The sequence below is a fragment of the Saccopteryx leptura genome, chromosome 3 (genome assembly GCF_036850995.1).
Source record: "Saccopteryx leptura isolate mSacLep1 chromosome 3, mSacLep1_pri_phased_curated, whole genome shotgun sequence".
Lineage (NCBI taxonomy): Eukaryota > Metazoa > Chordata > Mammalia > Chiroptera > Emballonuridae > Saccopteryx > Saccopteryx leptura.
This window is the reverse complement of record NC_089505.1, coordinates 209,326,505-209,450,954: the sequence shown is the minus strand read 5'-3', so window position 1 is coordinate 209,450,954 and position 124,450 is coordinate 209,326,505. Positions and strand designations below refer to the sequence as shown.

Below are 124,450 nucleotides of genomic sequence, written 5' to 3'. Positions count from 1 at the left end.
GGCCAGGCTGGATTAAATGCCCATGCTTAATACCAGCAGCTTCTCTATCTTTATATTGCTTACATCAACCCCAATTCCTTATCCTAGAGTCAGTTTCTAAATCTGAAAATTCAAGTGTGTCCCGGATTGATAAACAGCTGAAAGAGCATGGGGAGGAAAGAAATAAGTTGGGGAGAGGTGTTAACTTGTTAACTTTCACCCCTATTAAAATAAAGAGCAGGATTCTCCATGTGAAATACACAGGCTATCTAGGGAGGTGGCAGGTAGAGGAACCTATCTTTAGAAAGGAGAGTCACCTACTCTAGAGACTCTGAGCTATAACATTAGGAGACCAGGACACATGACTGTTTCTCAACACTGTCTCCACTTCAGAAGCACATGTCTGCTGTAAATGCTATTTGGAGAGACGAAGATGAAATGAAATATGTTTTTCTGCTTCCCACATCTCTATTAAAATATAATTGCTGTGCACAGGGTCTTCGTCATTTACTTTCTTGGTAACCCACAGATGGCAGTGGGATACTTTTTAGTGTTGTTTGATGACATGGTCAGGAAGGATGGCTAATGCGTAGCAGTAGGTGGTGGGGTCCAGTCAGTCTTAACTGTATAAATTTGGTGCCCATCAAGGATCAGAGTTTTGGAAAACTAATGGCTGGTAGTTATTACACACTTTCTATATGGCAGAAACTGTGCTAAGAGCTTTAAATATATCCCCCTCACTGATTCCTCATAACAGCCCAGTTAGGCATTACTACCTCCTCTGTTATGAATGTGTGGATACTGAGGCTCAGGGTGGGTCAGTACCGTCCCAACGTCACAGAGCCAGTAAGTAACAGAGTCAGCTTTCAAAACCAGGTCTGACTCCCTATCTTATGCTGCTGCTAATCACTGTGCTGTCTTAGGAAAGCACCTGAAGAGAAATGAATACTGCAGTCATAGATTTTAAAAATAAAGGGTTCCCAGTTTTCTTCATTCTATCACATCTTGCATCCCGTATCCAGATGCCAGTACTAGGCTTTTATTACTTGCTAAATTTTGTGGAGGGGTGAGCAGGGTTATCTCTTTGGAAGAATGCTCATCAATCAAACAGGCCGACCATCATATAGTAACTGTGAGGAAGATCCAGGCTACCAGGGTGTAGAGAGAGGGCATGCCATCCTCACTTTCAGGAAATTTTCAATCTCCTTTAGAAGATAAGACGTGGATATCAAAAAGACAATCCAAGGCAGCCTATGATAAGTGCTAACTGGACAGGAAGAGCTGCTTTCATGTTGGAGGAGGGAGAGATCACTTCGTGGCGGGTCAAGGCAAGATTCCTGGAGGACAAGGCAGAATGTGAAGAATGAGGAAGATATTTATTTGGAAGTAGTAGAATCATGGAGCAAGGAAGAGAAAGGTGTGCTTGGGAACAGTGAAGGCACCAGGGCGACTCTAGCTAGGCTCACTAGTGGAGGAGGAGGAGTGAGGCTGGAAAAGCAAGCTGAGATTAGATTGTGCCCATCCTGGGAAGCAATACCAAGTAGTTTGAATTCATTACAATAAATCCTGTGAAACACAGGTCTGAGTGGGCCCATGTTAAGTTGGGGAGTCGGTTTAGCAGGAACAGCAGAAAGGCCAAGGGCTTTGGAAAGAAAGTCCACTTAGAGTCAAAGGTTAGCTCTGCAATTTACCAGGGGTGCGACTTTGGCTAGTTACTTAATTTTTTGGAGTTTCAGTTTCATTAGTGAAAAGAGAATGATTCCCATCTGATGTGGTTACAGAGGAGTCAGCAAACCTTTTCTGTTGTGAACAAGGTTGTAAATATTTTAGACTCTGTGGGCCCTTTGGCCTCCTCCTTTGCACAGTGAGAGCACACAGACAGTATACAAACAAATGAGCGTGGTCGTGTGCCAATAATGTTTTATTTATAGAGACAGTCAGCCTGCTGAATTTGACCTTTGGGCCATAATATGCTAACCCCTTTATAGAAAGAAACTATTTGTAAAACATCTAGCACCAAAATATATCTTAAGTAACCATTCCCACCTCTGCCAATTTCTTTTGCACCCAAAGGACTTGTACTGCCATTGCCTCACTCTGATATAATTGATACTTATGCAGATATGCCTGATTACTTGTTTTTCTGCAGTGCTGGCCATACTATTGTTCCATAAAAATGGACTTCAAAACCAATAGATTTCTTAGGGTATTTTTTGCTAAAGGAGTAAAGAAACTCCTCTTGGGCATGATCATAAGAGCCATGCCCAATGTCTACACTGAGAAGAAAGAAGGTCTTCCTTTTCCTTGCCACTTAAAGCAAAGGAAAAAAGCCCTGGAAGTCCACCTGCTGAATTTGGAATAGCACTGCATAGGGAACTTGGAGTGAAAGGGCACCCCCTAATGGAGATTTACAGAACTCAGTTGAATTCTCTCGGTAATCTGACTAGGATTATAAAATGAATATTAACCTTGTAAACAGTCTACTCTTTACAATCCGCCTCACATGTGACCTCATTTGATCAACAACTGTGTTGTGGAATAATTTTGCTCCTGAGTAAATGAAAAAAGAAATATTTAAGAACTTGGCCAAGGTTACACTTCATGAAGTGAAACAAGAGAAAGCAGGCAAGGTGTTGGAGGGGCACACAGTGTAGGCTTGCCAATAAGTGGGAGACTTTGCCCACCCCCACAGTTTTACCTGTTGCAAACATCATAACAAACTGAACAATAGTAAGAAATTATCAGCCTGTGTCACTGAAAACTCTCCCACTGCAAAAGTTCTAATTGAGCTTGATATTCCCTAGGTAAAGCAGTCCTCCAGTTGGTAAGCCAAGCTACCCCACAGGGCTGACCTTATCGTTCTTTAGCAAAGCCAGCATTTGGAGTCACAGGATACTCCCTTGCAACTAGCTCATCATCCCCTTCCTTACTTGCCAATAAATCACTCCAGTTGTTGAGTGAGGTTGTTGACTATGGGATCAAATCCCTGAACTGCACAGAGTACACACAGCCATCCAGGAACCTTCTGGGAGTCACCCAGGAACGAACCAGCAGCAGGAAGATGGGAAGTAAACAGGACCATGTTAAAGAAGGAGAAAGCAGCTCTTCTCTATGCAGTAAACTGTAAATAAACTGGACATCTGATTTCTGTTTAAACTATTTGAATAACAAATTTGCAAGGTACACTAATAAGCCAAATCAAGATTGTGGTAGGAGGCCCTGGCCGGTTGGCTCAGCGGTAGAGCGTCGGCCTGGCGTGTGGGGGACCCGGGTTCGATTCCCGGCCAGGGCACATAGGAGAAGCGCCCATTTGCTTCTCCACCCCCACCCCCTCCTTCCTCTCTGTCTCTCTCTTCCCCTCCCGCAGCCAAGGCTCCATTGGAGCAAAGATGGCCCGGGCGCTGGGGATGGCTCCTTGGCCTCTGCCCCAGGCGCTAGAGTGGCTCTGGTCGCGGCAAAGCGACCCCCGGGGCAGAGCGTCGCCCCTGGTGGGCGTGCCGGGTGGATCCCGGTCGGGCGCATGCGGGAGTCTGTCTGACTGTCTCTCCCCATTTCTAGCTTCAGAAAAATACAAAAAAAAAAAAAAAAAAAAAAGATTGTGGCAGGAATTTTTTTTTTTTCCGAAGTGAGAAGCGGGGAGGCAGAGAGACAGACTCCTGGATGCACCCGACCAGGATCCACCTGGCATGCTCACCAGGAGGCGATGCTCTGCCCGTCTAGGGTGTTGCTCCATTGCAACTGGAGCCATTCGAGCACCTGAGGTAGAGACCATGGAGCCATCCTCAGCACCCGGGCCAACATTGCTCCAGTGGAGCCTTGGCTAAGGGAGGGGAAGAGAGAGACAGAGAGGAAGGAGAGGGGGAAGGGTGGAGAAGCAGATGGGCACTTTTCCTATGTGCCTTGACCAGGAATCAAACCTGGGATTTCCACATGCTGGGCCAATGCTCTACGGCTGAGGCAACTGGCCAGAGTCTGTGGTAGGACATTTTTAACTAAGAAAGCAGAGGGACCTGGCCAGGTAGTTCAGTTGGATAAAGTGTCGTCATGATACACCAAGGTTGTGGGTTCCATCCCCAGTCTGGGCACATATAAGAATTAACTAATGACAGCATGAATGGGTGGAACAACACATTGATGTCTCTCTCTTTCTCTCTCTAAAAATCAACAAATAAAAATAAAAGGCCCTGGCCAGGTGACTCAGTGGATAGAACCTTGTCCTAGCACGCAGAGGTCACAGGTTCCATCCTAAGTCAGCGCACAGATGAGAAGCAACCAATGAATGCACAACTAAATGCAACAACTAAGTGGAACAAATTATGCTTCTCTCTCTCTCTCTCTCTCTCTCTCTCTCTCTCTCTTCCTCATTCTGTTTCTCTCAAATCAATGGGGAAATTTTTTTTAAAAAAAGAAAACCTACAGATCTGAAGCAAGCTGAAGTCCAAATCCCAATGAGCCTTACTTGCTCTTTAGAGCCATGTTCTCAGCTTCAGCTCCTACTTACTCCACGCCCAGGCTTTCAAAACTGGCTTTGAACCATAGTGGCATGTTCCCAGAAAAGAAAAATTAGGTTAATGGGGAAAATGTTCTCCATTCTATTGATAATTATTTGTCTTCCACTTATACTAAAATCTAGTTTCAGCACAAAAGTATTCCTTTAGTGAACATTTAATGTAGCAATATTTTATTATTTGAGGGGGAGGGAAGGCTTTTTGTTGTTGTAAACTCAACAACAAACTCAGGCCAAATGGAGTCTTCAATATGACTCAAAGGGCTCCTTTTTTCTGAGGAAGATGAATATATTTGTAAAAGACTTGTAAAGAAAACGCATCCTTGTTTTCAAGGCTTAAGGACCTTTTACATTCTGAATCTAAGAGTAAACTGAAGTAAAACAAAATAAAATAAAACCAAAAGGCAGAAGTAAGGGAGGACATAGAAGAAATTTTCCTGCCCTACTTGAACTTGCTCTTAAATAAAACATTTACAGTGAGGCTTAATGCTGAGACCCTTTCTACTAGCGTGCACTCTAGCACGATATAGACAACACGTGGGCCTCCCATTTAGCCCACACATCCTGGAAGAAATCACTGCAGGAGACCTGCAGCCAGTATTGGGGGGGGCAACCCTGCAGGGCTTTCCTAGTCATTGATCTTGAAAGGGAAGACTGCTTCTTCATGGATCATTTCTCTAGGAGCAGCTGTGTTAGTTTACATAGAAAGACTTTGTTAAGATCCAAACGCAGACAATAAAATAAATTTGGGTAGCGTGGGGATGTCATGCATTTCTGTTCCAGAGGTCAGTATGGAAAATGTGCATGATTGGTTTTCTCTGCATGTTTGTACCTTCAGCCTAGGGAGTTGAATTCTACAGAATGATTTCTGTCTTTATATTAATCAACTTAGCTGTCTCCCAAGTATTAGTGCACTTGGGCTAGTGTATTAGAGCATTGAAAAGACTGAGATGGAAAGTCTCCTAAAAATACTGTTTTTATTTTTTTGAAACTGAAACCAGATTTATGCATTTGTGTAAAATGGGCTTCATGTTCCCGGTGCTAGTAACAATCGCACCAAAAAACCATAAGAAGAAAAAAATGACCGTGTTAATGAGGAGGTACATGACATGAAACAGGGAAAAGGTTTTGAGAGCCTGTTGGCTCGCAATTGTCATTTGCCTGAACCCCTGCTCTCCCTCACAGACCTTTCTGCCAGCCCTGCTTCAACGGGCCCGCTCTAATGGTGAATCTACTGAAAGGTTCTGGACCCTTCCAGGCTACCACATCCAACTGTTTTCTGGACTACACCCCTTTATTCATAAATGCTTTCATGCCGCAAATGTTTATTGAGCTTCTACTTAGTTCCAAGCAGTAGGCAAGGTACGAAGGATGCAAACATGTTTATAGTCATTAGGTTGCTAAGGAAAACACAGACCTGTGAACAAATATGCATAAGAAAACATTACAGACACCTCAGTCTATGTGTGTATGGTATACTGTGGCACCACGGAGCGGCTGGTCAACCCTTCCATGGGGTTCAGCGTAAACATTAGGTAAAGTAGCTTTCACCAGATTCTGTGCCTATGGTAGTTACTGACATTCTCACCTGATGATGCTGCATTCTGGCCAGCGCTTTGGCAGCAGTGGGAAGGAGGGGGACAGATGGGTCACCTACAGGTGTCTAGGCCTGCTGTCCAAGGGAATAGTGGCATTTTGGAGGAAATCTGAAATTGCTCAGTGTGGTAGTCATTAATGCTGCTAGTCAAGTGTGTCCGGGCATGTGGTAGAATTGTGTTTTGTGCCCCTTTGTAAGGCCATATAACTAGTTCCACTAAAGGAGTTATAAGCAGATATGAGTTACAGGTTTGGAATGAGTTGTCTCTGAGGCCTTATAAGCGCTAAGGATGTAAAATTCTTGAGAATTCGGACAATGGGACTCTGGGTTTAACTACCAATGGGTTTTTGAACAGGGACGCTTTATGTCAGGGCTGTCCCTAGGAGTTCACATTCCATTTGACTCATCTCCCACCAGCACATGGGCAAAGCATGATCTTAAGCTCCCCCATGGTTTCACTTTGCAGAATGTTGTAGAGTTTACCAAATAGCAAATAGATAGTGCCGGGGTCCAGCCCCGGGGGGGATCCAGGGGTCCCACAGGAGGAGACGGCGTCGGCGAAAATTGAGTGAGAGAGCCGAATTCTTTTCTTTCTCTTTATTCTTTAGTTAGCATTTACTGCCAGGCATCTCTGCCAAATGCTAGTACAGCTCCTTTTTTATACACACACACCAAGTTACAATTACATGGTATTAATCATTGCTTCTGTTTCACTAGGTTTACATGTTTCCAGATAACAGTTAATTTATATCTATAAACTACAAATCAGGTGGCAAATCATTCAAAGTACAATTTAAAAATAACTTGAATAGCGATAACAACATTGGTAAAAGCTTTTAAAGGATTAGTACTAATAACTCAACTTTACTGTTGTTGTGAGTCAAGGGGCAGAGAGAGATTAACAGACAAAATCATTAAGGATTAGCAAAGGACCACCGCTTGCTCAGGCAAATGACCTTGAGTTTATGCAGTGTCCTGACTTTTCTCACAAGATAACAAAAGGCTTGCCCATTAAGAAATTGACATAACATTAAGAGTAACTTTTACTTAAAGATATATAGAGTGCACTCGCAAGATAGCTTAGTAGCAACATAATTTCAGAAGACATTTATTGCTATTGCTTCTATGGATGCCCCCCCATACCTCTCATTATCTGAAGAAAGAATTTTGGGGAGTATACAAACCTCATGAGAGTGTCTCACTGAGAAAGCCCAGCAACTGCCTTCAGTCATAAAACAATTCTTTTAGCAAAACATTCTTTTCTTGCTGACTGCGTTCCCATCCCAGGCCATGCAATGGGCCATTCCATAACACCTTACCTAAGATTCTATTGTTTAGTCAAATTTTATTTATTTACTATATTCACACACTAGTTAAGTTCTAACTATATTCTTCTTAGAGTGTACCACTATCTGCAGATCAAATAAGCAAGAAGAAAGGAAAGTTTCTCTATTCTATCACATGAAAAGGCTAGGGAGGAAAAATGATGAATTAAGTGAAGGCCGAAAGGTGCTCTGTGCACAGCCACTGCCTCCTACCCATGCACAAGTCACAATCTATTCTTTCTAACATGATTGAGAAGAAATTCTCCTACAAACTTAACCCTTTACGAGGGATATCATGGCCAGCCTCTTATATTTATGAGCCCAGTTCAAGGGGCTTACAGGCTTTTCTGAGGAACTCACACCCTCTGTCTCATTTCCAAAGAAATTACTACAAATCTACAGGGAAAGCACGGTACTATTATCCCTGTGCCACAAAGCACACACCCAGAAAAAGGGGGGATATAAGGCCAGATTAATTCAAAAAGTCAAAGGGGGAAGTATCGTTGTGCCTTTCCTTTGCGGTGACTTTGTCAACCCGCAGCCATTGGTCTTCACTGTGGTGACTTTGTCAACCAGCAGCCGTTGGTCTTCTCTGCTGTGACTTTGTCAATCAGCAGTTTTTAATCTTCTTCTGCTGTGACCTTGTCAGCCAGCAGTTGTGGGTCTTCTCCTGCTGTGACCTTGTCAGCCAGCAGTTGTGGGTCTTCTCCTGCTGTGACCTTGTCAGCCAGCAGTCATTGATCGGCTCCCGACAAGATAGATCTTAAACACTGATTCTACATCCTGCACATGGTGACAGAAACTTCACCTGAACCACTCATTTTGAACACCATCCTAAGCATTATCTCTGTTTATGCAGAGCAATGAAAAGGGTAAAGGGAATGTCACAATTCCTGGGTCCACACACATCTCTTCTGCAGGTCCCAATTAAAGCCTTTTGTCCCTGAGCACTCGTTCACCTGGGGTTTTCCTAGGCTCTTCAGTCTCACCAGAGCCCAGTATCCTAATGCTGAACAAGGCTGTGGATGTGGTATGGCTTCTCTCTTTCCATCAGTCCTCTTCTGCGCTTTAACACCTCCTTGGAGAAAATGGATTGACACCCTTCAATAGCACCCTGCCATAACATAAGCAGCTGTGAGTTTGTGGCCAGTGCATTTCATTGGCACTGTGAGACACTCCAAAGTTATCTTTTCCCCTCTGACAGCCGACAGGCCTGCAGACAGTTGTTCTTCCATCAACTCAGGTCCCGGAGGAACTGACACAAATGCTGACACTGACTATTGCTAATGCCATGTAAAATCAAGTCCTTTGTTTCTGATCCTAGAATCTCATATGTCTACCAACATCCATAGAACTGTCACAGGCTAACCCAGTGGTTCTCAAACTTTTTGAAGTCGGGGGTCATTTAAAATCCTCAAATAATTGTAGGTGCACTGTATACAAATTTCTGAGAAATATGTTATAATAATTAAGTCAAATATTAAAGAAAAAAATATAAAGTCCAAGCATACTTTTATGGTAAATAAATGAAATAAATACGACAAAATTAAATTTATTCTAACATTAAAAAACATTTTTGGGTCCTAGCTGGTTGGCTCAGTGGTAGAGCGTCGGCCTGGTGTGCAGAAGTCCTGGGTTCGATTCCCGGCCAGGGCATACAGGAGAAGCGCCCATCTGCTTCTCCACCCCCCCCTTCCTCTCTGTCTCTCTCTTCCCCTCCAGCAGCCGAGGCTCCATTGGAGCAAAGATGGCCCGGGCGCTGGGGTTGGCTCCTTGGCCTCTGCCCCAGGTGCTAGAGTGGCTCTGGTCGCAACGGAGCAACGCCCTGGAGGGGCAGAGCATCGCCCCCCTGGTGGGCAGAGCATCGCCCCTGCTGGGCGTGCCGGGTGGATCCCAGTCGGGCGCATGCAGGAGTCTGTCTGACTGTCTCTCCCCGTTTCCAGCTTCAGAAAAAAAATAAAATAAAAATAAAATAAAATAACATTTTTATGTTATGTTTTTTGTTATGCTTTTTAGAATTCCTAAAAAAGAGGGATTAAAAAATAAATAAAAAAACCGACAAAAAAATTATTTTTTTATATAGATAGATACATTCTGAGTAAGATTTAATAAATTCGGCAGGTCCTGGCGCGAATGTATATTTTCATTCTTGTGTTTATGAGAAACATGAGCCTGAGGTGACCTAGTGATTTCTTCAATGTTTGGGCATATATTTGAAAGACAAACTCTCATTTCCTCATCAATACATTGAAGAATTCCTCTCTTTTTACTCTTAATTGTGTTGAAGGTAGAAAATCCTATTTATGTAATAGGATGTTAAAAATTGTAGTAAAATGTTCAAAGCTTTTTTAGATATTGATACATATTCTTCTTTTATAGAAATCCAAAAGGCTTCAAGAGACAATTCTTGGCCCTGGCCGGTTGGCTCAGCGGTAGAGCGTCGGCCTGGCGTGCGGGGGACCCAGGTTCGATTCCCGGCCAGGGCACATAGGAGAAGCGCCCATTTGCTTCTCCACTCCCCCCCTCCTTCCTCTCTGTCTCTCTCTTCCCCTCCCGCAGCCAAGGCTCCATTGGAGCAAAGATGGCCCGGGCGCTGGGGATGGCTCGGGCGCTGGGGATGGCTCCTTGGTCTCTGCCCCAGGCACTAGAGTGGCTCTGGTCGCGGCAGAGCGATGCCCCGGAGGGGCAGAGCATCGCCCCCTGGTGAGCAGAGCGTCACCCCTGGTGGGCGTGCCGGGTGGATCCTGGTCGGGTGCATGCGGGAGTCTGTCTGTCTCTTCCCGTTTCCAGCTTCAGGAAAAAAAAAAAAAAGAGAGACAATTCTTTATGTTTAGTCATCAATTCAAAACCCCCACCATACATATCATCTTAACTTTATACCAAACAAAGGATAAAAGAAACTTGCCTCCAGTCTTTCCAGGGAACATGGGGGGTAGTGTAAACAATCCAGCACCACAGCTTAACAGCCTTTTGCAACCTAATCAGGCAAGTGAGGTGGGGGGTTGGGCAGACTGTCAGCTTACAGCCAATTCCCCATACCTCTGTCCCCCCAAAATCTAAACTCCAAAATCCCTGTTGGATTTTTGGTCCCCAACAGGCACATATTTCTCTGGAATACTATAGGGTGCACCTGCAAATCTTCTAGGGCGCTCCAGTGTGCCCTGGTGCACACTTTGAGAATAATTGAGCTGTTAGATTGTAAGTAAGGCAAAGCCTCAAATGCATTCCACATCTGGAGAGAGATACCAAAATGAGAAGATTGACTATATTGTCAGGATTTCACATTTCCCAAATTGAGTGACAGTTTTAACATAATCCTAATGGAATTTTTAATTTTTTTAATTTAATAAAATTATTCTTTTTTTTTTTTTTTGTATTTTTCTGAAGTTGGAAACAGGGAGGCAGTCAGACAGACTCCTGCATGCACCCAACAGGATCCACCCGGCATGCTCACCAGGGGGCGATGCTCTGCCCATCTGGGGCGTTGTTCTGTTGCAACCAGAGCCATTCTAGCACCTGAGGCAGAGGCCATGGAGCCATCCTCAGCATCCGGGCCAGCTTTGCTCCAATGGAGCCTTGGCTGCAGGAGGGGAAGAGAGAGACAGAGAGGAAGGAGAGGGGGAAGGGTGGAGAAGCAGATGGGCGCCTCTCCTGTGTGCCCTGGCCGGGAATCGAACCCAGGACTACTGCATGCCAGGCTGACGGTCTACCACTGAGCCAACCAGCCAGGGCTAAAATTATTCTTGGGTTGAACTGGGAGAATAAACAACTAAGAATTTTTAAAACAGAAAAGGAGATTAAGGAGGGAGCACCTGCCTAGTCAGATATCAAATTATTCATAAAGTTATAATATGTAGCAAAAACAAAAATTGTGGTTCTGGCATATGAAAAGATAAGCAAATTAATGAAACAGAAGGAAAAACACAGATGCTATCACACAAGAGTTAAAATATCCCAAGGGAAGCACCACAAATCAATGTTAGAAGATTGAGCTACTGAATAAATTGTGGTTCATAAAAATCAGTTGGACATTTTGTAGAAAAATAAATTAAGAGATTCACATGGTGCAACAGTATACCCTTTTAATGGATAAGGTTGTTTTTTGTTTTTAAGATTTTATTTATTGATTTTACAGAGAGGAGAGAGAGGGTGGAGGAGCAAAAAGTATCAACTCATAGCTGCTTCATGTTAGTTGTTTGCTTATTGTATGTGCCTTGATTAAGCAAGCGCGGGGCTTCCAACTGGCAACTTCAGCATTCCAGGTCAATGCTTTATCCACTGTGCCACCACAAGCCAGTTAATGGATAAGGCTTAAATATGGAAAAACATATCAAACCATTAGCAAATATAAACAAAATTTGCAAGAAAGTTTGATTTCTGGGTAGGAAAGAACATTTTGAAATGTCTTTCAGAATCTTGAAGTTATCATGTCCTTTGACCCAGCAATTTAACTAAAAGAATGCAAACTTCACCTGACCAGGCAGTGGCGCAGTGGATAGAGTGTTGGACTGGGATGTAGAAGACCCAGGTTCGAGACCCTGAGGTCACCAGCTTGAGCACGGGCTCATCTGGTTTGAGCAAAGCTCACCAGCTTGGACCCAAGGTCGCTGGCTCGAGCAAGGGGTTACTCAGTCTGCTGAAGGCCCACGGTCAAGGCACATATAAGAAAGCAATCAATGAACAACTAAGGTGTCAAAACGAAAAACTGATGATTGATGCTTCTCATCCCTCTTGGTTCCTGTCTGTCTGTCCCTATCTATCCCTCTCTCTGACTCTGTCTTTGTATAAAAAAAAAATAAAATAAAAAAAGAATGCAAACGTCATCTTTGGAGATCTAAGATCATTGACTATCTTGCTTATGCTGCTTCCATAAAACAAGAATTCAATGTGTTTATGGAATTAACAAAATAAATGATGCGTAAAAACTTAAAGGTGTATATGTAAGAATGTCACTGCGGACCTGGTTGTGTGAGTCAGTTGCCAGCAGTCACTCTCTGCTTTGAGATTTAACTGAAGTCAGCTGGAGAATCCTAACCCTGCAGGATGTTGTTCACTGCCTGCCCTATGGATCCCGTGATTTTTGGTGTTTTGTTTTCTCATACTGTATGTGTGCCTTGCTCAGAGTTCTGTCTCTATCCGAATCCTTAGCCCACCACCATCTCACCTCTCACAGCTGCTCTCATTGTTTTGACTGTCACCAACCAACTCATGGCATTCAGTCCCCTTCCTTGATTTTTCATCTTCTGAAAACAAAACAAAGCACAGCAAAACAACGAAAACACCCCCCAAGGCACCTGAATGTGTAGCAGCATTTACGGGTTTGAGATAAACAGGATTTTTGTAGCCAAATTGACTCATTCAAAAATTCATATTTAAAACTTGCAAACAATGTTATCAACAGTTCAAATGCTATCGAGATGTTTACTTGAAACCTATGTATTCTTATTGACCAATGTCAACCCAATAAATTTCATTTCTAAATTAAAAACTTTTTAAATATACTGCTCAAAAAATTAAAAGATATTTCAAAATGAATATGAAACGATAAAAAAGCATTTGACTTTTTTAAAAATTAAACAAGAACATCAGAAAGCAAACGACAAGTCAAAGAAAGTTGTTCAATTGTGCAAATGAGATGCAAAACCAACTTTTACTTCATTGGTGAAAATGCACTATACAAAAGGCTGAAAGTACTGGAATACCTGCACGTTCTCTGATCCCCTCATTTTTGTGGGCAGTGTAATTTAAAAACTTAATACAACTCAATAGCAAAAACCTAAACAATGCGATTTAAAAATGGGCAGAAGATCTGAAGAGACAGCTTCCCAAAGATGGCAAGATCAGAGCAGCTATGAGAGGAGAAACGTGGATTATTCCTAAAAGACACCCAGCTAGGTATTGAACTCAAGTAAGAGTCAGCCTTCTGACTCTGGCTGGTTGGCTCAGTGGTAGAGCGCCAGCCTGGCATGCAGGAATCCCGGGTACGATTCCCGGCCAGGGCACACAGGAGAGGCGCCCATCTGCTTCTCCACCCCTCCCCCTCTCCTTCCTCTCTGTCTCTCTCTTCCCCTCCTGCAGCCAAAGCTCCATTGGAGCAAAGTTGGCCTGGGCACTGAGGATGGCTCTGTGGCCTCTGCCTCAGGCCCTAGAATGGCTTTGATTGCGGCAGAGCTACGCCCCAGATGGGCAGAGCATCGCCCCCTGATGGGCGTGCCGGGTGGATCCCAGTCAGGCGCATGTGGGAGTCCGTCTGACTGCCTCCCCGTTTCCAATTTTGGAAAAATGGAAAAAAAAGAAAAAGAAAAGAAAAAAAAAAGAATCGGCTTTCCATCCAAAAGGAGGCTGTTTCTCCCGCAAGCACACCGCTCCGCGAACCAGTTCTCTCTGAGTACCACTGGGACGTGCTCCGCCTACTGGCTAGTGTTGGCTGGAGGGGAACGGTGTGGGAAAAGGTGTTCCTCCCTGTTCAAACGTCACACCCAGAGTCCTGGGATTGGGGAAAATAACAGTTAGAAGCTTAGTAGAACATCAAAGTATATAGTGCTATTTGTTCTTCCACGGAGTAAATTTTCCTTTTTTTTTCTTTCTGTTAATTGTTTTGTTAAACTGGGGTTACTTGAGCGCCATCTGGTGGACTGGTGAACAGATTTTTATTACCAAATCAGATTGCTCTCAAGTCTTCCCCACAAACATTTATGCTTTTAAGTTCTTCTCTTGGCAAGACTGTGTCTTGTCTTTGATTCCTCAGCACCTTGTTGCAGTTGACAGGGAAATTGGCAAAAGAATAAATATTGTTCTATTATAAACTGGGAGTGGATAGTGAAGTCAAATCTGAACTGGTGTTGGGAGGAGCTGAAAACCAAGAATAAGGTGTCCTGATTATGAAGGGTGAGTGCAATGTCTGAAACAAAGGAAATAATCCAACTCCAGGTGGAAGAGCTTCTGAGATCCCAAACAGTCTCCTAGGGAGAACACAGGAAGCCTGCAGACTTACCCTGGAGCTTAGGCAACTTCTGACAGAGTGGATTCAGGTCTCCTGTAATGTCAGCCATGAGGTGCACAAGTGCTCTAATATGCAAATTATCTCATCCCTGTCATTTCAGCTCTGACACTTTCAATTATCAGTAACATAATCCCTGGCTTTCAGGGTGGACCCCAGGAGAATAGCAACAACCTTCTAATGAAGATAGCTTCCTAAAAGTGACCCAGTAGCTACTCGAGATCAGCGTTGCAGTGTCTTCAGACTTTTCAAAAGAAATGAAAATCTTGGCCCTGGCTGGGTAGCTCAGTTGGTTAGAGCGTTGTCCCAATGTCCCAATGTTGGGGATTCAGTCCCTAGTCAGGGCACATGCAAGATTCAACCAATGGTGGCACAAATAAGTGGAACAACAAATCAGTGTTTCTCTGTCTCTTTCCCTTCCTCTCTCTCTCTCTAAAACTTAATTTAAAATTTTTTTTAAAAGAAATGGAAATCTTGATTATCATATGAATTTTCCGATATTGGCTCAGATTACCTCCAAAAAAATCAATGGGCCAAAAAGCACCTGGGTTTGCAACCGACAGTTAGTGACTCATCAATTAGAAGATCTGTAAGTTTCTTTCCACTCTTCTGACCTCTGCCCATATCCCTACATGGCCAGTTTTTAAGTGAAGTCAAGTGATAATCTTAGCTCAGTGAGAACCAGAGATCAGGAGTGTGCTTTCTTTGAAGTTTCAGGACAATCAGCTGCTTCTTAGGGAAAAGACCAAGGTGTTTCTGTATAAGTAAAATATCTTCCAGAGCAACTCCCTTGACTAGAAACCCCCCAACTCCTCTGAACCCAAATACTGGTATCTCCTGGGGTTCTTTTTACCACAGTTTTCTGCAATATATTTTTTCTACAAAAAATATATAGTTTTGTGTATCCTAACTAGATTAAACCTCTGCATTTTCCCCCCCAGGGTGAGATCTTTTATAATCTTTCTCTTTTCACTTACTTAGAAGCCTATGATGTTATCAAACTAATTAAACTAATTTCCATCACATACCACCATGCTAAAGTTTTGAATCATTTTGCCAGTTAGTTTTTAAAAACAACAGGGTTGAGTCCTGACTGGAAGCCTCAGTGGATAAAGCATCATCCCCATGTGCTGAGATCGGAGGTTTGATCCCCAGTCAGTGCATCTATGAAAAGCAATCAGTGAGTGCACAACTAAATGGAACAACTAAGTGGAACAGCAAGCTGATGCTTCTCTCTTCCTCCCTCCTAAATCAATGGGAAATGTTTCTTTTTTAATTAGAAAAAAAGAAAAGCATTGAATATAAACCCTGATATACATACATATATAATTTGTATGCACTTATTTGTTATAATCAAAATACATGTCTCTATTTATTCATGACTTGAAAGTTCTAGAGGACTCAGCATGGAAAGAAAGGGTTAATGAAAATGTCTGGTCCCTTAACTCAGCCTTGCTGATAGTTATGGGAAAATTCTTAAGTGGTCAGTCACAAGCCCATGTGAAAATCCAATCTAAGCAACTAAGCCTTCTCTCAAGAAAAACACTCATAGGCATGCTATTTCCCAAAGCCTGCAAGTACATGGATTCCAGGGTGAGAAACCCTGCCACTTACATGGAGGGCAAGGCAGCGGCACAGAACCTGTAGCTCTAATTTGATTTGAACTTGGCCAGTTGACCATAAACTCTCCTTCAGTACATCACATCTTCCAGAAGAACCAAACCAAGATTCCAAGACACCCTTTTTGTGCTTCCTAAGGAACTCAGTGCCCTGTACCAAGCAAAGCTTCCTGTGCCTCAAGGTATGTTAAGATCATATCTGTCCACTAAGCATTCCACCTCTAAGTTTTGCTCAGCTCCTGTCTCTTACATTTATCCTTATCTCTCTTCCTTCACCTCGATTAAGGTTGCAGTCAGGGTCAGAACTGAGGTTCTGATAGCACTGGGGGTAGGCTAACTGGGAGAAGGCTAAAAGCCCCACTCCTGACCATTGTCCCAGCTTGGGCTAGCTTCAGTAACGGGCACCATGAGGATGTCCAAGGAGATGATGCACGTAAATAACTAGGCAGTTAGGCAGTGCAGAGCCTCAAGAAAGCTGGGCGAGATACAGGGTAGCATCAGGAAGCTCACCAGGGAACTGAGGGTTAAGGCCAGCACTTTAATCTCTAGGATTGGAAGAAGCAAGAAAAAAACTAAAATTCTCAGCCAGGAGTCAAAGTAAGGAATTAGATACAAGGGAGCAAAACAGCCATTCAGTCATTGATGTTACAGTAGAAAATAGTGTTTTTGAAATAAGGACATACTCTATAAACAGAAGTATAGGGTCCCAGCAAGTCTAGCTGTAAGATTGACTTGATTCTCAAAGAGCTTTGACTCTGGAGTTCCTTATATTATTCCTGGATATCAATCCATCTCTGGGGGTTTTGAGGGGAGAGAGAGCTAAGCAGAAACCAACAGAAATGTCACTGCATACCCATCCTTGTTGGTATTTCACATAACTAGCAGTGGGCAGGCAGCACTGAACACATCCTAGGCCAGAAACAGATAGTCTAGGGATATTTTCTTTGTTTTATTTACTTACTTGTTTTCCATAAAGTATGGGGAAAGATAGCAGTGTTCTGGTTGAAACTAGACTTCTTGAGTTCAAATCTCAACTCTGTCAGAAAGTAAGCTTCACGACCCTAACATGTTTTATAATCTTTATATTCCTCAGATAAAGGTTAATATAATCTCATATATGGAAGGTAATATTGGCACCTATTTCATGGTGTTGTTATGAGTAATGAATAAATGTATAATAAAATGTCTGGCACCGTAATAAACACTATATGTACTGGCATATAAATAGAGTAACTGAAAATGTTTTGTGACTTCAGATAGCTCAGTAGGAATTCTGAGTCTCATGTAGAATCTCTTGGCAAGGAGGTGCTCAAGAAATGGTCATAATTGTGACAAAACTGGGGTGGCATGAGATGATGATCACAGGACTCCAGGGGCCTATTGAGATTTGACCCTACTATATTTGGGTCTTAGTTTCTGAAACCCAAAGTACCTGCTTAAGAATGAAGAATAAGAGTCAATACTTCATCAGGGAGAAGCAACTCTTAGGTAAAATTCATAAGGTAATGAAATTAAACATCGTCATACACACTACAATCCCCTTGGACTTGCCAAATTTTAAGGAGATGAAGAGGAAACATATGGTTTATTCAAATTTTATTTAATGCCTCTTGATTTGAGGTTCTCAAGGTCAAGAACTATGTTCAGTTCTTGTTTGTATCCCCTGTTCATGGTATAGGTCCCACACCATGTAAGAGTTCAAGAATTGTCTGGGCTCTGGATGGCTGGCTCAGTGGTAGAGCATCAGCGTGGCATATGGAAGTCCTGGGTTTAATTCCCTGTCAGGGCACACAGGAGATGTGACCTTTTGTTTCTCCACCCCTCCCCCTCCTTCAATCTCTCTCTCTCTCTCTCTCTTTCTCTCTCTCTCTCTCGCTCTTCCTCTCCTACATGCATGGCTTGATTCATTAGAGCAAGTTAGCCCTGGGTGCTGAGAATGGTTCCATGGCCTAGCCTCATGTGCTAAAATAGTTCAGTTACCAAACAACAGAGCAGTTCCCCAGTAGAGGGCTTGCTAGGTGGATCCTGGTTGGGTTGCATGTGGGAGTGTGTCTCTCTGCTTTCCCACCTCTCTCTTAATTTAAAAAAAAAAAAAAAAAAAGAATTGTCTACTGAATCAAGCATATAACTCAAAGCAAAAGTGTTCAGTACTCATTTTGTGTTTAAGTTTTAAGAAGTTTGGAAAAACTGAGCACCAAACATAAGTGGAGTAGGGATTGCCTCAGAAAAAGAAAAGAATTGAGGAAGAAAGAAAGAATTTTAAAAAAGCAAAAGGAGGTCAAGAAAAAAAAGATTGTGATTCCATAATTCTGTGTTAAAGAGTGTGTTGTTAAACAGAGTAATAGCACTTAGTTCTGTATTAGATAGGGTTCCCCAGAGAAACAGAACCAATAGGCTATGTTTGGATACATATAGAAAGAGATTTATGATGAGCAGTTATTTTATGCAATTATGTTTTATCCAATATCTACAAGGTGGGCCAGCAGCCTGGAGACCCAGAAGAGCCAATGGTGCTGACTGTAGGCTAGATGCTGGAAAATTCTTTTTTTTTTAAAATTTTTATTAATGATAATGGGATGACATTAATAAATCAGGGTACATATATTCAAAGAAAACATGTCTAGGTTATTTTGTCATTAAATTATGTTGCATACCCCTCGCCCAAAGTCAGATTGTCCTCCGCCTCCCTCTATCTAGTTCTCTGTGCCCCTCCCCCTCCCCCTAACTCTCTCCCTCCCTCCCTCCCATGTCCTCCCTCCCCCCACCCCTGGTAACCACCACACTCTTGTCCATGTCTCTTAGTCTCATTTTTATGTTCCACCAATGTATGGAATCATGTAGTTCTTGTTTTTTTCTGATTTACTTATTTCACTCCGTATAATGTTATCAAGATCCCACCATTTTGCTGTAAATGATCTGATGTCATCATTTCTTATGGCTGAGTAGTATTCCATAGTGTATATGTGCCACATCTTCTTTATCCAGTCTTCTATTGAAGGGCTTTTTGGTTGTTTCCATGTCTTGGCCACTGTGAACAGTGCTGCAATGAACATGGGGCTACATGTGTCTTTACGTATCAATGTTTCTGAGGCTTTGGGGTATATACCCAGTAGAGGGATTGCTGGGTCATAAGGTAGTTCTATTTGCAGTTTTTTGAGGAACCACCATACTTTCCTCCATAATGGTTGTACTACTTTACAGTCCCACCAACAGTGGATGAGAGTTCCCTTTTCTCCGCAGCCTCTCCAACATTTGCTCTTACCCGTCTTGTTGATAATAGCTAATCTAACAGGGGTGAAGTGGTATCTCATTGTAGTTTTGATTTGCATTTCTCTAATAACTAATGAAGCTGAGCATCTTTTCATATATCTGTTGGCCATTTGTATTTCTTCCTGGGAGAAGTGTCTGTTCATGTCCTCTTCCCATTTTTTTATTGGATTGTTTGTTTGTTTGTTGTTGAGTTTTATGAGTTCTTTGTAAATTTTGGATATTAGGCCCTTATCTGAGCTGTTGTTTGAAAATATCATTTCCCATTTAGTTGGCTGTCTGTTTATTTTGATATCAATTTCTCTTGCTGAGCAAAAACTTTTTATTCTGATGTAGTCCCATTCATTTATCTTTGCCTTCACTTCTCTTGCCATTGGAGTCAAGTTCATAAAAGGTTCTTTAAAACCCAGGTCCATGATTTTAGTACCTATGTCTTCTTCTATGTACTTTATTGTTTCAGGTCTTATATTTAGGTCTTTGATCCATTTTGAATTAATTTTAGTACACGGGGACAGGCTGTAGTCGAGTTTCATTCTTTTGCATGTGGCTTTCCAGTTTTCCCAACACCATTTGTTGAAGAGGCTTTCTTTTCTCCATTGTGTGTTGTTGGCCCCTTTATCAAAGATTATTTGACCATATATATGTGGTTTTATTTCTGGGCTTTCTATTCTGTTCCATTGGTCTGAGTGTCTATTTTTCTGCCAATACCATGCTGTTTTGATTATCGTGGCCCTATAATATAGTTTAAAGTCAGGTATTGTAATGCCCCCAGCTTCTTTCTTTTTCCTTAGGATTGTTTTGGCTATTTGGGGTTTTTTATAGTTCCATATAAATCTGATGATTTTTTGTTCCATTTCTTTAAAAAATGTCATAGGAATTTTGATGGGAATTGCATTAAATTTATATATTGCTTTGGGTAATATGGCCATTTTAATTATATTTATTCTTCCTATCCAAGAACAAGGAATATTTTTCCATCTCATTGTGTCTTTTTCTATTTCTCTTAATAATGCCTTGTAGTTTTCGTTATATAGGTCCTTTACATTCTTTGTTATGTTTATTCCTAGGTATTTTATTTTCTTTGTTGCAATCGTGGAGGGGATTATTTTTTTGAGTTCGTTTTCTAATATTTCATTGTTGGCATATAGAAAGGCTATGGACTTTTGTATGTTAATTTTGTATCCTGCGACCTTACTGTATTGGTTTATTGTTTCTAATAATCTTTTTGTGGAGTCCTTCGGGTTTTCGATGTATAGGATCATATCATCAGCAAAAAGTGATACCTTTACTTCTTCTTTTCCGATATGGATGCCTTTTATTTCTTTGTCTTGTCTGATTGCTCTGGCCAGAACTTCTAGCACCACGTTAAATAAGAGTGGAGAGAGTGGACAACCCTGTCTTGTTCCTGATTTAAGGTAGAAAGTCCTCAGTTTTATGCCGTTTAATATGATGTTGGCTGATGGTTTATCATATATGGCCTTTATCATGTTGAGATATTTTCCTTCTATACCCATTTTGTTGAGAGTCTTAAACATAAAATTGTGTTGTATTTCATCAAAAGCCTTTTCTGCGTCTATTGATAAGATCATGTGGTTTTTGTTCTTTGTTTTGTTGATATGGTGTATTACGTTAACCATTTTGCGTATGTTGAACCATCCTTGAGATTCTGGGATGAATCCCACTTGATCATGATGTATTATTTTTTTAATATGTTGTTGTATTCGGTTTGCCAGTATTTTGTTTAGTATTTTAGCATCTGTATTCATTAGAGATATTGGTCTGTAGTTTTCTTTCTTTGTGCCATCCTTGCCAGGTTTTGGTATGAGGGTTATGTTGGCCTCATAAAATGTGTTTGGAAGTATTGCTTCTTCTTCAATTTTTTGGAAGACTTTGAGTAGAATAGGAACCAAGTCTTCTTTGAATGTTTGATAGAATTCACTAGTATAACCGTCTGGGCCTGGACTTTTATTTTTGGGGAGGTTTTTAATAGTTTTTTCTATTTCCTCCCTGCTGATTGGTCTGTTTAGGCTTTCCACTTCTTCATGACTCAGTCTAGGAAGGTTGTATTGTTCTAGGAATTTATCCATTTCTTCTAGATTGTTGTATTTGGTGGCATATAAGTTTTCATAGTATTCTACAATAATTCTTTGTATATCTATGATGTCTGTGGTGATCTCTCCTCTTTCATTTTGGATTTTATTTATTTGAGTCCTGTGCCTTTTTTCCTTGGTGAGTCTTTGCCAAGGGTTTGTCAATTTTGTTGATCTTTTCAAAGAACCAGCTCCTTGTTTTATTGATTTTTTCTATAGTTTTTCTGTTCTCTATTTCATTTATTTCTGCTCTGATTTTTATTATCTCCTTTCTTCGGCTGGTTTTGGGTTGTCTTTGTTCTTCTTTTTCTAGTTCCTTAAGGTGTGAAGTTAAGTGGTTTACTTCGGCTCTCTCTTGTTTGTTCATATAGGCCTGAAGTAATATGAACTTTCCTCTTATTACTGCTTTTGCTGCATCCCAGAGATTCTGATATGTCATATTTTCATTTTCATTAGTCTGTATATATCTTTTGATCTCTGTGCTTATTTCTTCTTTGACCCATTCATTTTTTAGAAGTATGTTGTTTAGTTTCCACATTTTTGTGGGTTTTTCCCCCTCTTTTTTGCAGTTGAATTCTAGTTTCAAGGCTATATGATCAGAAAATATGCTTGGTACAATTTCAATTTTTCTAAATTTGCTGATATTGTCTTTGTGGCCCAACATATGGTCAATTCTTGAGAATGTTCCATGTACACTAGAGAAAAATGTATACTCTGTCACTTTGAGATGAAGTGTCCTGTAGATGTCTATCATATCCAGGTGTTCTAGTATTTCGTTTAAGGCCACTATATCTTTATTGATTCTCTGTTTGGATGACCGATCTAGAGCCGTCAGCGGTGTATTGAGGTCTCCAAGTATGATTGTATTTTTGTTAGTTTTTGTTTTAAGGTCAATAAGTAGCTCTCTTATATATTTTGGTGCTCCTTGGTTTGGTGCATATATATTAAGGATTGTTATGTCTTCTTGATTCAACTTCCCCTTAGTCATTATGAAATGACCATTTTTGTCTCTGAGTACTTTTTCTGTCTTGTAGTCAGCATTATTAGATATGAGTATTGCTACACCTGCTTTTTTTTGGGTGTTGTTTGCTTGGAGTATTGTTTTCCAGCCTTTCACTTTGAATTTGTTTTTATCCTTGTTGCTTAGATGTGTTTCTTGTAGGCAGCATATAGTTGGATTTTCTTTTTTAATCCATTCTGCTACTCTGTGTCTTTTTATTGGTAAGTTTAATCCATTTACATTTAGTGTAGTTATTGACACTTGTGGGTTCCCTACTGCCATTTTATAAATTGCTTTCTGTTAGTTTTGTATCTTGTTTGATTCTTCTCTTTTGTTTTTCTATCATTTGTTTTTGTTTGTTTGTGTTCCAAACTTCTTTCCTCAGTTGCTACCTTTTTTAAGTCAAGTGTTTTTGTGGTGGTTTTTTCAAGGGTGGTTACCATTAAGTAATGAAAAGGGTACCTACCATATTCATTGTAGTACCCTATCTTATGAGTATTTCTGCACTTCATCATCCTTTGCTACTGTTAATCTCCATCCTCTCCCCCCTTTTTTTCCTTTGTTGTCACAGTTTAAGTTGGGTTTTATTGTGTTTTTGGTGGAGCTGTTACTTGTGGTGTTGTTTTCTTTTGTTCTTTGAATCTGGTTGGAAAACCCCCTTTAGTATTTCCTGGAGTGGGGGCTTTCTGCTGATAAATTCTCTCATCTTTTCTGTATTTGTGAATGTTTTTATATCTCCTTCGTACTTGAAGGATAGCTTTGATGGGTATAGTATTCTTGGTTGAAAGTTCCTCTCTTTCAGGGCTTTAAATATTGGGGTCCACTCTCTTCTAGCTTGTAGAGTTTCTGCTGAGAAATCTGATGATAATCTAATAGGCCTTCCTTTATATGTTGTACTCTTCTTTTCCCTGGCTGCCTTGAGAATTTTTTCTTTGTCATTGGTTTGTGTCATCTTTATTATGATGTGCCTTGGAGTGGGTTTGTTGGGGTTAAGAAAACTTGGTGTTCTGTTTGCTTCTTGAATTTGAGGCTTTAGTTCTTTCCACAGGCTTGGGAAGTTCTCGTCTATTATTTGTTTGAGTATATTCTCCATTCCATTTTCTTTCTCTTTTCCCTCTGATATACCTATTATTCTTATGTTATTCTTTCTGATAGAGTCAGACAATTCCTGTAGGGCTTTCTCGTTTTTTATTATTTTTGAGTCTCTTTCTTCTTCTCTCTGTTGTGCCTCAAGTTGTTTGTCTTCTATTTCACTAATCCTATCTTCTATCTGGGCTGTTCTGTTAGCTAAGCTTGTTACCTCGTTTTTCAGCTCGTGAATTGAGTTTTTCATTTGTGTTTGATTTGTTTTTATAGTTTCAATTTCCTTGGTAATATATTCTTTGTGTTCATTGAGTTGTTTTCTGATTTCCCTAAATTGCCTTTCTGTGTTTTCTTGTATATCTCTGAGTATTTTTAAGATTTCTATTTTAAATTCTCTGTCATTTAGCTCCAAGGCTTCCAATATCTTAAGTCTTTTCTCCTTAGATTTTTTCCACATCTATTTGTGTTACCTCTCCTCTTTTGTATCCATAATATTCGATTTCCTCTTTCTTATTGGCATCTGAGGGTGGTCTTGTTGATAGCACTAATTAGAATTAATAAAGAGTAAAAAGAAAGAAAAAAAAAAGGTAAAACACCCCACAAAAAAAAACCAGTAATAATTTATTATTTCCCCCTTTTTTCTTTCTTCTCTTTCCCTCCTTTCCCCTCCTCAGGGAAATATCGTGATGACCTGTGAATTATATTATGCTATATGGAACAAAAACTGCCTATAATGGAGGGCCTGATTTGGGGTGAAGAGTTCAAGGGGCAAAAAAAGGGAGTAGGGACCTACTAAATGCAAAAAAAAAAGGAAGAAAATCTTAGACAAGCATAAGATGATTTGCTTGTAAGTGATGGTCGACTAAGAGATATAATGAGAGGGATAAGAGGGAACCAGAAAAAAGGAGAAAAAAAAAGAATAATAAAGAAAAAAATAAAAATAATAAGTAAAAATCTGTTGTATTAAGTGGAGCGAAGACTAAATACAATGGAGACCTTGGGTTGGGAGGAATGCTAGTGAGTTAAAAAGCAATGTAAAAAGTACCCAAAATGCCACAAAAATAAACAAACAAACAAAAAACAAAAGCGAAAAAGAAATATAAAACCAAAAAAAAACCTTGAGTCCCAAATTAACTAATTTGTTCGTGATTGAGGATTAAATGGGAGGAAAAGTAAAACGAGAAAAGAAAAAACGAATAGAAAGGAAAAAATAAGAAAAAGAGAAAAACGAAGGAAGAAAAAAAAAAGGAAGAGAAAAAAACAAAATAAAGCAAAAAAAAAAAAAACAAAAGAGGAGAGAGTGAGAGTTAAGTGTTTTGGAGTATAACCTTAAAGGAAGGTGAAGATGAAGATAAGAAATAAAATGTAACACTCATGGGTAGTGTAGTTCAAGAAAAGGGAAGCATAAGATGGGCAGAGAATAGAAGGACCGAGGTGGAGGAAATAGAAATAATAATAATAAAGGCAATAAGATAGAAGAAACAAACAACAGCAAAAAAAATTAGTGGAACAAGTTGTAAAGTCTGTGGATTTTTCTTGATTTTGAGAGGTTAACTTCTTCCTTTTTCTTTTCTCTCCCTCTTCCTGGTCGGTGACTCTGTACCCCAGGCTCTGCCCCTGTGTCACACTTAGGTAGGGATTTGCAGTTGATGGGATTCTATGGCAATGTCATATAATTGGCTTTAGTCTTGCTGGTAGTCAAGGCTTGTTGGCGTTTGCAGGGTCCAACGATGAGAGAGTTTGCTTTCCTGGAGTCTCTCTCCTAGTCCCCCCTTCCTGAATTAGCAGCCTGGTGATCCAGCTATAAGGCTGCTACTGCTTCTGCCTGGGGAGTAAGAGGCTCAAAGAGCTAGGAAATCCCCACTCTATCCCCACTCAGCGCAAGGCTTTGGGAAAGGCTCTGGCAGTCAGAACCTCCAGTGTAATCAGGCGGGGGTGGGAGTCAATTGTTGTCAAGGTGACTGTTCAGCACTTAGCATTCAGTTGGACCACTCAACCCAGGCTTTCCACACTTTGTAGCCTGTTTTGGCTGGGAAGAAGAGGCACTAGTCTCTGCTTGCGACTAGTGTAGTAAAGATCTTATTATCTGCCAAGTCCCTCTTGTTAGCGTTTATCCCTGAATATGGAGGCTCTATCAATCAGAAGTTGCCCCCGCCCCTTTAGCGAGAGGTACTAAGAATTATCACGCCTCTTGTCTTGGACCACTGAACTGAGAGAGATCTTATCAATTAGAGCCCGTGGGTGCGCAGATTTCATGGGTTAAGCTAATTTCAGTGGTTGGGTCCACAGCTGTGCTCCCGAAGGTATTTCAGGCTGCCTGCGCGCCCCTCCCCCAACGCTTGATTGTTAGCTTGAATGGCTGGGTGAGGTGCCCCGCCCGCGGAGAGAATCTCCCAAGTAGGGAAGACCGCCCTGGTGCCTCTCCCGCTCGCCCCGCCGCTGGCGGCTAGGGTGCACCGTGCGCAGGATAATGGGGCACCCTGGGTGTGCGGGCCAGTAGGGCACGCGCGCGAATGGGGTGCTCCAGGCACCGGTGGCTGGGGACTCTCACTCGCAGTGCGCAGGCCGCTGGGAACAGCGGTGCTCGCTCTGCAACCGGACCGGGCGCACGCCGGCGGCTGCTCGCCGCTCCCGAGTGTGGGCCGACTCACCACAGGCGCACTCCCTCCGCGGCTTGAATGAACGTCCCTGCGGTAGTTAGCTTCCTCCACACCCTCGTCTCTCAGATTCAAGTGATAACAGTGCTTTCGCTTTCAGTTTGTGTGGAACTCCGGAATGCTCCGAGGATAAATTTTTCTGTTTCTAGTTGATAAATTTGTTGTGATTTTGGGGAGATCTGTCGGACGCGCTGCTCACGGCGCCATTTCTGTGACGTCACTCGAAAATTCTTTTTTGCTTGAGGAGGGTGGTCTTTTTGTTCCATTCAGGCCTTCAACTGATTGAGTGAGGCCCACCCACATTAAAGAGGACAATCTGCTTACTCAAAGTTCACCAATTAATATGTTAATCTCCTCCAAAAATATCCTTCAAGTTGGCAGATAAAATTAACTGTCACATTCTCTAAGCCCCCTTTAAAATTCCAAATTAGTCTATGAAAGAGAATTAACACTTTTCATATGTTTCTACTGTTCTTTTCTAACCATACTTTACAACTGTCCAAGTTCTTGTACTGGACAGTTTTTAGATATTGTTTAGGAAAGAATGGTAAGTTTTTGCAACAAAAGCAACTTTGATCATGACAACAGGAAAGTACCAAAGGAGATGGCACAGCCACAAGAAACAAGGAATGTGAGTCCCTGAATGACCTCATGGTGGAGAGATGCCAACTAACTTGGATTCACATTGTGGGACCATCATGTATGAGCAATATAAACTTCAGTGTTTTAAAGTACTTACATTGGAGCCTTTGTTACAGCAGCTTAACCTTTCCTAATACATATAAATGTTGGAACCTGGAAATGGATGCTCCCATTAAAAGATCTTAAATCTGTAGCATCAGCTTAGCAGTGAGGGGTAGGCAGTAAGCACAGATATTGGGGCCTAGAAAGCTGGTGAGTCTTGTGGCAGGCAGACCATTTTCCTTGTTTTCTGCTAGAGAAAAGTTGACATCTCTCTCGACTATGTTTCATAGCACACATCATTAATAGGAAATACTTTTGATACCTAATCGTTTCTATATATCTGTTTTCTCAGGAACATTTTCTTAATGGAGTAGGTTTTTGCCAGCATCTAACCCAGTGCCAGGCCTGGAAATATAGGTTAGATCAGGGGTCCCCAAACTACGGCCCGCAGCCCACATGTGGCCCCCTGAGGCCATTTATCTGGCCCCCACCGCACTTCCAGAAGGGGCACCTCTTTCATTGGTGGTCAGTAAGAGCATCCTGTGCTCCTGGAGTACTGTATGTGGCGGCGCCACAAAGTGTGGCGTCGCTCACGTACAGTACTACTGCCTGTGATGCAGGACACACACATCACAGCTCCGGAAGTGCATCATATCACAAATATGGAACCGGACATTGACCATCTCATTAGCCAAAAGCAGGCCCATAGTTCCCATTGAAATACTGGTCAGTTTGTTGATTTAAATTTATTTGTTCTTTATTTTAAATATTGTATTCATTCCCATTTTGTTTTTGTTTTTTTACTTTAAAATAAGATATGTGCAATGTGCATAGGGATTTGTTCATAGTTTTTTTTTTAGTCCGGCCCTCCAACGGTCTGAGGAACAGTGAGCTGGCCCCCTGTGAAGTTTGGGGACCCCTGGGTTAGATGAATAAGGAAATAAATGCCTTATTGAACTTAGTTCAATAAGTAAGTGAACTAGTAACGAAGGAATTATTTTCTATGATTAGATAGGATTGGCAAACACGTGGAACTCCCAGGTGTCAGGAGAGCCTCTCATTCATTCTAAGCTATGGGAGTCACAGTTGTCATTCATCAAGGTAAGCCACTGGTGAGCCAGGGCTTCAGGACAGACTGGAAGTGCGAGGTAATAAATTGCAAGCTTTGCTGACTCACACTGTCACTGCTGGCCCAGGGAAAGTTCTCTTTGCTGCTGCAGATTTCTTTCTATAAAAAGGGCCATGATCAACTCTAAACTTGCTCTGAGCTGATAGAAAGCAAAAAAATTAAAATTAAGAGAAAAATGTTACCTTCAAAATATTCTTAATGATAGGTGTATGTTTATTTTAGAATATACCCTGGTCAGAGAAGATCTTGATGTCTTATTCTTTTTAGTATTATTATTATTGATTTTAGAGAGAGAAAGAGAAATGGGGGTGGGGGAGCAGGAAGCATCAACTCATGGTAGTTGCTTCTTGAATGTGCCTTGACCAGGTAAGCCTGGGGTTTTGAACTGATGACCTCAGCATTCCAAGTTAATGCTTCATCCCCTGTGCCACCACAGGTCAGGCTTGGAATCTTATTCTCTATGTTCTTCTAATGTCTATTCTATGACAATAAGAAGGAATAAGTTATTGAGAAATTATAGGGCAAATAACCAGAAGATTGAATTGTGTTATATATTAGGTCCTAAGAAAGCAATAAACTGAAGAGTCAAAACAAAAAAAATTTATCTATAATCCTACTATTTTACTATGTTTTAATTTATATGTTATGTTTCATATTTTATTCATAGGTTTGATTATTTTTTTACAGAGGTGAAATTTAAAACAAGCACAGAGAGAAATCTTATGTCCATGGGCTGGACAAGCCTGGGGTGAATATCAGGTCACACTAATAATACTCAGATTGTATTTCTCTGATTATCCCCCTTTCGATCTACAGAAATTTTAGTCTTCAAATTTGAATTCCAGTCTTCCTAATTCTTTTTTTTTTTTTTTTTTTTTGTATTTTTCTGAAGCTGGAAACGGGGAGGCAGTCAGACAGACTCCCACATGCGCCCGACCGGGATCTACCCGGCATGCCCACCAGGGGGCGATGCTCTGCCCATCTGGGGCATTGCTCTGTTGCAACCAGAGCCATTCCAGTGCCTGAGGCAGAGGCCATGGAGCCACCCCCAGCACCCGGGCCATCTTTGCTCCAATGGAGCCTTGGCTGCTGGAGGGGAAGAGAGAGACAGAGAGGAAGGAGAGGGGGAGTGGTGGAGAAGCAGATGGGCACTTCTCCTGTGTGCTCTGGCCGGGAATCGAACCCGGGACTCCTGCATGCCAGGCCGATGCTCTACCACTGAGCAAACCGGCCAGGGCCCAGTCTTTCTAATTCTTGAGTCCTTAGGAACTAGTCCTCCCAGCTATCAGATGCCATTTCCAAGTATACATACTTACAAGATATTGCCATACCATTTACTAAAATGCCTTGACCATCTTGCATTCTCACCAGCAAGGTCTGAGAATCCTAGTTGTTCCACATTCTTGTCAATACTAGAAATTGTCAGTGTTTTTCATTTTCGCCATTCTAGTAGATACGTAGTAAAATCTTGGTTTTCATGAGTATGGTCCTAACAACTAATGATGTTGAACGTCTTTTCATATGATTACTGGCTATCTATATATTTTATTTGTCTTTTGCCCATTAAAAATACTGGGAGATGTCTTCTTCAGTTGTAAGAATTCTTTATATGTATATATTCTGAATACAAGCAAAGAGTGTATGCCTCATTATCCAGTACTATTTAATACCTTTAGATAACTATTTATGGATTGTGTTCAAACTTGATAGTTGTTCTGTGGGGGGAGGGGAGTGGTCCCATATCATCTTACTCTCTCATTACAGGTAGTGGAAGCTAGGAAAGAGGTTTTAAGGTCAAGATTGGAATGGGTTCTCATCAATTCTGCTTAGATTCTGTTGCTAGTACTCAGTCACGTGACAACACCTAGAAGGCTGGGAAATGTGGTCTCTCTGGGATCCCAAAGGGTAGTGGTCCCTGGAGAGGATCAGGATTGATTATCAGCTGGCAGTATCTGCTGTAATGAACTTAGGAGGAATATGTGGTGGCAGAAATTCTGGTCCATGAACATAGTAAGTTTATTTCTCAGTCTCTTCCACAATAAATAATCATGCAGTTTGCCAAACACTAGGTTATAATAACTGAGGTGAATGTTTACTGAGCACTTGCTATGTTCCAGGCATTATGTAGACTCTCTGTACATGTTTCTGGACTGTTGAATGCACCACACCTCCCTGGGTAGCCTAGAAAAGATGACACATGCCTCGCATTGCTACTGCTGTATCATGGCATGTTTAATGATGCCTCCCAACCTTGCCGGCCCCAGCAGGAGAGGGTTGTGAGTAATGAGGCTGCTTGCCAAGCACTCCCAGTCTCCCGAAGGAAAGGATCACTGAATAAACATAGCATTATTAATCCCCCCAAACTTCAACAAGCCAGCTTTCCATTCTGGACAATTATTTGTGCGCTTCTGCTAAATCTCAGGGGTTTGGGCAGGATTTCAGTTTGCAAACTGCCTCTTTGCTGACTGTTGTGTCTCTACACCACGCCCATGACTGCACAGCATTCCATTCTAGAAGAGTTCACAGATCAATGTTTCTGATTTTTCAGTGAATTCCCTGCTTCCCGATGGGATTTTGCCAGCCAGTTTCACTGTAACAGCCTTTTGATGGATTGGAAATGCTGCCTATGTTATCTCTGTGTTCAAAGCACCTAAATACAAATGTGCATAATAATAACACAAGCATTTGGTGGACACTGTTGCTCACAGCTGCTCCCACATTCATTATTCTGTCTGGCCCATCGCAGCACACGAGCTATTGGATAGCTGGAGGGAGAGCTGCTTCATTTGCTCATAGGTCCTTAGAATTTTCAAATTTTAATTTATCTTTTTTCTCACTCTACTCTCTTGTTACAAAGCTTATCAACATTGAAATGGTCCAAAGATATTCTTTAGGGATGACCAGTAAGAAAAGTAAAAGAAGACACAAATAGGATCAAAGTCTCCATAATATTTGGGGGGACTATATTTAGTTATATATTTAAATTTATTTTTCAATTATAGTTGGCATGCAATGTTATATTAATTTCAGGCATATGAAATAGTGATTAGACATTTATATACCTTACAAAGTAGTCACCCTGATAAGTCCAGTACCCATCTGACACCATACATAGTCATTATAATATTATTGACTATATTCCTATGTTGTACTTTACATCCCATGACTATTTTTATAAATAGCCATTTTTCACTGGTTGGTTTCTCATATGTGCCATGACCAGAGGGCTATAGCAGAGTGAGTGACCCCTTGCTCAAGCCAGCAACCTTGGGCTTCAAACCAGCAACCATGGCTTGAAGTGACATGGGGTCATGTCTATGAGTCCGTGCTCAAGCCAACAACCTGTGCTCACGCTGGATCAAGCTGGCAACCTTGGGGTTTTAAACCTGGGTCCTATGCATCTGAGTCCAACACTCTTTCCACTGCGCCACCACCTCATCAGGCATTTGTACTTCTTAATCCTTTTCACCTTCTTCACCCATCCCTCCAACCCCTCTCCCACCTGGTGATCATCCACATGTCATGCAACAGTCAAGAGTGTGGAGACGCCCCGGAGGGGCAGAGAATCGCCCCCTGGTGGGCAGAGCATCGCCCCTGGTGGGCATGCCGGGTGGATCCCGGTCAGGCGCATGCGGGAGTCTGTCTGACTGTCTCTCCCCGTTTCCAGCTTCAGAAAAATACAAAAAAAAAAAGAGTGTGGAGAAAAGCTTAGTGTTGAAAGGATCTTAGTATTAAAAGATCTTAATATTAAGAGTGGGAAAGGTTCAGTCCCAAACCAAGCCTTAGGCTACAATGACCCCACCAGCCCACAGCCCGTCTCCCACATATGCCCCCTTATTTATAAATATATTTTTAAATTGAGCTCATGTGCTGAGATTTGCACTTGTCTGGTTTCCCAGATTCTAATACAGAGGCAGATAGGAAAAATACAGAATAAACAGAAAATTAGCATAGCCAATATTAACAGATACCGAAACAAGTGTCTTAATACATTACAGGGATTAAAGCCTTTAAGCAAATTCTTAGCCAATATAACAGGGTCTATAATAGAGTCTTTGCTGTTTTGAATGTCCTTAACATGTTCACCAAGTGCATGCTGACACATCATCATTCCGCATTCCCTGCAAATGCAACCCAACCCCAGTTCAGTCCATTAAGAGCTGTCACAAGGAGCAGGAGTCCAGGAAACACATCTAGGAAAAGTCCAGGAGTCCAGCAACACACCCAGGAAAAGTCTGCATGGCACTGGAATTGTTGTCACATTTCTACACTTTGCAGCTTGAGTCCAAGTCCCAATGACTGCAGCTTCTAGCTGGTAATGATTCAGGTAGACTGGAAATGCCATCTGCAGGCATGTATGGAGATGGAGTCCCTGTTCTCTTCAGCCTAGGAGACCAGGGGGCCTTTTCCTGAAGTTTTGCAGCCATGGAGGTGGTGAGGAGAAACTTGGGATACACTATGCTGGGTGGCAGAGGTAAATTTGTCTAAATTAGGAGCAGGTCCCAGCCTAAAATAGGCTTGGGGCATTGAGGCAAGAGGAATAAAGGAGACACTATATATTAAACAAAACAGCAGAAAATAAGACTATCAACACTCACAACAGAGATCTTCGAGGGATGAATAAAAACCCGAATATTCAGGCAAGGCATAGTAAGTGGCCCTTGTGTCCATAAGAAATGAGATCAATTTACCTGCTACTTGGAAGAAATACCCTAGGCTCGTCCACAGTGATGTGAGATGGGGCCGATGATGATGGGTACCTTTAACCTTCAGTGGCAAGTCCTAGCAGGCTGGGCAAGGTCAGGTCACAGGTGGCTGGAGCAGGGCTGGAAGAGACTGAACCCTCCCTTAGAGGAGCGAGGGGACAGCTTACCTTCCACTGTCCTTTTTTCCCCACAGCAAAGGCATGTCTCTGATGGGGGCCGAGAAGCCTGGCAGGCTTTAGCTCAATGACCTTCCTTTCCACTCTTGAAGCAGGGCCCTGATGGAGTCCTATGGGGCCCCTTCAGGGCGTTGGAGCCTTTAAGGGCATATGCCAAGAGCTGGTATTTTGCCTGATCTCTTTTGGGCTTTGTCTACCTCTTGGTCATTATAGACCTTAAAAGTCATGCTCAGTAGATCTCACTGAGGGGTTTGAGGGTCCTCATCCACCTATATAAACTTTTTCCATATATCTGGAGCTTTTTAGAAAAAGACAAAACAGAGTTATTAGCTGGATCAAATAAAAGAGGGCAGAAGTTTGCAGGAGAAAGTCGTTTGGCATCTCCTGTACATTAGCATTCAAAAGAAATTTTTTAAAGTAAAAAGCATGATAAGGTAGATTTGTGGGTGTTCCAGGATATGACTCCCCCTTTTATATTTTTTTAAATTGACCTTAAATATTTGCTGGGTACACTTTAATAATACCTTGACTTTAAAGATTGTAAGAAATACCCATAATTCGAAAGGTTTGACAAAATATAGTAAATGCTTTTCCTACATATGCAGAAATATTGTCAGTTTTAATCAGTTTAGGAAGTCCAATAATAGAAAATGCATACAAGCAATGAGCTATAACATGCTTAGCAGCCTCTCCTGTTCTGGCAGAGGCTACTATAAATCCAGAATAAGTATCCACTATAACGTGGACAAAAGATTGTTTGCTAAATGAAGGTATATGAGTAACATCCATTTGCCAAAGTTGTCCTGGTAGGAGTCCTCGAGGGTTAACTCCAAACAAAGGAACAGAGTGTAGTATAGCAGTGGTCCCCAACCTTTTCTGGACCACAGACTGGTTTAATGTCAGAAAATATTTTCACGGACCGGCCTTTAGGGTGGGATGGATAAATATATCACGTGACCAAGACAAGTGTCAAGAGTGAGTCTTAGACAGATGTAACAGAGGGAATCTGTTCATTTTTAAAAAATAAAACATTGTTTAGACTTAAATATAAATAAAACAGAAACAATATAAGTTATTTATTCTTTCTCTGCGGACCAGTACCAAATGGCCCACAGACCGGTACTGGCCCGCAGCCCAGGGGTTGGGGACCACTGTAGTATAGGACACCTTGGAACAGGATTTAACAATCTGCCATGCTGCCTCCCAAGGAAGTTGAAACTGTTTACACAGGGCTGCAGCGTTCTGGTGATGAATAGTAGGAGACTGGATTGCTTGCTCTGTCATGGTTGGTCCAATAATTTTATTTTGGGTAGCTTGATCAACAAGGGCATTCCCTTGTGCTAAAGCTCCAGGGAACATGAAGTGAGCTCAAATATGTCCTATAAAACATGGAGTTCTATGTTGACATACAAGTCTTTGAAGAAGGAGAAACTGCTGAAATAAGTTCCTCATCAGCAATTGTTCCTAAGACAACAGTCTCTATAGTGGAAACAACCATAAGTAAATATCTGCTGTCTGTATAAAGGAGGAACATGGCAAATGCTGAAAAGCCGTGATAATGGCATGTAATTCTATTCTTTGAGCTGATTTCAAGGTGACTGTTTCAGTATAAACTTGTTCTTCGATATTTAAGCCTACTATTCCTGAGCTAGACCCATCAGTAAAGACTGTAGGCACTTCAGGAATGGGCTCATTAACAATTGTCTTAGGAAAGACAAATGTAGTAACTAATGAAAATTGAACTATTTTATCAGCTGGTAGTTAGAATCAATTTGGCCTGTAAAATTTTCAAAAGCAATTTGCCATTTTGTGGAAGTTTCCCAGAGCCATTGTTGTTGATCCTTTGAAACAACAATAATTTGAGGCTCAAACCTATAAGCTGTAAGAGTCACCTACGCCCTTTGGTAATCAAGGAGGCAACAAGATCAAGATACAGAGATAAAACTTTCTTAGGAGTAACAGCTAACTGAATCCATTCAATAGGACCTGAAGCTTGCCACAATAGTCCCGTTGGAGTGTAACTCAAGGGACAAATTAGTAAGGCAATTGACTCTTCAGGATTTATGCGTTTTAGTTGTGCTTGTTGCAAGGCTTTTTCTACAAGCTTTAAAGCTTGCTGTCCCATGGCTATAAGTAGCCGAGGAGAAGCTGGTTCAGCCGAGCCTCTAAGAATATCAAAAAGTGGCTTCAGTTCCCCCGTAGTTAATTTCAAGGAAGGCCTAAGCCAATTAATATCTCCTAATAATTTCTGGAAACTGTTTAAAGTTTGCAAATGATCTGTCCTGATTTCTAATCTTTGTCAACAAATCTGTTGTCCCTCAATAATTTATCCTAAATAAGAGAAAGGTAAAGATTGCTGTACCTTTTCAGGAGCTATATAAAGTCCTTATTCTTTCAAAGAATATTCTAGTTGTTGCAAAATGGTCAGCACAGTGTCTTTATCTGGATGAGCAATAAGAATGTCATCCACATAATGGATTATGTAGGCCTTAAAATGCTGCCTTGTACTGGAGAGATAGCTTGAGCAACATATTTTTGGCACAAGGTAGGACTATTAGCCATACCTTGAGGCAAAACTCTGCACTGGTATCGCTCCATGGGAGCCTGGAAATTAAGCGAAGGAACACTGAATGCAAAACGCTTGCAATCATGAGGGCTTAAGGAATAGTAAAAAAGCAATCCTTCAAGTCAACAACTACAAGGTGAAAATTCCATGGAATGGCAGTAGGAGAAGGGAGTCCTGGCTGGAGAGGACCCATAATTTCCATAGTCTTATTTATTGCTCTCAAATCTTGTAATAGCCTCCAGTTTCCTGATTTCTTTTTAATAACAAATATAGGTATATTCCATGGGATATTAGAAGGTTCAATGTACCCAAGCTGTAACTGCTCTTGTACCAATCAAGCAGCTGCCTTAAGTTTCTCCTGAGAAAGGGGCCATTGGTCTACCCATACAGGATTATCTGATTTCCAAGTAATTGGGTCTGCACAGTGCATTATTGGGATAGCAGGAGCTACCAAGGCCCCTATGCTAAATTTTGATACCCTACTCCACACCTTCTGGTATTAGGTGCCACTTCTATGGGGGTGAGAATTCCCTGCTGTTTCTCTACTCCTTTAGTGGGCAAAAATCCCTGATCAAGCATTTGAGTACTGACTAAATTATTAGGACTGACAAGCAACGCTCCCATATTTTTTAAAACATCTCTACCCCACAAATTAACTAGCAATCCAGGGAGTACATAAGGCCGAAAAAGTCCAGTATGACCTTCTTTATCTTCCTTTTGTAAAAAACTAGTGCTTTGTTGAGGGTATTTGCTCTGCCCTATACCTTGTAATTCTGTGGCTGCTGCATGAGTGGGCCAGGAAGGAGGCCAGTGTAGCTTAGCAATAACAGATACATCAGCTCCAGTATCTAAAAGTCCTTTAAATTTACGCCCTTGTATTGTTAGTTCCATTTCAGGGTGTTCCTGACCCATTTTTTGAACCCAATAGGCAGCTTCAGTGGAGCCAAATCCTCGATTCTTTCGGGGTACCTTTTGCAGGATTTGGCCTTGTCTTAAAAGAGGTAAAAGGATTAATTGAGCAATTTTCATGTCAGGGGAAATAGTGACTATATTTCTGAGTGTGGGCCACTACTTTAATTTCCCCTGTATAATCCAAGTCTATTACTCCAGGGAGAACAAAAAATTCTCTCATGGTTAAACTACTTCTGCCTAATAAGAGTCCTACTGTGTTACTGGGAAGTGGCCCAAAAATTCCAGTAGGTATAGCTCGAGGTTGCATCTCTGGAGTTAATACGAATTGGGAGGTGGGACTGAGGTCCAGTCCTGCACTGCCTGTTGTTGTCTGGGATAGTTGGGCAATGTTTGGCCTGCTGGAATCATAATTTGCTGAGGAAACACCGACATCGCCCCTATTGTTTGATGGGGCCAGGGAGGGCCCCATTGTCTGTTTCCCTGAATTACCTGCCCTTTGGTGGTATATCTAGACTTACACTCATTTGCCCAGTGTTTCCCTCTCCTACAACATGGGCAGAGGTCCGGAATCTTAAGGGCTGGCCGTCCTTGAGGGAGAGGCCGAGACTGATATCTGGGGGAAGCAGGGCAGTTTCTAGCAAAATGCCCCAAACCCCCCACATTGGAAACAAGATCCACAGGCAGAAGTACTTCCCTGACCTTCCTTCTTTCACTTGTTCTGCCCTTTATCAAAGTATTGTCCTGGAAATCTCTCCCTAAAGTCTGTGGCAAAAGCAAGACTTTGCATGTATGAAGGCCCAACATTGGCGCATATTCTGGTATAGTCCTCTAACTCTCCCTTCTTGCGGTGAGGCCAAAGTGCAGCCTGACAAGCCGAATTAGCATTTTCATACACTAATTGCTTTATTAAAATCTTTCCTACTTTTTATCCTCTACTATTCTTTCGACTGCTTGAATTAGCCATGAAACAAATTCTTGAAATTGCTCGTCTGTGCCTTGTCTAATTTTACAAAATTCTTCCATTTTGGCCCCTGGAGTAGGCAGGCATTTTTATGCCTGTGTGGCTGTCTGATTAATTATATTATAAGTAGTTAGTTGATACTCTAATTGAGTTGCCATATGGGCATATTGTCCTTCTCCAGTTAACAATCTATAGTAGCAGCAACCTCCTCTTGCTGATTTTTCTCATCCTGCTCCATGGCCTTTTCATGAAAGTCTGACTTCCACAGCAAATAATCACCCCCGGAGAGACAAGCACAAGCAATCTCCTTCCAGTCATTTGGGGGAAAGAGCCTTTGCACTAATAGTATCTAATAAACCAAGTATAAAAGGGGCAGTAGGCCCATATTGAGCACAAGCAAGTTTAAGTTCTTTCAGAGTTTTAAAAGGTAGAGGTTCATGCTCTTGCATTAGTTTCCCCTATCGTCCTGTCTTTCTACAACAGGAAAACAGGTAAGGCCATTTATTGTTTCCTCTATATTTCAAGTCTGGTCTATAGATTGTTGGAGTGGGGATTTCCCAGAGTTTGAGTTATAGACTCTGGAGTCAGCCCAATAAGGGTACAGAGGAGCAGAGGGTTGAATGTAGGAAGGAGCTGAGGGTGGCGGAGGCCCCACAGTTAAGGCAGCCATAGCCGTGAAATTTTTATCCTCCGAGTAATCCTCAGACTCCAAGTTGTTCTCATATTCACATCCCTCTGTTTCCAGCTCACCATGATACTTCAGACAACGCTTCATCCTCATATGGAAACATTTCTAAAAAAAGGTCCCTTATTTTTATCCTAGCTGTCCCATAATTTATTACTCCCGACTATACTCTCCCCAAAAACTTTCTTTACTCACTGTGCACACTTGGGGAGTTCCATCACCTGCCTTTTGTTTAGTTTTCTTGTACCCAGGCCCCACGTTGGGTGCCACTTGCCATGGACCAATGCAGCTAGTAATTCCAGGTCCTGAGGGAGAACGGTGTGGAATTAAGAAAATAGACTCACTGAGAAAAGAGGATGGGATCAGGAGGCCTCTTCAATGCTGATGGCAATATCAGAGAGAGAGAGAGAGAGAGCTCCCAGTCTTTGTTTTATTATGTAGCATAGACAATTAAAGCCTTTAATCCAATATAGAAATAGGGAAGTCTCTGATACAAAGCCACTCATCTGAGGCATAAATTTGATTCCTCATAAGAGTGCACCACCCCACATCATGCAACAGTCAAGGGTGTGGAGAAAAGCTTAGTGTTGAAAGGACTGTGGTGGCACAGTGGATAAAGCTTTGACCTGGAAACACTGAGGTCACTGGTTTGAAACCCTGGGTTTGCCTGGTCAAGGCACATATGGGAGTTGATGCTTCCTGCTCCTCCCTTCATTTCTCTCTCTCTTCCTCTCTCTCTCCTTTCTAAAATGAATAAATAAAAAGTATTAAAAGAATAATTTGTTGCTAGTGGCAAAAAAAAAAAAAAGATCTTAGTATTAAGAGAGTGGGAAAGGCTCAGTCCAAAACCAAGCCTTAGGCTACAATGACCCCGCCAGCCCACAGCCCGTTTCCCACACTCCTGCTTCTTCTTCTTACTTTTCCTTCCTTCCTTCCTTCTTTCCTTCCTTCCTTCCTTCCTTCCTTCCTGCCTGCCTGCCTGCCTGCCTGCCTTCCTCTTCTTCCTCCTCCTCCTTCTTCCTCCCCCTCCTCCTCCTCCTCCTCCTCCTCCTTCTTCTTCTTCTTCTTCTTCTTCTTCTTCTTCTTCTTCTTCTTCTTCTTCTTCCTTTTCTTCTTCTTCCTCTCCCTCCTCCTCCTCCTCCTCCTCCTCCTCTTCTTCTTCTTCTTCTTCCTCCTCCTCCTCCTCCTCTTTTTCTTCTTCCTCTTCCTTCTCCTCTTCTTTTTCTTCTTCTCCTTCTTCTTTCCTCTTCTTTTCCAGGTGAGAAAGAAGATAGAGAGACTCCCACATGCATTCTGACCAGGATCCACCTGGTGACCCCTATCTGGGACTATGCTCACAACCAGCCATTTTTAGTTCCTGAGGCAGAAGCTCCATAGGGCCATCCTCAGCATCTGGGGCCAATGCGCTCAAACCAATTGAGCCCTAGCTGCGGGAGGGGAAGAGAGAAAAAGAAGGGGAGGGTGAGGGTAGAGAAGCAGATGGTTGCTTCTCCTGTGTGCAGTGACCAGGAATTGAACCCAGGACATCCACACACAGGGCTGATGCTCTACCACTGAGCTAACCTGCCAGGGCTGGAGGGATATTATCTACATTAGTAATATCAGGGCTCAGCTCAGCCAGCTAATTTATCATGTCATTTCTAAAAAATTACTCAGCCCCTCTCTACTACCTTTAGAGTCAAGCTTAAACACCTCAGGGCAAGGCCCTTCATGAGCAGCTGCTGCCCCTGAGCAGCCTCAGCTGCTCCCCTGGCATCTAGCTGGTAATTCTTCACATCTCTGGGCCTTTGTAAATGTCATTTCTTCTCTACTTGGCTACTTCCTCTTCAGCTGTCAGAAAATTTGAAGAGTGGTTGGAAGGCAGAGTAAGTTTTACTTATCTCCATATCCGCCAGCCTCTCAGTGTGATTGTCTTCAAAGAGCTCAAAGACAACCTTGCCAGAAGCCTGTCTGCTGTCCCCAAGCTGTGGGGGAGGGGTTCTACTTCTCCCTCCCAAACTACATCCCTATTTATAGTTCTAATGTTATACTTCAAATGTTGTTTTTCTTTCTTTCTGAGGAAGGAGATGTATGTTACGCATCACCACATCTCCAGTATTAAGCTAGAATACCTTGCACATAGTTGATGCTCAATAAATTGATTTTTGAGTGAAATCTCTTCTGAGTCTCCACAACATGGAGAGCAACGTGCTGGACAGTATTAGAGGGTTGTATTAGAGTATTAGACACAGTAAAGCTGTGTCTCTGATCATCATGGGGTGTGGGAATGAGACACAAGACATTCACACATATGTCATACAAGACACTGTGAGATAAAGTTAAGCTAATGCTATAGAAATTTAAGGGGGACATTTCTGACTTATTGATGGTAAAAATTATCACGTGCTGTCCTTTCTACCTGAAAATTGACTCTTATCTGTTAACTATTTTTCTTAATAGGTTTATCAGTGCCTTTTATTGTGTGGCTTGGATCCTATTTGAAAGTATGGGGAGTATAAATGATAAAGAAGGAACATAATGCCCAGGGTGGAAGTGCCTCTAGGTTGTGACTTCAGACAGTATCTAAGAAGTAGGACTTAGGGCAATGGTTTAAGGTTATACTTTAGAGAGAGCTGGGCTTAGATTCTACCTTGAATGGAAGCAGGGGGTGAGTCCTGGAAGGGGTTGAATGAAAGTGGTAACAAAAATGGATGCTTCCCAAATCCCTTCAATACTCTCTGGGCTTCGTTCTACTATATTTCCCTAGGGCACCAGGGCCGCTGGGTATCTCCTGAAAGGAAGAGAAGTAGAATACTAGTGAGTGCTGGAATGTAAAAACAAGAAATTATCCAATGCTTGACCAGTGATGGCACAGTGGACAGAGCGTCAACCTGGGATGCTGAGGTCCCAGGTTTGAAACCCCAAGGTCACTGGCTTGAGCACGAGCTCATGTGGCTCAAGCACAGGCTCACCAGCTTGACCGCGGGGTCTCCAGCTGAGTGTGGGATCATCGACATGAACCTATGGTTGCTGGCTTGAGCCCAAATGTTGCTGGCTTGAAGCCCGTCAGTGGCTTGAGCCCAAGGTCACTGGCTTGAGCAAGGAGCCACTGGCCTGACTTGAGCCCTCCGGTCGAGGCACACACATATGAGAAGCAAGCAATGAACAACTAAAGTGCCACACTACGAGTTGATGCTTCTCATCTCTCTCTCTTCCTCTCTCTTTCTCAAATGATCTTCTTTCCCTTTGGGATCATCTGGTCTAAAATCTAATTTGTGCCTAGGAACTGTCAGTCCAAATTTTTTATTCCTTTATAGTATTGAGATTTGCATAGTTCTAGATCTAGCACTTGAATCATTTGAATGGTGCAGGACAATGAATGGCCCATGATGGTTTAACTGAACCAGCCCTCTATGAACACCCCTGATTCTGCTTCTCGTCCTAGCTGGCCATCTATAATCCAAAACTGAACAAATTGATGGACCCCAAAGGAGAGGGGTAGGACAGGGGAAGGGGATTAAGAGGTACAAACATCCAGTTATAAAATAACTGTGGGGATGTAATGTACACCATAGGAAATTGAACCAATAACATCATAATAATTATGGTGATAGATGATACCCAGACTCATTGTAGTGATCAATAAATTGATATACCTTTGCAAGGTATATAAATATTGAATCACTGTGTTGTACACCTGAAACGGATCTAATACTATTTGTGAATTATAATGAAAAAAAATTAATGATAAACAGAAATAATCCAAAATGGGATTTTCCAATATTTCTATAAAGTGGTACATGGGAGAGCGTGTTTGTTGCGGGGTTTAAACATAGCATATAAATTAGTCTAGACTGAGACCTTATTTTCCTCTTCTTCATTTTCATTATCAGAGAGGACGTGGAGGTAGAGGAGCATACTGAACTAGAACAAACATTCTGTTTAAACGCACCAGGTCTTTGATCTTCTTTTCAAGTTAGGATTCTTACTGCAGCATTCATTTGGAACTAATCACTGCTTTGTGTAGTTTCCTATTGCTTTTCCTTATTTAACTTTCTGTGTCGGTGTCTTTGGTACCCTCAGATGTTGGGCCACCAAAGGAAAGGGACTATGTATTTTTGATGCATGCAGCAAAGGGCCTTGCACATAATAGGTGTGTGTTCTATAAATGCTGCTGAGGAATTCATGAATGAGTCCTTAGGAGGAAAGAATATTGCTCTCTCGATGAGAACGGATCTTTCTCAGTTTATTTCAGATATAAATCAGCAAATCGGCATAAACTGTGCTTCTAAATGCTCACCAGGTGCAGGGGAGGGTTTTGGCTGAGACTGAGAAATTCAATGCCAGAGAATAATAAAGTGGGAGTGGGAGGGGAACTGAAGGCTCAGAACCTCGAGAAGGAGGCGGAGTCATCGAGAGTTGGAGCATTTCGGTCCAATCAAAAGGAGCCGGGGGGAGCCGGAGGGGGAGATACAGGGGGAGCGCGAGATCGTGAATCCTGCCCAGTTACACGAGCCCGGCCGGCCAAGCAGCAGCTTCTCTGCTTGGGTGTTTCTGCCCAGGGAGCGCGGTGGATTCAGGGGCCGGCTCCAGCAATGGCCTTTGCAAATCTACGGAAAGTGCTTATCAGCGATAGCCTGGACCCCTGCTGCCGGAAGATCCTGCAAGATGGAGGGCTGCAGGTGGTGGAGAAGCAGAACCTGAGCAAGGAGGAGCTGATAGCCGAGCTGCAGGTAATGCGAGCGGGAGAAAGGCAAGCGCTCGGTGGCATCCTCCGCGGAAACGGGGCGCCCCACCCCCACCCCCGTGCCGGTTATCAGTCCTCGGGCCTCCTGATTTGGGGGCTGGGGGGGGGGGGAGAGGAACAAACGGCGGCGAGCTGCAGGATGTAAACTTTCCGTTCAGTTTGCAACCGCGCGTTTCACGTTGGCTGGCCACCGACAAGCAGTGCAATGTGTAGGCTGCTCCAGCGGGTCCCTCAGGCTGCCCGCGGATGCCAGCGCGGCTCCTAGAGCCTTGGCGCGCAGTGACCCTGGCAGCCGGGTGCCGCGTGGGGCACCGGAGAAGGAGACGCGCCAAAGTGGGGTCCCTGCGCAGGTCCCGCGATCCACCCCCGACTACGCCCTGGCTGGTCCGGCCGTGTCTTGCCTTCCCGGGGGAGCGCTGGCTGAGTCCCACCATGTTTCGTGGCAGCTGGAAAAGCTGCAGGGAAGGCAGCAAATGTACCCGCCTTTCGTCTGACGCAAGACTGCTGCGAGTTTTCACCGTCCCTCCGCCTCCTAGGAGCTCGGAGGAAGTGGGGGTGGGCGGGGGGCGCCCGAGAGTCCCGCGCCGCCCACGCGGCCTCCATGGTGAGGATTCAGGCTTAGTCTTTCCACGTGGCCCCGGCCGATGGCCTCACCTTGGCCTCATCGCTGTCAGGAATGACCAGGTTGGACTAGAATTGATCTCAGGTGCACCTAGGCAATTGATATTTCTTACCAAGTCTTTCTCAGGCGTGTATCTCGGTTAGTTGTGATAATTAGTTCAATCTACTTCGAATCTTAATCTACCTTAGTTTTAAGTGTCCTGGAAAGTTTGGTGGCCTCGTGCAGTGAATGTCAGCTATTTTGTGAACTCTTCACTCCAGGTCCTGCACTTCTTACAGCACCAGCACCCCAGTATCTACCCCAACCCCAATTCCCAGTGTAGCCTCCTACTAATCTCAACCAGCCTCAACCCCCTTCACCCATCGCTCCTCTGGGGACCCTTAAATCAAACCACGGAGGCGGCTGCTGTTATATTCAGGGTGCCGCAACCGCGTGGTACTCAACAGCTGCCTGTACCCCTTTTCTCTGGTGTTGTATCTGCTGCTGTGATTCACCATAGACCTTCCTTCACCCTTCTCCCCCACGTCATGTATCCTGGTTTTCACCCTGCCCTATACTCGGAAGTTTCTGGCCTGTCTCCTGCCTTTAGGAAGCTCGTAAGCTAATTAGGGAGCCTGGCCAAGGGGCAACTCAACTGAGGCCATTGATCAGCTGAGTGGTAAAGGAGGCCATCTAGCAGTCGGCCTCTGACTACTCCACCGCTGAAGTGGAGAGAAGGGGTGATCAACCTGGACAGGATAGGGGGCAAGGGCTCAGGACCTGATCCCTAGAAGCAGGGTAGGTCTAGATGGAAGGCAGGCCTAACACTCCTCACCTCTTCTGTTGGATGGATGGTATCAATAACCTTGGCTTTGGGCAATGGCCAAAAGGCATTGGAGTGGCCTCTAGCTCAGCTCCTGACCCTCACCTCCACCAGATCACTAGAGTGGAAAGAATGGCCCTCTTTTGGGGCTCTGTAACTTTTTTTATGGAAATTAGAGATCCCATATCCCTGGGGGGTAAGGGGAAGAGGGCCAGGGTGAGTGCGAATTGAGAACAAGAGCCCTCCTCTGGGTTGGGTGAAGCTGGGAAATCAGCCAGCTGGGTGCTGGGAACTGAGCTGAAATGGTGAGGCCCTTTTAAAGGCACTGCGAACTGGTGGGCCAGGAGGGCTTTCTTGGCTAACCACTAAGCATGGTTGGGCTGTTGGGGAGCGCTCAGCCTTCCTGTCTGTTTTTGTAAAACATTCAGTTGGGAATGCTGGGTAGTCTCCTTGGCAGCCCACTGGAGGGTCCTCCAGTCTGCTCTGTGCCTTTTTATTCTGCATGGAGAGCTGTCTGAGTTAGGGTCCCTGCCCTCCCCCATTTAAATCTTTGTAGTATTGAAGGAAGCTCCAACATGTTGCCTGAACCAGGCCTGACTGCCTGCCCATTCTCACTCCTTGGTATTCTGGGCAGGCAGTTTGCTCTCTCTCACTTCCCCAGAATAGTCCTTTTCAGACTTGAAGCAAGTCACAGCTAGTCCATTACTGGGTAATGAAGTCAGTTTAATGAGTCATGATTCGCATTTTAAAAAAACAAAATGAAAAATACCAGAGAATAGTGCAGATAGTAAGGCTAATATTATGCCATGAAATTTGTTTCAATTAAGTGTGTAGTTGTGGGGTGTGTAGGAGGTATGTGAGTTTAAAATCACAACTTAATCATGTGTTTCTTAACTGTGAGCCTTAGTCAAAAAAGTTTGAAAAACACTGGCTGGAATAATAAAGCATTTTGTTTGGAACTCACAAAACTCAGACTGTGTACCCCTTCTCTGTCAGCAGGTGCCACATCTTTAATATGCAGAAACATGCAAATCTTACCATGGATCAGTGGCTTTTATACTCTAACCAACAATCAGAAATTAATTTTATATCAGAATTCAGAATACACATACATGTGTGTATACATACAAACTCAAGTTTCCTGAAGTAATACCTTTACTATATGTGATGCGTTCACTTATTTGTTTCATTCAATAGCAATGCTGCAGAGTCCATTAGACCACATGTTCATGTTAGTAATGCATTTAACTTATTGAAACATATTTATACCTTTATCTCAGAATTTTAAGAAAGATAAAGTAGGGAATAAATTTCCATGCATGAGTCTTTTGAAAGGCTCCTTTAAAATAGGCACTTCTAGCCTGTGCCAACAGGATTTAGTTTGCAAAAGTGAAATAATCTCCTACTTAACTAGGATCACACATATTGTGCAGAACAGTGCCTACCGGTATCCTGTGTGGCTGCAGAACATGACCTGGAAGTGTCTTTGACTTTCTCTAGAATTAAAGTCAGAGGCATGAGCAATGCTAGAATCGCCTCCAAGGCCAAGCCTGCCCTCGTTGGAAAAAGGAAGCATGTATAAACTTGAGGACTGGGAATGGGTTTCCAGTGCTGAGTTAGCAATTTGTCTGGAACAGCCATAAATCCAGCAGAACAGTGGCCTGCTGTTTTCCAGCTCAGAGGCGGCTGAGCGATGGGACTGGGAGGAGGTGTGCCTGTTCCAGCTGGCGCTAGTGTAGGCACTCGGCAGTTGACAGTGCCCCTGGGAGTGCCAAAGAGGACCTGGGGATGCAGGATAAAGAAGTCAGAGTCACAGCACACGGAGAATGAATCACATTACAGAGGATGTGTGAAAGGCTGTAGTTTGCTACATGAGTAGAGGAGAGGAGTGGGCAGCTTGAAGCCAAATCTTGGAGGAATGACATGTGGCCTTAGAAGAGGATGGTGCCTGGGAGTGCCCGGTATTTTGAGGGATCTGCAGGAGATTGGTTGACACGTCATCTCTCATTAAATATGTGCTGATTGGTCCTGCCGGTGGCTCAATGGATAGAGCATTGGCTGGTATATGGACAGCCTGGGTTCAATCCCCAGTCAGGGCACACAGAAGCAACAATCTGCTTCTACTCTCCCCCTTCTTTTCTTCCCCTCCCACAGCCAGTGGCTCCGTTGGTTGAGTGTGGCCCTGGGTGCTGAGGATAGCTCTGTTGGAGCACATCAGTCTCAGGTGCTAAAAATAGCTCAGTGGATCCCCATCAGTGTGCATGCTGGACGTCTGCCTCACTATCTCCCCTCCTCTCACCTAGGAAAAAAATGTGCTGATTGATCAGGAAGTGATGCAATTGAATGAAGCAGGGGTTGTGGAAGGTGTCAGAGGCCTTGGAAGCTAGTGAAATCTGGCCACATGGGGTGGTACCAAGGTCTGCAGCCTGGGAGTGTCCAAGGGCAGGTTGTCCTCTTGGTACACATCCATCCATACTGGGTTGACTGGAGACGCTTCAGGGTTCTGGCTTCAAAGAAAGCTGGTTTGAGGGACACCGCCCTTGAGGGAAAAGTGGAGGCTGCAGGGTGTATCTCCCTAAGGCAGTGGTTCTCAAAGTGTGTGCCATGGTGCACTGGTGTGCCCTAGAAGATTTCCAGGTGTGCCTATGACCTATAACAGAAGACAAGAAGTAATTATCACCCTTATCAAATCTCAAGTAGACTGAGTGCCTCCTCTGTGCCAGACACAATTTTAGGTGTAAAAGATAGACTGGTAAACTAAACCAAAATCCCTGTCCCATGGAGCTCACATTCCAGTGAACCTCATCATGGCACATTTGAAATACAAACTCAAAACTCAGAGTCCTAGCCCTGGCTGGTTGGCTCAGTGGATAAAGGGTTGGCCCGGCATATGGGTGTCCTGGGTTCTATTCCTGGTCAGGACACAGAAGAGAAACGACCACCTACTTCTATTCCCTTCCTGCTCTCCCTTTTCTCCCTCTTCCCCTCCTATAGTCAGTGGTGGCTTGATTGGTTAGAGCAGTGATTCTCATAGTGTGCGCCAGGACGCACTGGAGTACCCTAGAAGATTTCCAGGTGCACCCTATGGTATTCCAGAGAAATATGTGCCTGTTGGGGACCAAAAAACCAACAGGGTTTTTGGAGTTTAGATTTTGGGGGGACAGAGGATGGGGAATTGGCTGTAAGCTGACAGTCTGCCCAACCCCCCACCTCACTTGCCTGATTAGGTTGCAAAAGGCTGTTAAGCTGTGGTGCTGGATTGTTTACACTACCCCCCATGTTCCCGGAAAAGACTGGAGGCAAGTTTTTTCTATCCTTTGTTTGGTGTAAAGTTGAGATGATATGTATGGTGGGGGTTTCCTGCACTCAACACAATTAAGAGTAAAAAGAGAGGAATTCTTCAATGTATTGACAAGGAAATGAGAGTTTGCCTTTCAAATATATTCGCAAACATTGAAGAAATCGCTAGGACACATCAGGCTCATGTTTCTCATAAACACAAGAATGAAAAAACACATTTGCGCTGAAACCTGCTAAATTTACTAAATCTTACTAAGAATGTATCTATATATATAAAAAGATAACTTTTTTATCGTTTTCTTATTTTTAACCCCTCTTTTTTGTGAATTCTAAAAAGCATCACTCAAAAAATATAACAAAATGTTTTTTAATGTCAGAATAAATTTAATTTTGTCATATTTATTTCATTTAATTACCATAAAAACACGCTTGGACTTTATATTTTTTTGTTTAATATTTGACTTAATTATTATAACATATTTCTCAGAATTTGTATATAGTGTGCCTGCAATTATTTGTAGGATTTTAAATGCGCCCCAACTTCAAAAAATTTGAGAACCATTGCCCTAAGGTGATGATTCTTCCATAGGAAGAGGCTAAGCTGGTTAAAAACTAGTGCTGTTGGCCCCCGCGGATAGCTTGGTGAGTTAGAGCCTGAAGTACAGAGGATGCCAGTTCCAAACCCTGCTCAGGGCACACACAGGAACAGTCTGATGTTCCTGTGTCTCTCTCTCCCTTCTCTCTCTAAAATTAATAATGAAAACAAAACACTAGTGCTATTAAGAAAAAAACACCAAATAACAAGGGGGTGATGGCAGGGGAGCCTGCATCCTCCCCCACAGCCGGTCTGTTCAGTGGGAGGTAGATACCCATGGTTTGGGGAGGGTGGGGCAGCTTTAGAGAGAGAGCATTCAAGGAGGCCAGATCCTTGGGACCCAAAGGGATGATAGGTAGAGTGTGGGGAGTGGGACAGGGCCTGAGATGTGGGCTCAGAGCTTGGTATCAGAGGCAGGGTGATGAGATGATGACTTTTTTGGTGGTCCCTGCCCCCTTCTTACTAGTTGAACTTTGACCTTTGGTCCGAGGCTGATCACTTTCACAGGAGGTTCTATAGTGTGTTGCCAATAACCTGAAGTGCCATTGCTGGTGGTAAATGAAAGCACTTGAAAAATGTGCTCCCACAACTGCGATTTGTCTCCATAAAGGTTATGCAGTTTACACTCCAATTTCCCTATGCTTTCACCAACACTGAGTATTATCAACTTTCTTTTTGCCAATATGATACCTGAAAATACCACATTCCGCCCCCCCCCAATAAATTTTTGTTTTTTGTTTAAGTGAGAGGAGGGGAGATAGTGAGACAGACCCCACACATGCCCTAACTGGAATCCTCCCAGCAACCCCAGTCTGGAACTGATGCTCAAATCAACCAAGCCACTTTTAGCACCTAAAGCTGACACGCAGACCAACCCAGCCATCCTCAGCACCCAGGGAAATGCTCCAGCCACTGGCTATGGGAGAGGAAGAGGGAGAGAGGAGTTAAGTGGGAGGGGACGAGAAGCAGATGGTTGCTTCTCATGTGTGCCCTGACTGAGGTCAAACCCAGGAAGTCTATATGCCAGGTTGACGCTCTATCCACTGAGCCAACTGGCCAGGGCCTAAATTTTTTTTAAAAGCATTGTGTTTTGATCTTTTGAACCTAATACATGAATTTGTTTTACTACAATCCCATGGCAATTTAAGAAGTTCCCTGATTTGATATGACTTTCTAAAAATCAGTTCACAGAGATGCCTAGCAAAGAACATATTAGTAATCTGAAAGTAAATTTAAAATTATGTGTACATAATGAGAAAATGTTAAACAGGGTAACACTCTGATTTGAAAACAAGGTAAACTGGCCCTAGCAGGCTTGCTCAGTAAATAGAGCATCGGCCTGGCATATGGATATCCTGAGTTCAATTCCTGGTCAGGGCACACAGGAGAAGCGCCCATCTGCTTCTCTCTCTCCCTCTCCTCCTTCTCTCTCTCTTTCCCTCTTGCAGCCAATGGCTCTGTTGGTCCAAGCATCAGCCCCATGTGGGCGTTGCAGGGTGAATCCCAGTTGGGGCGCATGCAGGAGTCTGTCTCTCTATCTCCCCTCTTCTCACTTAAGAAAAAAAAGAAAAGAAAACCAGGTAAACTAAGAAACATATATTAAACAAGTTAGCTTCTTTATTTTTTCAATTACAATTGATATTCAATATTATATTAGTTTCAGGTGTACAGCATAGCAATTAGACATTGACTGTATTCCCTATGCTGCACTTTACCACCCCCGTGACTGTTTTGTAACTATGAAAATACCACACACATTTTAAAATTTGCACTTTTTTTTGGTATCTGGTGTTTGAGTTTTTGTAAATTACTGATGATCACTTTGTTAGTTCTTCTATAAATTGCTTACTTATTATATCTTTGCTAGGTTTTTTAACTGGGTTTTTTTTTTTATCATTTAAAGAACTGAATTTTGGCCATGGCCAGTTGGCTCAGCATTAGAGCATCAGCCAGGTGTATGGAAGTCCCCGGTTTGATTCCTGGTCAGGACACAAAGGAGTAGCAACCGGCTGCTTCTCCACACCTCCATCCCCTTCTTCCCCTCCCACAGCCATGGCTCATAGCTCATGGCTTATGGCTCGAATGAGCAAGTTGGCTCTGGGGTGCTGAGGATGTCTCTATGGCCACGCCTCAGGTGCTAGAATAGGTTGGTTGTCAAGCAATGGAACAGCAGCCTCAGATGGGCAGAGCATCAGCCCCAGACGGGGTTGCCCGGTGGATCACTTCCCAGAGCATGCGGGAGTCTGTCTCTCTGCTTCCCTGCCTCTCACTTGTTTGAAAAAAAAAAAAAAAAGAATTGTAGCCTGACCAGGTGGTGGCACAGTGGATGGAAGTGTCGGCCTGGGATGCTGAGGACCCAGATTCAAAACCCCAAGGTCACCAGCTTGAGCATGGACTCAAGCTGGCTTGAGTGCAGGCTTACCAGCTTGAGTGCAGAGTCGGCAGCTTGAGCATGGATCATGATTCCATGGTCACTGGCTTGAGCCCAAAGGTTGCTGACTTGAGCCAAGGGATCACTGGCTCAGCTGGAGCCCCCTAGTCAAGGGACTTATGAGAAAGCAATCAATGAACAACTAAGGTGCCACAACTATGAGTTGATGCTTCTTATCTCTCTCCCTTCTGGTTTGTCTGTCCCTGTCTGCCTTTCTTCCCCTCCCCTAAAAAAATAAAAATAAATTGATGTGTAGAAAGTCTTGACCATTTTCTTTGAAGGATCTTTGTTATGTATGTTGAAGGAGTTTCTCCCCTGTCACATCTGTCACTTACTTGCGTTTAACTGTTTATGGGATCTCTTCCATATAGAATTTTAAATATCAAATGTGATCGAATTTGTATTTTCTTCTATGGTTTCTGGGATTTGTGCCTTGCTTATAAAACTTTCCCATCTTGAGATCATAAAAATATTCCCTTACATTTTCTTCTAATGCTTATATTTAAAAAAACTTCTTTAATTCATCCAGATCTTTAAAAATCTGTAGTGAGGCAGGAATGAAATGTTTTGCTCCTTACATTTTCCTAATGCCATTTATTATGATACATAGGTCTTTTTACCCCATCCGTTTGAATTCTGCCTTTATTATTTTCAAAAGCCCCACACATACTGCTTGTCTAGTGACTATTTGGTCCTATTGATCAATTTGGCAATTTCTGAACCGTTTTTTCTCCTGGCTCCCTCGTAACCTGTTTTCCCCTTTGAGGAAACTCTTGCGTGCTCACATATGTAGATTTTAATCCCTTTGTGACAGTCAAGAGAAGGGATTTCTGGTGCCTGATTTTTTTTTTTATAAATAAATTTTTATTTTAATGGGGTGACATCAATAAATCAGGGTACATATATTCAAAGAAAACATTTCTAGGTTATCTTGTCATTCAGTTCTGCTGCATACCCATCACCCAAAGAGAGATCGTCCTCCGTCACCCTCTATCCAGTTTTCTTTGTACCCCTCCCCCTCCCCCTCCCCCTCCCCCTCCCCCTCTCCCTCTCCCTCCAACCCCCCACCCCCCCCCTAACCACCACACTCCTGTCCATGTCTCTTAGTCTCGCTTTTATGTCCCACCATTGTATGGAATCCTGCAGTTCTTGTTTTTTTCTGATTCGCTTATTTCACTCCGCATAATGTTATCAAGATTCCACCATTCTGCTGTAAGTGATCTGATGTCATCATTTCTTCTAGCTGACTAGTATACCATGGTGTATATGTGCCCCATCTTCTTTATCCAGTCTTCTATTTTTTTTACAGTGATTAAAAGCCTTTAAGCAAACTCTTGGCCAATACAGCAAGAATCCATAAAAGAGTAGTGTCCTTAACATGTTCACCAAGTCCAAGTTGGCCCCAACACCATGCCAAATCCCTGAAAAATGCAACCCAACCACAGTTCAGTCTGTTAGGAGTTGTCACAGGGAGCAAGAGTCCAGGAAAAGTCCGCATTGGTGCCTGATTTTTAATCATGTGATTTGTTCAAATATTTGGGGGAGGGTGGTTGGGGTGGGGAGGATGGTGAGGGCCTCTCTAATCACTGGATTCATTTATTCTGTGGAGTGATTTACTGAGTACCAGCTATTAAAGCAATCTTTGCTTTAGAGATGTAAAATATAGATGAGGAAAGCAAACTCTGGGTCAGAGAGAGGACATCGAGTGTGAAACAGATGCTGAAATGGGGAGGCGTAGTGGTGGAGTCCAGGGTTGTTTGCAAAGATTTCATGGAAGGGAAGTTGATTGTTCCTTGAAAAGCTGGTGATATGTGGCCACCCAGGGGGTCCTTTTCTTTGGAGCCAAGTGCAGTGGACTTGAATGGGGGACAAACAGCAGTGTCCCTTTTCTGCCCAGGCATTGGCTGATGGTCAACTAGGGAGGCATTCAGAGTCCTAGGTCTGGCTCAGACCAGATGGGGTGATCCCTTCTGTTTCTCTAACTCTCCCCATGCCTTTTACATGCCAAGGTCACACCACACATGTGTGATGGTGAGTTCTGGTGTGTCTGTCACTGTGAGTTCCTTGAGGACTGGGGCTGTGACTTACCTTTTGTTGACAGGGTCAGTAACAGGCACCCCGTAGATGGAGGGAAGAAATGACGAGAGGAAGGAAGGGACATTAGCAGCCCTAATTTTGTTGAGACCAGATGCTTGTAAATGTTTCTCTCAGTGTCACATTTTGCAGTTTAATTTCAGAATCACAGATAAGCCTGACCAGGCAATGGTGCAGTGAATAGAATATCAACACCTGGGACACTGAGGACCCAGGTTCGAAACCCTTAGGTCGCCATCTTGAGCGCCGGGTCACTGGCTTGAGTATGGGATCATGGACATGACCCCATAGTTGCTGGCTTGAGCCCAAAGGTCGCTGGCTTGAGCAAGGGGTCATTGGCTCAGCTGGAGCCCTGTAGTCAAGACATGTATGAGAAAGCAATCAATGAATAACTAAGGTGCCACAACTATGAGTTGTTGCTTCTCTTCTCTCTCCCTTCCTATCTGTCCTCCTCCCTCCCTCCCTCCATTCCCCCCCCTTTCTCTCATTAAAAAAAAATTATAGATAAATAAATGGGTTTGGGGTGCTTGTGAGAGGTCTTGTATCAAGCTCTCTACTGTCAAGCATGGCCCCGACCAACTCTCCTGAACAGTCGCTGTAGTGTACATATCATTTCTCTTCTTTCTCTGTGTAACTTGTCCAGATTCGTCCCTGGGCTCTGGGCTGTGCATAGTTAATATAATGGGTCCCTTGCTCTTGAACCAGATGCCCACTGGCCTTTCTGTTTCCAGAACTGATGTGGGAAAGAAAGAGTGTTCTTGTGGGATCCAGCCAAGAGCTCTACTGAGGAAAATGCAGACTTCCACTCATGGGAATCAGACCAGATGTGGGTGGGACCCGACAGGCCGTCTGTCCCAACCCTCTTATTATACAGATGGAGACCAGCCTGGGGGTGACATGACCGACCTAGGTCTAGAAACCCAGCCGCCTGACTCAACTCTTAAGCTTGCTGCTGTGTGACAATGCTTGCTCCCTCCGTCCCCACCCGGGCAGCCAGTTTGGGCACAGCATGTGCTTGTCCACCTGCTCCATCTCCTGGGGATTCTCATTGAGTGTTTGGGCAACAACATCCTTGTTCTGGGAAGATGGCCTGGGATTCTACACGAACTTAGGAAGACTGTCTTGGGGTCTGGCTTAGCCTACAGGGCTATGATGACTCTTGAAGGTCTTATTTTTCACATAGGTATTATTTTCAGTCTCCTATTGCCCAGGTTTCTGAGCAATTATGGACCAGTTTAATTGTTCTTGCCTTACTTTGGTCTCTATTTTAGGAAACCTTTTTCTTTCAAAATTTTTGTCTTTCATTCACTTAATTTATTCATTCAGCCAATCAGCATTTATTGAGTGCCTTCCAAGTACCAGCATGGGGCCTTCAAGGTAGAATTAGATTCCACCTCTCCTGTAGTTGCTCAGGGTCATTGGAGGCGGTGATGTTTCCATCACCTTCTCATACAGGTCCCTTGAGCAGCGCCTGCTACTGCGCCAAGTGCTGCACCTGTCCCATATTGTTGCCTCCTCTTACCCAGTTGAGGAGGCTGAGGCCCAGATACATAGTCATAAAGGATGCGCTTGGATTTGAACCCAGACCTCACTGTGGGGTATGTAAATGGTACACAGATGCACTGCCCTTGCCTTGAGTGTCCAAAGTCAGCCAGCATGTAGGAGCCCCCGCTTTGGGCAAAGAAGCTCTAGGAGGTCTTCCAGGTCAACTCTGTGGACCCAGCTGTTTCCTCTTCTACCTCAGGACTGTGAAGGCCTTATTGTCCGCTCGACCACCAAGGTGACCGCTGATGTCATCAATGCAGCCGAGAAGCTCCAGGTGGTGGGCAGGGCTGGCACAGGCGTGGACAACGTGGATCTGGAGGCTGCAACCAGGAAGGGCGTCCTGGTCATGAAGTGAGTCGTGGAGGCCGGGGGTGGGTGTGGAGATGGGCCTTGGGGAGGGGTAAACAACTTCTTTTAGAGAAAGTCAAGTCAGAGTTAGAAGTCTTCCAGGAGGAGGCCTGGTCTAGGCCGAGTCCAGATAGGTGGTCCATGCTTACAGCTTAGTGCTGCCCAAGGGTTTGACATTGAGACTCTCTTTGAAAACTCAGTGCTTCACAAACCCACCCCACAGATGTTTGTACATCTTCAACCTAGCTTGGGAGTCAGAGGAAAATGAATTTATCTGTCTTCTCTGCTCTAGCTCTGTCCCCTCCCCACCCACTCCCATTGTCCTGCCTGGAGTCAGGTGTGTTAGTTCTATTCTTACTCTGTATGCAAATGCACAAGCTTTGCTACTAGAGTGACTCTACATGCTTTGTCTTCCTCACTGTTCAGGACCCCCTTGGGGCCAGGACCTCAGTTTCTATTTCATAGGCCAATTGGAAAAAGGTCCCCATTGGAGTGGTTTTTGCAGAAACCCAGGGGAAAGGTCATGTCAGCATGCTAGTGCAAGGGGACACTCATTTCTGGCTCCTGTCTGGCACTTGGTGAGGCAACACTATCCCTGGTCCACTTCTCTGTCCCTTGAAGTCCTTTTCTCTTCCCTGGGAAATGTCATTGTCTTCAAGTCCTTTCCCTCCACTCCTCCTTACAGGGTAGGGGTGAATCGGCCCATAGTAGAAATGTTAAACACCCATGGACACTCTTGCCCAAGACCCAGAGGCAGTAGCCCCCGGTGGCCTGATCCAGAGCAGTGGATAAAGTGTATTCCTTGAATGCTGAGGTCACTGGTCTGAGACCCCAGGCTTGCCCAGTCAAAGCACATATGAGGAGCAACTATTACAAATTGATGCTGTCTGTTCCTACCTCCGCCCCTTCCTCTTTCTCTATCCTCTCTAAAATCAATAAATAAAATATAAGAAAAATAAATGAAATATAGAATCTTTTGACTTTTTATCACCTCATAATCTTAATTTCCAGAGATGAAAAGACCCCATAGGTGAAGAAGGAGGGGGAACATGTATGTTAAATTCTTTCAAAAACAAACAAAATGCCTTTAAGAAAAATAGTTTCATTGGTTGCCATCTGTCCTTTTTCTGTAAGTGTGCAGAGTCAGCATTGCTCTGAGTATGAAGGTGTGAGGCAGCTTTCTCAGTTCAGAACTTATTGAAGGATAGGAAGAGGAGCCACACAGGTGGAAATAAAAATAATCGCTTTGTTACTAATAAAAGCCAGGTTGGTTGGGCATCTTGGTGAAGGTCAGTGGGCAATGGGCTGACCTCTGCCTCTTTTATTATTATTATTATTATTATTCAGTGAGAGGAGGGAGGCAGAGACAGACTCCCGCAATGCACCCTGACCGAGATCCACCCATCATGCCCATTAGGGGCAATGCTCTGCCCTTCTGGGGTGTTGCTCTGTTGCTCAGCAACCTAGCTCTTCTTAGCACCTGAGGAGGAGGCCATGGAGCCATCTTCAGCGCCCAGGGCCAACTTACTCCAATTGAGCCATGGCTGCAGTAGGAGAAGAGAGAGAGAGAAGCAGAGAAGCGAGAAGGGGAAGGGTGGAGAAGTAGATTGAAGCTTCTCCTGTGTGCCCTGACTGGGAATTGAACCTGGGAGATCCACGTGCTGTGCTGACAGTCTACCACTGAGCCAACCGGCCAGGGCCTGACCTCTGCCTCTGATTGATGCACCACCCATCATGGGCTCAGCCTCAGTCAGATTAATGGCATGGAGCCATGGGGGACTTGTGCTTTCTGGATGCAGATAGATCAGGAAATGAGAGGAGACAGACAAAGGCTGAACCACACACATCTCTCTCAGTCGAATGAGACACTTCTCTGCCTGGGGAGAAGGGAGTTTGGGTAGAGAGGCTAGGTGTGTTTCTCTGTTGGAGGTCCTTCTGCATGAAAATACAAAGCCAGTATTCCGTCCCAGCTGGGGAAGGATGTGGGCAGCAGTACATAGGAGAAACAGGGACAGACAGGCACAGTGGCATGGTGTTTGTATAGAGAGCAGGTAAGCTCATGGAGCAGGAGAGTGTATGTCTATCGGGACAGGAGTGGGAGTACGGGGTCTGGGCCCACTGATGTCCCCCCCCCCTTTTTTAAGTCTGTGGTTCTTTATTCAGAATAATGTTTTTACACACATACAAGAAATACTTAAAATTACAATGCATGTCAATTACATTGAAAGGCAGTTGGCAAAACATTAAAACATATGCTTAATAGCCCTGGCCGGTTGGCTCAGTGGTAGAGCGTCGGCCTGGCGTGCAGAAGTCCCGGGTTTGATTCCTGGCCAGGGCACACAGGAGAAGCGCCCATCTGCTTCTCCACCCCTCCCCCTCTCCTTCCTCTCTGTCTCTCTCTTCCCCTCCCGCAGCGGGGCTCCATTGGAGCAAAGATGGCCCGAGCGCTGGGGATGGCTCCTTGGCCTCTGCCCCAGGCACTAGAGTGGCTCTGGTCACGACAGAGCGACGCCTCAGAGGGGCAGAGCATCGTCCCCTGGTGGGCAGAGCATCGCCCCCTGGTGGGCATGCTAGGTGGATCCCGGTCGGGCGCATGCGGGAGTCTGTCTGACTGTCTATTCCCGTTTTCAGTTTCGGAAAAATACAAAAAAAAAAAAAACAACAACAACATATGCTTAATATATAGCAATTAACTTTCTTTATTAAAACATTAAGGAACAATTTCCAATTTCTAGTAATAAATCTAACAGTTACTATAACTTTAAAAAGCAGAAATGGATATAAAAGGTATTTTGAGATAGTGATAACTTTGATGGAGGTAACTAAGACTCATCTCATGATGCCCCCTTTTTTCTTTGCTCTGTAGCACCCCCAATGGGAACAGCCTCAGTGCTGCAGAGCTCACCTGTGGGATGATCATGTGTCTGGCCAGGTAAGTCACTGACTTCTCAGCAGAGTCAGTCCCTCTGGTATGTCGGTTAGAACGACTCCCCAAGCGAAGTGACTCACAGAAACTTGGCGACGTGCAGACTGCTCAGAACCTTCAAGGCTGTCGGTCCTCTGCTGAACACTCAGCACACTGGTTCTGGAGCTCTGTGCTCAGGTTCCAAGTGCTTGCAAATGGGAAGGACAGCTACCCAGGTACTGCCCATGACCTAGGAGCAGGACTGTGGAGAGAGGAATTGTCCGTGACCTTGCATTTCTCCTTACTAACCTTCCACTGCCTCATCCATCCTCTGTGCCACTCTTGGTTTCCACACACGAACTTCTAACCTTTTCAGTCTTGCAGATGCTCTTTCCACCACCTTGAGCACTGTCCCACATCATCTTCGTCTAGGTAACTCTTCCTACTCTTCAAGATTAAGCTCTAGTGTTAACACCTCCAAGAAGCTGTCTGTGTCTGGGTTCCTCAGCTGAGTGGTGTCCCTCACTGATTGATCCGCCTGGTCCTGGTGACGGGGCTTACCTCTCTGTCTCTGTCCTCACATATCTGTGTTGTAACAGAATAAAACGCCGCCCAAGACGTCATGCCTACTTCTGCATTCAGATATGCAAGGGGTCATATCTGTTGCTCTTTTAGCCAGAATTCTGAGGGTAGGGACTTCTTGAGTAGAGGGGACAGCCTCAGAGCCAGTAGATGTGACATAATATGTGTGAATCTTATTGTTGGATAGTAAAATGATTGTGTTGAACAGAAAATTCTAGCATTTCTGTGGTCAAGGGGAAGGGCATGGAGCCAGGGACAGGGCAGGAAGATGTCTAGGCCCCTTATAGAACCTTGGATCTTTTTTTTTTTTCTTTTTTCTTTTTCTTAATCTCTCAGTCACTTTCCTCTTCATTAATGGCATGGAGCCATGAGGGACTTGTGCTTTCTGGAGGCAGATAGATCAGGAAATGAGAGGAGACAGACAAAGGCTGAGCCACACACATCTCTCTCAGTTGAAGGAGACACTTCTCTGCCTGGGGAGAAGGGAGTTTGGGTAGAGAGGCTAGGTGTGTTTCTCTGTTGGAGGTCCCTCTACATGAAAATACAAAGCCAGTATTGGTATCAGGTCCACAGTGGAGGGTCAGAAGCATCTATTGGAATTGCATCACTGTGACCTTGGATTCTTAAACCGGCAGCCGGGCAGCTGGGACTCTTTACTTCTCTACTCAGGCCTGCAGTCTTATGGGGCTGAGAAATGACTGTTTCTCTTTCTCCAGACCAGTCCTTCCTCCTGCTGGGGATGATCTGCAGGGGTTCACCTTTGTTCTAACTCTTCCCTCAGATTTATACCTGAGATCTTAGGTATTTGTATAGTAAAGAGGAGAGGAGGTTAGGGAAAGAGGAACAGGGACAGCTTCCACAGCAGAAGGGACCCAGCCTGCAAGGGGTCCTTGAGTTGGCTGTCTGTGTCTCCCAGACCGTCTGGGCTACACATATCTTCCCTGGACAGGTGTGGAAGTCTGATGTGCTGATGTCACTGATGCTGTTAAATTCAGTGGGGTGTGTGTGTATGTGAGTGTAGGTGGTGGAAAGGCTTGGGAGCTAGGAATAATTTCCCCCTATTCCAGGACCAGCTTCATTTTAAAATGTCGGTAAAGTGGAATGACTTAAAGCAAGCACCCCAGTCTCAGTCCCTCATCAAAATGCATCGAAACAAAGAAATAAGTACCCTTTAAGAAGGAATTGCCATCTCTCATAACTTGTATGTTTAACCAGACTGTGCTCCGAGCAGGGCAGCGGAGGTGGGTTGGGAGCCAGCAGAGGCAGGCAGGAAAGTTGAGGGCCCTGGACCACGTGGGTGCAGAGGCCCGGAGTGCGCCTCACTGCAGGGGACTGGGAACAGATGGCAGGAGAGGGACCGTGACACAGAAGGAAAGAAAGGAGACCATAACAAATGCAACTTCCCATTTTGTCCACTTTGCTTTCTCTTGTGAGTCAGGCCACTCGAGGGACCCCTCGCCTACATCATGGTCCCCCAAGACTGGCTCGGGGGGCTCTATGACCCAGTGGGTACAGCAGCTAAAGGGAGGGTCTGGGGACTCCTCGTGCCCCATGGTGCCATGTGTACATCTGAGACTGCACCATGGGGTCAGGTGGGCAGAGATCAGGAAGTGAGGGAACTGTGAGGAGGCCATGGGGGCGTTGGGGTAGGGGCTCATCACACTGGGTGAGGGACTTGTCTGGCTGGCTTTGCTAAGAGAGCACTTACTCAAGGCAAGGCACTTTCTGTAATTTCTCCCCGGAAATGGGAAATGCGACGTGATGGGCCAGAGCAGGGAGATGGAGCTCCCCACCCAAAGCTTGTTCTTTACGCTTGGCTGAGTTTACTCATGAGCCCATGGAACTCTCACACAGGAGAAAGCCCTGCCTCAGGAGGAAGTCCTATATCCTCAGGCGGATAACCTGGAGACATGAAAGAACTTCCTATAAGAAGTCAGTGAAGGCCCTGGCCGGCTGGCTCAGTGGTAGAGTGTCGGCCTGGCGTGCAGAAGTCCCGGGTTCGATTCCCGGCCAGGGCACACAGGAGAGGCTCCCATCTGCTTCTCCACCCCTCCCCCTCTCCTTCCTCTCTGTCTCTCTCTTCCCCTCCCGCAGCCGAAGCTCCATTGGAGCAAAGTTGGCCCGGGCGCTGGTGATGGCTCCTTGGCCTCTGCCCCAGGCACTAGAGTGGCTCTGGTCGTGACAGAGCGATGCCCTGGGTGGACAGAGCATCGCCCCCTGGTGGGCATGCCCGGTGGATCCTGGTTGGGCACATGCGGGAGTCTGTCTGACTGCCTCCCCGTTTCCAGCTTCAGAAAAATACAAAAAAAAAATAAAAATAAAAAAAAATAAAAATAAATTAAAGAAGTCAGTGAAGTACAAACATAGGAACGATGTTTTGGTAGCTCTTTTTTTGCATGCATGCACTCGTGCGCGCACGCACAAACACACACACACACAAACACCACTGAATTTGGGGGCTGGCAGGAAAGTCTGCATTTAAATACTTAGGAGGCCTCCTGGTGGGAGGTCTGCCTTGGCTTTGAATCAGTTCAGCTGCTTCCAGTTGGGTGAAGGGAGGAGGTGTTTACCCCCCACTGTGCAGTTGTAAGCATTAATTGAGCTAATACAATGTGTGTCTGAACATTTCCTTTAAGAGTGTCTAAAATACAGAAGATACTCCTTAAAAATTCTAAGTATTATTTTGTCTCTTCCTTTTTTGCTTCCAGAGAAGCCTGGATGACCTTGTTCCACATGACATATCTTACCCTGGGACCTCTTTGTCCTAACTTCCTTTGTGTCCTCCAGAAAACACATGGAGATGCAGACTTCCATGTTAGCTAATAGGAGGAGAGAGCCGTGGAGGGTGTGGTGAGACAGGAGGTTACAAATGTCTGGACTGTGGCACCCACCCACCAAAAGCTAACCTGAGGCTGCTAGGGCTTAAGAAACCCCCGAGGAAGAATAAATAACCAGCTGTCCCTGACACAGTGGATGCTGTAGGTTGTGGCCCGGAGTGGAATAGGAGAATGAAAACCCTTGAATTTCTGGAGCACTTGATGCCACTGAGTCCTTCAGCACCACACTTCCTCATTCCTACAAATCTCGGAGGATTGGCTGTTGTATTTTGCAATAGTGAGGAGCCACTCTCTCCCCACAGTGGCTGATGTGGAATCAGAACCTCTTCCCAGATGCCTAGCTGGACAAAAGTCCCAGGACTTCAATTCAAGTCTTGCCAAGGGTCTTCTTGCTGCGCCACCTGAGCCTTCCTCTGGTGTTCCTGACCTGAGCCCCCAGACCCAGGCTGAGCTTGGTGCATGACCAGCAGAGGTGGTGGCTGTGCAGATGGCATGTCACGCCTCCTCCTTGAGCTGGTGGGGGTCTGCGTGGCCAGCTGATCCTGTGTCTGTCTGTCCTTGCAGGCAGATTCCCCAGGCAACGGCTTCCATGAAGAATGGTAAATGGGAACGGAAGAAGGTGAGCAGCAGCCTTGCCTCTCCCGTCTAGCTCTGTGCCTGAGGTTCACCCTTGATGCTGACTTTGGCTTCTTTGCCTCTTTGGTTATAGTTCATGGGAACCGAGTTGAATGGAAAGACCCTGGGAATTCTTGGCCTGGGCAGAATTGGAAGAGAAGTGGCCACCCGGATGCAATCCTTTGGGATGAAGGTAAGGGGTCGGTCGGCTTCCTATAGAAAGTTTGGAAGAAGCAGCTTTGTTTGAGTTTGTTTGAGAGAAACTGAAGGCTTTGTCTTCGGAGGGCCAGACCCTCAGCCTCGTTTTAGAGCCCCTGACTTAAACAGGCAGTTCAGCAGGGAGGAGAGAGCATTTCCTGCTGGTGTGGACACTTGAACTCAAAATCTGGAATTCTTGGTGGAGGTCCTCCAGCTCGGGGTGACTAGTGTCCCTGAGTCCCAGTGGAGCAGACAGAGGTCCTGCATCCTGCCGACCTTTGCTCCCCTGCTCTGAGGGCCTCTTTGTTTGCTGTGTCTGTCATCTGTGATAATTCAGAAAACACGAGCACATTCATAGCCTTACAACAGAGCAGTTGTCCACCCATCTTCCAGCCCTGCCCACAGTTCAGAAGAGATTGAAAGGTGCTTGTCTGTACACTGAGATGGCCACAGAGCCAGTGGTGGCTGAAGACCCCACGCACTTCTCAGAAATCATCCCTGGCCCCTGCCTCATCCTATTGTGGGAGGCGTGCAGTTGAGGGAGAGTGCCAGACGCTGCAGAGGGGCGGACTCTCAGCCGAGAGAGGGGGTACGCAGACAGGCTGGAGTGACGGGTACCGGAGAGGGCTGGTAGACGGATGGCCCTCCCTTTCTACAGTGGTTGTGAGGGGATTGTGGGTTCACATCGCAGCCAGGGAGGCTTTAGTTCAACATTAAAGAAAGTAGCTTTGAAAATCAGATCGTTTCAGGTCAGAAAAATTTACATAGTACTGTCACAGGATTTCCTTCTTTGCCCGTGCTCCCTCTCTTTCTGTTTGTCCTTCCACCTGTATAGAGTTAGAGGAACCTTAATAGATGAACACTTAATTTTTTATATGGAGTTTGTAAATTTTTGCTAAGAGCTCACAGCGAATGGATGACAGACAAGAGCTCACGTGGGCGCCATTAGACCATGTTGAGCAGTTTCCTCTGCCTTCTGCCTGCACTCCCCACCACTTTGAAGTCAGCCAGACAGCTTCCCTAGGATCTCTAAGAGCAAGTGGGTGTGGCCTGGCAGGATCTATCAATTGTGAAAACAAACGAACCCCGAACCCCGAGAAGCCGCAAAGAGCACTTTTCCTCCTGCCTCTTGTGAAGGATCAAGGTGAAGGTTTAGCTCACAGGGAATTCTGATCATCTAGAAGCAGAGGTCAGGGGTTCGGCAAACTCCCAAGTACACATTGCCAAACTGGCGGGCACTTGTTTCATTGGTGTTACAGTAACTTCAGAGCAGGTTCCAGGCCTGAAGGCTGTTCTGTTCCTTTCACTCCATAACTCAGGGACATCTGTTGTCCAGTGCTTGAGACTTTTGGCAGTGACCTAACCCAGACAGAAAGCCTCTCCTCGTTTCTTGAACAATTGATGTGATCAGTAAGCCTATCTGTTCACCCGGCAACACTTGGCTGTTCAACTCCTGCGGAGCTGCTCTGGGAGGCCGAGGGGGGAGGTGGGACCCTGAGCATCAACAGTGGAAGTGACTTGACCCCTCAGACGTGTGTTGGATTCAAAGAGATGTCTAGAACTTGCTCCATGTTAATCGGTGTTTCTGGGCACAGCCTGTACCATGTGCCCACATGTTTTATTCCCAGCATGGCAGTGAAGGTGTGGGTGCTTCACTTTCGGAGGTGCTGCCGAGATGTCTTTGGAGGATCACTCTGAGCTGTCTTGCTTCTGAGACATGCTGTTTGTAAACCCCCATGAGATATGCTGTTTGTAAACCCCCGAAGCACGCCCTGGATTGTGTCCCCAACTTCAACCCTTCAAGAGCTGCTTGGCCTTGGTCATTGTGGAGTGACTCAGGTGGCCTCTCTTCCCTTTCTGCTGCTCACTTTGCCTGAGGCCCCTAACACATTGGGGGTCTGGATGGCTTTTGTCTCAGGGCAGAGAGATTACTCCCATAACATCAGCTTGGCCAGGGTCGTCTCAGACCTTTTTCTGTGCATTTGCATAAAATGCATACATTTTCTAGAGAGAAGAGAATATTGTGCATAGATTTACCATATTTTTAAACATCCTTTAAGCCTCACTGGTGTGCTGAGGGAGATTTCTTTCAGGGCAGGGAAGGAAGATTCTTAGATGGTCATCATCTTCCAGTAAGAAACAATGGTCAGTGTTTGCTAAACACATTATTTTATTTACTTACTTAATGGGCTATAAAATTATGTGGTGGCCACAGCTGGAGCCTGGGTCCTCTGCACAGAAACTCTGGTATGAGTCTTTATAAGATAGTCAGACTTGGTGACCACAGTCACCCTCCAGAGGCCCCAGGGTGAGAGAGCTATAAGTTCTTGAAGGTGACATCAGATATGGCTGCAGTGAAGATGCCCAGAGTGGCAATGCAGCCCCTGGCCGAGGGGCAGCAGTCACCAACACCGGCCATCGGCAGCAGTGTCTTGGGCACAGGGGCTGAGGTGATGCCAGTGCCCTTGGGGACGGGGATGAGGCTCAGCAGCACAGAGCCACAGCGGCCAGTCACCTTGCAAGGAACAGTGGGGCTTGCGATCTTGTTCCCCCAGCAGCTTCGCTACTGAGACAGGAGAGAGCTTGGCCTCATAGATGCCAGAGCAGCATGTTCATTGTGGTCCCCAGTGGTGACAGATGCCTTAAACCTGGTCTTCTGGCCAGCGTGGGTCTGCTTTTGCTCTGTCATAATCTTCAAAACCTTGTCCTGAGAGACTCCCCCAGGAAAAAGTGATCTCAGACTCATTGGTGGGCAGTGCAGAAGGGATAGATCCCCTCCAGGGACTTGATCTTCCTGTCCTTGACCAAGCTGCCTAGCTTGATAACGGGGATCCACTCTTTTGTCCCTGCCAAATCCCCCACAGATGCTGCGGCTGCCTCCATTCTGGGCCCTCCCAACTCTCCCACAGCACCTGCATTATTGGCTGTTTGGTGTTTTCTCAAAGAAACAACACAAATTATTTTAAATTGGCCTTGTTCTGTCTTTGCACTGACACGAAAGTGGTAGGTCGTGGAAGTCCCTAGATATCACGTACCAGGGCTATTTAAAATTATGTTTTAATCATGCAGTAAGTGAAGGCTTTCTCATAAAAACTGAAATGTAGGTAAGGGTCTCCTTGATTACCATTCCAATTCCAGTCTCCTCCCATAACATCAGCTTGGCCAGGGTCCTCTCAGACCTTTTTCTGTGCATTTGCATAAAATGCATACATTTTCTAGAGAGAAGAGAATATTGTGCATAGACTTACCATAGTTTTAAACTGCTGTGTGGAATTCTGTTGTATGGATAAATTGCTTTTGTATTCAGTCTTCCCTTAAAGATGGACATTTAGAGTGTTTGAAAATGTGTATTTGAACAAGACATTGGTCAGGTCTTTCAAGATTCCCTTGGGGTTAAGTTGGAAGCTGAGCTTGTTGCTAAAGGGTTACTGACTGGTAAAAGGATGGAAGGCGATTGTGCAGGATGGTGCAGGGTTCTGCTTTGTCTGCCATTCTTATCAGCAGCCTGTATGATGTCATTTGTGGATGACAGGAAGCTGAGAGAAGAAGTAGTTAATACTTAAGAGTGTAGACTCAGGTCCATAAAGACATAGGAAAGCTAGAATGGCACCCTAGTAGAAAACTTAGCTAAAATACATATCAGTGCCCTACATATGGGCCCCATGTATACAAGTGTAGGATGTGGAGATGTTTATAAAAATCTTTTCTAGAGAAGGAAGCTTTTGATTGACAGAAATGCAGTGTGGTTAACAATAGCTTGGCTGATAAAGAATGTAATGTGACTTCTGGCAACATTATAAGAAGTATGGCTTTCAGAGCAAGGGAGGTGACATTCCTCATGCTCTGTACTGTTTAGATCTGTGAGTATTATGAGCAACCAGGGCCCCATGCTTGAAAGATTGAAAGCTCTGGAGATGGAGGAGATGGTGAGGGGCTCATGTCTGTATTTCCTGAGGAAAGGCTGAAGGCACTGGGGTCATTGAACCTAGACAAGACTTGGGAGTCATAATGGAGGCTCTTCAAATAGCTAAAGGGCACCCCGTGGGAGAGTCTTGCTCTTTAAAGAGTGACTCCTGGCAGGAATGATAGGTGTAAGGCAGAGAGAACAGAGCTAGTCAGAGCTGGCCCCAAGTGGCATGGGTGGTCTTGAGAGTCTCCCACCACGGCAGATGCACACACAAACACAAGGCTGGGTAACCGCTGGGCCAGCGTGTGAGGAGGGGATGTGAGCATTGGTAGGGAGGTAGAAGCAGATACCCTTCAAAGCCCTGACATCTATGAGCATCTTGCACCCTGTGAAATGGTCCTTTAGCAGTGAGTTCATTGTGTGGTCCTAAAAAGTGATAAAAAATTATTAAGGACTGTGATTTGCTACAGTAACTTCGAAGAACACTATGACTTGAAGACAAAGACTGGACCAGGAGGCATCAGGGACACTTTGAGTCATTCTAGTTGAGCTGGCTCAGGCAGAACTGCAAAGTATGGTTATTTTATCATCATTTCTCTCCCTGACACATGGGGTCGTGTCCTGTGCCCTGATCTGTCACCCAGTCTGTTAAATCACTACTAATCTCTGACTCCTTTCAGGGTATCATGATTTAAACGTTGGCCCCTTCATATCACAGGAGTTAGGGAGGGACCGTCTTATGCTCACAGGTTGGGGAGGGACTGTCTTCTTTCCCCTTCTTTCTTTGTGACTATCTGGTCACTCAGAGATGGGGGATCCTAGACTTTAGCTCTGGGGGGAGCTTCGCCAGGTATCTTCCCAATACCACCAGGTGTGTATGTTGTGGTTGGGGAGGGAGAGCCCACCTCCACTGCTGCCCCCACCAGACACACGCCTAAGAGCCTTGACCGGCCATGGCCACCGTATAGCAGCTGCTGACTCGCTCTGAGCCTCATGGCGCAAAGGTGGGTTTCAGGATGATTCTGGCAGCGCAGCCTGCTGATGGTCTGAACCATCTGGCCTCACTCTGTAACATTTTCTGCTTGAAACTTTTTCTCAGTAGTGTTGCTAAATCGCAGGTAATAACTTTGGAGACTTGACTCATCCATGCTGTCCTCTAAAATGTATTAAAAGACCCATGTCAGGCAGGCGCTGAGCCTTGCACTTTCTTATCAAGGTTTTCTGTGAGGCGCAGACCAGCGTCTCTCATGTCGCTTATGTTTCTTTGTGGCCAGTGTTGTGATGGATTTGACTCAGCCCGGAGGGATGGACATTGAACTTGACGTACCAGTGGTCACTGATTCTCTCGAGTGCAGCTAATGCGTACTGAGGTCTGCTGTGTCAGATAATGTGCTGCAGTGACCTTGTGGAGTCAATATTGTCCCAATTGCAGATAAGGAAAATGAGGCCCAGGGTGGTTCTGTGATATGCTCAAGAAAAGAAGACTAGAAAGTGGTGGAATCCCGTTCAGACTGTGGGTCGGGTCTCCTGACCTCTAACCTGGTGCTCTTAGCCCTGTACCACCTCTGCTGTCTTCATTCCTGACCCCTTTTAGACAGTCCCTTCCCGGAGTTCTTCTAGGACAGAAGCTCTGCTATCTCACCCTGGCAGCTGGAATTCCTCCTACCCTAAAGCAGTGATACTCATATTCTTCCCAGAGCCTCAGGTTCTAGGAAGGTATCTCAGAGACATGGGGAGGGGTCTGGTGGGGCTCTGGGCCTTCCCCTCTGCACTTTGAATTGATCTGGTTTTATGTTAGGCTTCTGTTTAAGATTTCATTGTGGGTGGAAGAGTTCCAAGGTTAACCAAAAACTGGCTCCAGGGTAGAAAGTGGGTGTGGCTGTTGGCTCCTTCATTGGAGCCCCTTTCTCTGGAGGGCAACCTTGCTCCCCTCCACCCCCTGCTGAGCCAGGCGGCACAGAGCAGGCATCCTGGGGCTGGGATTGAGTTGGGGCGTTCCCTCTGCATCTCCCCAAGGCTCCTCTCTAGGAAGTCTCCGATGGTGTGTACCCAAAATTGCCCCAGCGTCAGCGCATGCGGACATCTGACCCTTTCCAAGACATGTCAGGACCCCACTGAGGGTCTTGGTCCTTGGGCCTGATATCACCCTTTTGACTCCCCCCAGCATGGTCTTCTGGTGTAAGGACCCCAGGTCTTAGCTGAGCTCAGCTCCCGTCTGCCCTGGGTGTTTCTAGTGAAAAACAGACAGGGGGCCCTGGCCGTTTGGCTCAGCGGTAGAGCGTCGGCCTGGCGTGCAGGGGACCCGGGTTCGATTCCCAGCCAGGGCACGTAGGAGAAGCGCCCATTTGCTTCTCCACACCCCCCCCTTCCTCTCTGTCTCTCTCTTCCCCTCCCGCAGCCAAGGCTCCATTGGAGCAAAGATGGCCCGGGTCCTGGGGATGGCTCCTTGGCCTCTGCCCCAGGCGCTAGAGTGGCTCTGGTCACAGCAGAGTGACGCCCCAGAGGGGCAGAGCATCGCCCCCTGGTGGGCAGAGCATCGCCCCTGGTGGGCGTGCCGGGTGGATCCCGGTCGGGCGCATGCAGGGAGTCTGTCTGACTGTCTCTCCCCGTTTCCAGCTTCAGAAAAATACAAAAAAAAAAAAAAAAAAAGAAAGAAAAACAGACAGGGGTTTTCTTTCAAATTCTTTGCCTACAGCTGATGAACCAGATAGTGTCTCCCTGTGAAGGAATGCTGAGTCGGCCTGGGAGGGTGTGGGAAATGGTTATCTCTTCCTGTCCCCAGCCCTTTCCTTTAGCCCTGGTGCCTTGGGCAGGGGCACTGGGCCAACCTCAGCCTGCAGACCCTTCCTCCAGACAGCTCCCCACCCCTGCCCCATTCTTGATTTCTTAGAGCCCAGGGTCCATAGAGTCGTGGGAACCACTCCTTCAGGCTTGGCTCTGTGGCCTCTGTTGGTGCCCGGTCCTCTTCCTACTCACAAAAGTACATCTGGGTTAGAGATGAAGGGACCATTGTTCCAGCCAGCCTCAGAGCCATCGCACAAAGACGATTTGTGAGATAAGGGCGGGATCCTCCCTCCCTTGCACATTTCACTCTCACCAAGAGAGACGAGTAGGCTCGCGCTGAAGGGATGACCATGTGGACCTGTCGAGGTCACCTGCTGGTGATCCTACAGGGCATGGGGAGGCATCCTCCTTCCCCGACACATCCACCGGGGTTGGGGTGGGGCCCACCTGGCTTTCCTCCTTCCACAGGGTGATGGAGAATGTGATCCAAAAGCTACACTTCACCCACAGCCATTCTTGCTTTCTTCTCCAGAAGCACCGGGTTAGATTACAGCCATGGTCTTTGCTATTATTTCCTAAAATCTCTGTATTTCTATAATTCCAAAAGAATTTCATAATTAGTAGGGAAGAGTTAAACACAGGAAAGCACAGAGGAGAAGAAAATTAATTCCACTGCCCAAAGATAACCAGGGTTGAAGTGTTACCCTGCTTTCTGTTCTTTCTGGTTGTTTTTGCTTAATCCTGTGCCAGCTTTGAATGTTCTCGCAGGGTTCAGGGAATGCTTTTCAAGGACTCTGAAACTATCAATATTAAAAGTTAGAGCAGGGAGTAACATTGAAACCATCCACCCAGCTTCTTTTTTTTCTTTTTTTTCAAGACTTATTGGTTGTTGTTTTTTTGTTTTTGTTTTTTTTTTAGAGAGAGCGAGAGAAACATCGGTTTGTTGTTCCACTTATTTATGTATTCATTGGTTGCTCCTTGTATGTGCATTGACTGGGGAGTGAACCTACAACCCTGGCATGTTGGCCTGGCGCTCTAACAACTGAGCTATTTGGCCAGGGACCCAGCTTCTTTACTTAAGATTGAGGACCCAGGTCCAGAGAGCACTGACGTGAGCCTGGGCATACTTGACAGTGACTGTGAGGCAACCCAGGTCCAGCTGTTCTAGTTCACAGTCCATGTTTTGGGGGCCTGCTCAGGTCGGTAGCTGCCCTGCCCTCTGGAGGACATGGATGCCTTTGAGATTCTTAGGACTCCAACGCCTTTTCCCGGCGAGTCTGTATTGCTGACCTGGGCCAAGTTCATGGAGAGAGCTCTGGGAGGCTGCCTGGGTAGTTCTTGCTGTTGCAAAAGGTAGATGCTTCTCACCTGGTTGCAGGAGCTTCCCAGCCGCTGTGCTGGCTTAGTGACCTTTAAAGCATTACCCTTGCTGGAGGATGCATGTCTGGCATCTCCCTCTCCTTTGTTTTCCTGGGTGGGGCTGTGGGCCTCCCCACTCCACTCTGGATTAGCTGGTGGGCACTAGGAATCCAGGCTCTGAATCAATGTTAGTTTGTGTCCCAGCTCTACCTCTTGCTGTTTGTGTGACTTGGCTGAATCATTTAACCTCTCTGTCTTGGCTTCTTCATCTGTCAGCAGGGGAATTGTTAGTACCTGATCCATCAAGTATGAGTTAGATGGAGGCACCTGACACAGAGTAGATGCCACATCCATGTTTGCCTCATTAGCTGTGATTGCATGTCCTGTCTTCCTTTCTCTGAGCTTTGCCTTCTCCATCTTTGCTTCTTCCCATCACTAATATGCAATGACCTTTGGCCAACTGCATGAGTTTGAAGCATATACCCCAAGTTTCCTGCCTGCCCTCACCTCCCCAGAGTCAACCTTTCTTCCTTCTCAGTAACCTCAGGGAGGCCCCTCTTCTTTGGGGGCTTGCCTGCTTCCCAGACCAAGGTTCATTCTGGGCCCTTCCCCACTCATGGTGCCTTGATGTCTCACTTTCCTCATCTTATGTCCTCATTCCCCACCCCCATCAGCCCGCCTTGTGGAAAGCATCTGTCCTTTGTCATTTATACCTTCCTGTGATTAGTCACCACATTTTGCCTTCCAAGACTAGTTGCACTAGATGCATGCATATTAAGCCTTACTAAAACTTCAGGAGAGGGGCCCATCCCTCCCTGTTGGTACTTCACCCCTTCCCTGGTGACAGGTCCTTGCCTCTAACCCTGTTCTGCGCCAGCACCGCCCTCCCACCCTCTTCCACACTCTGTTCAAGTAGCCAGCGCCCCTGCCTGTTTCCTGGCCCTGTGGGTCCTCCGGCGGCGACAGCCAGTCTCTCTCCTCCCTTTCTGGTTGTACTCCACACTGCTCCCCATGTGACCGTCCTCCCTCATGTGGGCCGCCTGATTTCTAAGGGCTTCCAAGCTCCACCTTGTCCACATACAAGCTGCTCTTGCCTTTGTGGTTAGGAGCATCCAGGCAGACACACCTCCCTTTCACCTCTGGCCCTGCCCCCTCCTAGTGTATAAGCCCCAGTCCTCCAGCTCTGAAGTGGGAATAGGAATAGTGCCAACCCTGTTGTGCTGTTGTGAGAAGTAAACAGGTGTCTGCAAAAGGCTTATTATTAGCACGGGCTTGGTATGCGGTAAATGCTCAATGGTTACCATCATTAATACAAATCCTAAGAATTAATGATGACACTCACCCCTTTCTCTTTCTCTCTCTGTCTCTTTTGTAACCAGACTGTAGGGTACGACCCCATCATTTCACCAGAAGTCTCGGCCTCCTTCGGGGTTCAGCAGCTGCCCCTGGAGGAGATCTGGCCTCTCTGTGATTTCATCACTGTGCACACCCCTCTGCTCCCCTCCACCACAGGTAAGTGGGTCCCTACCTTGTGGTTTAGCCACAGAGGCCACAGACCAGATAAGGGTGGGTCCCCAACCAGGGGCTTCCACAGACATTAGTGACTAGCTCTGGGGAGGGACCCCTAGGTCTGCCAGCATCAGCATGGGGGTGTTTTGGAAGATACCCCGTACCAGAGGGGAGGGGTGAACCAGTAAGAGATACTTGGTGTCTGGTGAGCTGGTGGACCAGTGTGCCACAGATACTCTGCAGGCCGTTCTGGTTCCAGACCCACTTGAAGCAGTGGTATCTCAGGGACTCTAGGATGTTTCTCCACTGAGTGGCCCAGATCATCTGAGAAGGGAGAGGTGAGGCCAGAGAGGCCATGGTCCCAAAGGCAGGCCTGTGGGGAAGAGCTGGGTGCCGAGGGGGCAGCCGGAGCCAAGCGCACGGGATCCAGGCAGCATCGCTGCAAGAGAGCCGTTCCCTCCCTTCCAGGCCTGCTGAACGACAGCACCTTTGCCCAGTGCAAGAGGGGCGTGCGCGTGGTGAACTGCGCCCGCGGGGGTATTGTGGACGAGGGCGCCCTGCTGCGGGCGCTACAGGCCGGTCAGTGCGCTGGCGCAGCGCTGGACGTGTTCACGGAGGTCAGTGCCGGGCAGGGCAAGGGAGAGACAAAAAGAGCACCCTTGCATAGCCCTGCACAGTGTGATGGGAGGCAGCTGAGTTGTCTTCTGCGGAACTTGAGTTTTAAATAAGACCCAGTTCCAGATCTGCTGTGGCGGTAACTTCAGGGAGGACAGTGGCCCGTCAGTTCCAGGGGCGAGGACTGGGCAGGGAGATACGGCTTCATGAATCAATACAGACAGGTCCCTGATGAAGTGAATCCGTGCCACGTCCACCCGAGTCCACTGGCTCTCCTTCCCCGTCCTCTCCCATGAGGGAAGGAAGCCCAAGGATGGTGGTTAGGTACCCCCAGGTCCTGGGGGGCTGCTCTCCGTAGGTCTCCATCACGCATTCCCCCACCCTGCCCTCACACCAGTCCCAGTGGTGAAGGTTGTATTTCCACTTGAGTGCCATCACTTCTCTTAAAATGTCAGAGATCCAGGGAAGAGGCATGGACTTCGGATGGGGCAGCAGGCATTTGCTGACTGGACGAGAGCTGTGTGGCCTTGGCAAGCCCCCCGCCCTCTCCGAACCCCCATACACTCCCTGTCTGCTCCTTGCCCAGGGTGCACCGTGCATCAGTTTTGTGTTCCTGATAACATTTCTTAGCTAGATCATAAGGCCTCTGACAGATGCGCCTGGCCCCTCCCTGTTTGTCCCCCAGCACAGCGCCTTCCCCTGCTGTCCCGTCCCCCTTAGAGCACTTACTGCCACAGTGCTGGGACTCATGGGTGATCTGGGGGCCCACCAAGCCCTGCGGAGAAAGACCTGAAGAGTGGAGGCCTATGTAACATTGCCAAGAGCAGTGCTCTGTGCCCAGGAGTGGAAGAGGTAGACACTGGAGGGAGGGTAGAGGTGCTCAGGTGGGCCGTGTGTCCTGGTGAGAACCATTGTAGAGCATGGCCATGAGCGTCCTAAGGGTGCAGGGGAGCAGGGCTTTATAGAGAGGGAGACGCCACAGCTGTGCTGTGGTGAGATGTCCAGGAGAAAGCCGTTGAGTCCAGTGAACACCCTGACAAAATAAAAGGAGAAGGCGACATCCCTTTTGCCTTCCTCCTCTCCAATGTCCTGCACGCCCCCGGCAGTCCATGGCAACCAAGCAGAGGTGTCTCTTTCTGGGCAGGAGCCACCGCGGGACCGAGCCTTGGTGGATCATGAGAATGTCATCAGTTGCCCCCACCTGGGAGCCAGCACCAAGGAGGCCCAGAGCCGCTGTGGGGAAGAAATCGCTGTCCAGTTTGTGGACATGGTGAAGGGGAAGTCCCTAGCAGGGGTTGTAAGTATCTCCATGTGGGGTGGAGCCTGGAAGTCACAGGGAGGAGCAGGAGTCTTGGTGACGGGAGTGGTGACAGTAAGCTGAGCCCGGGTGTGGCCAAATTCAGCTCTGGGAGCTGAAGATACAGGGTTCCACCTCAGTCAGCCTCTGGGTGGGGGCTGGAGCTGGCCTGTCTTTCCCCTTAATGGCCCAGGCCTAGCATCAGGGGGCCCAGCTCTGCCCTGATACATTATAGCAGGGGTCCCCAAATTTTTACACAGGGGGCCAGTTCACTGTCCCTCAGACCGTTGGAGGGCCGGACTATAAAAAAAAAAACTGAATAAATCCCTATGCATACTGCACGTATCTTATTTTAAAGTAAAAAAAAAACAAAAAAAAAAAAACGGGAACAAATACAATATTTAAAATAAAGAACAGGTAAATTTAAATCAACAAACTGACCAGTATTTCAATGGGAACTATGGGCCTGCTTTTGGCTAATGAGATGGTCAATGTCCAATTCCATATTTGTCACTGCTAGCCGGAACAAGTGGTGTGATGCGCTTCCGGAGCTGTGCTGCGTGCATGCCGTGTCACCGGAAGTAGTACTGTACGTGAGCGACGCTGCACTTTGCGGCGCCACCACATACAGTACTCCAGGAGCACAGGATGCATCCGGGGCTTTATAAAGAGGGAGAAGAGGGAGATGCCACAACTGTGCTGCGGTGAGACGTCCAGGAGAAAGCCGCTATGAGTCCAGTGAACACCCTGACAAAATAAAAGGAGAAGGCGACATCCCTTTTGCCTTCCTCCTCTCCAACGTCCTGTGCTCCTCTCACTGACCACCAATGACAGAGGTGCCCCTTCCGGAAGTGTGGCGGGGGCCGGATAAATGGCCTCAGGGGGCTGCAGTTTGGGGACCCCTGCATAATAGCCTTGGGCAGAGATCGGAGTTATTCCCAGAGCCCAGCGCCTGAAGAAAGGCTCTTTTGTTTTCAGCATGCCTTGTGAGTGAGGGGAGTGTGGCTGTGGTGAGGGCTGGATGCCATGGGTGTGGGGCAAGGAATGGTTTGGTTTGGGAGAAAGCCCGTGAGAGTACTCCCACCTCGCAGCCCTGAGCACTGCTTTCATTGTGTCTATCTTAGGATGCTGGGCCAGGACTCACCTGCCCCAGCAACCTGCCCGCTTTGTCCCATGAGGAACCGTCCACACCAGCTGGTCCTAAAGTCATGTCTTCATATCCCCACATGTCTTTGTTCCCACTGGGCCCTTCCTCGCTTATGTTTCTCCTCCAAGCCTAACCTGGCTTATCCCACTAGTCCCATCTCATCTGGTCTTCACATGTCCCTAAAGCTCAAGTGGGTCCCAGATACTGTCGTAACCCTTTGGGACACAGAGATGCATAAGGAAGATGCAGCTGTCCTTCAGGGGCTCACTGCCCCTTCACAAAGACTTGCTTGACCTTTCTTGCTCTCCAGTCCTTTTGCAATGAACCACATCCTCTTGTTTTTAAAGTTTCATGAGTTTATATTTTTCTCTTTAACTGAATTCTTTTTTTATTTTTTACTTTTTTATTTTTCTTTTTATTCAGTAAGAGGAGAGGAGGCAGAGACAGCCTCCCACATGTGCCAGGACTGGATCCACCTAGCAAGCCCATTGGGGTGATACTCTGCCCATCTGGGATGTTGCTCTGTTGCTCAGCAACTAAGCTCTTATTAGCACCTGAGGCAGAGGCCATGAAGCCATCCTCAGCACCCAGGGCCAACTTGCTCCAATTGAGCCATGGCTGTGAGAGGGAAAGAGAAAGAGAGAGAAATAAAGCAAAAGGGAAAGGGGTGGAGAAGCAGATGGGCGCTTCTCCTGTGTGCCCTGTTCAGGAATTAAACCTGGAACATCCACATACTGAGCCAGTGCTCTACCACTGAGCCAACTGGCCAGGGTCACTTTAACTAAATCCTAAGTTCTATGAAGACCAAAAAAGGAAATAAGCTTCTCTGCAGCTGACATGGCTCTGCCCAGAGCATTCAATCAATACACTAAGATTAGAGTGAATGGGAGTGGGGGGCTAGAGTGGCCCCTGACCTTCCCGGCTGACCCTCCACGCAGGGATTTTCACTGCTTCAACAGAACTGTTGTCAGGAGAGATGCAGGCTGCTCAGCTCACTCCTCCAGCTCTCAGGGCCACACTGCCTTCTGCGTCCTGAGAGAGGAAGGGACCCAGCTGCTGCCCTACAGGAGGACCCCTCAGCACAGCTCTGCAGCATGGGGTACACTTCCTCACTTCTGCATAGCCAAGGCTTCTGAGCAGCTTCACTCCTCCCACAGGGTGTGGATCAGAACCCAGGCTGAGGTTTGGGTCATGGCCGTTGCGAGCCAGTCTGGCCTTGGCTCGTCCCCTTTGCTCTTTAACAGGCAGGCCTCTGCCCTCACTGTGGCAGCCCTTGAGAGTCAGTCACGTTGTCATTGGGTAGCAGAGGCATTCTAGGCTTTTTGTGAAGGGGACTCCTTAATACCAGCTCCATCAAATGGAACCACTAAATGTCTCCATTTTACTTAAGAAGTAAAATCCATTGGACAAAATAGTTAAAATTGGGCAAATTTAACTAAGTAAACCAAAGCAGCTGGTGGTCTTAAGAGTAGGCATTTAAGAATAAGGATATTTTTGTCACGCAGGAACTGTGTGTCTCCCAAATTTTTCATTGCATCTTCTTCAGTTCAGTTCTGTCCCAGCTTAGACAGTGAGCCACTGACTAACGGTAGGGGCTCTTGCTTGCCTTAAGACTGAGAGCTGTTTTTAGTGGGCAGACCTGTGATGGGACTGGGCTGTGCGAGTGCTGCACAGAGGACAGGCCACGTGGGGGCCTGCTTCTGGAAGCTTGTGTACTTTTTCTCCACCTGCCAAAAGCTCCCTGCCCACCCACCTGTTTCGTGACACTTAGGCTCTGCTCCCAGCAGCTGGCCTTCTCTTGTCTCCCCCCACACACACCCCACCCCCAGCTCCCTGCTGCTCTTTGCTGTGTCCCCTTGGAGAGGAGCAAGGGGAGCCCTGTGCCAGGAGTCCCGAGGCTGGCTCACATAGACGAGTCTGCTGGGAAGCCCACCTCCTTGGTCGTTTTTGACATCATGATGCTCTTTTGATTCTCTGCCAGTTATGTCTCTACGACAACGGGAATACAACAACCCAGCTTTTTTGTTCCATACATCTTGTAGCAGCCTGTTTGATTTCTGTCAAACCCAGGTTTCTAATTAAATCCTTCTTAGATGGTTCTTTCCACAGGTTGCCTCAAAAGTGGCCAGTGATTATCTTAGAGCCAGAGTTTCTCAAAACATAAAACGAAATAGAAAATTTGATCCTGGATAAGCTGGCTTTGTTATCAAACTGCTGGTGGGGGTCCTACTGGCCAGACCCCAGACTTACAACTTTAGAAGGATATGTGGCTTCCACCTTCTTCAACTGCCCAACACGCCTGTGGTGGGCTTCTCGGGGGTCAGTGTTTGAAGAGTGATAGGATTGTCTAAATAGATGAAATCCATCCAGCTTTATAAATTGTGTTATTTGGTCTAAGTGTTAAATGATAATGTAAACACTTTTTTTTATTAAGTAGAAAAGAGGAAGGCATATTAGGAATGCCACCCAGAGAGACCTCCACCCCATATCCAAGTGACCTGTGACTCCCCAGATGTTTTATGTGCAGACCCTTCCCCAACACAGGGGAGGTCTCCTGTGGAGGGGGTGGGGCTGGCTCAATTCAAGGAGGGGGAAATGCCTCCCTAAGCCCCTTTCTGGCAATTTGGAGTGGTCTTAACCTTTTGTGCCCTTTTGGCTTTACAGCTTTCCTCAACCATGGGAACAAGTGGGGATCTTGGTGGTAGCTAATGGAAACTTTCAAAAGCCAGGGTGGCCTGTGCCTTCTGCTCTGCACGAGAAGCTGAAGCTCAGCAACGAGACCTGTTTGGACAAGTGTGCCCTGTCCTGCCTCTTCCTAACCTCGGCCTTCCTCCCTGTTTCTGCAGGTAAATGCCCAGGCCCTGACCAGTGCCTTCTCTCCACACACCAAGCCTTGGATTGGTCTGGCGGAAGCTCTGGGGACACTGATGCAAGCCTGGGCTGGGTCCCCCAAAGGGACCATCCAGGTGGTAACGCAGGGTGAGTTGGGGACGCTGCGGAAGTGGGGGGTGTGAACTCTGCAGCCATAGGGTGTCTCTGCTGAGGTCAGACAATGAAGGAGTCAGAGGTGACCCTGGTCTTGGGACTCTGTCCCATGTTCTGAGTATGGCTCATGTGCGACTAAGTGGAGACAAAAGAGGGAGAGGCAAAAAGTGTCACTCGGAAATAGACTTAATTTTCACAAGTCCTGTTTGTGCAGTGTTTTAAAGATGTGCATGTTAGGGGTGCAAGAGAAACCACAAGAGAGTGTCACGTGAGAGGTGCTAGGGATGGTGGTGGGAGTCCTGGGTCAAGTTGCAGGACGTTTGTTTTCTGGTTTTGACCCTCTCATCGTGGATTCATCATGTGGGAAGTGAGAGTCAGCGTGGGTGTTCCAGACGAGGTGGAGGTGGTGGGGACATTCTGTGCTCTGTGACAGACTCAGATGGACCCTGGGGACCTGAAAGTCCAGCTGTGGTGTGATGTGCCCTCTGTCTGCCCCTCGGTGACTGAGCAGACTCAGGCTACCTTTGTGGTGGGTCCAGCCCTCTGCAGGCTCCGCAGATGTACGTGGAGGACCAGGGAGGGCTCCAGTCTCCTCTGTCTTGCAGAGGCTTATCTGTCCCAACGACTGTTGGGTGTTGACTCTCTTGGGGAGAGATTGGGTGGGGGGTGGATATTCCCCAAGCAAGCCGATCCCAGGCAAGGTCCCCACTGGCTTGGGGCCCCAAGCCCCGGAGGTAGCAAGACGGAACTGGACCACGATTGCCTCAGTTAACTCATTCCATCTGACATTTACTGAGGCCAGTAAGTGTGCGAGTGCTGCAGAGGGGAGCCATAAGTCTTTCAGGTGTCCCCTTAGAGGGTGACAGCCAGGCCAGGCCAGGTGTATTGGGGCACTGGATTTGTCTGACTTTTGGTGAGGGGTTTCTTAGACTGGTAGACAGTGTCCTGAGGGTCCTGACCCAGGCTGGGACAGGCCTGCTGACCCAGCTTTTCCTCGCCCCCCAAGGAAAGCAAGACTTCTGGGGCAGGCTTGCACCGGGGTCCCCAGCACAGTGACCTTATGGTGGCTTCTTTTGGTCCCCAGGAACATCTTTGAAGAATGCTGGGAACTGCTTAAGCCCGGCAGTCATCGTCGGCCTCCTGAAAGATGCTTCCAGTGGGGCAGATGTGAACTTGGTGAATGCCAAGCTGCTGGTGACGGAGGCTGGCCTCAGTGTGGGTGCCCCTGCCCTTCCCGCCCCATCGGCACTGCCTGTCTCAGCCCCCCTACCTTTTCAGAACACGCTCACAGTTAGTGAGTGGGAGCCCCGAGTGCAATCCTGCCATTGACACTGCCCGTGAGAGGTAGTCTAAATTACGTCTTCATCTGCAAAGTGGGGATACTGCCTTCCTCTGAGCATTGCTAGGTGTGAATTCATATGCGTGAAAGTGCTGTGCGTGCGTACTCCGTGATAGCACCCCATTTCACAGCCTCGAAAGCCAGGGAGCCAGGCTGCATCTGCTAAGGCTGGGAGTCAGCCCAGCATGCTCGGCCTCTGACTTGATCCAGTGCGCCAGTCACCACAGGACTGGAGCCGTGCTCAGCCTGCCGACTCCTGGGAGCTAGCAGCACATCTTACCCTCGGCTGCCCTTGCAGCTTTTCTGTGGCGTCTGTCCCTCTGGTTCCCTTTGTAGATCAAAGTCTATGTGTCTCAGCCAGTGGGAGCTGGCAGAAGCAATGGGAAGTAGGTCTCCCGTGACCCCCTCTTCTCCCCTCTCTACCCGTGCATCCCAGTCAGGCCACTGGTTCTGTGCAGTAAGCAGGAGGGCAGATTGGGTCAGCCTCCGGGCAGACCTGCTAACCTGGTCCTCAGCCCTGCCTCCCTGCCTCCCTCGTCCCCACTCCTCCCCTCCAAGCCCTACCTGTACCTGGCAGGGTTATCTGTGGGCCACTGACTGGCCTGTCCTGGAAGCTACTGTTCAGAGGCTCAAGGCTCAGTTCACTGGCCCTCTCCCTGGCCCTGAACTGCTCCCCAGGTGGCCAAGAAGAAGCCTTGCCAGTCCACTCTGGGGCCTTGGGGGAGGGTAGGCACGAGGCAGGCAGGAGGGGTAACGGCCCTGCCTTCTCTCTGCAGGTGACCACCTCCCATAACCCTGCTATGTTAGGAGAGCAAGGCTGTGGGGAATGCCTCCTGACCGTGGCCCTGGTGGGTGCCCCCTACCAGGTTGTGGGCTCGGTCCAGGGCACCACACCTGTGCTGCAGGCACTCAACGGAGCTGTCTTCAGACCAGAGGTGCCCCTCCGCAGGGGCCTGCCCCTGCTCCTGTTCCGGGCTCAGCGCTCCAACCCTGCGATGCTGCCTACTGTGATTGGTGAGGAGGGGCCTGGAAGGCTGACTGGGGTCCAGGGTGGGTTGGCCAGTTGGCGAAGGGGGTGTCCTGTCCTGGGATTGGGTTCCACAGGCCTGTCCCTCCCTCAGCTCCTTCCCAGCCTCAGGGCGTGTCTGAGTCTGCACACCGGCTGCCATGCCAGTTTCAGAACATTGGGAAGTAGAGGCGGAGTTCAGAGGGAAGTTCCTTGTCTGAGACTGCAGGGTAGTGTGGTCGGGGTTGGATCCCAGAGCCCTGTAACTAGGCTGCTGACCATGTGATGCACAGTGTGGACCTGTCTGCAGAGCCAGGATCTCAGAGCTTCTGACTGCAGCCAAGCCTGTCGGGCATCCCCTCCAGCACCATGGGCATCTGAACCTGGCGCCAGGCCGCTGGGAGTTTGGGAACACTTTGTGGCAGAGTGTATCCTCAAAGGGCCTAGTTTCCCCATCCAGGGGAACTTTCCCCTGCTTTTTCTCTCGCTGTTGGTTCAGATAAAGCTGGCAGCCAGCGAGTCAGGTGACGGCTCCAGCTTTATGGCTCATCTTCCCTTCCCTGCCTTGCCTGATGGGCCGCTGTTCCTAAAGTCTGGAACAGCAAGGGGAGCTGGGCGGCTGTTCCCTCTCTCGCTCTTTCTTGATTCTGAGACCATCACTCCTGTTGCAGCTTTGATCACAGACAGCAGTCCTAGACTCCCAGCTCTCCCTCCTTCCCTGTGTTCTGTGCCAACCAGAGGTTTCTTCTTCCCAGGGCTCTTGGCAGAGGCCAGCGTGCAGCTGCTGTCCTACCAGACTTCAGTGGTGTCAGATGGAGAGACCTGGCATGTCATGAGCATCACCTCCCCACTGCCCAGCCTGGACACCTGGAAGCAACACGTGACCGAGGCCTTCCAGTTTCACTTCTAACGTTGGGGCTCCGGGGACTTTGTGATCAATGGGGAGAGACCTGGGGCTGGCACTGCTTATGTGGTCTAACCCTGTAGCACAGAAATAACCACCTAATAAAACCCACCCCCAAGCTCCTAGTCTTCTGTTGTCATTACCCGTAGGAATCACCAGAGGGTGCCACAAGCAGCCATGGGGTTGGCTTTGGCTACAGGAGGCTAGGTGTGTGGAGGAGGATAAGGATAGGCAAACAGCATGCCTGGATGTGGGTGCTCCAAAGATGGTAGCCCTCCTGTCTTTCAGGCTATTCAGAGGCTTTTTTACAGGAACAAAGCTTGGTATTTCTGGTCCCTTCCACCTGGAACTATACAGACACATTAATAAATATTCAACAAACATCGACAGCATATGTACCAGCCACTGGGCTAGGTGATTGCCTAAGGGAGGCATTAAAACCCAGACTTCTCCCATAGAAGTCTCCATGTGGTGGGAGGGCCAGCCACCGCAGGTCTGTGTGAATTCTGTGTAGTCCAGGGGGGTAAGCAGTTCAGCTGAAGGTGGTATCTCTGAGATGTTTGGGAGGATTTCATACGGGCAAGAAAGTGCGAGCGAGACATCGCCCGTGGGGATATTAGGCAACTTTATGAACCCAGCTCAGTACAGGCTGGGTAGTATATTAATTTTTTTTTAAAGATAATTTTCATGAAATATGACAATGGCACTTCCTGACCCTAAGGGTGTTACCTGTTGAGGGTTTTCCCAGTTAGTAGAGAAGGCTGCATCTCTACCTTGTACCCAGTAGCTTCTGTTTTTAGACTTTTGCCAGGGCTGAAGCCTGCCTGGCACAGGGCACCTGATTGGCACTGACAGGAGCGAGCCCACCACTGGGGCCTCCGTGTGGTTGAGCTGGAGGTGGGTGGGAGTGTCACCAGGAACTTCACTACTGTGCTAGCTTCTGCAGTGAGCTCAGGTCTGTTGTGTTGTCACCTTGCAGCAGACGTGGACGAGGATGGGGCAACGGGAACAGCAAGGTTGGCTTTAAGCAGCTGTGACTCAATGCAGTGTTTATGGGAAGTACCTGAAGCAGATGGTAAACCTTATATTTTTCATTCCCGTGCCTTTGAGTAGACATCTCAGTCTCTTGTGGGAGACTGCAAGCTGACAGGGCCCTTGCAGTTTAGATTTGGGGGGGGACAGGTGTGGGGGACTGGCTGTAAACTGACAGAGTCCTTGCTGCCCATCCCCCCAGCTCACTCCCTTAAATTGCTAAAGGCTAAACTCTTTCCCACAACCTCTGATTAAGTTGCTAGAGGCAATTTACATGCCCTCCCCTTTGTTTGTTCTGCTGTTGATTGATTTCAGTTCTGCCTGGTGGGGGGATTCCTGTTTATACCTCAGATATGTGACTTCGGAAACTTCCTCATTTGCATATGGCTCTGCACTATATAATAAAGCAAACGGTGGGTTTTGGGTTTTGCTTTGCTCTGGCTATCAGCCTCCAGATAGTTGCACTGGTCCACAGCAGTCTCTTAATAGAAGCCCTTGCACTACAGAACCTGCCTCTTGACAGTGTGATAATACTCAGCCAGATCTGGATGGGGTGTCCTGACTACCAGATAACCCATCCCCTCCTACTGGAAAGAGACTTACATGTCATGTGGCATCTGGAAGGGGGATCACTCAAGCCTACTGAATGCTAGAAAAACAGGCAGAGGTTGATGAAATTAAAAATTGAGCTCACTTTTCAACCGCAGCATCTTCCCCCAGAGATCTTTAGACAAGCAGATTCTGTGCATTAAGGTGGCCAGAACAATTCTGGAACCAAAATTACTTGAGCATCACAATTATCTTTCTATATGAAGGTGGCATGTCAAAGCATGAGGCAATTTTATCACATTGCCCTGTTTCATGACTGTCTATGTAAACTCCCAAATTTAAAAAGGCAAGATTAATTTTAAAACACAGATGGTGCTCCCCAGATGGTGCTGTGTACTCCTTTGTGTCCTCTGGTTTGTGGCATCTGCCCCGCCTAACTAGAGTGGAATTTCATTCTTGTGTATCTTGACCTTGGCAGGGAAGATCCTGGAACTCAGATTTAGAAACGTGTGTGTGCACACACATGCCCCCTGGAGACCTGATGTTTTCTCATGGTCAGTGGGCTGGATGGACCGTTCTTCACATCTGTTTTACCAAAGCATGTTGAACTTTTGCTTGAGATGAATATAGCATGGCTCAATGTCCTATTCTAGTAGTCACTTCATCTTTCTTGCTCTGAGTCACCCTGGGTGACTTTTTGCCCAGAATACAGGCAGTCCTTAGTGTGATACGGTGAGAGGGCAATTGGAAGATCATTTCCTCATATGTTGACCTTTTATAGGGAGAGGGCTTAGTTCAGATCCAGCAGGAGTCTGTTATTACTATTATTATAAATTTTCCCGCTGATTTGAGAGAAAGAAGCATCACCTTGTTTTTCCACTTAGTTGTTCTATTTAGTTGTACACTCATTGGTTGCTGTTGGGCAGATAAAATATATTATGCTCACTTTGTTAAAGATAGTTCTGCCCACGTGGAAGCCCGTCGCCCAGGTAATAATATTAGTTGCCCTTCTTGCTTGGGATGGGCATGATTATGTTAATATGTGTTGGGGCAGGGCTTTTGCGCCAAAAGGTTTTAAAAAGAAGAGAGATCACATTGTTCCAGGAGAAGAGTGATTACGTTCTAGGAGGAGCCCATGCTGTAGGAGAGCAGAGTAAAACCACGTGGAGGAGAGGAGAAGCAGCCAAGATGGCGGAGTGCTGAAGGAGAAGCCAGTTTGTGCAGAGAGAAGGAGATGGAGAACAGAGGTGAATAAGGCTGGTGAGCTAGAAACCTCAGATTATAGGAAACAGATGAGTCAGTGGCTTTGGGAGCCCTGAATCGAAAAGGAAGTGTTTTTCCACTGTGTGTATTTCTTACCCGCTGAGTGCAAGCTAGGATTAAAGGTGATGGCTCACCAGTTCTTGGCTCTGTTATTTCATTACCGTCTGTCCGAATCAAATGCGAACCTGCACAGGCCAGGCGGCTGTGATGGTGGCTGTGGCTACTGGCTTTACAGTTGCTTCTCATCTGTGCCCTGACTAGGGATCAAACCCACAACCTTGGTGCACTGGGACAGCACTTGATCCACTGAGCCACTTGGCTAGGTCCAGGAGTCAGTCTTTTTTTCCCCTTTATTTATGTATTTGTTTGTTTAATGAGAGGAGGGGAGGCAGAGACAGACTCCCATTTGCTCCCCAACCAGGATCTACCTGGCAAGCCCACTAGGGGGCAATGTTCTTGCTCCATTGCAAGGAGTCATTTTTTAGCACATGAGGTGGAGGCCATGGAGCCATCCTCAGTGCCTGGGGCAAACTCACTCCAATTGAGCCGTGGCTGCAGGAGGGGAGAAGAGAGAGAGAGAAGTGAGAGGGAAAGGAGTGGAGAAGCAGATGGGTGCTTCTCCTGTGTGCTCTGATTAGGAATCGAACCCGGGACATCCACATGCTGGGCCCACACTCTACCACTGAGCCAGCCAGCCACAGCCCCAGGAGTTAGTTTTAATGAGGTGGATCCCAGAGCTACCAGACGAAGGCCTAGGGCTGACTGTCGAGCCTCTCTCTGTAATGGTGGCAATGACCAGCACCATCCTGAGAGCCCTGAGTTGAACCAGGGCTGCTTCTCGGCAGGTGTACAGGCGTATGGGCAGCATCCAGTCAACTGATCAGCACCCTGATATCCTCATTATTAAATATCTTTAACATCATCCTTGTGCTTTGTCCAAATGACTGAGTGGAGATATCACGTGCTATGGAAGGTCCTGGTTGCTGAGGCCCAAGGAGGCAGTTGTAGCATATAGAGCTCCCAGTAAACTGAACAGCAGGCAAGTTCCGGAGTCTAAGCTTAAGAACTCGGGTGAACATGGGCTTTTCTCCCGTGACTGCAGACACTTAGGAGATCTCCAGAAAGGCATGTATTGTGCTGCCAGAGAGGCCAGCTAGACTGAGGGCTGCACAGCTTGCCGAAGGGTCACAGGAGTAGCACAGAGGGGCCGTTAAGGGGCAGCCACAGTTGGTGTAATTGAGCCAGCAGCTGGGGAGGGCCTGGGCAGGGAGTGGGCTGATGCTGGATCAGCTGCTCAGATTGGGGTTTAAGTCTGATTTTCTGCTTGTCTGTTGGGACATGGACAGCCCTGGACAAAGAGCAAAGTGGGCGGACCCACCATCTCATTCCCACATGTCCAATGCCCCATTATCACCAGCCCCCACCCCCAGCCAGCCCTGCTCCCCACCAATGGATACATTCTCTCCTCCTAAGTGCCCCTTTACATTGGGGTAGCTGAAGAAACTTTCTAAAAGGAAATTAATGACAACTCCGTGTCCTCCCAGTCCCCACCCCCCTGAACCATTGCTAGTTTATAAGAGGATCTTGGAGAAAGCAGTGCCCTAACCCAAGGGGACAAACAACCCTTTAATGGAAAAATGTCCTGCTAGGTATCAAAAGTGTTTTTCTGGCTGGAGAAGCCAAGAATGTAACCTGTAACCTATTAACCTCTGCCCTGTGTTTATTTGTTCAGATGACACTGGCAAAGACCAGGGAGCTTTGATCTACAAGTCCTCTCTGTCATCTCTGGGCCCTGTCTGCTAGCTGTCCTCTGTGGGGCGTCTTTAGATGAGGGCGCCAAAGCTGTGTGACTGCCTCTGTTTGCCCCTCCTCCAATTCTGGAGGAGATTGTGAGGGGAGCATTCAGCAGCTGTATTGTGGTGGGGGTGGGTGCCTGGTCATGTTGGGGGCAGGGGGGACTCAGAGCCAGAAGCCAGAAGCCAGGGGGAGCCAAGAGGTTTGGCCAGTTCTCTGCAGGGCAGCTGGTGCATTTTTCATGTTCTGGAAGAATTGTTTCTTCCTTTTCTTTTTTGAGCATTTAATTTTATTTTCTTATTTGTGATTTTTGTTTTCAGTGCACAACTGGGGCCTGGTTGCCTCTCTTGCCTTTTACTTTGAGAGGTGTGTGTGTGTGTGTGTGTGTGTGTGTGTGTGTGTGTGTGTGTATTTCTTGTGTACATCATTATAATTTGACATCTACAAAGTCATCACCCCCCCCCAAAGTCTAATTATTATCCAGTGCCATAAATTGACCCCCCTTCTCTATCTTTTTAATGGTGTTATATTAGCTTAGTACCAGGTATACATTTAGAAATTCACAGAAAACCTAAAGAAAGAGTAAACATGTAACAGCACAGAAATTTAACAATAACAATAAAAACAAAGCTATAACAAATGATAGACAAGTTATCTGGATCTTGTAGACAACTGATCTGCCACATTTTTGGAAGTCAGGAGCAGGCCTTCTCTCCACCTCTCTTTTTCACAAAGGGCCCCTGGCCCACAATGTCACAAGCTCACAACAGCAACTGCAGCAGGAAAAAGCATGAAGGACCTACTGAGGGTGGCCGTCACGCTACAGAACAGGGCATATGGGGCTAGTGTGTCCAATCCAATCTATTTACCAGCTAAGAGTGAGCTGTTGGTTGTCTTTTTAATATGATTCGTGGGCAATAGCTCTGCTAGCGTTCCCAGGAAGCACTCCATGGAGCTGTAGAATTTAAAGAAACAATGAAAGGACAGTCAATCAGGAGTCTCACTCTGGGCATCCCCTCCCCCAGTAACTGCTTCTCGCCTGAGGGCTGTGCACAGGGGCTCTTCTAACTGCACCCTGAAGTCTGGGGTACTCCACTGTCCCCTCACCCAGCTCCAAGACCTGACATCTGAGGGACCTGTGCCCAATGCCAGGGGAGCCAAGGCTGGGACACTAGCTTAGTCCCCAGGACAGCCTCGGAGGGGAGCAGGTCGGGCAGACCAGGCAGTGCAGAGACCTGTAGAGCGCAGCAGAGTGCTGCACTGACCTAAAGTCCCTATTTTTCAGCTAAAATCTCGGTGCAGGTTCATTCCCACGTGAGTTCTGGCCTTTAGACCAGTCCGGGAGCCCAGCTTCTCCCCGCACAGGTACAATGCTGCCTCAGCGCTGCTAGGAGCTTGTTGGCCAAGAGCAGGAGGGACTGGACACTGAAACTCCAAAATTCATCCTCTCTCTCTCCGCCACATACCTTGAAAAGCCCAAATTTCTCCCGTTCTCCCTCCCTCCCCTGCCCCTCCTCCTGATGACTTAAACTAGCTTTACACATTTAATAGCACCCTCTTTGCTACTGACTTTCTCTTAGGAACCATATTTCAAACAAATAAACAACTCTTGGTTGTATCTGAGTCTGGTGCACCTGCTTACTGAGCCTGCCTTCTCAACCACACCTGTAGCCCCTGCCCCCCTCACCTGGCCCCTGACATCCAGCTGGTCAGCAGCCCAGCACCTGATGGGCTGGGAGTGAGCTGAGCCCCACCCACCCTCCAGCCTATGGTTTTCCTGCTTTATTTCAGCATCCCCTTCATCCGTGGACTTCTCCCTCCTGCCCCACACCCTGTCTGTGGCAAACCTTTTTTAGTCTTACCCCTTCATCTACCAAAGGAAAAGAAACAAAAACCCCAGAAAAATACAAAGGAATTATTTGGGCATGGGACTGTATTTATTGAGATGTATGGGTTGTAAAAGGAATTGCTTCTCACTCTTCTTCTTATCTTAATAACTTACATATAAACTGAAAGCAGATATCTGGGTCCATGAACTATAAGATTCTAATTCCAAATACTTAATTCTCCTTTAAAAAGTATCTTAGGCCTGACCAGGCGGTGGCGCAGTGGATAGAGCGTTGGACTGGGATGCCGAGGACCCAGGTTCGAGACCCCGAGGTCGCCAGCTTGAGCGTGGGCTCATCTGGTTTGAGCAAAGCTCACTAGCTTGGACCCAAGGTCTCTGGCTCAAGCAAGGGATTACTCGGTCTGCTGAAGGCCCACGGTCAAGGCACATATGAGAAAGCAATCAATGAACAACCAAAGTGTTGCAATGTGCATTGAAAAACTGATTGATGCTTCTCATCTCTCCGGTCCTGTCTGTCTGTCCCTGTCTATCCCTCTCTCTGACTCTTTCTCTGTGTCTGTAAAAACAAAAACAAAAAAAATATCTTAGGCCCTGGCCGGTGGCTCAGTTGATAGAGCATTGGCCAGGCGTATGAACATCCCACATTCGATTCCTGTTCAAGGCACATAGGATAAACGAACATCTGCTTCTCTTTCCTACCCTCTTCCCCTCCTGCAGCCAGTGGTTCAATTGCAGTGGTGGCATTCAAATAATTTAACAACCAGTTCTCTGCCCTAATGACCATTTTCAGTATAAAAAATGATATACTGAAAGGTAGTTTATTATTTCATACATTTAATACTTAAATAACAAAAGAGGTACACAAAACTAGATTATGTTATAAGAGTTTTAAAATATTAATGAAAAAATATTAAATGATACCTGACAAAAAACAATGGAACTGTTATATTTCCATATTGCTTCTTGATTGGCATCCTCACTTCCTACTAAAGTAGCAAACGCGAGCGAATTAAAATGTAGTATTTTATCACGGGTATATAATGAGTTTTATGAAGTGAATAAATATTACATAGTTCCATTGAACTTTTTTCACCTATGGATGGAATGAACATTACTACGGGTACGTAGGATACGTTGTTGTGCAGATGAACATAAAAAAAGAGTAAGGAATGTAAATTTGTGATCTCCACATTGGGCAGCTGTCTAGGAGCCCACCCTAGAGAGAACCCTGATTACAAGTGCCATTTTAACTGGTTTGCAAATTCAACAATAAATTAGGTATGGGTTCTGCTGAACTGGTGCAAACAGGCTGAATCCCACCATAGCTCATTTGGTTTGAGTGTGGCCCCAGGTGCTGAGGATAGCTCTGTTAGAGCTCTTTGGCCTCAGGTGCTAAAGATAGCTCGGCCCCAGGTTTCCAGGCGGATCCCAGTCAGGGTGCATGTGGGAGTCTGCCTCACTGTCTCCCCTCCTTTCACCTTCAAAAAAAGGTATCTTAAAGAATTCTCCTGTTTCTCCTCGGGCCCCAATCCTCTTCCATTAAACTCTCCTCTCTTTAAGATCCTGTTTCTTTATCAGTCTGTCCCCACCAGATTGGTGTGCATATTTTCTGAAGTTATTTATTTTTATTATTGATCTCACCCCTTTGGGGTAATGAGTTCCATAGGTTCAAGGTCACAGTCTGCTTCCCCTTATGGGTGCTAAGTTTGTTTTATCAAGCTCGTAGGAGAGCTTCCTATCATGAACAGATCAGATAAATAAGTTGGTTCTTTTATTCACATTCAAGATTTAAGAACATGCTTCCTCTCCTGCTATTGGCTTCCAGGGAAAAGAGCTCTAAGTGTTTTACCTGGTATTCATGGTACAAGCTCCCCACCTCTTATCATTTCAGGGGCTACAAACCCTCTTGGGCCTAGTTACACTATCAGAACTGCATCTGTTTCCCAGAGGAAAATCTTTATGCAGCCAACCCTGAAAAATTTCACTCACCACCTTTAGACCGGACACCGGGCATACTTCCGGCGATGTAGCTCATCCACTCTGTCCAGGTACCAAGTACCTGGGAAGAGGCTTTCTGTGTCACCAGGGGGTGAGTAATTCACTGTGAAATGAGAAGAGGCAATACTCAAAAGAGCTCTATGTGGTTGGGGAAGAGGAACTAGTAAATACGGACACCTATAGCTTCGTGGTGAGACTCTCCTGGCTGCACTGTAAGGGGCCGTGAGGTCATCTATTATGTGCCTAACAGCACTGGACCAGCAGAAAGTCCAGGACTAGCTATCTGGGATCCAGTTCTTAAGGCTTGGCTATCAGTGATTTTATTAGAGGAGTACAACATGCCCTTTCTCCATCGAATTCTTCAGCATGTCCTTCTGTCAGTGGTACTTGGCTGGAGGTGTACTTCAGAGCTTCCTGCTTTCCGATAGACACTTCCTTCCACGTCCTAAGTTCTCTGGCTCTAATTTATTGTAGTATTTTAGTATTTTGTCCATTAATGTTCATTTCAGTGGTCTTGTTTTCATTTTTATTGTTTTCGTCTTTCTCAAATGTGTCCCATGTTCCAGATAAAATCAATAACTACTACATCCAGGTTTTCTGGAACATTACCAATTTCATATGTTCTGTCCCCTTTTCAGATCACACTGCAATGCATGTGTCTCAAGATTTGCTTTTGAAAAGACAGTTACAATTGAAGGGAAAGACCCTGCACAAATATAAACGGCAGTTAACTGCAGAGCAGGGGTTACTTGGAGACAAGAGATCTTGGAGTGTATTAGCCATAATAGGAGACTGGCCTGTGGTCATTGAATGCAAGTACACAGGATTTTTGGAGGAATGCCTCCAAGAACCAGATGTCCTTTATGATGGATAAACTCTGAGACTCTGACTCTTCTTGTGTCCTTGATCACAAAGGAAACAGTAGATGTGCAGGATTGGGGATGGGATGGTCGGGAATAAAGGCTTTTATAGCTTTCTAGTTTTATCTGCTGAGCTGTGGCTTTTAAACTCAATAAATAAGCAGTGGCACAGTTTCTCTGGGCTGATTCCACTTCTGAGTTTCAGCCTCTGCTTATACTACTTTCATCTGATGTGTCTTATTCCTTGCGAGTCCAAACCGTAACATACAATGATTTTAGAATCACCATCTGATCTCTCCAATCATAACTTCAGCTTTGGCTGACTTCTCTTTTGTTGCTTTTTTTGGGCAAAATTTTGTTTTCATGTTTGGTAAGGAAAGAGGGCAGTTGGGTAGAGAAAGTCCAATTTGTTCATAAGTTATTTTAATGCATTCATTTATTTAATGTGTTTGGCAATCCTGCAAAGTTGGTATGATTTTGGAAATGAGACAACTGAGAAAAGTTCAATAATTTCCCCAAAGATTAAGAGCTAGTGAGAGTCACAGGTCAGTTTAGATTTAAATATCTAGCTCCAAGTCTGGGGTCTTTCAACTGTTGCATAGATGGCACTTTCAAAGACCGTACATCTGGCTTCCATGGGACTGTTTCAGGTGGTTAGCTCCTGTCGTGCTGAGAAACCACATGTTGCTGATTACCTTTTCCCAACTCTGTCTTGTTTTCTTACCCAATTCTTGGCCCTGAGCGCCTAACAGCTCTCCTCCCGATCATATCGTAGAGACATCTTCACCTTGGCCCGCTATATTCTAGACTTCTGACAAATCCCTGGCTCTCAGCAACTGGCAAAGAATCTGAGAAAAATGGGCTTCTCCTTCTCTCTTCCTGCCTTTTTCTTACCCTTCTTGAAGAAGTGTTCTCTTTGTTCCATTATCTCTGTGAACTGCTCAGGAGACATGCGCTTCCGGGAGGCGAGGCGTTTTGGAAGGTCTGAAATGCTAGATACCAGCTTCTCCAGGGGGGAGCCTGGAGAGGAAAAGCACGATTGAGAAACTTGCTTCATTGTCATTATCACTGCCACAATCACCAGTGCGGGAGAGAGCCAGGCTTCCTGGGAGTGCGAACCTTGGGGGAACGTGCTGTGTGGCTTAAAATGTCAAGAAAAGATAAAGGTTAGCACCTGTGATGTCAGCTAAACATAGGGGCAGACACACTCACGTGTGCTTAGATGCATAATTTTTATTACATTCCTCATAAAATAACCAATAATTACTTACTGGACATCTCAAATTCATCAACTTCTCCTTAACCAGATGGCCTGTTTGCTGGGACAGCTTGACTGGTTTTCCCACACCTACCTCTGTTCCTCTTCAAGCTAGTCCTCTAAGCCAGTGGTCCCGAAACTTTTTTGGGCCACGGACCGGTTTAATGTCAGAAAATATTTTCACAAACCAGCCTTTAGGGTGGGACGGATAAATGTATTAAGTGACTGAGACAGCGTCAAGAGTGAGTCTTAGACGGATGTAACAGAGGGAATCTGGTCATTTTTTAAAAATAAAACATCGTTCAGACTTAAATATAAATAAAACGGAAATAATGTAAGTTATTTATTCTTTCTCTGTGGACCGGTACCAAATGGCCCACAGACCGGTAACAGTCTGCGGCCCGGGGGTTGGGGACCACTGCTATAAGCAGTAGCCAGGGATGTGCTTCAAATACATAAGTTTGACAGACTTACTCCATTGCTTAACTCCCTCTAGGGATTTCCTTTGCTCTTAAGCCCATTATTTTGTTACGGTGGGAGCCTCAGTGGTGGCTAGAATTGTTTCTTTTAACCTTGCCAGAGGTGCCTGATGGGAAGACGGCACTCACCTGGAGAAGCATCCTGGGACACCCGAAATGAAAAGAAACTTGCCGCCAAGCCTGAGCCATAGGAGAAGGCGCCAATCCTGGAGCCAGCCAGTTCCTGGGCAGAGTGCCTGCAGGGGAAAAAAAAAAAATCAAAGCGTAGGAAACACAGGGGCATCATATCCTACGCTTTTAATAAAAAAACAAACAACCTATCAGCCCGATCTAATTCACCTCTTGCAACCAGAAATGCATTCCCAGTACTTACATAAAGAGGAACTTCTGGACCCTGGGGATAAGCTCAGAGGAGAAACAGCTAAAATCCAAGATACAAAAGAAGTATACAAGGAGCTTCTCCCCACCCATATGGACCACGTGAATTTAGTGAACTTTGAAAGCATCTGAAGGAGGTCAGACGCTGGACTCAGCCGGTTTTCGTGTCAACTGGGAATGCTTCAGCACTTGTAACTCTTACCGTTCCCTCAGTAATCATTTCATCAAGGTTTTACATATCTATGTATCTCTTATATTACATTCATGTACTATAATGCAAGTATTTCCTTCTAAAACCCACAAAATAGATTGTCAATAGAAATAACAGTTAACATTAGAGCATCTACTGAGCATTACAGTTCTGGCTGCTTTAGACACATAACACTCCTCAAAATCCCAGAAGTGTCATATGTATTTTATAGATGGGGAAAGTGAGGCACACAGAGGTTACATATTTTCCCAAGGTCAAAGCTAGTAAGTGGTAAAGAGATTTGAACCAAGGTTGTGGGCCCTCTTAACCACTGTGCTTTGCTAAGTATAGAGATTTTAAAAAGATGAAATAAAAATATGCATAAAAATGCTTCTATTTTCTTGCTGCATCAAGTAGATCTTTACATAACACATGAACTTCACTTGGGAGATGATTGTTTAGTACTGATAGTAAGCCTCCTTCCTATACATACCTTTAAAACAAGGATTTTTTTCACCTCCATCCCTCCTTCCTTCCTTCCTTCCTTTCTTTTCTTTCTTCCTTCCGTTTAAAAAAAAGTCTGAACCAGAAGAAGAACCAAACTTGGTGACACTTCAGACCATGGCTGAGGATAGGAGGTAGGGCCAGTCATAGTACTTACTGGGACAGAAGCGAGGCCAGGCACCCATACAGGGAGGAGGTGTATGTATTCCCGTTGTACGTAGAAAGGTAAAGGGACGCTTTGGTTTTCTTGTTGAATGTGTCCAGGGAGGCCTTCTGAAAGGCTTTCTCCACGTCCTTGTTGGCATAGGTGTCTTCCAGCTTTAGCCCCCTGTGAGGCAGCCAGAGCAACAGGCCAGTGAGAGGCCACCGGAGGGCAGGGCGGCAGCAAGGGGAGACCTAATGCTCTGGAGAGAAGACTTCTGGACACATGTTTTTACTACAGACTATTTAAAAATACAGAAAAGTGCAACGGAAAAAATGTCACTAATAGTCCTACATTCAGAGAGAGCTCTTAGGTCATATTTTTTTTGTGTGGAATCCATTCCTGCTTTCACACAGCTTATAGGGAAAGAGAATCATGCTTACATTCTGTTTAGCATACTTCCTTAGCCCTTTTTCTCCGGGACATGAAATTACCTTCTACAACACTATTTTTAAAGGCTGCCAGGATTGGCTATGATAGGACTGACCATACTGTGGCCCAGCTTACCATTCCTGTTCTCACTAGTTAAAAATATTACCAAAAAGAAAAAAAAGCTACCTGTTCTTTTAGATTTGTGAAATTACTGAGTCAAAGGTATGCACATCTTTAAATTACCTTTTCCTGGCCCTGAGCAGTAGAGCGTCTGCCTGGCGTGCGAGGGACCCCGGTTCGATTCCCGGCCGGGGCACATAGGAGAGGCACCCATTTGCTTCTCCACCCCCCCTCCTTCCTCTCTGTCTCTCTCTTCCCCTCCCGCAGCCAAGGCTCCATTGGAGCAAAGATGGCCTGGGCGCTGGGGATGGCTCCTTGGCCTCTGCCCCAGGCGCTAGAGTGGCTCTGGTCGTGGCAGAGCCACGCCCCAGAGGGGCAGAGCGTCGCCCCCTGGTGGGCAGAGCGTCACCCCCTGGTGGGCGTGCCGGGTGGATCCCGGTCGGGCGCATGCGGGAGTCTGTCTGACTGTCTCTCCCCGTTTCCCGTTTCCAGCTTCAGAAAAATACAAAAAAATAAATAAATTACCTTTTCCTGTTTATTGCTCAACACCCTTGTATCGATTTATTTATCCGCTAAGGCCATGTAAAGAACATGCTAACTTGTTTAACTTTGTTACTAATAAGCACACACATTTAAAAATATGGCTATTGCCCTGGCCTGGTAGCTCAGTTGGTTAGAGCATCATCCCCATATGCCAAGATTGCGGGTTTGATCCTCAGTCAGGGCACATATGAGAGTCAACCAATGAATGCATAAATAAGTGGAACAATAGGTCGATGTTTCTCTCTCTCTCTAAAAATAAAAGTTAAAATATGATTATGTACATTTCTTTTTTGAGGAAATTTCTTATCCATATCCTTTTCTCAGTTTTCTGCTAAAGTGTTTGTCTTATTATTGATGAGATTTTCACATATTAAAGATATTAGGCATTATTTTTGGTATACCTGTATGTTTAAATTTTTTTTTCACAGAGCAGGTCTCATACGCAGTGCTTGTGCTCATTTTGGTGTTTCAGTCAGTGGCAGGGCTAGTAGTAGTAGTTCGTAGTGGAGTCAGATGTTGGTAGCATGTTACAAAACTGGAAATGAACAGTTACTATGAAGAAAGGGAGCTTCTCCTAGTGGGAACTCTCTGTATTGAAAATTTTTCTTTTCTAAATATCTTGGAGTAATACATCACTAACTGGCATTTTTCCTGCTTTATTGACCTCTACGGTGAGCTGGACTATCTCAATTACATAGGTGGGGAAATTGCGGCAACAAGCAAGACATTAATGAAGTCAGTGGCGAGTGAGAATGAGACCGGACACTCCCCAACTTGCCTTCCTGTTCAGAGATTAGTTGTTTCTAGGTGGTTCTGTCCATATACACTGTGAGAGCTTCTAGCCAGAGAACATGGAGTCACATTGTTTTTGTGTCCCTAGAGTCCAGTATGATGACCTACACATAGCTGATGTTCATCAATTGTTTACTGACTGAATGATATAGTCACATTCTCTTTCCCCTTTTTCCTATTCTCTGAAGTTTTTAAAAATTTTATTTATTTGATTTCTTTTGAGAGAGAGAGAGACAGGAAGAGAGAGAGATGAGAAGCATCAACTCATAGATGCAGCACTTTAGTTGTTCATTGATTGCTTCTCATACATGCCTTGAGCAAGGGGCTCCAGATAAGCCAGTGACCCCTTGCTCAAGCTGGTGAGCCCGCGCTCAAGCTGAATGAGCATGCACTCCAGTTGTTGACTTTGGGGTTTTGAACCCTGGTCCTCAATATCCCAGATTGATGCTCTATCCAATGCACCACCAGTGGTCAGGCTATTCTCTGAAGCTTTATACAGTCACTTGATCCAGAGGTATTGGCAATTCCCTCTGCTCCCTGAAAAAAAGGTGAGGACTAGATGTACACAATAACCCAATAACCCATTTAAGACTTGGAGTCATTTCTACTGTGTTGGAGGAGTGTCTTTTTCCCCCACAGGAGTGGCTGGTGGTCCAGACTCAAGGCATGAGGAAGCCTCCTCCTTCTTCACCCCTCAGGAGCCTCTAGGCTCCCCACAAAGAAGACTCACCTGAAGGCCTCCAGCCCCTTGTAGCGGCTGGCCTGTGTCTCACTGCTGGCGGACAGGAAGTCATTGAACACCATGCGAGCCAAGGATTTCTGAGTCAACTTGCAGAAGGGTGTGTGGAAGATCATGAATTGTAAGTCATCGAGAGTAAAAGGTCGGTCGATACCAGCTGAAGGAGGAAGTGTGGAAAAAAAAGGTGTGGCATGATCAATAGATAAACCACTTTGCTTCAAGATTTAACTGTGCTGAGGGGCATGGGGCCCTGCCTCCAGCAAGCACACATAAGGGTTGCTCATTCATCATACAAGCATTTCACTAAGCACCCTACTTACAAAGAAAGAAAGGAAAGAAACAAAAAATTCTTCCTATCTAAGATTGCCAAACTCAATGACAAATAATTGCTCCCAATCAAACTTGTGATCTATAGTTTCCTTTTTCGTCCAGAGGAGGAAACAGTGTCTACACCCAGCTTGAAAAATGGCAAACTTCAGATTCAGGTTCTATTGTCTCTGACTTCATAGTTCGGTCTGTTTCTTTTACTTCGAAGAGGAAGAAGGGCAATGCAATCTCTGCCTTTAGGAGGGAAGTTTCAATTTAGTGCTGACTCCAAGGAGCATCATTCAAATTCCATGTGAGAACAGGGAGTAAAATTAGAGCGTCAGAAGAATTTAGAGGAGGCGAAAGCAATTAGCCAATAGGAATTTTACATTGGAAGGGCAGAGGCAGAGAGGTCCAGGTCTACTCCTCTCCCCTGGGGGCACTGGTGCTGGCATTTCACCCACTGCCATGGAGAGGGGTAGGTGTGGCGCCTCGTGCGCCCCCACCGCATCCGTGTTCAGGCGCTTCAGCCTCGCCCTTTCCTACACTGGCACTGGCCTTTTGCAGGTGACCACTGGGGCATGGCTAAGCAGCTGAGAACCCTTTTTATTTTGTAAAAATAGGTTTCTCTGTATTTTTCAAATAAAATTTGTTTCTTTCCTGCTTATGAAAGCAGTGCATATTGTTGACAGGAAATTTTAGAAACTGAAAGTGAAAATAAAATCAACTTGGAACACTACCATCCAGAGAAAAATCCCTGATAACAGTATACTGCAAGTACAGGCAAGATTTTTCAACATCAACCAGGCAAACTATAAACCAAGAATCAAGCCATTCCTGACTTCAGCAGAAACAAATGCTAGGCCCAGTCGGATGGGGGTACTCTGACTCCCTGTGGTACCTCCCAGGTAGCTGACACCCACGGGTTTCATACTGATGGCTTTGACCTAGATTGATGACTTGATTTAGCTCGAGTTAGAGGCAATTTCATACTTGATTTTAGGTGACTTCCAAATGGACGTGGGTACAGACCCAGGGAAGGGTGTAAGAAGGAAACGAGATCATTTTCAGAAGGGAGGAGAGACCTTGTCCTTAAGCTTTTAGGACAAATGTGTGGCCCCATGTACACAGAGTCCTGCCTCTGAGCCCCGTACCTTGCTTCCACTGGGTCTGGATTTTTTGACGGTATACTGCGTAACATCGGTCCAGGGCCCGTAAGTAGCACTGGATGGAGAGCTTGCCATCTACAATTGGGTATTCTGTTGTCCCGTCTGGCTTGTAGAAATCATATACGTTCTCCATGTGGGTTCCCCGAAGTCCTGGCAAGGCACACATTGGGATTCAGGGACTGCACAGAGCAGCCACGTAGAGCAGAGAGGAGGGAGAACTAGGCACAGCTTCCTGGTCTTTCTCTCGTGTCCAAGCCTGAGCTCACACACCATCCTCATATGTTCAAAAGCAGTTGAATAGATTGCTGCTCTCGCATAAATAAGATTTATATATCCCTTTTCACACCTATATGGGCTCAACAAAATCTAGAATGGATGCCAAAATTCTCAAAGGAAAGGCTTTTTCTTTATACCCAATTATCATCTTTCATTTTCTTTCTTTTTTTTTTTTTTTTTTTTGCATTTTTCCGAAGCTGGAAACGGGGAGGCAGTCAGACAGATTCCCGCATGCGCCCGACCAGGATCCACCCGGCATGCCCACCAGGGGGCGATGCTCTGCCCATCCAGGGCATCGCTCTGTTGCATCCAGAGCCATCCTAGTGCCTGAGGCAGAGGCCACAGAGCCATCCTCAGTGCCCGGGTAAACTTTGCTCCAATGGAGCCTTGGCTGCGGGAGGGGAAGAGAGAGACAGAGAGGAAAAAGAGGGGGAGGGATGGAGAAGCAGATGGGCGCCTCTCCTGTGTGCCCTGGCCAGGAATCGAACTCGGGACTCCCGCACACCAGACCGATGCTCTACCACTGAGCCAACCAGCCAGGGCCCATCTTTCATTTTCAATTGCCAGTTCAGCTCCTTAAGGTCCTTGTTAGCAGCATCAACAAGATTTATTCCATGCATCATTATCTCAACATGTGATGCTGCAGAAGAGGGAACCTCTCCAATCCCTCTCTTCCCTTTTCCCCTGCCCTCTGCTCCCCAGTCCCACCTTTTGAAAGCAAATGATATCCTGAAATACCTTCTTCAGCCCTACATAGTGGATATGTCAATTTGGGATCAGGAGCTATGCATTTGGCCATGCCATGAACAGTCTCCTAGTACTGTGTGTTTGCAGGTTACTACAAACCTCTCTCAAGGACCAGGGGAGCCTTGGGTCCAATCAGCATTGCTACAGCTCCAGCACCCCCTGTGGGGCGAGCGTTACCACTGGCATACACAGCGATGTCTCCACAGACCACCATTGCATATCGACCTATAACAGAAGACAAGAAGTAATTATCACCCTTATCAAATCTCAAGTAGACTGAGTGCCTCCTCTGTGCCAGGCACAATTTTAGGTGTAAGAGATAGACTGGTAAACTAAAAGATAGTTTTAGGCACAATTTTAGGTGTAAAAGATAGACTGGTAAAAGATAAACAGGTAAAATCCCTGTCCCATGGAGCTCACATTCCAGTGAACCTCATCATGGCACATTTGAAATACAAACTCAAAATTCAGTGTCCTAGCCCTGGCTGGTTGGCTCAGTGGATAAAGGGTTGGCCTGGCATATGGGTGTCCTGGGTTCTATTCCTGGTCAGGACACAGAAGAGAAACGACCACCTACTTCTATTCCCTTCCTGCTCTCCCTTTTCTCCCTCTTCCCCTCCTATAGTCAGTGGTGGCTTGATTGGTTAGAGCAGTGATTCTCATAGTGTGCACCAGGATGCACTGGAGTACCCTAGAAGATTTCCAGGTGCACCCTATGGTATTCCAGAGAAATATGTGCCTGTTGGGGACCAAAAAACCAACAGGGTTTTTGGAGTTTAGATTTTGGGGGGACAGAGGATGGGGAATTGGCTGTAAGCTGACAGTCTGCCTAACCCCCCACCTCACTTGCCTGATTAGGTTGCAAAAGGCTGTTAAGCTGTGGTGCTGGATTGTTTACACTACCCCCCATGTTCCCAGAAAAGACTGGAGGCAAGTTTCTTCTATCCTTTGTTTGGTGTAAAGTTAAGATGATATGTATGGTGGGGGCTTTGGATTGATGATTAAACATAAAGAATTGTCTCTTGGGGCCCTGGCTGGTTAGCTCAGTGGTAGAGTGTCGGCCTGGCATGCAGGAGTCCCGGGTTCAATTCCTGGCCAGGGCACACAGGAGAAGTGCCCATCTGCTTCTCCACCCCTCCCCCTCTCCTTCCTCTCTGTCTCTCTCTTCCCCTCCCGCAGCCAAGGCTCCATTGGAGCAAAAAGTTGGCCCGGGCACTGAGGATGGCTCTGTGGCCTCTGCCTCAGGCACTAGAATGGCTCTGGTTGCAACAGAGTGACGCCCCCTGGTGGGCGTGCCAGGTGGACCCTGGTCGGCGCATGTGGGAGTCTGTCTGACTGCCTTCCCGTTTCCAACTTCAGAAAAATACAAAAAAAAAAAAATTGTCTCTTGAAGCCTTTTGGATGTCTATAAAAGAAAAATATGTGGCAATATCTAAAAAAGCTTTGAGCATTTTACTACAATTTTCAACATCCTATTTAAGTGAATTAGGATTTTCTACCCTCAACACAATTAAGAGTAAAAAGAGAGGAATTATTCAATCTATTGACGAGGAAATGAGAGTTTGCCCAAACATTGAAGAAATCGCTAGGACACATCAGGCTCATGTTATACTCTAGATGTAAAATGCACGTTTATTCAGAATTTCTTACCTGAATTCAATGAACAATTTATTAATTGGCACTTTTGGAAGTAATTTAGGTTTGTACCCATCACCTTTAGCACTCTGTGGCTCAAAGTCCTTCTCATAGAAGGCCAAAAGCTAAAGAAGGAAACTAACATTTGAAAAACTAGCTAGACTAGACCCTAGTTATCTTCATCCAATGCGGCAGATAGCATCCACATTTACAGAGGGAAATACTGTCTTTCAGAGAGATTAAGTAACATAGTGAATGTGGAATTTAATATACAAACCCAGTTCTGACTGAATCCTAAACTATGTGCTTCGAACAACTTCACAGTATTTTCCCTGAGAAAAGGGTTTATGTTGAGTCATCACATTTAATGTAGATGATCTGCAGTTATTACCTCTGTAATAGTCACACTATTATTCAATAAATAATTGCTGTCTTGACTATTATTTGTTTCACTTTCATCTGATAAAACTGCCCTCCCACCCCCCAAAAAATCCCCGCACTTGAGCTTCTGGGAGAGACATGACAGTGAGTTTAGTATTCTGTCTGACCTGTAGGAAGCCCTTAGGATTTATTCCAGTGCTATGTTGGGAGCCATATTTGTATATAATTTATCCTCATGATAAGCTTATATATTAGATATAATTATACCTCTCCTTTTTTTGTATTTTTCTGAAGTTGGAAACGGGGAGGCAGTCAGACTCCCGCATGCACCCGACTGGGATCCACTCGGCATGCCCACCAGGGGGTGATGCTCTGCCCATCTGGGGCGTTGCTCTGTTGCAACCAGAGCCATTCTAGCGCCTGAGGCAGAGGCCACGGAGCCATCCCCAGCGCCCGAGCCAACTTTGCTCCAATGGAGCCTTGGCTGCGGGAGGGGAGGAGAGAGACAGAGAGGAAGGAGAAGGGGAGGGGTGGAGAAGCAGATGGGCGTTTCTCCTGTGTGCTCTGGCCAGGAATCGAACCCAGGACCCCTGCACTCCAGGCCGATGCTCTACCACTGAGCCAACCAGCCAGGGCCATAATTTTCCCCTTTTTATAGACAAAGAAATTGAGGCCCGAAGAACTTAAGTCACTTGTCCAGAGCCACACAGCTAATAGCTGGTACAATAAGGGTTCAATCAGGTGCCAACCCACTTTCACTGAGACCCAAGAGCCGTCTCTAAGAAGTATAACAACACCAACTCCAACTCCAACAAAAATGTATTTTTTCATATATATATATCTTTGTTTATGTCCATGTATCTATTTATATGTATGTATGTATGTATGTATTTAGAAGCTATGCAGGAAAAAAATCAGTAAAGTCGACTACTTAAAAATTAAAACCTAGGGCCCTGGCCGGTTGGCTCAGCGGTAGAGCGTCGGCCTGGCGTGCGGGGGACCCGGGTTCGATTCCCAGCCAGGGCACACAGGAGAAGCGACCATCTGCTTCTCCACCCCTCCCCCTCTCCTTCCTCTCTGTCTCTCTCTTCCCCTCCGGCAGCCGAGGCTCCATTGGAGCAAGGATGGCCCAGGCGCTGGGGATGGCTCCTTGGCCTCTGCCCCAGGCGCTGGAGTGGCTCTGGTTGTGGCGGAACGAAGCCCCGGAGGGGCAGAGCATCACCCCCTGGTGGGCAGAGCGTCGCCCCCTGGTGGGCGTGCCGGGTGGATCCCGGGCGGGCGCATGCGGGAGTCTGTCTGACTGTCTCTCCCCATTTCCAGCTTTGGAGAAGTACAAAAAAAAAAAAAAATTAAAACCTAGGCCCTGGCCAGTTGGCTCAGCAGTAGAGTGTCAGCCTGGCCTGTGGAAGTCCTGAGTTCGATTCCTGGCCAGGGCACACAGGAGAAGTGCAGGAGAAGTACCCATCTGCTTCTCCACCCTTCCTTCTTTCCTTTCTCTCTCTCTCTCTCTCTCTCTTCCCCTCCCAGAGCCAAGGCTCCATTGGGGCAAAGTTGGCCCCGGCACTGAGGATGGCTCCATGGCCTCACCTCAGGCACTAAAATAGCTCGGTTGCCAAGCAATGGAGCAGTGGCCTCAGATGGGCGGAACATTAGCCCCAGACAAGGGTTGCCGAGTGGATCCTGAGTTTGTCTCTTCACCTCCCTGACTCTCACCTGATTAAAAAAATTAATTAATTAAAACCTATCTGAATGAATCTCAAAAGACAAACTGAAGAACTATTTGCAATACTTATAACCAATAAAAAGCTATTTTCCTTCTTTTATAAAAGTCTCATGAAAAGACAAAGTGTGTAATAGAAAAGTGGCCAATAAAATATTGAAGTTCTCTTATCATGAAAAAAAGGTAAATTAGTGACTATTATTTTACTTATAAAGTTGATAAAGAGTAGAAAGTTTGATAATATGTATTGTAGAAATATACTTTTAGTAGAATATTTTGAAAAATTGGGGACATTTTATCAAACTTTTAAACCAACACAACATACCCTGCAATTCCACTTCTAGAAATCTGTTTATACAATACTTTATCACAAGCATGTAAAGCTTGTGCAATGTTCATTAAAACATTATTTATAATTGCAAAAAACCTTACAACAATCTAAATTCATCAATATGGGGCTGATTAAGTAAAGTCTGACATATCAATGAATAGAGTATTATGTAGTTTTTAAAAGAACAAAGTAGACCTTGTGAATATTGATATAGAATGACCTCTAAGACATAACAGAGATGAGGAATAATATGTACAGTATTAAAAACTAAACTTGGACAGATATGTGTATGTTTGCAGGCACATGGAAAACATCTGGAAGAATACATAGAAACTGTTAGTGTTAAATTCTGGAAAGTGGTAATAAGGTGTCAAAAGGGAAATTTTTCTTCACTTTACACCCTTTTGTGTATGTATATGTGTACATTTTTTTAAGTATGAATTTCACTTACTTCATATAAAAAAAGACAAGGAGCCCGACCAGGCAGTGGCACAGTGGACAGAGCATCAGACTGGGACACAGAGGACCCAGGTTTAAAACCTCGAAGTTTGCCAGCTTGAATGCTGTTTTGTCGGTTTGAGTTTGGGATCATAGACATGACCCCATAGTGGCTGGCTTGAGCCCAAAGGTCACTGGCTTGAAGCCCAAAGGACACTGACTTGAGCCCAAGGTCACTGGCTTGAGCAAGGGGTCACTCACTCTGCTGTAGCCCCCAGTCATGACACATATGAGAAAGCAGTCAATGAACAACTAAGGTGTCACAATGAAGAATTAATGCTTCTCATCTCTCTCCCTTCCTGTCTGTCTGTCCCTATCTGTCCTTCTCTCTGTTTCTGTCACACACACACAAACACACACACACACGACAAGGAAACAGGAGGTCTCCTAGGCCATCTGAACCAGAACTACTTGTATCCTGCTGTTTCTCAGGAGCAATTCAGAACTTCCTGGTGAGTTCCAGAACCACCTCTTCCTACCCGAAGGCCCCTGGATGGCTGGCAAGGTCAGAAACAGAGATCTCTCCCATCCGCATTGGTCTACTCTAGTCTTGGCAGTTGCCATTAAGCTCAAGCTTATATATTCTTTTTGTTTACATACAAACTAACAATTCATATCTCAAAAGTTGTCTTTAATTTTTCCCCCACCAAGAAGGACTCATTTGCAGCCTTCTCTTGTGAAATACCCAGGCACTCAGCAGAATCTACTTACTTGAAATGACATGCTTAAAGCTGATAATGTTCCTAAATCTAGGCTCTGACTTTTTTTTTTTTTAATTTTTTTACAGAGACAGAGAGAGAGTCAGAGTGAAGGATAGACAGGGACAGACAGACAGGAACAGAGAGATGAGAAGTATCAATCATTAGTTTTTTGTTGTACATTGTGACAACTTAGTTGTTCATTGATTGCTTTCTCATATGTGCCTTGACCATGGGCCTTCAGCAGACCAAGTAACCCCTTGCTTGAGCCAAGCTGGTGAATTTTTGCTCAAACCAGATCAGCCCACGCTCAAGCTGGCGACCTCGGGGTCTCGAACCTGGGTCTTCCGCATCCCAGTCTGATGCTCTATCCACTGCGCCACCGCCTGGTCAGGCTGACTTTTGCTTAAAGGCTGGTAAGTGTCCCTTGCCTTTTATTTCTACTCTCCAACTAAATGCTTGGTTGCACATAGTATTGGCGGTGAAGGTAACAGGGAGTGCTGGAGAGGTAATAATACAAATGCCAAGTAGGAAAAGCACTGTAAGAACAGATTTGATGAAGTAGAGACTGGAGCATACCAAATCAATGAAAGTGCTGATGGCGGGGCTATGCAGGACAATTGAAAGAACACCGAATGGCTGTGTGGAACTGCACTGCTTGCTGTGTGAACATAAACAAACCATTCAACTCTTCTTGGCCTCTTTTTAAAATAAAGACTATTGGTTAGGTTAGATGATCTCTAAGGTTCCTGCCAACATTAAGACTTCATAATTAACTTTTTTTTTTAAGTGAGAGGAGAGGAGGAGATAGAGAGACAGACTTTGTATGTGCCTAGACCAGGATACACCCGGCAACCCCCATGTGGGGCTGATGCTCGAATCAACAGAGCTACCCTCAACACCTGAGGCTGACACCCCAACAGAGCTATCCTCAGCACCTGAGATCAATGCTCGGACCAATAAGGGAACTGGCCGCAGGAGGGAAAGAGAGAGAGAAAGAGGAGAGGGAGGGGAAGAGAAGCAAATGGTCACTTCTCATGTGTGCCCTGACCAGGGATCCAACCTGGGATGTCCGCACACCGGGCTGACACTCTATCCACTGAGCAAACTGGCCAGGGTTGAGATTTCATAATTAATTTTATAATTAATGTTCATTGTGGTTTCTAAGGTTTCAATTCTAGTTTCTAATTTAGTAAATATGGATTGTCTTGACTGCCCAAGGTACTGTTCTTTCACCTCCATGGATATCTAGGTAGGCAATTAAGAACTATGAGGTTTGCCTGACTGGTGGTGGCGCAATGGATAGAGTGTCAACCTGGGATCCTGAGGTTCCCGGTTCAAAACCCCAAGGTTGCTGGCTTGAGCGCAGGCTCACCAGCTTGAGCATGAGGTTGCCAGTTCTTGAGCGTGAGATCATAGACATGATCCCATGGTTGCTGGCTTGAGCTGTCTCTGACTTAAAGCCCAAGGTTGTTGGCTTGAGCAAGGAATCACTGGCTCAGCTGGAGCCCCCCCACCCCACCCAAGCAAGGCATGGATGCAAAATAATCAATGAACCACTAAAGTGTCACAACTACAAGTTGATGCTTCTCATTTCCCTCCCTTCCTGTCTGTCTATTTCTCTCTCCTCAAAACAAAAACAAAACAAAACTATGAGGTCAAGGAGGTTAGGGAACTTGTCAGCAATTGTTGAGGGAGCTAGGTTTTTAACTTCAACTTGTACGATTTCCCTTTTCATGCTGTCGAACGGGGGATTCTTCCTTGCAATTGAAGGAAGACAGACTAAGATACAGGGTCATGTTAATGTGCAAAAACAAATTTGAAGGAACCAGGCAAGGGAGAAAGAGTAGAAATATTCTGTAATAGTCTGTCCTATGATTCTTTGGACCTATTCTTACCAAGGTGTTTTCCTCTTAGCACCTAACTTGTTTAAATCTTTCAATGTCACCAATCTCTTAGCACTCCGACACTTAAGAGAAGCTTTAGAGAAACAGGCACAGTGAAATGGGAAATATATTGGGTTTGGTTGGGTATTGCTCTTGCCACACACAATATGTAAGATGTCAGCGCTTCCATTTTCTCATCTCAGAAGCAGGATGGGGTAAGGATAGACGAGTGACTATGTGAGCATGCTACTCAATTAACTGTGTAAAGCTATACAAGTCTGAGCAGTTATTATCATGGTGGTTGTTGGATGATAACTGTGTGATGGAGTAGTTGTGTGAATAAGCTGTCCTTCCCTCCCTGGGTAAAACCACCTGGGGAACAGAGAAGCAAAGCTGAGGTCCAGTCTCCAGCCCCAGCTCCTTTCATATCTAAGCCCTCTGGCTGCACATACCGTCCCAGGAGCTGGACTCCATCCAGTTGGCAGCATTGAAGAGGGAGGCTGTGCCTCCGTAGCAGGCATTGGTGGTGTCTATGCCCTCAATGTCAGTGTTGCCGGAATCCTGGAAGAGCTCCATCAGCACAGTTTTGACAGCCTTAGACTTGTCGATGATGGTCTCAGTGCCCACTTCCAGCCGGCCCACAGAGTCCCACGGGAGCTTCGTGCGCTCCATCAGCTTCTGTACCACCGTCAGGCACAGGGAGTTGATGTCCTCCTTGACTGAGCAGAAGCCCATGTGGGTTTGGCCCAACCCCGTGGTGAACTTCCCTGCTTCCACGTGGTAGTACTTCTCTAGGTCTGTTTGGTCCACATATTGGGCTGGGAAGTAGACCTCCAAGTCAAGGATGCCCACATCCTTCGGCCAAGGATCTGTTTTGGCCAAGGGGACAGCTGAGGCTGTAGAAAACCTGTAGTGGAAATAACAATCAGAACCCCACTAATGGTCTCTAGCCAATTTCCTCCAAAAACAAAAAAACGAGCAATAATTTCATCCATTTTTAAAATATATTTTGAAGCTATGTTATCAGAAGAACACAAATTTGGGATTGTTGTATATTTCTTTTGCATTGACTATTCTTTATTAAATGTTCCTCTTTGTGTGGTAATCTTGCCATAATGTCTACTTTTCCCGATGTTAATAAAGCTGTATTAGTATTTTTATTTTTGTTTGCTTTGTATATCTTTTTCTGTCCTTTTCTTAAATTTTTTATTAATTTTAATGGGGTGACATCAATAAATCAGGGTACATATGTTCAAAGAAAACATGTCCAGGTTATCTTGTCATTCAATTATGTTGCATACCCATCACCCAAAGTCAGACTGTCCTCTGTCACCTTCTATCTAGTTTTCTTTGTGCCCCTCCCCCTCCTTTTTTCTGTCCTTTTATAATTTTAACCTCTTAGGGTCTTTATATTTCACATGAATCTATTCTAAACAACATATTGTTGGGTCTTTTTAAAATTTTAACAAGTCATCCCTGGCTGTTTAGCTCAGTTGGTTAAGAGCGTCATCCTGAAACAACAAGGTTATGGGTTCGATGCCCAGTCAGGGAATGCGTGGGAAGCAGCCAATGAATGCACGACTGAGTGGAACAACACATGAATGCTTCCCTTCCCCTCCTTTCCTCTCCCTTCCTCTCTCTGCCTCTGAAAATAAAACATAAATTAAGCCCTGGTCGGCTAGCTCTGTCAGTTGGAGTGTCCTCCTGGAGCCAGAGGTTGCTGATTGGATTCCCTAGTCGGGCACATACATGAGCAGCTCCATGTTCCTGTCTCTCTCTCTCTCTTCCTGCCTCTCTCAAAAAAATAAATAAATAATTTTTTTTGGACAAGTCTTACAGTATTGGTGCTTTAATTGGAGTAATTAATCCAATTATATTTATTGTAATTACTGATACAATTGGGATTAAAGCTACCATATCACTGTTTGTTTCTATTTGCCTCATATGTTCTATATTTCTCTTTTTCTATATTCTTTTGGATTGAATAAGTATTTATTACTTCATGTTATCTCTTTTTCTTTTAGTAATAATCTTAGTGATTACAATGTACATACATGGCTTATAATATAATGTAAATACTTCTACCACTTTCTGAACAGTGCAAAAACTTACTTTAATTTAACTTTATTTGTCCTTTCCATCCTTTGAGCCATTATTGTCATATAGTTTACTGTTACATGTTATAAACTTCATAGGACATAATTTTAAAAAATTCATTCATTTTTTTCCTAAATTTATTAGGATGACATTGGTTTGCAGAACCATACAGGTTTCAATGTAGCACCATCTGCACACCTTGTCTTGTGCCCTCTGCCTCAAAGTTTCTTTTATCCCCATTTCCACCCTCCTTTGCCCCCACCCCCTTTTCCCTCAGCTGTCACCACCCTGTTGTCTGTGTCTATATGTTATGAATATATGGTTTTTGGCTAATCCCTTCACCTCCTTTCATCCAGTGTTTAAAGTACTGCTCTTATTAATCCCCTTTCTCCTTTCCTTTCTTTTTTTCTACACAAGAACATATAGCCTGACCAGGCAGTGGCACAATGGATAGAGCATTGGACTGGGATGCAGAGGACCTAGGTTCAAAACCCCGAGGTCGCCAGCTTGATTGCGGGCTCATCTGGTTTGAGCAAAGCTCACCAGCTTGAGCCCAAGGTCACTGGCTCAAGCAAGGGGTCACTCGGTCTGCTGGGACAAAGGCACATATGAGAAAGCAATCAATGAACAACTAAGGTGCCGCAACGAAGAACTGATGCTTCTCATTTCTCTCCCTTCTGGTCTATCTGTCCTTCTCTCTGTTGGTCAGAAAAAAAAAAAAAAAAGGAACATACCTACTGGTTTTCTGCTTTTTAAAGGAAATGTTCTGCTTGACTTCATCCTCTCTGCTTTTCTTGATTGGGCCTCCCAGTATTTACTGCACACACTCAACACAGTGCTGGTTCCAGAGGTACAGTAGTGAATAAGACAGTCTTTGTGCCACCAAGAGGGCACAGTGTAATGGAAGAGGCAGATATTTTCACAGCTAAACATATGGTGAAACAAGCAAAAGCTGTGAGCGCACAGAGGGCAGAGAGCAGTTCTAAGTGGCAGCAGGGAGAAAATGGGGAAAGTGTTAGTGGAAGAAGAAAGAGACAATCTTTTTTTTATTATAATTGATTTTAAAGGAGGAAGCGAGAGAGAGAACAACTTGTGCTTCACTTAGTTGTGTTCCCATTGATTGCTTCTCATATGTGCCCTGACCAGGACTGGAACCAGTGCCCTCAGGAACCAGCTGTTGTTCCAGGGATCAGCGACCCTGGGATCAGTGACCTTGGTGTTCCCGAATGGCACTCTATCCACTGTGCCAGCAGCTGGGGCTGGAGTTTCTTTTTCCATCTACAAGTCCAGAGCTCACCAAGTCCACCTCCTACCTGCTCCCACATGAAGAGTACCTGAACTCTGGTCACTCTAGTGATATCCTTCATTTTACAGATGATGACATCAAGGCACTCACTGGTGAAATGATAAGCTCAGGTAACTTCACAGTTTGTCATGTGTTAGAAGTCTTTTGTCCTTTCACTGACCAGTGTGTGCTTTACTCATGAGTGACACCAAGTTCCTTTGACTTGTATCTAGCTACAGACTTTTTTTTTTTTCAAGAGAGTGTGTGTGTGTGTGTGAGAGAGAGAGAGAGAGAGACAGGAAGGGAGAGAGAGGGTGCGAAGCATTAACTCGCTGTTGCTTTCAGTATAGTTGTGCATTGATTGTTTTTCATACATGCCTTGACCTGGGCGAGTTCATGTCCCCTTGCTCAAAACAGCAACCTTGAGCTTTTCATGCTAGTGACCTTTGTGTTTAAGCAGGTGAACTTGGGATTGTGTGGACAATCCGCCATGGAAGCCAGCAATCCCGCGCTGACAAGCTCATGCTCAGAGCCAGCGACCATGGGGTTTCGCCCTGGTGTTGTCGGCGTTCCAGGTTATCACTTGACCCAGTGTGCCACCACTGGTCAGGTTGTCCGCAGCCTTTCTGCCCATGGAAGAGGAACAGTGCATCTCTACAGACTTACACATTTAGCTCTGTGCCACAAGAACTGCAGCTCTGATTGAATGAGTCTGTCAATCTTCCTGAGGATTCTGGGCTCTGGCGACCCCACTTCTCCACCGGTAGGGTTATTTTAAGGACAACTGTGAAGCAAGGTGGATCCTCTGATCACAAGATAGTGGGCAAAGTGATAGATGTTCACCCATATCTGACAAGAGGGTTTGCAGTTTAGTTATCCCCCCTACTTACTTGGTAGCCCCCAACAGTTGGAGCTTGTACTCCCAAAAATTTGTGGGGTAGCTCCCCCTGGACCTAGGAGCTAATGGTCAGCCAGCATTGGTACTGAATATGGCTGGCTTTTCCCTCAGCCTCCTTTTCACGCTGCCTTCTCTGAGCTCCCTCCCTTCTGCTTCCTGGTTAGAAATCTAAGCCTGAGAGGTGCATTGAATCAGTCACCTGGTAACTTTTGTAACTCTCTGGGTAGGTGCCTACTTCTGGAGGTGGATTCCAGAGCCTTGAAGAAAAGACAATGTGTAGAGGTTTCTGGAAATCTCAGACCGCTGCAGCTCAGAGCATCCTTCACATCTTGTACTTGCTCTATGGCACAATCATTTTATCTTAAAATCTTTTTTTTTTTTTTTTTTTTGCGTCATGTCCCAGTCAGGTGCATCACCCCACGGGGCCAGGTACTCACAGCTCCCTGGAATGCCTCTGCAGCAGAGTGAGTCCGCAATAGAACTAGTTTGGTTTTGACATTACTAGGGTCAAGAACATGCCACAAGCTTTTGTGTCTCTACTTTATCTCATCTCCTTCCCTTATGTTTCAAAGTTAGTTATTAGTTGCCAGGCACTATGCTAGGGAGGCTGTGGGGTGAAGGGGGTGGGCAAGGAAAAGAGGGGGCCAGGGTTCTATGGACCCTCTTGACAGACAGAGCCAGGGCTAGGCACATACACACATAACCTACCCCGAGTCAGAACGTGATAAGGGCCACAAGAGGGATATGGGCAAAACACCGTGTGAGCTCATGGGAAGCAGGTTCTTTGGGGCTGGGGGGCTCAGGAGAGGCTTCATGGAAGAGGTTACACTTGAGATTGACCTTGGCGGAGAAGTGGAGCTTCTGCTGATGAAGAATCGGAGGGGGCTTGAAGAGGCAGTAGCCACTGAACAGGTGAGGCCAGCTGGAGTGGAGATGAAGGGAGGAGGAGGCGATGCATGAGAAAAGCAGGTGGGGACCACAACGTGGAGGGCATGGTTCTTCATGTTAAAGGCAGTGAAACCCGTTCTGAGATGGGAAAAGCTCTTCAGTTGACTTTAGAGCTGATGTGGGGTGGATTAGAGGGGAACAAATAGAGAAAAAGAGACCCAGAAAGAAGATTCTCCATAGTTATTTAGGCCCCAGGAAGTGGGATTAGCTGTGAATACACCAACAAGGGATGTGGGGATGAGGATTTCAAGAGCTTGAACCAAGAGCATCAGAAGGAGGGCAGTTTGGTGAGGACTGAAGTTTGTTTTCTGGCGAGCAGCCAACTATTGTTTATTGAAACAAGCAAACCCACATCAGTCCCTTCCTCACAAACACAAAAGCAGGTGAAATTCTGAGCTGGAACATTTGATCTGTGAACTGCGGATTGGGGAGAGTGTGAATGAGGGAGAAAAGTCATAAAGAAAATAAGAAGGCTGAAGAGTGTCACCTATCCCACACATCCATACAACCAGGTTCCTCGGGTCCCAGGCAAGGGAGGACACGAGATCAAATTCATTTTTCTAAGCATGCATGGAATGCAGGGTAGAAACGACAGGAGGAAGGGGCTAGTTCTAGAGCACAGTGATGGCTGAGGATCCTGAGGGACCCCCTGAGGCTGTTATCACCCGTGTGGGGCGACTGCAAGGACGGGGGGGGGGGGGGGGGGGGCGGACTGGGGAAGCGTTTACAAAGACAAGGAGAGCACACACACACTCCTTTGCATCTTGTTTTACCTTTTCATGAAATCAGAGGACAGAGAGAGGCACTGCTTATCCCTACCTGGTCCTTTTTGAATCTTGCTGCAGGGACCTGAATCAGCCAGTTTTACTGCAGAACCCAGAAGGTTCTGGTGGAGGCTGGGAGCAAAGGTGAGGCTGCTGGTGGAGAGGAGATGTTTCCTCTGCTTCGTGCAGCTCAGGGAGAAAAAGGTGTCCTCATTTCCAAACAGCAAGTGTCAGAGGTTTGAGACCTGGGGCTCTGGAGTTGGGAGGGGCTGTCCACTTAGAGATGAAGTAACTCAGACCCCGAGAGGTGAGCTCGCTTAACGAAGCCTTGCCAACTGCTAACTTGGGTGGCAGGCCCTCTGCCTGTCCTTTCCTGATTCTGTGGCACTTCTCTAAGAGTGGCCTGCGCAGTCCCTGGGAGCAAAATGACTCACCTTTGGTGGGCTGCTGATGGAAGGCGAGCAGGTGTGACAAGCACTTCCTCCATCACTCTCCTCACTTGCAGGGCCTGTTTTGCAAGGGTCAGCAGACGCTGCATTTTCTGAGGACAAGCAGAAAGCCAGCAGCTTATAGGCAGTCCTTGGGAGAGGCCCTGCAGCGCCCAGTAGGGCTTTATACAGCCCCCAGATTCCTGCCCCAGGAGGCCACGCCCCTGCTTACTAAGGCTTAAACTGGGGCAAAGGTTTTGCTCAGAACATAGGCGAGTCAAAGAAAAAACATCTCTCCAACATGTACATAGTCGTCCTGCTCCTGGGCATGTGCAGGAATGGGTGGCTCTGACTCCTCCTTCTTGGGCCCCTGTGGCAGCCTGTGCACGCCAGACCACCTCAGGAGGTTGCGATGTTCCTGGTAACACGTCCTATGATGATTACCTGGCCTGTCTCGGACCCCAGCCCCTCCTCTGAGCTACTCTCACTTGGTGGTCCAGAGTGCTCTCTGTGGAGCTGGCTGTTATTATTTTAATGTATTAAGCATAATAAGAAAAATATTTCAAAACCCAAAGGAATGAATCTTTTAATAGTAGCCCTTTAAGTAGTTGGGAGTGGTAATTGGCACAGAGGCAGATCAGAAAGGGTATGGAGCCTGCTGTATTTCTCCTGTCTTGACAACCTTTATGGTTGTCTAGCTCTACACAATTTCCAAGTGGAACACAGTAATTGCGACAATACAATTGATTTCAGGGAAGTAGGGGAGGGGTGGGGTGGGTGGGGTGGGGGAGGGGGATAACGGTGATGGATGGAGACTTGCCTTGGAGGTGTGAGCCACCATACGGAGTAAGGAGATGGCTGTAGAACTGTGCACCTGAAACCTGTACCATGAGTGGAGGCTGGGGATGTAGCTGTGTCTTTTGACTCCAGTTTCCAATCTTTCCACTTTTCTCAATAAAAAGGTTCCCGTCATCTGAGTTTCCAGTGATTCTCTCTCCAGCCTCTTGCACGGCACTTCTGTCTTTTATGAGGGTCTTGTACTCATAAAAGTCACTCAGGTAAGCCCATCTAATGTAACTCGTAGAAGGCGGGGAGAAGAGTCCGAGCAATTCTTGTCGAAGGGGACACAGCAGTGACTATGTTTTCCTGAAGACAGAAAACTAGGTGCCCCCAGAAGTCCAAGTCTCCTAGGGTCACCACCATCTTTTGAGTCTCCCTTCCATCCATCCTGTGCCTCACTGCTCCTACCCAGTCTCCCGCCATGCTGTTACCCCATGCTCTTTCACTGAGCCTTTTGCAAAATTCTGCTATCCCAAACTTTATTTCTTTATTTCCAATCCCTTCTCTAAAAAAATAAAGATGGGCCCTGGCCGTTTGGCTCCATGGTAGAGCGTCGGCCTGGTGTGCAGAGTCCCGGGTTCGATTCCCGGCCAGGGCACACAGGAGAAGCGCCCATCTGCTTCTCCACCCCTCGCCCTCTCCTTCCTCTCTGTCTCTCTCTTCCCCTTCCGCAGCCAAGGCTCCATTGGAGCAAAGTTGGCCCGGGCCCTGAGGACGGCTCTGTGGCCTCTGCCTCAGGCGCTAGAATGGCTTTAATTGCGGCAGAGCGACACCCCAGATGGGCAGAGCATCGCCCCCTGGTGGGCGTGCCGGGTAGATCCTGGTCGGGCACATACAGGAGTCTGTCTGACTGCCTTCCTGTTTCCAACTTCAGAAATAAATAAATAAATAAATAAATAAATAAATAAATAAATAAATAAAATAAAAAATAAAAATGCTCTGTCTCAAACTGTAGCCTTCAGATAGTGGTTGGGCTCTTCACCTCCCCCACAGTATTCACCCGCTGGGCACCCAAGTTCTTCAGCTCAGCGCAAGGCATAGGTCCTCTGCTCTGCATGGATACTTGCTTTGCATTGATACAAAAATACTTCTGTATTTTTTGTCTCCCTCTTCTCAAAAGTCGCCCTCTCTTCAAGCTCATGCAACAATTCAGTCTGGGCCACCCTGTGCCTCTCGCTCTATCAGTCAACCAACACTCTTGCTCCACTCCCTTCGTTCCTAAGGTTGAAGCATATGGACCGCTGCCTTCCTCTCCACCATCAACCCTCTCAACATTCTTGGAGGTGTGAGTCTCCACCTAGGTAATTCACTCCCCACCCCCGGCTCCTCACTTATGTCCCTACTTCCATGATCTGTCCACATGACCTCAGCCTCCCACTCTACAGTTGTTCTCTCAACCTTATCATTACAGTATCTTTACCATCTCCAAAATTTTAATTTCATCAGTCCGTTTTCTAATAACCTCTATATTCCCAGCTCACTTTCAAAGTGCCCCACCTTTTTCTCCCACTAGGACTCCAGTGACTTTGCCACTTGTTTACCATTTCTCATACCCAGGACATCATTCTTTACTTAGTTCAGATTATTCCTAGTGCATTACCATCGAAAATCTTTCACACACACCTGGCCAGGAACTCTGCCGGACTAGCCAAACAAGCCTTCAGTGTTGGCTAAACCCACCCTTGGTCTACACTCTGCTTGTGTCTGAGCAGCCAAACATGGCTGAAAGAAAACACACCACTGTGCTGACTGACTCACTTTACTTTATAACCACACACCTCAAGTGGACCCTTAGCACAGCCTTTCTATTCCCTGCATTTTCCTAGTCTATTCTTCTCCCAGTCCCAAGAGAACTAGTCACACCTTCTCTTCTGCCTTCAGGACCTCTTCTTGGCTCATTCTCAGCTGATTTCTTTGACTTTGTTTTTAGTATATGTGCTGCGGAAGCAAGCACTTTGACTTTGTTTTTAAAGATTTTTTTTTAACTTTTTTTTTTTTTTTTTTTTTTTTACAGGGACAGAGAGAGTCAGAGAGAGGGATAGATAGGGACAGAGAGATGAGAAGCATCAATCATTAGTTTTTCATTGCGACACCTTAGTTGTTCATTGATTGCTTTCTCATATGTGCCTTGACTGCAGGCCTTCAGCAGACCGAGTGACCCCTTGCTTGAGCCAGCGACCTTGGGTCTAAGCTGGCGAGCTTTTGCTCAAACCAGATGAGCCCGTGCTCAAGCTAGCGACCTCAGGGTCTCGAACCTGGGTCCTTCCGCATCCCAGTCCACTGTGCCACTGCCTGGTCAGGCTTAAAGATTTTATTTATTGATTTTTTTTTTTTTTTTAGAGAGAGAAGAGAAACAGGGTGGGGGAGGAGCGAGGAGGCATCAACTCGCTTCTTGCATGTGCCCTGACCAGGCAAGCCCAGGGTTTTGAGCCAGTGACCTCAGCATTCCAGGTGGACGCTTTATCCACTGTACCACCACAGGTCAGGTTCTTTGATTCTGGTTTCACTGAGAACATAGAAACAATCAGTAGAGAATTACTACAGCTTTCATTAGCAAAGTCAGCAAATTCCCTGCCTTTACACTCCACGCTCTGCCTTCCCACTGTTCTTCTCTAAAGGAGAGTCCTGCTCTGCTTTAAGACCAATGTCACATGGATGCAGATTGTTATTGCCTCTGCTCACAGAGAAACTGTGGTACTGCAGTTTTCTCTCTTTTTTATGATCAATTTTCCTTTCTACTAGGTTGTTCTTATCAGTGTCCAATCTATCTATAAAACTCCCTCTAGACTTGCCTGATCTGTGGTGGTGCAGTGGATAGACCATCAGCCTGGAATGCTGAGGTTGCCAGTTCGAAACCCTAGCTTACCTGGTCAAGGCACATATGAGAAGCAATAAATGAACAACTTAAAGTGAAGCAAATACAATCTCACACATACACACACACACACACACTCTCTCTCTCTCTCTCTCTCTCTCTCTAATCACTAGATAAAATCTTTAAAAAACAGACAAAAAAAAGTATTTCTGGACCTGACAGGTGGTGGCTCAGTAGAGAGCATTGACCCAGAATGTCAAGGTCACAGGTTCAAAACCCAAGGTCACCTGCTTGAACACAGGTTGCCAGCTTGAGCACAAGATTGCTGCTTGACCCTGGAGTCGCCAACATGACCCCAAGGTCACTGACACAACCCCAAGGTCACTGTCTTGAGCCTGAGATCACCAGTTTGATCTCTGGTCAAGGCACATATAAGAAGCAATCAATGCACAACTAAGTGGAGCAACGAGTTGATGATTCTTTCTCTCTCTCTCTTTAAAAAAACAACAACAAAACCTCTCTCTTGACCTGTTCTACTATGTGTGCCACCAGGTCTGTGCTCCCCTCTGTAGAAAGAGCCATTAAAAACACTGTCTGGGCCCTGGCCGGTTGGCTCAGTGGTAGAGCATTGGTCTGGCGTGCGGGAGTCCTGGGTTTGATTCCCGGCCAGGGCACACAGGAGAGGCACCCATCTGCTTCTCCACCCCTCCCCCTCTCCTTCCTCTCTGTCTCTCTCTTCCCCTCCTGCAGCTGAGGCTCCATTGGAGCAAAAGATGGCCCGGGTGCTGAGGAGGGCTCCTTGGCCTCTGCCCCAGGTGCTAGAGTGTCTCTGGTCTCGACAGAGCGACGCCCCGGATGGGCAGAGCATCGCCCCCTGGTGGGCGTGCTGGGTGGATCCGGGTCGGGCGCATGCGGGAGTCTGTTTGACTGCATCCCCGTTTCCAGCTTCAGAAAAATACAAAAACAAACAAACAAACAAACAAACAAAAACACTGTCTGTTCTCAGTGGTTCGCATCCTTACCTCATTCCATCTTTAATGGATCCATTTAGGCTTTTGTTTCTAGAATTCCATTGAAATTCTTTTGTTAAGGTTGTCTGTGACTCCTTATTGCCAAATCCGAAGGCTGGCCCTGAGCTTTCTGCTCCTAGACCCTCAGGTGCACACGGCGAGGGTTTCCACCTTCTCTTCTTAAAGTCCCCCCACTTTTTCATTTAGCTCCCAGACAATACCCCGGTTCTCCTCCACACCGCTGGCCGCTCCTCACTGCTGCCCCTTCCCTCTCTGCCCTCCAACTGTCAGAGTGCTCCAGAGAGGTCCCTATTCCACTAGGAAAACAGATACCACTGAATAAGATTATTAGGCTCTTAGACCAAAATATACAAATATTCCACAGGACTATAGACACATAACAGTTCATTTTGATAAAATCGAAGACCAAAATCAATCTAATATAAACTTTATTTAGTACATATAACAAATTAGGCACCATGCTATAAGTACAAGGAATACAGACAGAGGATTGACTGTTCCTTTCTCTCTTTTAAGCAGCCATGCGCTAAGTGGTTTCTGGTGGCCAGGTATACTCTTAGTGCATTATCTCATTTAATTTTCACAACTATCTGAGGTGAGTAATATTAATAAATCTGTTTTACAGATGAGAAAACTGAGGTTTAGGAAAATCATATAACCTTCAGTGGTTTTAGATCATGTAAAGGCTGAAATGAGCTTTGAATCTGTACTCTTTGGCTCTACATATCATCTGAGATAACCTTTAGCCATCTTTGACCTGAAAAAGTGGCAATTCCATGTGGTTCAACCTAATGTTAAGTTGTCCCTTTGGAATAACTTGTGGATTGTGGCTGTACCAGGAATATAAAGTATAAATGGGGGAAACAATAGCAAAACACCATCATTTGGGAGCTTTTCATAGCAAATGGCATTTAGTTGACTTAGTCAAGTACTGTAGTACTCAACTACAATCAAGTAATTAGTTTTTCTATTAATTGCCCAAGGTGTTGAAGGAAATAGATTAAATATCTGGTTGTTATGTTTAAAGAAGGTGCCTCTCAAACTTGTAAATGGCCTGACCAGGCGATGGCACAGTGGATAAAGTGTCAGACTGGGATGCGGAAGGACCCAGGTTTGAGATACCGAGGTTGCTAGCTTGAGCGTGGGCTCATCTGGTTTGAGCAAAAGCTCACCAGCTTAGACCCAAGGTCGCTGGCTCAAGCAAGGGGTCACTCGGTCTGCTGAAGGCCCGCAGTCAAGGCACATATGAGAAAGCAATCAATGAACAACTAAGGTGTTGCAATGAGCAACGAAAAACTAATGATTGATGCTTCTCATCTCTCCGGTCCTGTCTATCTGTCCCTGTCTATCCCTCTCTCTGACTCTCTCTGTCTCTGTAAAAAAAAAAATTAGCCCCTATAAAACTCATATTCCCCCCACCCAAACATTCTATAAGGTTAGAGTTAAATTGCTTGCTATTCTCTCCCCTGATAGCTGCATGGCCTTCACTTCGAAATGTAGCAAAAGTTTACCTTCAGTGGGAATATCTAGGAAAGCTTGCCTTGGGGAGGGACCTGACCATTTTAAGGGAATCTAAATCACAATAATTGTTGGTAAAAGCCTAAGTCACAGACATAGAGCATCAGCCTGGCATATGGACTAAGCAAAGTAACAGACTCTGGCCCCCAGCTATTCCTGGGAGACTGACCTCTTGGCTGTCTTTAGAATTTACCAAGGACACCTAGCTAGTGCTACATCAAAGAACTTGTCTCAGCAGCAGGATTTCCCCTCCTCCTGCTCATTGTCAAGCCAGTGATCAAGGTCTCAAACTCCCAATATGCTATTCTGAGCTTACCCAGGTGCACTCAACCCATGCCAGCAAATGCTTGCAACAACCTCTATATCTAAGGCTTGCTCTCGCAGCTTGGGGCTGACACCCTTTGGTCTTAGTCCACTTGCACCCAAGCAATTTTAAAATAAACTTTCCTTTTGGAACATACCAGCCTCCTGTTTTTGGTTCATCTGGGGGTTTCTACCTTTCATATACCAATTAAGACAAATACTTGATAATTATGTATCAACAAAATTCTGAGACTTAAAAAAAAAGCAAAGGAGATCACTTAGGTAAATTGGTTACTTTGTGACATATTACTTATTATGGACATAAAATGCCTGTGAGCACGTAATTTTTTTCAAACTGCTTAAATGTCTGTGAAGGTGAAAGTTGATGATAAAAGCCAGGGAAGAGAGGACAGATGATCCCAGAGTCCACTCACAGAGCATCCTGGGCAACTGGAGCACTACTTTGCCGTGTTGATATTGGATCTTTGCACTGAGTCACACGGCACCTTGCTAGCTTTGCTCCCTGGGTGTATCATAGACATAACAGCATACCTGGGTGGTGAAAATCCAGAAACAACAAAATCGGCCCTGGCCAGCTGGCTCAGTGGTAGAGCGTTGGCCTGGCGTGCAGAGGTCCCAGGTTCAATTCCCGGCCAGGGTACACAGGAGAAGCGCCCATCTGCTTCTCCACCCCTCCCCCTCTCCTTCCTATCTGTGTGTGTGTGTGTGTGTGTGTGTGTGTGTGTGTGTGTGTGTGTGTCCCCCCGCAGCCAAGGCTCCATTGGAGCAAAGATGGCCCGGGCGCTGGGGATGGCTCCTTGGCCTCTGCCCCAGGCGCTAGAGTCGCTCTGGTCTCGGCAGAGCGACGCCCCGGAGGGGCAGAGCATCGCCCCCTGGTAGGCAGAGCCTCGCCCCCTGGTGGGCGAGCCAGGTGGATCCCTGTCGGGCGCATGCGGGAGTCTGTCTGACCATCTCTCCCCATTTCCAGCTTCAGAAAAATACAAAAACAAACAAACAAACAAAAAACAGAAACAACAAAATACCAGTTGCTCAATGTTTTTCTTCTGAGAAATTCCGTCAGACTCCACGCCCTTTCCCCCACCTTTCTCAGGACCTCTCACCTAATTAGATAAAAATCTATTCACATTACCTATAAGCTTCAGTATCCTTCCTCATAAAACTCAGATCTGAGTGCTGTCCCAGGCAACCACAGACAGCAAGACCTGCCAAGGAAGACATAGGTTAACTGAGTAGCCAAATCACAGGAGCAGCGCTCTTCCCCTCCCACAGCAGAATGCATGTGTGAATGCAGTGAGAGGCTTAGAGGGCTAGCTGCTCAGATACAGGCACAGCTAGACCAAGAGTGGGTTAAACCAATGTTGACATGTGTGTGAAGCCACTTCAAAACGGATAAAGCACCAGGTGTGCTGTATCATATTTGTATTGTGAAATAAACAGGGCTCATAATCAAAAACATAAAGACCGGTCCTTGGGTCTGGACTGCAGAAAAATAACTTTCCTGCCCACTTCTCAACACCTGGAGTTCTGAAAGCTTAAGGCTGCAATATAAAGCATAGATCTGCCCGGGAGGGGCTGTCGTCGGTCCTGGGCACCTGGGAGAAACGCATTTTCAGGGTGTTTGTTGAAACAAGGACTGTGAGTCTCTGAGATGGGAGACAGGCAGACGTGGCTACACAAGGTAAACCCCGTGCCTGGGACCTTGTTTATAACTTGACTCTCCTCAACCAGCTCTCTTGACAGAATTGCTTAAAAATCAAACACTGTTTTTGCAAGACTTCATTCTGGTTGTCTAAACATTTTATCCCCTGATAATCAATTTCTCTGATTCTTAATGTTTATCCAGCACCTGACACACATTTTTTAATTAATCAATACTCTTTCATCAACATTCAGCTGAAGAGCTGCAACCCAGGAGTTGAAGGCCCTGAGACTTCAAAGCAAAACTAAAAATGTCTGTTTTCACCTAAGAAATATAAAAATGTGAGTTCATTTACATTTTTGTTTTGTTTTGTTTTGTTTTATACAGGGACAGAGATAGAGTGAGAGAGAGGGATAGACAGGGACAGACAGATAGAGAGAGATGAGAAGCATCAATCATCAGTTTTTCATTGCAACATCTTAGTTGTTCATTGATTACTTTCTCATATGTGCCTTGACTGCAGGCCTTCAGCAGACCGAGTGACCCCTTGCTTGAGCCAGCGACCTTGGGTCTAAGCTGGCGAGCTTTTGCTCAAACCAGATGAGCTGGGCTCAAGCTGGCGACCTCAGGGTCTCGAACCTCAGTCTTCCACATCCCAGTTTGACGCTCTATCCACTGCACCACCGCCTGGTCAGGCCTATAGGGGCTAATTTAACCCTAACAGTATACTGTATATTTGCATACTGTATATTATCATGTCAAAACTATTTCTACTTGGCAATATAGCTATAGAATGCTTCTTTCCAAATCAACCCAGAACACACAAGAAAAATGAATAAAGCATGAATTGGAGGAACAACTTTTTTAAAAAGCTGTGAGAAATCCCTGAGGAGTCTGAAGGATGTCTTAGATGGGGGTGAGGGCACAGGGAGAGACGAGGTTGGAAAGGGGGCTGGAGCCTGGAGTGGAGGATGGCTGGAGGGGGGCGGTCGAAGGAGGAACATTGTAAAATCTATCCTGCTAGCAGGTCATGTAAAGACTTGCGGATTAACCAATCATACTGATGATACCTGTAACAAACCCCATTCTCAAACCCGAAACAGACAGCCCAGCGATATTTTCTCCTGATATCATTGTTCCCTAGAAGTTAGTTGTGAACTTGGTCAGGGGTGTCTCCTTGTGAGTGGAAGCAAAGAGGAATGGTCAACAGCGTTATGCAATTTCTGGGGCTCTCCCCTGAGGACTTGTCCCCAACCCTCACTTGAAATATACACATAGTAGGGCCAGGACTTTAGTGCTTCCCCAAAACACAGCACCAGAGAGTAGCCAGTACACTCAGGGTACATGAATGCACACACCAAAATAACAATACTCTGAAGACTATAAAAGAAAAAGTACTCTGAATAACACATACCATCTGAAACAAAATATTTGGAAATAGACAGACCAAGCATTTAAAATAACCATCTGTGTGCGTAAGAAAGGAACAGAAGGCCCTAGCCAGTTGATCAGTAGATAGAGCATCAGCCTGACGTATGGATGTGCTGGGTTTGATTCCCGGTCAGGGCACACAGGAGAAGAACCATCTGCTTCTTTCTCTCCTCCCTCCCCCCCTTTTCTCCCTCTTTCCCTTCCTCAGCCACCAGTGCGATAGGTTCAAGTGTGGTGCTGGGCACTGAAGATAGCTTGTTTTATTTGAGCATCGGCTCCAGATGGGGTTACTAGGTGGGTCCCCGTCAGGGCGCATGTGGGAGACTGCTTCGCTATTTCCCCTCCTCTCACCTAAAAAGGAAAGGAAGTGCCTGACTGGTGGTGGTACAGTGTATAGAGTGTTAACCTGAGATGCTGAGGTCCCAGGTTCAAAACCCCGAGGTTGCTGGCTTGAGTGCAGGCTCACCAGCTTGAGTGCAGGGTCTCTAGATGAGTGTGGGATCATCGCCATGATCCCATGGTCACTGGCTTGAGCCCAAAGTATGCTGGCTGGCTTGAACCCCAAGGTCACTAGTTTGAGCAAGGAGTCACTGGTTTGACTGGAGCCCCCTGATTAAGGCACGTATGAGAAGTAATCAATAAACAACTAAAGTGCGGCAACTACAAGTTGATGCTTCTCATCTCCCTCCCTTCCTGATCTCTGTCTCTCGCTCTCTTTGTCTCTCTTTTGCTGGAAAAAAAAAAAAAAAATCCATACTGTAAGACTGTAGAAACTGTAGGAGAGGAAAAATGATTTTCCTTTTACCCCTCTAGGTTCTTGGATGATGTAGTACTCCAGCCCACTGGGAACTACCAGTGTCACATGGAAAAAAACTATTCAAGACACAAACTGATGTCAAGAGGAAGAGGGGGCCTGACCTGTGGTGGCGCAGTGGATAAAGCGTCAACCTGGAAATGCTGAGGTCACCGGTTCGAAACCCTGGGCTTGCCTGGTCAAGGCACATATGGGAGTTGATGCTTCCAGCTCCTCCCCCCTTCTCTCTCTCCTCTCTCTCCCTCTCTGTCTCTCTCCTCTCTAAAAATGAATAAATAAAATTAAAAAAAAAAAGAGGAAGAGGGGGAGGCGTGCCAAGAGAGGCAAAGAAGACCTGGATTTCCTTCTCCCTCAGCTTTTATTGATCAGAAGCAGAACAGAGGTAACAGGATTACAAGGGAGGGAGGCCAGGTGATATGGGGAAGGAATGATTAATGGTCATTTTGCTGACATGGAGAAAGGGCTAATTTGGGTCAGTACATTATTTATTTATTTATTTTGCTAATTAACAAGCACAAAGGGAGGGGCAATCTAGAATCTCTAGTCTAATTTTCTAAAAGCTGTTCACATGCATTCCTTTGTGTCTGCACAAAGGTCACTCACACAGCTTCTTGGTGTTTGATCAAGAGACATTTACAGTGCTCAGGGCTTTTAACTAAAGTTCTCCAATCCAAGTCATCGAGGGATCAAGGTTAGATGGGTGATTCCTTACAGCCTGAGGCCTCCAAGAGAAAATCAGTAAGTTTAATAAACTTCTGAATACATGGGAGATCCCAGGAAAACTGAGTAAAACTCTCTAAAATGGCCCAAGCCACAACTTTAAATACCATCTTCAGCTAAAGACAAAAGAAAGGTCTTTTTGTAGAAAAAAATATTTGACAAAATTCACCTCCTATCTTTGATGAAAAGTTAGCAAACTAGGACTAGAAAAGAACTTTTTGGGTCCTGGCAAAGTGTCAACTTCCGATGTGCTCGTGCACAGGCCAGATAGACACACAGAGTTTTCTGGAATCCAGGTTGTAAGGCCAGAAGCCAGGGCAAGGGCCACTATCACAGCAGCCTTCTGGCCCATGCAGGTTCGCATTGGATTCGGACAGTTGGTAAGGAAACAACGGAGCCACAAACTGGTGGGCCATAATCTTTAATTCCAGCTTGCACCCGGCGGGCAAGTAAAAACATACACTCTGGGCTCCAAAACCCACTCACATTCAGTGCCCACAAAGCCACTGACTTATCTGAGTTTCCTAGAATCAAAGGTTTCTAGCTCACCAGCCTTATTCTCCTCAGTTCCCCATCTCCTTCCTTATCCCAGATACAAACTCTACACAAACCGGCATCTCACTCAGTACTCCGCCATCTTGGCTGCTTCTCCTGGCCACGTGGCCTCCTTCTGCTCTCTGCTCTGCTCTCTCCTCTAATCATCCCAGGAACCAAGAGCGCAAACTCCCATTCTACCCCCACCCTATACTGCAGATTCAAACCCTTTAATCCAATATACAAAATAGGGAAGTCTCCAATACAGTCACTTCTCTGAGGCATGATTGGACTGCACCACCCCACATCAAGATGGGTGGGAGAGGCTCAATCTCAAAACCAAGCCCCAGGCTACAATGATCCTGTCTGCCCCCAACACACATCATTATCACCTGGGCGATGGCATCTTTAACAAAGTGAGCATAATACACTCCATCCGCCCAACACAGGTTGTCTCCTTTGATGCTGTCCTTGAGGCCTGGCAGAGAGTGTCAGCTTGTGTCACAGATGTAAGCAGCTAATTATGACAGCCCACGTGTTGGGCAGATAAAATATATTTATTGGTCAAATAAATTTGTAAATTGATATATATGTTTTCACACTTATAGTTTGCATTGTGTGTGGGGGACAGGCTGTAAACGAGCCGAGTTGTTACACCTGGGGCTTAGTTTTAAGACTAAGCTTTTCCCCACACCCTTGACTGATTGCATGATGTGGGGTGGTGCACGCTTATGAGGAATCCCATTATGTCTCAGATAAGTGACTTTGCATCAGAGGCTTTCTTGTTTGTATATTGGATTAAAGGTTTTGATTTCTACACTATAAAGTGGGGCAGACCAGGAGCTTGCTCTCTCGGTTCCTGAGATTAGCATTAGAGAGGAGAGTAGAGAAAGGTCACATGGAGGAGGCCAGGAGAAGCAGCCAAGATGGTGGAGTGCTGAAGGAAAAGCCAGTTTATGCAGAGTTTGTGCAGGAAGAAGGAAGGAGATGGGGAACAGAGGTGAATAAGTCTGGTGAGCTAGAAACCTTTGATTCTAGGAAACTCAGATAAGTCAGTAGCTTTGTGAGCACTGAATGTGAGTGAGTTTTGGAGCCCAGTGTGTGTGTTTTTACTTGCCCGCCAGGTGCAAGCTAGGATTAAAGATGATGGCCTACCAGCTTTTGGCACCGTTGTTTCATTACCGTATGTCCGAATCCAATGTGAACCTGCATGGGCCAGGCGGCTGTGATGGTGGCCATGGATACTGGCTTTACAATATTATGCTCACTTTGTTAAAGATGGCGCTGCCCACATGGAGGCCTGTTGCCCAGGCGATAATATTAGTTGTCCTTCTTGCTTGGAATGGGCGTGATTATATTAATGTGTGTTGGGGGAGGGCTTTCACGCCAAAAGGTTTTAA

At 45.9% G+C, this 124,450-nt stretch overlaps 2 protein-coding genes, 2 long non-coding RNA genes and 1 other non-coding gene across 6 annotated transcripts; 2 read left to right on the top strand and 3 right to left on the bottom strand.

The window, feature by feature from the left end:
* The first annotated feature begins 42,408 nt into the window (after positions 1 to 42,408).
* Positions 42,409 to 80,520, top strand: PHGDH (phosphoglycerate dehydrogenase). The gene is made up of 12 exons (XM_066377291.1): positions 42,409 to 42,655; positions 54,258 to 54,409; positions 57,273 to 57,338; positions 61,295 to 61,349; positions 61,440 to 61,538; positions 70,973 to 71,105; positions 71,571 to 71,719; positions 72,862 to 73,014; positions 77,008 to 77,140; positions 78,231 to 78,361; positions 79,262 to 79,499; positions 80,247 to 80,520. Exons 1-12 carry the CDS (start codon positions 42,518 to 42,520, stop codon positions 80,399 to 80,401), a joined length of 1,602 nt encoding a protein of 533 aa, XP_066233388.1. The 5' UTR covers positions 42,409 to 42,517; the 3' UTR covers positions 80,402 to 80,520.
* Positions 58,420 to 58,506, bottom strand: LOC136401502 (small nucleolar RNA SNORD62). The gene has a single exon (XR_010750536.1). It is a non-coding gene; the product is annotated as a small nucleolar RNA SNORD62 (small nucleolar RNA).
* Positions 80,521 to 85,522: 5,002 nt separating the features above from the next.
* Positions 85,523 to 111,571, bottom strand: HMGCS2 (3-hydroxy-3-methylglutaryl-CoA synthase 2). Its single transcript, XM_066377301.1, has 10 exons — positions 111,391 to 111,571; positions 105,417 to 105,871; positions 97,915 to 98,040; positions 96,778 to 96,942; positions 95,309 to 95,474; positions 92,707 to 92,877; positions 91,607 to 91,713; positions 90,635 to 90,760; positions 88,872 to 88,983; positions 85,523 to 85,988 (listed from the first exon to the last, which is right to left on the bottom strand). Exons 1-9 carry the CDS (start codon positions 111,492 to 111,494, stop codon positions 88,877 to 88,879), a joined length of 1,527 nt encoding a protein of 508 aa, XP_066233398.1. The 5' UTR covers positions 111,495 to 111,571; the 3' UTR covers positions 85,523 to 85,988; positions 88,872 to 88,876.
* LOC136400498 (uncharacterized) lies at positions 110,906 to 122,088 on the top strand. Of its 2 annotated transcripts, none has more exons than XR_010750328.1 (5): positions 110,906 to 111,192; positions 112,347 to 112,442; positions 116,590 to 116,665; positions 119,806 to 119,892; positions 121,796 to 122,088. It is a non-coding gene; the product is annotated as an uncharacterized lncRNA (long non-coding RNA). The 2 variants fall into 2 exon arrangements; XR_010750327.1 differs by having other exon boundaries at positions 116,587 to 116,665.
* LOC136400500 (uncharacterized) lies at positions 114,620 to 119,614 on the bottom strand. The gene is made up of 3 exons (XR_010750329.1): positions 119,505 to 119,614; positions 119,042 to 119,114; positions 114,620 to 114,730 (listed from the first exon to the last, which is right to left on the bottom strand). It is a non-coding gene; the product is annotated as an uncharacterized lncRNA (long non-coding RNA).
* Positions 122,089 to 124,450: the final 2,362 nt, after the last annotated feature.

Bases quoted from the DNA above. Each gene is read 5' to 3' on its own strand.
- PHGDH (XM_066377291.1), top strand. From the start codon at position 42,518: ATGGCCTTTGCAAATCTACGGAAAGTGCTTATCAGCGATAGCCTGGAC. The intron at 61,350-61,439 runs GTGAGCAGCAGC...CTTTGGTTATAG, and splicing joins GTAAATGGGAACGGAAGAAG to TTCATGGGAACCGAGTTGAA. The intron at 77,141-78,230 runs GTGAGTTGGGGA...TTTGGTCCCCAG, and splicing joins CATCCAGGTGGTAACGCAGG to GAACATCTTTGAAGAATGCT.
- HMGCS2 (XM_066377301.1), bottom strand. From the start codon at position 111,494: ATGCAGCGTCTGCTGACCCTTGCAAAACAGGCCCTGCAAGTGAGGAGA. The intron at 95,475-96,777 runs GTACGGGGCTCA...TTCCTCCTTCAG, and splicing joins CCAGACCCAGTGGAAGCAAG to CTGGTATCGACCGACCTTTT. The intron at 88,984-90,634 runs GTAAGAAAAAGG...CTCATTTCACAG, and splicing joins AGAACACTTCTTCAAGAAGG to TGAATTACTCACCCCCTGGT.